The 144179-nt window shown below is 43.5% G+C and overlaps 1 long non-coding RNA gene and 2 pseudogenes across 3 annotated transcripts in view; all 3 read left to right on the forward strand.

The window, feature by feature from the left end:
• Positions 1–287: 287 nt before the first annotated feature.
• Positions 288–74374, forward strand: LOC144364822 (E3 ubiquitin-protein ligase RNF213-like; annotated as a pseudogene). The gene is made up of 38 exons (XR_013429440.1): positions 288–418; positions 3016–3299; positions 3856–4152; positions 10163–10218; positions 11546–11699; positions 13766–13927; positions 17613–17720; positions 22754–22889; positions 24428–24574; positions 24780–24929; positions 27449–28029; positions 28826–28991; positions 29871–30088; positions 31067–31207; positions 31317–31481; positions 32511–33659; positions 34559–34752; positions 34961–35116; positions 35743–39398; positions 39884–39938; positions 41271–41402; positions 51483–51735; positions 52178–52305; positions 52725–52869; positions 53155–53374; positions 56825–56970; positions 58067–58221; positions 63662–63851; positions 65988–66019; positions 67852–67984; positions 68323–68406; positions 68674–68854; positions 69076–69277; positions 70459–70536; positions 71064–71258; positions 71731–71820; positions 71905–72112; positions 73502–74374. The product of XR_013429440.1 is annotated as an E3 ubiquitin-protein ligase RNF213-like (transcript).
• A 12420-nt stretch (positions 74375–86794) lies between these two features.
• Positions 86795–87503, forward strand: LOC144369718 (gamma-glutamylcyclotransferase pseudogene; annotated as a pseudogene).
• A 4482-nt stretch (positions 87504–91985) lies between these two features.
• LOC144369940 (uncharacterized) overlaps positions 91986–144179 on the forward strand; it is a 53501-nt gene continuing 1307 nt past the window's right edge. For both annotated transcript variants that reach the window (XR_013429788.1, XR_013429789.1), the window contains exons 1-3: positions 91986–92556; positions 97546–97880; positions 143597–143718. This is a non-coding gene — a long non-coding RNA (uncharacterized LOC144369940). The remainder of the gene's footprint in view (positions 92557–97545; positions 97881–143596; positions 143719–144179) is intronic.

Raw genomic sequence — 144179 nt, forward strand, 5'->3', positions numbered from 1 at the left:
TGGGCTGTCCCCACAAGGTACCAAGTCGCCAGCCCAGGCCCAAGGCACAGGGAGGCCATCTGTGCCTGTTGAGGGCCGCTGGGATGAGTTCAGTCCAGGGGTGTCAGGGGAGGCGGGCTGGCTAGGCCAGGGACTCACACCCTACTCTCCACTTCTTGGCCACTTGTGATGGGCAGCATCCAGGGGTGATACCAGTAGAGAAAGAGGAGGTGGGCTGGGCCAGGAGCAGTTGGTGACCACAGTGCTTCCTTCTCTCTTCCAGCTGGCTGAAGCTCAAGGAGGGGATCACTGTGCACTTCCATGCCATCATCCCCCAGCATGTCACCTTCGACCCCGAGCTCTACACGGTGTTCATCAGGGGAGGAGAAGAGCTCAGACAGCCCGAGTGGAGAGACGCTTGCAAGATGTACTATGTTGAGTGAGTCCCACGGCCCCCAACCCTCTGAGTGTGTGTTAGAGTTGATCAGTGAGTTCCCAGGGTGACCCTGCTCCCTGGATGAGCGTGTGTTTGATATTCCCAGCATGCAAGTCTTCGTTTCGCTTCACTATGGCTCTTTTTTCTGTTCTAACTGGAAACAAAGCCCTGCCCTGTTCTAGACATGCTGTCTTGGTCAGTGTCTGTTATAATTTTGGGTCTATGTTCCCAGTGTTTGAGACCTAAATCTTCTGATGTAAGACTTCCAGATAACTGGCCAGTGTCTGTTGATTTGCAGGGACTTACATGAGCACGGGTCCCTCATCAAAGGCAGCATTGTCATTCCCAGGCAGAGCCTGGATAGAGCCATCCCTTACAAGTACGTCCTTCACTGTGGCCAAGGTTCCAACTGCACCGTGGAGTATGAGTACATCTACGAGCAGCCACAGAAGGCAGGCGAGCACGTGAACCGCTGCCTGTATGTCAAGTCCTCCCTCCTGTGCTCCAGAGGTAAAGGGCCTTTCCTGTGACACCTGTGTCCTGGCTTGTATGCTGCTGTGTGGAGTAGACTGCCTGGTCTGCATGGGTCCTCTGCTGTGCGCTGCCCCTGCTGTGGTTTAAATTATGCGAGAGAGGAAATAGGAAGGAGAGAGGACAAGCCAGAGGAAGGACTTGGGCAGTAGGAAGAGTGGGCCCCAGGTCCCAGGCAGACTCTGGGACAAAGCAGGGAACAGGGAGCTGCTGGTTGGCCCTTTCTGGCGGCAGCTAGGTGGTGACTGGAAGCAGGACAGGGTGTCGAGAGCTTCCTTGTGGTTCTCTGCTATTTGTCACATTTTGTTGGTGGCATTTGGTTGGCTTCCACATTTGACTTGCTGAATCCTTTGAAAGAACCTTCTGCACCACTTCAGGCCCTCTGGCAGCTCTTTGTATGTGACCTTTTCTATAGCTACTGGCTGTCCTGGCCTGCCTGGGCACCAACCCCTGTCCTCAGCTCCCCCCAGGGCCTAGGAGTTAAAAAAAATATATGTTTTTTGGGCTGACCTCAAGCACCTGGGCTCCAGAGGTCCTCCTGCCTCATCCTCTTGAGAGGCTATATGTGCACCATGCCTCCTGGCTATGTACTTAATATTTAATAACAATAGTGTATTCCGAGGACTTCAGCTTTTAGGGGAGACTGGACTTCATCAGATAATTCCACAAGCAAAGATGGAATTTCTGCTCTGACAAGTCCCACAAAGTGAGGGGCTGGAGTAGGGTCAGGAGAAGCTCCAGAGGAGGCCATGCCTGAATCAGCATATGAACCCTGGCCAACTGTCACCTGGCAGGGACAGGGTAGAGCTGGGGTGGCCGGACCAACCAATGGGACAGTAGTGTGCACAGTGCCTGCTTTGGGCCTCAGGAGTCCTGCTCAGCACCTGTCTTAATATTTCACTGCTATTTGTGTGTGTCTTTCTACACATAGGACTTTTTTTTTTTTTGGTAGTAGGGATTAAACCCAGGGGCACTTTACCACTGAGCCATGTCCCCAGCTCTTTTTATTTTTTAATTAGCTTAGGGCCTCTGAAGTTGCTAAGGTTGGCCTTGACCTTGCAATCCTTTGCCTTAGCCTCTAGAGTCACCGGGATTACAGGAATGTACCATGGTGCTCAGCTACCTCTGACCACTTTATAAGTTTTCTGTCTTTTTTCTTCTCTTTCTTTTCTTTTTATTTCTTACTTTTTTTTTGACAATGCTGGGGCCTCATGCATGCTGGATAAATCCTCTACCCCTGAGCTGGATCCCTAGCTCTTTTAAATTTTGAGTCAGGTTTTGCTAAATTACCCAGCTGCCCTCAAAATTTTGATCCTCCCACTTCAGCCTCCTAAATTTCCTGGAGTACAGCCAGGCATCATGGTGCTTGGCTAACCACTTTTGTCTTCTAATATTTTACAGTTGACGTCACTGGATTTTCTAGGTCTATAATTGTGTCTCTTGCAAGCTGGATTTTAGAGCAGACTTGAATTCAGTGCTTGCCTTGTAGTGGGCACCTGCTAGTATCTCTGTGTCTGCTGGGTAATCTGCACTGTCCTCTTTGGAGTGAGTGTTTCTGTTCCCAGTAGGTACTCTGAAGTCATTTACCAGAACAGGACTCACTTGCTAATGAGAGATGCAGTTTTGGAATAAATGTTTAACCTGCGTGTGGTCATGTTTAAAGCTTTTACCAGGCTTTCTGAACTGCATGACTAAGCAGAGACTTGGTTTTAAGCTCATCACTGTGGGTTGTCTGGGATTTCTGTCTCTACGGGCATGGCCATGGTAGCTGATGGAGTGAGTTCTGATTGCCTCAATTTACCAGAATCCTCTTGTTTTCCTTCCATTCTTTCATCCTCTGACTGTGCTCCCCAGTTTCCTGTCTGTTTATTTTTTAGTCAGGGCCTCCCTAAGTGGCTGAGGTTGACCTCTAACCTGTGATCCTCCTGCCTTAGCCTCCTTAGATACTAGCATTACAGACATGTACCACTGTGCCCAGCTACACCCCTGTGTTTGTCTTCTGGGATGGTGCCTTGGGCTGGTGGGTTTTGAGATCTTAAGTGTGACATTTTTCTTGCTATCACCCATAGACTGGCATCAATATGATGATATAATTTGCACAAAGCCTCCTGGGACATTCCAGAAATTTCAGAACTTCTTCACTAATAATATGAAGAAGGAGGTGGTGAAGGGGAAGAAGATAGCAGCGAAGATCATGCTGGGCCGCGTCTTCAGCCACCTTCAGACCTGGAACCTCGTCAACCTGCAGAAATTCTTCACCCAGTTCCGGCAGTTTTATCATGTTGTCCAAGTGCCTATGATTTACGAAGGGAAAGCACAGCCCTGGCACAGCCTGGGCCTCGAAGAGGAAGAGGTATCAGGCTTCCCCTGGTTACCAGCAGCTCTGGTGTGGGTGGGCAGGGTCCCCTGACTACTACCGGTAATGAGACCCCGTGACTGACTGGGGCAGGTGCCGAGGGGGCAGGAGGACCTTTCCTTTCCTTCTTTTCCTGCTCCACCTCTTGGGAATCCCCTGCCCCCATGTCCCTCCTTCTGATTGCACTTCTGAGCCTCACTCCCAGCACTGATCTTGAGTTCTTTCAAGGCCTAGGCAGAGTTGAAAGAAAGGGTGGAGCCCATCATTGCCCCTTCAGCCACACTGTGGCTTGGAGACAGAGATGGCGCTCTCTCTGAGTTGAGCTCTCAGGAGCATCCAGGGGTCTCCCAGACCCACCTCACTGCAGGGTTTGGGACTGAGCATCCCTGTGCTTCTGCTGTTCCAGAACCTCAGCGTGCCTGGGAGTTGGGGAGAAGAGGGAGGTGGGACCCTCCCCAGAGCTCCCCTTCCTCAGGGCCTTGATCCCCTGCCCAAGAATCCTTCAGCCTCCAGGGCATGCACTCCATGGTGCATCTTTTTTCCCCTGCATCAGGTGAGAAAACACCTATGGGAGTGTTTGAAAAAGCAGATTAAACCGGTTCTGGAAGGAAGAAGTGGGGATGCCCTGCCTGAAGGCTGGCCTGTAAGGAGCAGAATAAGGATAGGCTTTGTCTTCCTTTTCCTGGTGGAAGATACCAAACTTTGCTTATCAGAGGGTGACCTGACCTCACTGTGCTCCATCCTCTGCCCCAGCACCTGCTCTTCAGATGTCCTACACAGTGAACTCCACCACATCCTGGGCACATCTGAGAGGTATCCCATGTTTTTGTTTTTGTTTTTTTGGTCAGAGGTTTCATAGGCATTTATCATGATTTTTATCTGATTACAGAGCTAAGTGCTTGTTAGAGAAAGGCTGTGCACACACTGGGAAAAATAAAACCACAGTCATGTCACCATTTGCTCCTGTCATTTTCCTGGCATTGTTTCATTGCTAGTGTTGTTAAATTCTGTGTTCTCCCAAATACCCTGACTTCAAAAAACTTCACAGAGCCAGGCACCATGGCAACACTGTCATCCCAGATACTTGGGAGCTTGAGGCAGGAGGGTTGCTTGAACCCAAGAGCTTACAGCCAGCCCGGGCAACTGGAAAAAATAAATGAATATAAAATACATGACAGAAGTGATCCTGGGAGGACCTTCCTCTTCATGCTCAGCATGCCTTAGCACTGGGGCCCAGGCCTGCCTGCAGGTGTCACCTAGGAATGCTGCAGAAACCACAGGGTTGCTGTTCCTGCTGTCCCACCTGTGTTGGTAGCTCTGGAAGCATACTGCCCCTGCTGGGTCAACCACAGCCTTTTATGTGGTTGAAGAGACCTCTTCTGAGCTGCTATGCTCAGACAATCAGGGTCTCCTCTGCTTCTGTTTGGTTTGAGCTTGGGTAAAATCAGGCAGCCTTTCCTGAGCTCTTAGTACCTGTTGATTTCCTAAGTTTTAAAGACCCAGGCAGTTGCTGTGGCCTCTATGAAAGAGAGACATTGGTTAGGAAATCTACAAACAGCTGTGTGAGGGTGTGAGAGAAGGAAGAAGCATCTATTTCTGTGCCTGTGAGACACACACCATGAGTTGTTCCTTTTAAAAAGTGGCTTTGTAGCTGGGCACAGTGGCACATGCCTGTAATCCCAGTTACTCAGGAGGCTGAGTCAGGAGGATTGCAAGTTTGGGACCAGTCTCAGAAACTAAAGAAGACCATGTCTCAAAATAAAAAAGGCTGGAAATATAGCTTAGTAGTAGTGTGTCCCTGGGTTCAATTCCCAGTTCAAAACAAAGAAAAAAGTTTGCTTTGTGTTTAGGTTCACCTTTGCCAGACTGCCTGGTTTAAACCCTAGGCCCTGTGTGAATTCTTGGCTGGAAACCAAGGACCTCAATACCTCAGCTCTTGTGTAGGTGGAAACGACACCCATGGGAGTTTGTTGGGATTCATGACATTCTGGTGCACTGGGATGGGGTCTAGGGAATTTGTCCCCCTTGCCACCCTATGTCTCCTGATCTGGAACTCGGTTCAGGTGCGCCACTTGCTACTTCTGCTGGTTGCCCTCCTGAGACATTGGACCACAGGGCAGGTCGGACACAGCCAACCACAGGTCACATTAGGTCTTGGTTCCCTTCCAGATGGCAAGAGTACTTGGTCAACCTGTGCCAAAGGTGCATAGACGCAAGAGTCGTCGACTGGCTGGGCATCCTCCCTGTCCTGCACTACTGTATGCAACTGGTTCCTCCAAGAAAGGACTTTGTGAGCCAGCCTGAGGACATCTGGGCTGCCCTTAAGGGAATCTCCTTCTCTCAGTTTCAGGAAAAATGGCTAAATGAGTAAGTTGTAAAGCTGCATTTATATAAGCGCCTCTTGGAATAATGATTCTTTAGCACTTTGCCACTGAGCTACATCCCCAGTCCTTTCTTAAATTTTCAACTTTTGAGACCAGTCTTGCTAAGTTGCCTGGCCTGGCCTGAACTCATGATCTTCCTGTCTCTGGAGCTCTGGGATCACCGGTGTGGCTACTGTGCTGGGCAGTCTTTCTCTTATGACTGTATTAATGTGTGTTTACTCATTTGTGTGACAGACACTTAGCACCTCTGTGTATCCCAGGACACAGCCCCCAGTACTGCAAACCTTAGTTCATGATCTTGCCTCTGACCTTGCCTTTTACCTGAGGTGAGGGGTGGTGATTGCATTTTTGCAGGGCTGGAGCAAGATCCTCTTTTTGCTGGCCATAATTCTTAGGCCAGAGAACTGGCTAGGAGAAGCAGAGGACTTCCACACTCTCTGCTCTCTAATTGTGAGAATGGTGTGCTATCCTGTAGGTGGGAGGCTCAGGCCTCCTGGAGTGTGGAAGTCTTGGTGGGCAAGAGTACAGAGACAATGACCATGGGCTCACTGGGCCCTGCAGTGTGTACAAGACAGTGGCCATCCAGTGGGGAGAGGGACTGAAAATTGGAAAAGTCACTGTTCCTGAGATGTGGATGCACAGAGCTTGCTGAAGGCTGAAGCAGGAGATAGGAGCCAGTTTCTGTGGACCCTCAGATTCTGGCTTCTGCCAGGGGTACTGTGGCCCTTCTGTCAAAGGATTGAAAATTTTCATGATCTGAGTCTCACTAAGCTACAGCAAAGCCCTGGCTCCTCTCCCTAATGCTGCATGGCCAGGGAGGAAATAGGGGGATGAAACCCACAGATAGCCCCAAACATGAGGAATTTAGTAAAGTACCTTCAGAAAAATTGGAACATGTTCTGAACAGTTGGGAAATTTCAGAAGAGCATTGGAAACCATGGGTATTAAGAAAATTGCCAAGTCGGAAGGCCACAGATGACACCTGGAGGGCAGAAGGAGACTCTTCTTGATGGCTCAGCAGCCACCTGGAGACAGCAGCGGGGAAGGGGCCAAGAACCAGAGGACTGGGGACTGGGCAGTAGAAATATCATGCTCACACAGAGAAGGAGCAGAGGGGAGAAAAGTAGAACAGAACTTCTGAGGTCTGTGGGTGAAAACCAGGTGAGAAAAGAGGAGAAAGAGGAGAAAGAGGCCAGAGGAAAGATGGAAAGATTGTGCTGGGTTTCCCAGAACAGAGAGTGCTGCCTAAGACTCCCCATTACCTAAAGACTCCAGGGAGGACAGGGGTAGGCCATTCACATCCGGCACAGTCATGGCTGCTGGGCACAAAAGAAAGACTTTCTCCAAGGCAGCTGGAGAAAAGACTCAGTGAATCCAAGGGACTGTGGAAGGGTGAATGGAGAAGGGAGAGGTGGCACTCATACAGAGTGCTTAGCCTTCACATGGAGACAGGTTCAGTCACATGCTGCAGTGCAGACCTGTGCTGAGGACATTGAGCTAATGAACAAAAGCAGACCACAAAAGGACAATTACCATGTGATTCCACCCATGAAGTCCCTAGCATCCTCACACTCAGAGTAGTGTGGCTTGCCAGGGGCCAGGGATGGGGAGTTAGTCTTTAATGAGGATAGAGTTTCAGTTTTGCAAGATGAAAAAAGTTCTAGAGTTTGGTTGTGTGAAAATGTGATGTCATTGACACATTGCAAATACTGGAAAATGGTTGAAATGCTAAAATTTAGATTATGTTTACTACAATTAAAAAAAACCTAACTTTTAAGCCAGGTGTGGTGGTACATGCCTGAAATCCCAGAGACTTGGGAGGCCAAGTCAGGAGTATCATAAGTTCAAGGCCAGCCTGAGCAACTTTAAAATCTCAAAATAAGATTTAAAAAAGGGCCATGGATGAGGCTCAGTGGTTGAGTTCACGTGGGTTCACTCCCCATTACTAAAATAAATAAATAAATAAATAAATAAATAAATAAAATCATGATAACAATTAATTTTAAAAATCCACTGTCTAACGTAATTCTAGGCATGATTTCTTGACTTTTAGCACTGTTGTATTTTTGGGACGAGGCCATTCTGTGTGGTGGAGGCCATCCTGTGCACTGTAGGGTGTCAAGCAGTGTGCCTGGCTCCCACCTGGAAGGTGCTGCTGGTCTTGCCCCCTCCCCAGTTCTTAAAGGCACATGTGTCTCCAGGTATTGCCAGGGCCCCAGGGTGGGCAAGGGAAGGGCTTGAACACCACTTTCCCCACTTAGAACTGCACTTCAAGAGGCTAAAGGGGACTCAGAGATGCAAAACTCCAAGCTAAATAAATGATAAACTGAAATACTAAACAATATGCATTCCACCAATTTAAAAAGCTGGCTGAGGCCCTGGGTTCCAACCCCAGCACCACAAAAACTAAAAAAGTCAGAGCGGGAGTTACAGAAGAATAGGTGGAGAATAAAATCCAGTCCCCAATCAAGAGTCTGAGAGGAGGAACAGGCAGATCTGTACCTCTGTGGAGTTCTGTGCCTCCTTTTCAGGGACTGGTGGAGCAAATGGCTAGAGAATGAATATGGTACAGACACTGAGGAGAAAGCTGCAGAGAAACCAGACCCAGGTGTCACCCAGGGGCTTTAGTGCCCTGCATGACAGGACACATGGCCTTCTCAGGTGTGCCTGTGGAACATGGAGCAAGACAGGCTGCATTCTGAGCTGGACCACTCTCAGTACCCTAAGATGGTAACCACTCAGTACTCAGCTGTGGTTAGGGTGCAGGTTCCTAACCACAGCTGAGCAGATGGCTCTCTGGAAGATCCTTACATGCCTATGTGTTAATGGCATGCTGCTTCTAAATAACCTCATCTTGAAGTGAGGAAAGGTTTTTCAGAGAAAATATGGAAAGCACAACCTACATAAGAAAAATTGTAGGGGGCTGGGCTGTACTCAGTGGCAGAGGCCTACTAGCAAGGGCGAGGCCCTAGGTTGCCACCTCAACACCACAAAAAAATAATTTAAATCCAATTTAAGAGAGAAGTATAAAACTTAAAACTAAAAATAAATCTGAATTAAACATGAAAGCAGCCTTTGCACTCATTTCCACACACTGATAACTGCCATGTGTGGAGTGTCCTGTCCCCTTGCCCTCTCCGTCCACTGGGAGCCTGGTGCCATCTTTAGGGTTGAAGGCGATAAGCTCAATTGTTCTCATCTCTTCTCTATTTTAGGAACCTTTTGAAATGAAAGCTAAATAGAAATGATTTTTAAAATTTATTTGTTTTTTAAATTTTATTTATTTTTGTTATTTTTAAATTTATTTATTTATTTGTGCCAGGGATTGAAACCAGGGGTGCTTAACTACTGAGCCACATCCATAGCCCTTTTTTATTTTTTATTCTGAGACAGGGCCTCACTGATTTGCTCAGGCTGGCCTTGAACTTTCAATCCCCCTGTCTCAGCCTCCTGAGTTGCTGGGATCACAGATGTGCCATACACTTGGCTATTCTGTTCAGTTTTCATCTGATTCACTCTGTATGTCTGTTTCCACATGATGATGCATTGATATCATCATTAAAATCTGAGCTTTCTGGACCTTCCCAGCTTTGCTTTTCCTTGTCTTTAGTCTGTTCAGTGCTCTCACTGCTGCCCTGGTCTCTGTCCAGGTTTCTTCATTCAGGAACCAGTTTGTTAACTTCATGGAGAGGAAGAAGCAGTTGCTGAGTATGGATGAGTATCTCTTTCAATCCTGGTTCAGTTTGCTGCCTCTGGAAAGCCTGGCTCCCTATATGGAAAACTCCAATGAATACTTGAGTCTCATGCCTGCTAGGGTCCTGGACTCTTTCCTAGGGACTCACTACAGGCTACAACAGCTTCAGAAGATCTCTAAGATCTCAGAAGATCTCTTGGAGGTTTGTTTTTGGGGGTAGGGTGTCAGGTCCTTTCTTAGCAAAAGCAGGTTACAACTGAACATTGAGTGCATGTGGGTCTTCTGTCCTGAAGGGCAGATTGGTGGAAGTGCCGAGAAATAATAAGAAAATTATTGAAATAAGAAATCCCTATTTCTTAGGGTGAAAGTTTGACTTTCCAAAGTTGATTCTTGTTTAGTAAATAGAGCACAATAGAACAGTAGCCATTTGTTAGATATGAGTATTAGAAGGCACTCTGGATGTCACACATTTTATGCTTACTGTCTTTCTTTTTGGGGTAAAGAAAATGAGATAAGCACTGAGATGTAGCTCATGGCAAAGCACTTGCCTTGCAGATGCAAAGCCCTGGGTTTGATACCTGCTTCCAAAAAAAAAAAAAAGAAAAATGGCATAAATTTACAGTGTGCATTTCACTGGTTGAAAATGAAGTTTGGTCCTTGAGCCCTTCAAGGCTTGTATACAGGAAGAACAGGATGAGTCCCTGTGCCTTTTTCCCTTCTTGGCACAGACAGCTGTTTCCTAGTTGGACCTTTCATATTTCTCTTTCTCTTTCCTGCCCTAGCATGTTGAGAATGTTTTCAAAATGCTGATGCACCTCATGGACATCTATCAGGATGTGTAAGTAGAGCAGCTGGTACAGCCCCTTCGCGTGGGCTCCTATATGGTGTGGGCCACCTGCTGTCAAATTGGGAGGGTGGTACATGAGCAAGTGCCACAGTGTCTTCTGAAGTTGCCAATCCAGCCATCCATGTTTTCTCCTCCTCCTTCTCTTCCTCCTCCTCGTTTTCTTTTTCTTAAAGGAAATCAACAGGGTTGTGGATGTAGTTCAGGGGATGAGCACTTGCCTAGCATGTGCAAGGCCTGGGTTCAGTCCCCAGTACCAAACAAACAAACAAACAAAAAAGCAAATAACAGCTCTTGGGTGCTGAGATTTTGCTTCATTCCCATCCGACCTTTTGACCTTTGTGTAGTCACTTATTTTTAAATGATCATTGTCACAGTACAAATGTATGTGTCCTGCATTTTTTAAACATTTAGTTCTATGTTTTTTGTAAGTTGGGCCAATATAAAACAAAAATCAAAGGTAGCCTTGCAGAATCATTTACTCCCACACCTGGAGTGACCTTTGACACCTGGAGGAACAGCATGGGAAACAGAACATGAATGTGCACCAGGGACCTGTGTGTTCCTGGAGCCTTTCAACACTGCTGGTGCTCCCCACTCCAAGCCCCTGGTGTGTCTGGACATGGGGCATAGCACAGGGTCCCCCTGTGTGGCAAGCCCCTGTGACTTTGCAGGGTCCTTTCTCATATCACCAGGCTGTCAGTCAGTAAATGTGAAACCTGGTCATGCCAGGTGGAAGAAATTCTGTGCTCAGTGCACATTGTTCTTCTAGCACCCTCCCTCCCTCCCTCTCATGTCCCTCTGAATTTTTCTCCAAGTATATATCATATTTTAATGATTATAAATATACATCCCTTGAGGTTTTTTGAATAAGGGAATGTATTTGCAAATATTTTATCTTGCTTTTGATAGAGTTCCAACTGCTGAGCTAAGACAAAGGAACTGTGTGTTCCATTTTTATCTTAGTCACAGCTTTAAGACCTATTGTAATGATAGTCTGGGGGAGAACAAGTAAATGCCTTCTTGTAGGTCATTTATTTTAAGTAAATAATTTATTTGCAGTACTGGGGATTGAACCCAGAGGCTCTCTACCACTGAGCCATACCCCCAGCCCTTTTTATTTCTTATTTTGAGATAAGGTCTTGTAATTTGCTGAGGCTGACCTTGAACTTGGCCATCCTCCTGCCTCAGGCTCCTGAGAAGCTGTGAGTACAGGCATACTTGTAGGTCTTTTAAAGGGAAGGGACTGGTAATTGATAATTGGTATTGTTTTCTCATTTCCCAATGACTTAAATGATCTCTCTGAACTCCTGGTGGGTAGGATTGTTGAGAAAACCTCGTTTGAGTCCTACTTGACTGTGTGCCTGAAGCTCCATGAAGCTGTCAGCAGGATCACCAAAAGCCTGAGGTTTTACGAGATCCCCGCCTTGTCTGCTGAGATCATTTGCAGAGTCATTGGACTTAGATCTCTGGAGGTGAGTGGGATTTATGGACCAAATGTCATGCCCAGGAGAGATCTGGGATTCCACGCAGCCCGATTTGGAAGGGAACTAAGGGAGTTCTGGGATGGCTTGATTAGACAGAGTGGTCTAGTCAACTGTCAGGTATTCATTTGGCATTTCCTACCTGCTGGGTTCCACTGTATGCAGACTACACACTTCGCCCCTGGCCTCGCCAAGAAGATGACCCCTCCTTTTTCCTTGATTCGATTATTCACAGAAAACTAGAGCCTCTTTACCCCCCAAAAAACACATGTCTGTGCCTTGTCTTCCCCACCAGACTCTTCACTTCATGTAGCGACACACCATGGCAGCAGAGTCCATGTCCTGCTGCCCTGCTCAGGCCCCTGTGCCCCTCAGCGTGCAGTCACCCTCGCCTTCATACCCAGAGGGAACCTCACTCTGATTCCTGCCACTGGAGCTCGGCTGCCCCTGGCCTTCACACTCTGTTCTCTCACCCGTGTCTCAGGGCAGCATCCCTCCCTGCTGCTGCATCAGGAGCTTTGAGTTGCTGTGCAGCTTCTCTACTGTGGGTCCTGAGCTTCCACTGTGGGTGATGGAGAATGGCATCTGTGGGTGACTCATTTTTTCAAAACCTTTTTGCACATCACCTCAGACCTGTGACGTCAGGGATGGAGATGGTCAAGTCTACATTTTCACCTGATTCCTTTCAGCCTTTCTGCCTTAATATACCACAGACACACTTTAAGAATTTCTTTTTTCAGTACTGGGGTTGAACCCAGCAGTGCTTAACCACTGAGCCACATCCCCAGCCTTCTTTGGTATTTTATTTAGAATCAGGGTCTTGCTGAGTTGCTTAGGGCCTTGCAAAGTTTCTGAGGTTGGGTTTGAGGTTTTGATCCTCTTGCCTTGGCCTTCTGAGCTGCTAGTATTACAGGTACTAAGAATGTATTTTATTGATAAGATGTCTGCTTTCTCCTGAGTGGTACTATTTCTTCCATCACAGGTTGGTGCCAGATCCCAATAAATGGTGCTTCAAAAGTTTGTCAATTATTTAGGGTTCACTTTTCTGCAGAAGGAAGTGTCCTCATTGTTGGTGGGGTCCCAGATCTGTGGTTACAAATATTCTACCTGTGCTGCAAAAACAAAATTTTTGCTGTGCTAAAACTGACCAAAGCAAAATCATGCCTGGGCATGTGGGAGCCTCCTGTCAGGTAGTCATCTGGGTGGCTGCTGTGAGGGTCAGAGCACAGTTCAGGGCCCTGCTGCTTGTTCAGCCTCAGGGTTGTCGGTGCAATTCATTTATTGACCACCTCTGCCCAGCCTGGATGACACCTGGATGGGTCAGTGTGTGGCCAGAGCCATTCTTGGAGTTGGTGGAATGCCTGAGGCCCAATACAAGGGACATACGTGTCCTGATGAGGCATTCAGATTGTCCTGGAAGGTAGGAGGTGGCAGATCCAGGTTTTGTGCAGCCCTCAGGGGCTTAGGAGAGGCCTCTCTAAAGTGGGGCCTGATCTGTAGCTGTGTGTGCTCCCTGGCACCTCTGGAGTGCAAAGAGAGAGGGGCTGAGGAAGGCTTGGGTCACCAGAGGCCTTGAGCCCCTGAAAGGGAGTGGTTCTGTGGGTATGGTGATAGAGGTGGGGAAGAGAGAGACAGTGGCTGTCCCCACAGAGTACTTATGGGGAGAGAACTGGTCTGGCCTCCTGGCCAGGAGAGTGGCTGCTTCATATTCCCAAGGATTAAGGGCTGGGAGTTTGCATGACCTACTGGTTCAGGGTTCTCTGGAAGCTCTCTGCTCATGGGTGCATTCTTCTCACCCAATCTGGAGAAAGCACAGGGCTATTGTGTGTGCCTCCGCTGGTGGAGGCTCTTGGTGAGGCAGAGTCTACTCAGGGACCTGTAACACCCGTACCTTCTCCCCTCCTCTCCCATGTTGCCCCTTTCATGGGAGCCCAGGGTACTGGGGAAACGACAGTGCTTGTGTCAGGTGGGCTTCCAACAAGCATGGAGCTAGGAGGTGGCTCAGGTGTGGGGGGCAGCAGAGTAGTGCTGGTAAACCTTCTCTCATGTGCCCACAGGATGTGGCAGAGGACTCGGGAGCCGCAGCCAGGAAGGGCTCACTGGAAGACGTCTTCCAGAGTGTCCTGGCCACCACGACATCCTGGCTGCGCACAGTGTTAGCAAAGAGCATGCTCCGGAAGGGTTCAACTGTCCTGTTCACATACCCCGAGGAGATCCAGGTGAGCTTTGCCTGAGGCTGCAGAGCCTCCAAGGGCAGCAGAGTGGGGAGTCACACAGTTGTGTCCTGTCACCAAGCACCGGACCAACAATGCCTTGGTCTGGAGGCCTGGGCTCATCCTGAACCTTACCTTGGGCCCTGGTCTCTTCTCTGAGGAAGGAACATTGCCCTTTGCCCAGAAGGGAGTCATTGACTCTGGTAGTTTGTGATGGGGTGCAGTCACACTGAGGCAGGGGTTGCCAGGAGGACCATCAGGCTCTGCTTCAGGTCTGAGGCTGCAAGCCAGCTGTGTGGAACTGGAAACAGAAGACCAAAATGACAGGAAGCACCTTTAGCTGGCAGCTGAGTGAAGTCATTTGACAAGACGGACTCCTCCTCCAAAACCTGGGACATGAGGAGGATTCCATAATAGTCACCCCAGTGCTGGAGAAGACAGCTGAGAGCCGGTGGGATCCAGGAGCCTGAGTCCCTAGAAGGCTACAGGGGGAGGAGGTAAAGTGGGAGGTCCTGCCCACCCCAGGCTTGCTGTCCAGCCTGGCTGCCTTTTCCCTGTCCTGGAAGTGGAAGACTGTCCCCCTTGAGCCACAGTCTTCCAGGGAGACTCTGGAACCTGCTTGTGGTCTTCACACAGAGTTGGTGGCAAGATTTATTGTGATATGAGGCAGGGGTACCCCAACTGTATGGACTAGGGTAGCCAAAGGGCCAGAGGGTTTTTTATTTCAATCAAGGACAAAAAAAATCCTCTCCCAACTGCTTTGTGAAGTTTGATACCAACAGACTGAAATCCCAGGAAAACTCAATTGGATTATTAAATATTATTCCAGGATTCTAAGTAGTATAATCCCCAGGTATTAAGCATGAGTGATGAGTAGCTGAGCAGCCACTGACAAGAAAGAATGATTCTAAGTGCAGTAGTAATGATAAAAACATGAAATTTATTAAACATCTACTCTGAGGTGGTTGCTGTGGTTATTCCTGTTTTTCAAATAAATTTACCAAGGTCTGAGGAGATGAATATGCTGTTGGTATTGTTGGAAGTCAGGATAAGGGAGTTAGGGAGTAAGAGGGAGAAGAGCTCTGTGGTATAGAAGGAGCTAGAAATAGCAGTAGGAACTCATGATTTAGATAGTTGCCCGCTCAGTCCATCAAGAGTCCTGTGGCAAAGGCACCCTGGGACCATGAGCACTTACGGAAATAATGACGCCCTGGGACCTGAGCACACCCACATCCCATTATGCCTTTTTTTTTTTTTTTTTTGTACTGGGGGCTGACCGAGGAGCACTTTACCACTGAGCTACATCCCCAGCCCTTTTTATTTTTTATTTTGAGGCAGGGTCTTGCTAAGTTTCCCAGGATGGTCTGGAACTTGCGACCCTTCTACCTCAGCTTCGTGAGTAGCAGGGAATACAGGTGTGCACAACCCCACATGGCCCAATCATGCCTTCTAACTCCCATTCCCACCACACAATTCTGTTCCTGGAAGAACAGCCTCCTCCATGGGTCAGTGGGGGATGCACAGGTGGGCCAAGAACTTCTTGTGCTGGAATTTCAGGAAGTGCTGAGGCTGCAGGCCCATCACAGGGATAGAGTTAAACTCATGCGGTGATCCAGACTCCTCCTGGGATGGCAAGAGGACTCCGTGTGAAGTCTGGGGTTGCCATGGTGATCTGCTGTTGCTAACTTTTAACTTTTGACAACTGAGTGGTAGTCACGTTTATGATGGCAGAAACAGGGTCAAGAGAACATAGAAATTATCTGGGCTACCTCTGAAGAATTTTTGTAAGTCTAAAGTTATTCTTTATTTTTTAAAGAAAACTGTTGAAGATGCTCATGTTAGCCAAATCTGGTACGATTTGATTATTAAAAGGCAAAATGATAGGAATGGATTAAAATTCATTGATAAACAAAGAAGAAAAAGAGAAATAATGCACTTTTTATTTTTCTTTTGAAGAATGGAGCTAAGAAATATAGAAGAAATAATTGCAATAGAAAACTGTCACTCTGTAATCAAGGTATAGTAGCTGATGCAGGCAGGTATCACCCAGGAATCCTGAGATTGGTGGGGGTGCCAGGAGGGCACAGGATTTCCAGTGTCCCACTGCAGAAGCCTTTATAGAGGAGGAAAGATGACTTTCACAGTGAAGAAATCTGGCAGATAAGCCTTAACCAAGGGCCAACCTCTCTGTCATCCCTGGTGGAACCAACAGGTTTCATGGGCCACTTGGTCAGGCTCAAGGTGTTTGGCTGGGCAGCTGTGGCAAGTGCAGATGTTTGGCCACACCTGACCTAAACTGAGTACATTTTTACATGGCTTGGCTTAGTAGTGTCCCAACCAAACCATTGCAATCATGGCAAAACTGTGAGCCAACTGGATCAAGAGACAGTCTACAGAATGACCTGAACTTTTCAAAATTGTCAGCATCAGAAAAGATAAGGCCAGGGAACTTTTCTAGGAAAGAGACATGACCAGTAAATGCATTGTGTGTCATAAGGTGGACCCTGGATCCAGATGTCAGGTGGACATATGGAGGCATGTGGGCAGGAGCAGATGATCCAGGCTCCTGACCTCCTAATATTGCCTGTCCTGAGAAGACATGGTAGTGGACAGATGTCTACCTGGGCTTGGAGACTTGTTAGAATGCTGCTTTCAAATGCTTTAACAAAATCCTCCTTCTTTTTTTTTTTTTTTTTTTTGTACTAGGGATTAACCCAGGATCATTCAACCCCTGAGCCACATCCTCAGCCCTTTTCTTCTTTGTTTTTTATTTAAAGACAGGGTCTTGCTGAATTGCTTAGGGCCTCACTAAGTTGCTGAGGCTGGCTTTGAACTCGTGATCCTCCTGCCTTGGCCTCCTGAGTAGTTGGGACCACAGGTGCCCCCATGCCTGACTGTTGCTCTCTTATCTGCAGGATATCCCTGTGGTGTTTACTTGTCCCTGTGGCTGTCACTTAACATGTGGATTTTGCAGGTCTGGAGGCAGCTGGTGGGAATAAACTTTTCTGCGGAACATGGCTGGAAGGAGTCACTGCTGGGAGACATGGAAGGGAGGCTCAAGCAGGTACCAGACATCAGGACACATTAGCATGGTGATGCATAAGCCCAGATCACTGGCAGCACCCAGGGCTTTGAGCAGTGCACAGCGTGCGCAGGCCCTGGAATCTACGCCAGCTTTGTATTTCTGTTTCTGATCAGAACTTTGCAATTTGACTACAGAATGTGACATTCTTGAGAAGAGCTAGGGAATGGGATTGTTCAGTCACTGGGGCCCTAGACATATGTGTCCTCAAGCCCTCCATATACAGGTGCTCCAAGGGACCTGCTGGTGGCAGGGGCCTTATTAAACACAATGACATGGAGAAAACACACACAAAAAAAATGCCCTTCATTTTGAATGAAGCCCTGTAACCGAGGAAAACTGATTTCTCTCTGAGTGTTTTATATGGACCTGGTCAAATGGACATTTTAGCAAATGGAAGCAAAGAAAAATGGCTCATTTTTCAAAATTTGCATGTTTTTGCAAGCTGCTTTTCTGGCTGCTTTTTTTTTTGCAGAATGGGAAGAGTCTAACTTGGTTTCATCTATGCTCCTCTGTGAAGGGCAGGGAGGACACGCTTAGTGTAAGGCAGGGAGGAGGGGAATCAGAACAACCAGGTGTTCATACCCCCACCTGCCTTTGTGTTTGCAGGAGAGGCCCCTTTCCCAGATCTCTGCCTTCTGCAGCCCTCAGTGGGATGCCGCTGGCTTCAAAGACAGTGTGGCCAGGAGCTTTGAGAAGTGTGTCATCGAAGAAGCTGTGAGCTCTGCCTGCCAGGTGACCAATCTCTTCTTGAGAAACATTCTTGGGTTCATAGCTGCTTGCTGACATGGCTAGCTCCAGGTCCTAAGTGCCTGCCAGTTCCAAGGCCTGTGCTGACCAGGATTGGGTCCTTGGTGCCCCCTCCCTGGCTTGGGCCTCATGCTGTGATCCAGTGTTCTCTACCCACTCCTTGACATGCAATTTGGCTTCCTTCTATAGAGGCAGCCACACACCCTGTGTAACCACAGAAGTGTTACAAGCCTTGGTGCAGATGATCTGGTGGGCTGGTCCTCCATCTGCCCATTGTGATCCTTGCTGCTGGTTTGTTTATGACCTGTTCATTATTGCCCAGTAGATATGTAGGAAAATACTCCAAAGATTGACAAGGAAAAGACTCCAAAGGTTGACAAGACATCTAGGGAGGCTTATGAAATTCAATAGACTCCATCCTTGTTGGGGTAGAGCACTTGCCTGGCATGTGCAGAGCCCTGGGTTCTATTCCCAACAAAAGGGGGAAATGTTTCTATTGGTTCACTAAGCTTTTTTTCTGCAAAGTGGGAAGATGTTTTGCCCCAGTGCATGTCAAGGGTAGTCCCCATACAGTACCCATGAGGCTCCCAGGGTCCTGCTCTATTTCCTAGTGGACAGTTCACACTCTGTACAGACCTCAGCTTCATTACTGGCCAGTAGATGCCTGAGAATTAGAGGTCCCTTCTTCCAGGGAAACAGGCTCTCATCTTTTTACATAATTAATATTTTCTAAGGCTTTCATTCATTTTTTGCTCAGTTCTTTAGTAACATGGTAGCCACATGTCCTGTCACTCATCCCTGTAAGCCACGCTTGGGGGAATGGTGTGTTTCAGGTGTGGGTGCTATCACCACACCTGAAACATTCTCATCGGCTCAGAAAGAAAACACAGCCCTTTATCTGCTGTGTCTGCCCTCCACCATGCTGGCCCCAGGCCCCTCCCTAGCAGCGCCTAATCTCCCTCCTCCACAGACTACTCAGGCATCTCAGGAATGAAATCACACAGGCTGTGGCCTTGGGTGCCTGGCTTCTTTTGAATGTGTGTTCAAGGCCATCCATTCTGGAGCATCTGTCAGTACTTTGTCCCTTTTCATGGCTACTTGTTGCTCATCATATGGATGCAGTGTGCTTTTATGTTCCACTTGTCCTCTTGTAAACATCCGGGCTCTCCCTGACTGATGGCTGTTACCAGTCTGCTGCTGTGATCCTCCACACATGGGTTTGTGTGGATGTGCTGTTCAAACTCTCTACGCCTATGGTGGAGTGGCTAGATCACTTGGTACCTGTGAGATTTGAAGGACTGTCTGGCCCATTCCCACAAGGGCTGGACCATTTCCAACGTTGCTGCCAGCTTAGGAGGGTCCTGACTTCTCCACACCCCCACAGACTGTTCTCAGACCTGTGACTGAACAGTCTTAGCTATGGGATAGTTTCTCAGGTGACTCTGGTGGCTATGACCTTGGGCACCTTTTCCTATGTTTATTGGTTATTTCTGCTTTCTATGTCTTTGGAGAAATGTCTGTTTAGATCTTTGGCCCATTTTGTTCATTTGGGCTCTATGTCCTTCCTTGATTGTGGCTTATGAGAGTTCTTTGGATAATCAGATGCAAATCTCTGGTCAGATATGTGATCTACCAGTATTTTCTCCTGTTATCTGGATTTTTTTCACTCTTGGTGATTTCTTTAGAAGCACAGAGGTTTTTAACTTCTTTTTTTTCTCTCTCTCCTTTTGTGGTAGTAGGGATTGAAACCAAGGATGCTCTACCACTGAACTATATCCCTAATCCTTTTTGGTTTTTTTTATTTTGAGACACAGTCTCATAAAGTTGTCCAGGTTGACCTCAAACTTGCAATCTCCCTGCCTCAGCTTCCTGAGTAGCTGGGATTACAGGTGTGCCCCACCACTTCTGGGAAGGTTTTTACTTTTAGTGAAATTCAATGTTTCTATTTTTTTTGTTGTTGTTGCTAATACTTTTGACATCAAAGAATCTTGTACTACATCCTGGGTCGTGAAGTTTTACCTGTGTCTTCCTGTAAAAGGTTTTTGTTTTGTATTGTTTTGGGCACTGGGTGTTAAACCTAGGACCATATGCTAAACAAGTGCTCTATCAGAGAGAGACCCCTTCTGAAAGCTCTAGAGAGACCCCTTCTGAAAGCTCTAGAGAGACCCCTTCTGAAAGCTCTTCTCCATGGTAGGAGGTAGGAGTCCAGGTACATTCTCTTGCATATGGAGATACAGCTGTCCCAGACCATTTGAGGAAGGCACTATACTTCACCCCTAGAGGGATCTTGGCACTCTTGTCAAAAGTCAGTTGACACAGTCCTGAGGGTTCACCTCACATCTATCCGTATCTCCACTGCCATTTCTTTCCAGTAGGTCATAAAATCAAGAAGCATGAGTTCTCCTGATTTTTTCTCCTCTTTTGGCATTGTTTGCTCTTCTGGATATCTTGGGATTCCAGATGTATTTTAGAATCAGTTTGTCAATTTCTACAAGAAAAACATCTGGGATTCTGATACGGATGGCTTTGAATCTATAGGTTAGTTTGGGGAGTGTTGACCTCTTAACAATGTCACATCTCATGGTCTCTGAACTTGAAATGTCTTCCCATTTATTTTGGTTTTTAATTCTTTTCAACAATGGTTTGCAGTTTTTATTTATTTTTTTCTTTTTTATTGATTTACTTTTATTTGGTACATTATAGTTGTACGTAAAAGTGGAATTCATTGTGATATATTCAGATATGCACAGGACAGAGTTTGGTTAATTTCATGTTGTTGTTCTTCCCCTTTCCCATTCTTCCTACTCTCCCCTCTCATTCCTTTTCTCCTAATATTCTCCTATTTTTCAAAAGATCCACCCTTTTAATTTCTTATTTCTCTCTTATTTCATTTTATAATTAGGTTAAAATTACAAAACTAAATCACTATAACAGCTTTAGAATGGCCACAAATTCTTTGCAACTCTTTTCACTAAGAGGAGGAATTGCTTTCTCCAACCCTTGAATCTGGATTGACATTAACACTTTGGTTTGACTGAATGAGGAACAAATGTCTGTGAATTCCAAATCTAGGCCTCCAGAGACCTTATGAACAGGCCAAAAAAGAAGATAAGAAACCATGTGGAGATCCCTAAATTGGGAGATGTTGCATAGAAGGAGATAAACTATACATCACTCAAATTGCCTTTTATTTAGTTTGGCAAAAGACTGTGATCTTCCAACAGAAAAATATTTAGCATACTTATATATGTAGCCATATATACATATATGGTCTATACAGATCTATGACATAAATATGCAGATATATGTCACTGAATTTATAGTCAAAGTAAGTTTCCAAACACTTTGTAGTAATTCTAATAGCAAGAATTTGGCTAATCCAAGATTATTCTTCTCCAGGTTAAAAAATTCAAGTAGTCTATAAAATATTCCTCCAAATGTAAGGCCATTTTCAAAATTCTTGCTACTCTTTTTTGCATCATGTACTCAGAGAATTTCACTTATGTTTTATGTTTCCAGTTTTGTTCTCTTGAGTAAGTTAACTGAAAGGTTTGCAGTTTTTAAATGTAAGGTTTGCATTTCTTTTGTGAAGTTTACTCCTAAGTGCTTTATTCCTTTGCTATTGTAACAAATTATTTTCTCAATTCTGTTGTTGGATTGTTCATCACTAGCATATGGAAGTAGGGCTCTACCTCGTCTCTGTGTCCTGCAACTTTGCAGGCTTGTTTGATGACTCTAGTGGGAAATACATGGGAGAGTGCATCTTCTTTGAGTTTTCTATATAGATAATTGTGTTATCTGCCTACGAGGATAGTACTCCTTTTCAAACCCAACACCTTTTTTTTTTTTCATTTTCCCACCTAATTACCCTAGGTAGCAACTCTGGGACTGTGAAAGTGGCGAAATTGGCCATCCTGTGTTGTTCTTGGAGTTTTGTCTGATACTTATTCTGTGTGTATTAAAATGGCTATTATTTTGTTCTACTGGTAGGATGTGTTAATATTTTTTGTATGTATGTGGTACTGGGGATTAAACCCATGTGTGCTTTATCTCTTTATCCCAGCCCTTTTTATTTTTCATTTTGAGACAGAGCTCACTAAGTTGTTGAATCAGGTCTCCAACCTGTGATCCTCCTGCCTCAGCCTCACAAGTTGCTGGGATTATAGGCATGTGCCACCACACCCAGCTTATTAACTGATTTTTTATTTTAAAACATCCTTTTATACCTGGGATAAATCTGCTTCATAACTTTTTATGTGTGGCTAGTTAATGATTTTTCTGTTCTTTCATGTCAAAAAACTATCTGTTGTTAGTTTACCATGTGTTTTTTTCTGACTACTGAACATTTTTTTTTGCAAAATTATGAACCCAAAGAAGAAATGCATTTTGTTTTTTGGTGAAGCATCAGAAGGAGAATTGGATTGTCTATGGTGCTTGAGGGTAATCTTTATGAGAATCACAGCTCAGGGCATAAAATACATGATATAGTAAAGTTTTTCTCATCTTGTTTTTGGTATTTTTAATGACATGCAAGTCTAAGAGAAATGCAGATGTTGGCAGTGAGCTGAGATGGTGTATGACTTGGGGTTGTGGGGGTGTGTTCATGCGTGTGCAAGCATCTTCAAATCTCTGGCACCTCACATAAGAAGCCAGACCATAAGGAAATGGAATCACTCTAGAAAATTTTGAGCATTTTATGTTTTTTCTTTATTTTCTTTTTGCAGTACTGGGGATGAAATCCAGAGAATCCAATAGGCTAAGCTCCCCCTTTACCAGGATATATCCCAAGCCTTTTTTCTGTTTTTTGTTTTGTTGTTGTTGTTGTTATTTTTTGAGTCACTATACAACTAGATTCAGTAGATTTCTGAAATGCTATTGGGTGCTAACTTGTGTCATTAAAAAACAAATCAGTAAAATCTTCTAAAGTCCTCTCCTTTCAATTCATTTTCTTTTAGTCTCAGACCAGTGTCCTAGAGGGAGTCTCTTGTCATGATTTTCAGAAATTTGGCAGCCTCATGTCTGCTGTGATCACCAAGTCCTGGCCCAGGAACAACAGAGAGGCTGTGGAAGGCCTGGATGAGATTCTTGAACACCTGCTCACGGGGCCAGATGTGAAGCAGCTCTTCAAGTTGTACAGTGCGTATACGGCTGGTTGGGGTTGCTGTCCTTCCTCAGGCAGCAGAACAGGGCAAGGTACTTGACCTGATCCTCAGCCTGCATGTGCTGAGATTTGGTAAAGGCATGACGGACCGAGGTGCCCAGGCAGGTACTAAGCATCTCGTGTAATTAAGAACATCTAACAGCAGAGCCAGAGTCTGCTGAATGCCTGCTGGACATGTGCTTCTGGGGAGATACACTTGAAGCAGTCCCTTTGAAAGTCCCCAAGCCCCTTGATTTCCAGATGAGAGAATATAAGTGCCCAGTACAGGTTGCTTAAGACTTACTGTCTCCAAGATAACAAATGATTAGAAATGAAGACCAAGCCCAGCTTGCCTCCCTGTGAAGCTCACATTTTGAGACCAATATTGATAACTAACAAAACATGAAGTGACTCTTCAGCCATCATCTTCCCAAGTGTCATGCATTACCCTGAAAATGATGGTGCAGATTTATGTGTAAATTGCTAGATTCAGATCCTGTACTGGGAAAGCACTGGGTGTGGCAATAAAAACCCAGGGCCTATGATTGTCTCAGCCAAACCAGCTGCTCTGTTCTACACCAGAACATAGGCAGGAGTAGTGTGTGGTCCTGAAGGTGGCTGCTGTGTGCACGGGCCATAGCAGCCTGCTGGGGAAGAGTACACTGTATTACACTCTGCATACTTGGCAGCACGCAGTTAAGGCTCCTCCTTGTCTTTTCCTGGTTCATGGCTCTGTTCCTTTTATCACTGAGCAAAGCCCCCTTGTCTGGATGTTCTTGGGTTGGTCAATTCTCCCACTGAAGGTCATCTCAGCTGCACTGTGTGTGTGTGTGTGTGTGATGCTGGGGATGAACCAGGGTCTCGTGCTTGCTAGCCTAGCACACTACCACCAAGATGCACCCCAGCCCCCTGCTATCTTTGTTTTTAATGGTAAAGATAAACTTGGTCTTCTTATAATACTATATGAGCCTCATATTATTGTGAGATAAATAATCTGGCAGTTAAAATACTCATTTTTAAAATGTTGCCCTCTAGTTGCTCCAAAGCTCATGTTCCAGGTTTTGATTCCGGAGACAGGATAGGCAGAGCATGAAGCTGCAACATGGATCTGCCTTTTTCCTGGGTGCTGTGCAGATGCTTCCCTGCACCCATGGAGTTGCCTCTGATGTGAGCTTGTCCTGTTGCAGTTTATTTTTGTACTACTGCAGGGTTTCTCAGGACAGGTGAATTTCAAAAGATATCATGTGTAGTCCAAGAACTATGTTCACTGTAATGTGGACTCAGGCCTTCAACCCTGAGCACTGTGGTTCTCCGGGCTGATTCTGTCCATTGGAAGGGTCTCTTCCTTCCAGTCAGGAGATGCACTAGGGTAAAACTTTAACCTCACAGGTACAGGCATAGCTGAGTGGGGCATCAGCACATCTGGAAACACCACTGACTACTGCAGGCACCCTGTGGTCATGGGGCTGGTGAGAGGTTCTAGCTGCAAAGAGGTGAGAGGGGCAGGGACTCACCGCTCTCCTTACCTGATTAGGAATGGAGGAGAAGCTCTTAGCCAACATCACAGAGGATGCCAAGAGGTTGATGGCTGCCACCAGCTCTATCTTCATGAAGGTTGCTGGTGACATCCTGGATGAGTCCATATTGGTCAGACAGTTGGAGCTGATCCTGAAGCACAAACGTCAGTTTCTGGACCTGTGGTAGTTAGGTGAGCTGAGGCCAGGCTGGTAAGAAGCCCGTGTTCACATGTGTGCTGGCTGTCCTCCTCTATGCCACCAAGTGGAGGCCTTCTTGTCCTTCTGGTGGTGACTGTGGGTCACTCCTAGGGAGAGAAAGGGATATCATTAAGTTTGTTTCCTTTGGCTGACTTTGTCATTGTTTTCCAGAGACAGAAAGTTCTTCATTCCAAGAGAAAAATTGTGACATGGAAGAGACACTGAACTGGAGGATGGATGAAGTCGTTTTTCTGAAGAGAGAGAAGAGACAGGTGGACAGCCTCCTGAGGCTGTGTGAAAAGGTGAAGCATCTCATCCAAGGTACTGCTCCCGCAGTTGCGCTGGGAACCCTTGAGAGCTGTCATGGGGATGAAGCAGGCCACAAATAGTGGGGCCTTATTTTTCAGGGAGAAGCTTTCAAAAAACATTCTTGACCCAGTTTTCAATGCATTTGCCCAAGGAAGCAGCTTCCCCTTGTACATTCTTGTTTGTGTGCCTCCACACCCATCAATGTCCCTGATTTCCCAGTGTCAGTGTCCTATGCTGGCTTCCCAAGGAGGGGAGGTATCGATCTTTCTCCAGTCTGTGCCCTGCACATGAGGCTGCTTGCTGCTCTGTCACTTCCAGTGGTGTCCTGAGTTACTGTACCTTCTTCAGGGTAGGGCCTTTGCCATGGTGTGAACACAGGATTCACAGGCGAGCCGTGCGGTGGACCACGGCCACTCCATGGTTCTGGCACAAACTTTCTGTAGCTGGTGGAATTGCATTTCTTGCCTTGGTACTTCCTTTTCCCCTTTTTCATTGTGTTTATTTCAAATTCAGTCCCAAACTGAACCAGCTATCTGAGTGGATGTCTCTGAAGCATCTCCCAGGACAGAGGGCTTATTTTCCCTAGCCGGGAGGTAGCCCTCAATCTCCCCTCGTCTCCCGGGTTTCCTTGGCTCTGGCCTGTGACTTCTGTTTGACAGAGATTGGCATCTACTGCTTGCTGGCACGGGGACATAGGAGGCCAGATACAGAACTGTGCCCCTGCTGTAGGTTGATCATTGGGCCAGGGGCAGAGTTTCCTTCAGAGTGCTGCCTGAGTGCTGCATTGGGACATCAGATGCAGCCTCACTACTGATTCTCTGTATGGAGCTTGTTGTCCTTCTCTGGATGCTCTTGAGAGCTGTGTGGCCCTGGTGTTCTGAGGTTAACATTAATCTGTGCCTGGCCTTGGGTCTCTTTTCCATCTCTAGGATGGGGCACTGACAGGTCTCAGCCAGAGATCTAGTCTTAGAGCTCTAGGGCGTTCTCCTGAATTGGTTCACTGTGCTTCCCTCTTGCAGGGTGCACATCAACAGCTGCTGGGCCTCCTGGCATGGTTGCCTGACTCCCATGACATCTCTCCTGCTTGGGCTTCGCTTCCTGAGCCTCCTAACCTCCTCCTGCAGCCTGGACATTAACTTTTCACATCAGCTCCCGCATACACTGAATTTAAAGGCACTTCCTTTTTCCTTGAAAGATCTGTCCATTTATGTACTATGCTGTTCTCATGGTTCATGATTACAGTATGTTTTATTTCAGAGGTTATTGATATTTTTAAAGGTTTTCTTTTTCTTGCATATTTTCCAGTTTCATCCAAGTTGCTTTTTTCTGTTAGTTTGTTTTTCTTTCTTTCTTTCTTTTATTTTCTTTTTTGTATGCTTGGGATGGAACGAAGGCTTTCCTTTTCTTTTTTTTTATGTGGTGCTGAGGATCAAACCCAGTGCCTCACATGTGCTAAGCAAGCAGTCACCAGTGAGCTACAATCCTAGCCCAAACCTAGGCTCTGTGCTTGCCAGGTAACCACTCTGCCACTGAGCTACACCAGCTCTGTTGAGGTTTTTGGTATCTATTTCCCGCTTTAAAGCTTTTCCTATTCTAGTTGGAGATTTTTGTTTGTCTGTGTCTATGAAGGCAGTCCCCACAAATGCATTGATAGGTTGAGTGCTTCTGGGCCAAGGCCCTTGGGGTTCTGTGGCTACCCCTAAATTGACCTGGTCCTTGAGGGCTTCTCTTGAGGGCTGATCATATTTGCAGCCCCTGCCTGCCACCAGGTTTCTGGAGCCAAGAGGGAGAGGAGGAGAAGGAGTCTCTGCTTTACTGCTGCTTTCCTGCCTTGGTGGCTATGTTGTCCTCTTGGTCCTTAGATTGAATAATCCCTGTCCTCTGGAGCTGCCCAAGACAGGTGTGTGTTTAGAAGTAGCCTCCAGGCCAGAGAGCCCTGCAGGTGGTCCTTCCTGCCCCTTGCCAGGTAAAGAGCAGCCCCCATCTGCCTCCATGGTGGAGGCGGACTCTCACCAACTGCTTCTTAAACAGACTTGGAACCCAATTCCAGTTCCCTCTCTGCCTCTCCCAGTCTAGGGTGCTAAGCCTGGCTGAGCTTATGTCTGCTGTGGCCTCAGGTTCTGTATTCTCAGGCCCAAAGTGTCTTTTGCCACTGGTGTGGCTGTCTTTCCACTTCCCAGCTTGTGTTGCTATCAGTCTCCTTTTCTACTCTCCTTGTTCCTGCTGATTCTGATCTTTCAAAAGTAATTTCTAATCTGCCACAGGAGTGGGATTTGGGGGTGGGGGATAAATGTGTGTTTCCAACTATCCCCTCCATACAAGAGCTTACAGTCTATTTTTAATTATTAAAACTGATGAGCAAGCTCAAGGCAAGATGGAGGGGAGGAGGGATGAATTCTTACTGAAACAAAAATACCAGCAATGGTATTCACTTAAAGAAATGGTTTTCTTAAAGAAATTATTAAAAATTCTAGGAAAGTAAAATAAGATGACTAGCAGTTTAACTTCCATGTTTCCTATGGTTTCCCAAGTGGACTTTGGAGAGATTGAAGCAAGACACTAAGAAGATCTGAACCACAAAAGACTGAATGAAGCCATGAGGGTGAGCCAGCCAGCATCCTCAGCCTGCAAGCAGATGACGCACTACAACCTGGACTGTGAGGTCCAGGAAATGGCTGCAAGGATAGACTCACTGATGAACAGCCACATCTTCCAGATCTTCTGGGAAGAAGCTATAGAGTCATTAAGCCATCCCCAGGGAGAATCTGAAAGGCGAACCCTTGTGCTTATAGAGGCCTATGAGTACTTGTACTCACCTTGTTAAGTTCATGAAATTGTATCAGGATCTGAAGTCAGGAGAGGTCACCATTGGAGAAATCAATGTCATCTTCAAGGACTTTGTAGATAAATACAATGACCTGACGTTAGACCTCCAGATCATGTGTGAAGTAGACCCCCAGGCCCAGAGGGGCTGGATCTCAGACCATGTTGAACAGATCAAGGAGTACCTTAGCCTGCACCAGCAATTAGCTTGGCCAAGGTCATCTTGCAAGTCAAAAACAATTTTGGACTGACCGGTGACTTCAGTGTTATTTACACTTTAATAAACTTTGTAAGTTATTTGCTGGGGACTCCTGGGAGGTAGGGGCCTACCTCAGACTCCTTGGAAGCCCCAGGGCTTCTGGGAAGGTCAGTATGGCAGTACCCTTCAAGGGCTCTCATCTGGGCTGCACTAAGCCTGGAATATTCCAAGCCCTGGGTTTTTACCTTTGCTTGAGACAGTGTGACTGTTCCTTAGCTAGTAAATTTTCTTGAGTTGATATGAAAACCCAAAATTCGGGATAGAGAAACCATCCCTTTTCTAAAGGAATCTCATCTCTTTAGGTTGTAAAAGCACAAAAGAAAATATTTTGTCAGCTGTCCAGGTACCTCTCCCTAGTTCTGGTGGAAATGCCAAATAGTACCTTGTTCCTGTTATAACTCAGGCCTGAGTCTCTTCTTCCTATTTCTTAGCCTCAGGTTTCTAAGACATGTGTAGCCCATTTTTCAGTAGAGACAGGTGTGATAATGCTTAGAATTTAGCACAGAGTATGGAAGTGTCCATACCTAAACTTGAAGCCTTTGGTACATCTGTGAGTAACTCTGGAAAACAGAGAAGCCAACGGCATGGACCTGGCAGGGCTATTCTGAGGAGCAGGTTTCAAAGTCCAAGTAAGCTTTCCCATAGGACCTTGGGTACCGGTGACAGTAGCTACTGCTGCCCAGCAAGGAGGGCTGTGGAGGTCATGCTATTCTTGGTGCAAGAGTGTGTCATGCTGTTGCTGTAGCAGCTGCTAATCCAGGCATGTGGAGGAGGGGCAGGCATGGGTAGTCTCTGGTGCAGCCCACAGCAGAGCTTCATCTTGCAGACTGAAGACTTCGAGGCCACCCTCCTTGAGACACTGGACCAGATCAGCCCGCAGCATATCTGGGCTAAGGAGCTGCTGCAGGACATCAGCGAGCCCTGCTGCCAGTGTCTGGAGGAGCTGGCCCTGCAGAAGGAGCTGGTCAGCTGGCTGCAGAAGGCCCTGGGAGGTATGGGGGGGACTTGACTTCAGTTGTTTGCCAAGTGGGGTTCCTGAGCTTGAGGGCATTCTGACTCATTCCTGTGTGTGCTTTAAGTGGGGGACAGTGTCTGCTTCCAGGCCCACAGTGGAGTCTGCCTCAGGACAGCTTTTCAGGGTTGTGGTTAAAACTGTTTGCTTTGCTGCTCTCTCCATCTGTGTTCGTAAGCATCTGGATTTCCTTTGCTCCTTCTAACTCATTCTGCCAGAGGCCTAGGTAAGCTCTTGCAGGCAGGGAGGCATTGCTGCTCTAAGCTAGAAGAAAATGAGCATTTCTCTTCCAGCCTGGCGCTAGGCAGCCTGCATGGTTGTGTGGACTAGATTGAGGCAGTGGAGGAGAGGTAAGAAAGAAAGTTCAAGGAGGTGGAGCAGGGGCAGAGGCCTAGAAGACCACCTCCTGCTGCCACTAAGGCTGTGCTGGCTCCAGCTCTCATCCAGAGCTGTGCTGTTCCACCTTGTACTCCTGAGTCTGCTTTGATGTACATTCTTTGATTAGTAATTAACCCTGGGGGAATTATCTCAGTTTTTTAAATAAGTAATTGCCCACATATTATTAACCAACTTAATCTAAATTGTTTAAGTGATGATGTTTGTGGATTAAAGGAAATAAGTTACACACATGCCTAGAACAGTGCCTGAGACATTGTTTGGTAAAGGTTAGATGTTGGTCAGTGGTGTCATCATATGCTGCAAAAGAAAAGGTGCCCTGGTGTCCTAACTGAAAGCAGGAAGTATCACACATCCTAGGTGTTTACTTAGTGTCTATTGATGGCATCACGAAGGATCGTGCCCAGGTAAGAGTTGTGCAGCATCTTGGAGTGGTCCTGTGCTGACTCCCTCTCTGCCCCAGGCATCACCGAGCTCCAGGTGTTTGTGGACCTGGCCTCCATCTCAGCTGGAGAGAGCGACATTGATGTGGACCGGGTGGCCTGCTTCCACGATGCTGTGCAGGGCTATGCGTCCCTGCTGTATAAGCTGGACAAGAAGGCAGGCTTCAGCGAGTTCATGGAACAGTTGATAGAACTCAGGAAGGCTCTGCAAAATGACCCCTATCTGCACCGTAAATTGGTGAGTCTTGTGCCTGGTTCCAAGGCATGGAGGTCTTGCAGCCCTGGGGAGTGGCTGTGCTTTGAGGGCACGTGGGCATGGAGGCATGTAGGCAGCCATTTAAACTGATGTTTAAAACCAGCTTTTCTTCACATATGGAAATGCTTTCTTTGTCTTGGGTTGGAATGGAGCTACAGAACTGCATGTCCAGAGCAGTCTCCACCCTACAGAACAAGTGTGGAAAGAGCAGGTAGGAAGGGTGCAAAAGGGTGTGCAGCAGTTTTCTCAGAATGGTAGTTATTGTCCTTTTGTTTGGTAACTTTTGAGTATTTTTCACAATTAATATTGATTTTTTTATCAGAAAAAAAAAACACTTAAGTAAACTGCCTGTACCAGCTTCTGAGTAAACATACACTCATAACTTGCCCAACGAGAAGAGATTTCCAGAAGCCTGCATCAGCCTTCGGACAGTCCTGTGTGTGGTTGGAAAGTGGGGAGATGGACAGAGAGAGCAGTTTGCAGTTCAGTCTTTCTGCTAGAAACTGACGTTCCATTGCAATTTTTCAAGTTCTTCGCATCATGCTCAGGGACCATGGAAGGACATTAAGATTTTAGGGCTCCTGTTCAGTCAAGCATCTCTCTTCAGAGGGCCTTTGTTCTGGAAACCTAACAGGATGGTGGCATTCCACTTGGGAGTGTGGCCTGTGGCCATCCACCCAATCATCCATAAGTGCAGGCCACATGCACTCCAAGTGTCAGCTAGGAACCAGGCACCAGCACAGCCACACTGAGTGGCCAGGGTCCTTGGGGACCAGGCAGGGTCCTGAGGGACCAGCCAGAGGCACCTGAGACAGCCTCAGGCACTGGATGAGCAGCTACACCCAGAGCCCTGGAGGAGGGTGGCTGGAGTTTGCCCAGCAAGGGCAGAGGCAGGAGGAGGACAGGGAGGAAGACAGTCATTCGAACCCTGGCCCATGTTCTCTGCTTTTGTCCCAATAGCGAGATTCTGCCAGGAACTTGGAGTGGCTGAAGAAAGTGAAAGAAAGCCATGGATCCATTGAGCTCTCGTCCCTGTCCCTGGCCACAGCAATCAACAGCAGAGGCATCTATGAGATCAGGGCACCCACAGGTGACCAGAAGGTGAGCCCTCCCAGATTCCAGGTGCACTGTTGGTGGCATGCACTGGCCTGCTGCAGAGTCAGGGTTTCAGCCACCAGAAAATGGCCTCTAAACATGTTGTGCCTCCCAGATCTCCCCAGATGCCATCCTGAGCCTGATCCTCCCTGGGGGTCACAGTGGCCTGAAGCCAGAGCACTCTTACACTTTGGAAGAGCTGAGGGATCTTTTAAACAAGCTGATGCTGATGTCTGGCAAGAAAGACCACAAGAATATGGAAGTGGAGAGGTTTTCTGAGGTGAGCAGGTGCCCTGTTGCCTCAGGCTGGGCATGCTCACTGCCCTGCTTCCTGCAAAGGGGAAGGGGCAGGAGTTGGCCTCCGGTGGACAGAGTGGCTCCAGAGAGTGAAGCTTGTGGGTCTGCAGGGTGCACCTTGCCTGGAGCCACATCTGAGGTGGTACAGGCCCTGGAGGCATCAGCTCCTCCTTAAGAACATCAGAAGTTTCTGTCACCATTGGTGGTTAATCAGCTGCATTTAGCAGAAGGTGACCAAGTAGATAGATCTTAAGAAGAAGCACAAATGTCTTTGTTTACTCTGTAAATTGGTAAAGTCAAACACCTCAAGATTCTAATGGGTACTCTTCTTCAAAACTAAAGTAATCAAGCCAGGTGTGGCAGCACATGCCTGTAACATCAGTGACTCAGGAGGAAGTCAGGAAGATTGCAAGTTAGAGGCCAGCCTCAGCAACCTAGTGAGATTCTGTCTTAAAATAAAAAGGATTGGGGACATAGCTCAATGATCAAACATCCTGAGTACAATCCCTAGTACCAAAAAAAAAAAAAAAAAAACAAAAACAACCCCAAAACCCTGAAATAATTGTTGACACAGGTTGTTGGTTTTTGTAAAAATCTCTCTCTCTCTCTCTCTCTCTCTCTCTCTCTCTATATATATATATATATATATATATATATATATATATATATATATATATATATATATCCTGTTACAGGTTCTTTCCTTACAGTTTATTTGTACTTCACAATTGACATTTTTTCCTCCAGTGCAGCCATAGAGCCAGGTCCTGGCACATACTAGGCAAGTGCTCTACCACAGATCACAGTCCAGCCCACAGTCAAAAATTCTTATCTGCCACCTGATCTCTTCCTGAAGGTGGCTTCCCTCTCCCTAGGCTTTTCGTGTTTCCCAGTGACCCTGTGGGAGGAGTGAACCCAAGCCCCTTGACTTGGAACCCGTGTGTGTCTAGATTGGCACGTCCTTCTTCACTAGCTCACTGTGACGTCTGCCTCATGCCCCTGTTTCCCCCAGTTATTCTGCCATGTGCAGCGGCTCATGCAAGCCTTCCTGAACAAGTACTCTGCGGGAAACATGCTGTTCCGGACCTGGACTGCCAAGGTCTACTGCTGCCCCAGGAATGGCGTCTCCATCTGCATGGACTTCCACTTGGAGTTGGTAAGCCAGTTGACAGAGAGTGGGGACATCACCCAACTCCTGGAAGCCCTCTGCAGGCAGATGGAGCACTTCCTGAATGACTGGAAGGAGCTGGTGAGCAGAAAGCGCAGGGAGCATTTCTACCTCAACTTCTACATGGTCAGCAGCTGGTCCTCCTGAGCACCGAGCTCAGGAAGCAAAGTCCCAGCGAAGCTGCCCTCATGATGCTGTCCTTCATCAAAGTCAACTGCACCCCAGCTGACGTCTTAAGGGCCACCGAGGGGTTCAATGAGGCCCCCAGACACCACGTGAGGTGTGATGGAAAAATTACCTCCATTGCAATCCTCTAAGATCAGCCTGGTGACCAAGCTGAGGGTCATCATGGAACAGTCCCTGGAGTGCATGAGTGTCTTTTTGCCTGGCTGCCTGGACCTGGAGGCCCTGGGCCATTGTCTGGCTCCCTGGCCAGGATGGGCAGGCCTCCTGTGGAACGGTCACTCCCCTTGGGCCTGCAGGCTGGCCAGCCCAACCTGGTCTTATGAGGCCACTCTGACATGTTGTTGGCTACCTTGGCCATCTACATGCAGGCCCCTGGCCAGCCCCTGCCCACCTTCGATGAGGTGCTACTCTGTACCCCGGGGACCACATTTGAGGAGGTGGCCCTGTTCCTGCACTGCTGCCTGGCCTGGGTTTCCCAGGGGCACAAGGTCTACAGCCTGCTGTTTGCGGATCAGCTGAGCTACGAGGTGGCCTGCCAGGCAGAGGCCCTCTTCTGCAGCCTGTGCACACAGTGTCCCCGGGAGGACTACCAGCTGGTGCTGGTCTGTGATGTGGCACAGGAATGCTGCTACCTGCCCTCAGCCTTCAGCCAGCACAAAGTCCACCTCATCCCCCAGGAGCCCCCCCATGCCATCCGGGATTATTTGGCATGTCACTACCCAATCCCAGCACAGACCCTGTCTGCAGCAGCTGTGTTCAGAGACCAGATGTGTGTGGGGATCGTGGCCTTGGAGACAGCGGGAGTTGGTAATGAGAGCGCTGGGGTGGGCAGGCAGTCTCTCAGGGCTTCTCAATGACCCCTGTCTCTGCAGCAGTGGGCACCTCAGATGACATCCCTCTGCAGGTGGGAAAGTGAGTCTCAGGAGGGTCTGACTCCCAGCAGTCAGTACTTCCTCTAGAAGGGGCCTCCTTTCCACCCAGGTTGCAGTTCTTGGGAGCTCAGCTCCTCCTTGCATGGACTTCTATGCAGGTCACTTTTTTCTTGTGTAAACCCTTGACCTTTTCTGGGTCCCATTAGTGTGAGCAAAGGAGGCACAGCTGCTCTGGCTTCAGGAGAAGAGTGCTTCCCACCCTCCCTTCAGTCACTGACATGTGTCCTTGGAAAGAAGTGGTGACTTCCATTCTGTTGATTTCATCCCATGAGCATCACTGTGCCCTGTCAGGACAAAACCTGCCCTCCCCTACCCACCCACGACATGCCTCTGCTTTTACATTATTTCACTTCCACTGCTGTCATCATGGAGAATGCCAGGATGCTGAGCGGGTGACAGCTGGGGACTCTGGCTTCATGGTGGAGTTGTGCTCTATTCTGATATTCCCTTGCATCACTTTGAAATTTTACACAGAGAAGTAACTGTTTTTATTATTTTTAAGCTGGATTTGCCCCAAGGGTGCCCTACCACTGATCCACATTCCCAACCTTTTTTATTTTTTATTGAGACATGGTCTCACTAAGTTGTTTAGGGCCTCACTAAATTGCTGACGCTGGTCTTGAACTTGCAATCCTCTTGCCACAGCCTCCCAAGTAGGTGGGATTACACGCATGTGCCACTGCGCTTGCCTGAGACGTGATTTCTATTCTCTCTGGATTCTCTTCCTCTTGATCCATAGGCTTGGGATCTCATTTCCTTATTTTAACATTACAGGGAAATCTCTCTATGTGAAGAGACTGCATGAAAAACTGAAAAAGAAGTTAAACAGTGAAAAGGTCCCTTTAAAGATTGTTCAGTTGACTGACACTCAGGTGGATGAGGGCCACGTCCTGGGCTCCCTCCTGTCTTTCTGGGATTCTCAGTATGGGAAAAAGCCCATGATATTCCACTTTGATGTGACTGCTTCGGTAAGTTCCCATATGGCATCCAAATGGGCACATCAGAAGGTGTAATTCCAAGGGCCCCACCTGCTTCTCCCTGTATGAAGAGTCTCTTCTTTCTACACCTACCTGTGATTGATACCCTTCTCTCAAGGAACAAAACAGGAGGGTCTTGGGGTTTGGGAGAGATAGTTGGCCATTGTATATTTTTAATCCCATGCTTCTCTGTCTTTAGGTACAGACTGGAACTTGGGTCTTTCTTTTCAAACTCCTCATTTTACAATACCTAATGGATACAAGTGGGAAAATGTGGCATCGGAACCCGTGCCATTTATATATCATTGAAATTACAGAAAGAAATTTAGTGCAGTCAAGGAGGTCTTCAAAGCAGGTATGTACAAGGGCATTTGCAGGTGGTCATGGTACACTTTTGATTCTGTGGCCTGTGGCTTGGGGTGACACATCTTAGTTGTTTCCCACTTTTGCCTTAGAGGAGCAGCATGTACAGTGTCAGGGGAAATGCATGCTTGGACTTAGAATTCAATGATGTCTGGAATGAGAATGCTCTCGTGTTGATTGGCAGCATCTTGGATTTGTCTGGATCTGTCAGATTGGTGCTGTGTGTCTGGGTTGAGTACCAGCCATGCTGAGTGATGGGAGATTCCTCTGCTGACAGACACTGTCTCTTATGTTCACTGCCAGTGAACTTGGCAGGGACACTTCGCACATAGAAACCCATTAGCTGGTGGGAGTTCTATTGTCACACACCATTTGTGCTTAGTGGAGAGATGGAGCCGCAGGATTGGAAATAGCTTCCTAGTTCCTAATACAGCTGCCATAGTTGAGCTTTTGTAGTACCCTAATGTGCAGATGCCAGCCTCTGTGAACAATAGACTGCAGAAAGCCACATGCATTCAAGTGATTTTTTTTTCATAAAGGCCCATCCAGGGTAGAGTGCATGGAAGATGTCTGCCAGGAAATCAAGATCTAACTTCTACTTATGTCTCTCCTTTGCAGAATCCACATGTCCCCCAGTTCAGTTTTCTTGATATCTTCCCCAAAGTCACTTGCAGACCTCCCAGTGAAGTGATAGCCATGGAGCTGAGCCCTGAGAGGAGTGTCATAGAGCCTGGAATGGATGAGAGAGAGTTCCAAAGTACAACTTTCCAAAGACCTTTCCAATATTTAAAACGATTCCATCAAAAAGAAAACCTAGACACATTTCACTATCAAGAAGGCTCTGTTGAAGGTACTCCAGGGGAATGCATCCAGCACCTACTCATATACTGTGGGGTCATCAACCCCTCCTGGTCAGAACTCTGGAATTTTGCTCGGTTCCTCAACTGTCAGCTCAAGGACTGTGAGTCCTCTCCATTCTGCAATCCAGGATGTACTGAAGATGCACTACAAGGCTTCAAGAACTTTGTGGTCACATTCATGATCTTCATGGCAAGAGACTTTGCCACATCAACACTTCATACCCCTGACCAGAGCCCTGGGAAGCACACGGTCACCACGGATGGTGAAGATGAAGAAGAGCTCACCCCCTTCACTCTCTGGAGGAGGTGGGAGTCAGAGCCTCACCCATATGTGTTCTTCAATGGTGACCACGAGACCATGACATTCATAGGCTTCCATCTTTGGCCCAATGAAAATGGCAGCGTTGACACCATCAACCATCTCAATGGGAAGATAATCAAGAAAGATTTCATGACAGAAGAACTGTACAGGGGGCTGTTGCTTCAAGACGTGCCCTTCAATGTTGACTTTGATAACCTGCCCAGACACGAGAAAATCTTGAGACTCTGCCAGCCACTAGGAATTTCTTGGGCCCTGGACTTTGATGAAACATATGAGCTTACAACAGACAACATGCTCAAGATTCTAGCCATTGAGATGTGGTTCCGCTGTGGGATCCCAGTTATCATCATGGGAGAAACAGGCTGTGGGAAAACCAGGCTCATTAAATTCCTTAGTGATCTGAGGCATTGTGGTGCCTAGGCTGAGACCATGAAGTTGGTCAAGGTTCATGGAGGAACAACTGCAGTAATGATCCACTCCAAAGTCTTGGAGGCTGAGAAAACTGTGTTATCCAATAAGGACCAACACCAGTTGGATACCATCTTGTTCTTTGAAGAAGCCAACAAAACAGAAGCCATAAGCTGTATCAAGGAAGTCTTGTGTGACCAGACCGTGGATGGCCAGCCCCTGGAGGAGGACTCAGGCTTGCACATCATAGCTGCCTGTAACCCTTACAGGAAACACTCCCAGGAGACCATCTGCTGTTTGGAGTCAGCTGGTTTGGGGTACAGGGTCAGTGCCAAGGAGACAGCAGACAGGCTGGGCTCCATTCCCCTCAGGCAGCTGGTGTACCAGGTCCACGCCCTGCCCCCGAGCCTGATTCCTCTGGTGTGGGACTTTGGGCAACTGAATGACACTGCTGAAAAGCTCTACATCCAGCAGATTGTGCAGAGACTGGTGGACCATGTCAGGATCAGCGAGAACGAGACTCATGTGATCACAGAAGTGCTCTCTGCCTCTCAGAGGTTCATGAGGAACACTGAAAGTGAGTGCAGTTTCGTCAGCCTCTGAGATGTGGAGCGCTGTGTGAAGGTGTTCACATGGTTTCATGGCCGCAGCGAGATGCTCTTGGTGAAGCTGAACACCTTTCTCTGCGAGACCAGTGTCAACAAAAATAACTTCAGGAGAGACCCCGTCCTCTGGTCCTTGGTGATGGCTGTGGGGGTCTGTTACCATGCCTCCCTAAAGGAGAAGGAGTCCTACCGCAGAGCCATTTGCAGGTATTTTCCAGAACCATATGAAAACAGCGGGGTCATCCTGGATGAGATCACACACGCACAGGATCTTTTCCTGAGTGGGGTGCCTCTGAGGAAAACCATAGCCAGGAACTTGGCTCTGAAGGAGAATGTCTTCATGATGATCATCTGCATTGAGATGAAGATACCCCTATTCCTTGTGGGAAAGCCTGGCACCTCCAAATCTCTCGCCAAGACCATTGTGGCAGATGCCATGCAGGGCCAGGCCGCACACTCCGCTCTCTTCCGCAGCCTAAAGCAGGTCCATCTGGTGTCGTTCCAGTGTAGCCCCCACTGCACCCCACAGGGCATCAACAACACCTTCAAGCAGTGTGCTCGCTTCCAGCAGGGGAAAGACCTGCAGCAGTACGTGCCTGTGGTGGTGTTGAATGAGTTCGGCTTGGCAGAAGATTCCCCCCAAATGCCCCTGAAGGCTCTGCACCCACTGCTGGAATATGGGTGCATTGAAGATGATCCTGCCCCCCATCAAAAAGTCGGCTTCATAGGTATTTCCAACTGGGCCCTCGACCCTGCCAAGATGAACCGGGGCATCTTTGTGTCCCGCGGCAGCCCCAGTGAGAAGGAGCTCAGAGAGAGTGCCAGAGGGATCTGCTCTTCAGACAGCCTGGTGCAGGACAGGGTCCGAGGGTACTTCGCTCCTTTTACCAAGGCCTATGAAACAGTGTGCAGCAGGTGGAACAAGGAATTCTTTGTGCTTCATGACTACTATAGCCTCATCAAGATAGTCTTTGCCACCGCCAGAGCATCTAACAAGAAGCCTTCTCCACAGGATATTGCACAGGGAGTCCTTCGGAACTTCAGTGGCAAAGATGACATCCCTGCTTTGGACATCTTCATGGCAAGTTTACCTGAGGCCGAGTGTGTGGAAGAGGTCAGCACTCTGGAGCTCATCAAGCAGAACATTTTCAGGGATATGAAGACGGCAGCAGTGGGGGAGCTAGAAGGAGCTGAATCCCGCTACTTGCTTGTGCTGACGAAAAACTACAGGGCCCTGCAGATCCTGCAGCAGTTATTCTTCGGTGAGGACCAGCAGCCCGAGATCATCTTTGGTTCCAGTTTTCCCCGGGACCAGGAGTACACCAAGATCTGCAAAATCATCAACCGGGTGAAGATCTGCATGGAGACTGGCAAGATGGTGGTGCTGCTGAACCTGCAGCACCTCTCTGAGAGCCTGTATGATGCACTCAACCAGTACTACGTCTACCTCGGGGGCCAGAAGTATGTGGACCTCGGGCTCAGCACCCATCGCGTCAAGTGTCGGGTCCACCCTGCTGACGTCTTCATCGGCTACCACTCTGATGCCTATGCCTCTGTGGTGCTGCAGGCTATGGACAGGCAGGGCCCCGGGGACCTGACACAGGAGCTATATCACAGAGTATCTGAGGAGGCCAAGCTGATCCTGCTGGACTGTGCCACAACAGATGCTGTGGTGTGGCTGAGCACCTCCACGCTGGGCTCATTTGCTGCACAGACACTGTCTCAGGAATACTGGAACAAGCAGCAGCATCACTCCTTTGCAGATTTCCTCCAGGCCCAACTTCGCAATGCAGACTCAGAGCGCCATGCCACCTTTATAGAGGTGACTGGCCCCACAGTCTTTCCCTCTCCTCTTTTACCCAGGAGCCAGGAGGTCTCCACTTCGTTTAAGGCACCATTCAGTCTGGGAAATGGATGTGTCCCCTTCATGTTAAGATCAAGGAGGATAAGTTCAGTTAGGCTTCTCTTGCCTGTTTGTGAGCAGAGCTCTGTTCTGAGAGTAGCACCGGGCACAACGTTCACTTCCCCAGAGTGCCAGCAGACCCCAGGTGTGATTGGCCTACTTGTCATCCTTGGAGTGTAAGAGTAATGGACTCTGATGCCTCCCAAACTGGTGCCCTTAGTGTTATAATTGAAAGCTGTGCAGCCAGGCGGGGGCATGGATCATAGGTGGTGTTAGTAGAAAAGAAACTGGCTGGTTGCAAACTTCACACATCAGCTGAGCTCTTTATTCAGGAATGAAGTTTCATGTAGGAATGGGGTGATGCCTCTGATGGATCCACTCTGTTGGAGGAAAATAAGCCATCAGCCAAAGGGGAAGTTTGCACTTATATAGGTTATACTGAGAGGTAACCTAATTATTGTAGAGTGTGTCTAATGGAGGGTCTGGGGTCAGCGGTCTGAGGACCAGATGGAGGGTCTAGTGTCATGGTCAGTATTCATCTCTTTCCCTCCACGGTCTCATTGTACTATCACTGAGAAAGGACTTATTTGGGGAAGGGTCAATACTTTGGCTTCTTCCCAGAGACTGCCAGTCTAGGCTTGGATGGGTATTTCCTCCCCAGGGCTGTTCTTGTCACCAGCAAAGATACTTCCAGGGGAAGGATCAATGCTATCAATGTATGGCTTTCTTTTTTATTCCCTTCTCCCAGGCTGCACTATTTTGGTGTTTTTAATTTTCCATATCCAACAGCCAGTTCTCCTTAAGAGAGGCAACTTGGGTTGGTCATGAGGGCTGCCTGGGCAAGCATCAAAGGCAAAGGGCTCCTTGGGGCACAGATATTGAGTCTGAATCTGCATTTGTGCAGGAGCCCAGGAAGGGACTGCTGACAGTGCATGAAGTTCAGGCTTCATGAGTGCTGGGTCATGGGGATAGGATAGGTGGAGAGACATGGGGAGGGCCTTGCAGCCTTAAGCTTGGTCTTGATTGTGCAGAGAGGAGCTATGTAGGAAAGTGTACATGGTGGACACACCCCACTGCACAGGTGATAGGAAAACAGAGGCACAAGAGACTGACATTGAGAGGATACACCAGTCAGGAAGCTGCTGTCATGGTGCAAACTAAAAATGGTTAGCAGATAGCATGGCTGGGCTAATCACCCACTCCATGGAAGGGAGGCAGAAGAAGAGGACAGCCTTCCTGAACTCATTGCAGCTTTGTGCAGTCACCATGAGAATCCAGGGAGGAGCAATGGGTTTGGGAGCCAGTGGTGACATCTGTTTGGGATAGATTTCGATGTCTTCTGTGTAAGTTGGATGTAGGAATTGGAAGCTTGTCAGTAATGACAGGGTCAGAGAAAGGGTCTGGAGTCAGGTGCAATAATACATCCCCATGATCCCAGTGGTTTGGGAGACTGAGGCAGGAGGATTTCAAGTTCAAAGCCAGCCTCAGCAACTTGTAGAGGCCCTTAGCAAGACCCTGTCTCAAAATAAAAAAAGGACTAACGATGTCACTCAGTGATTAAACACCCTTGCATTTAATCCCTGGGTCAAAAAAAAAAAAAAAGAAGTTTTCTGAAGAGCTGAGGTACTATGTGCCTAAAACGACTGGGTTTGCACTGTGGAGTATGGTCCATAGCAGAAAATTGAGAACTACTGAGGGGAGGGAGAGTTGCCAGTGGCTAACTTCATCTGATAGCGGGAAGCCAGATTATAAGAAGAAATAGCATTGTGCTGAGTCCTAAAGGATCAGAAGTCTCTCGGGTAGGGAAAAAAAGCAGAAAGAGAGATATTGGCGTCTCAGAAGGAGACCAAGGCAGCCTTGGGTCAGGGCAAGTCTTCTCTCTGACATCTGTTGACCCTGAGGTTCTGCTTGACTCAGCCACTCTTTGTATGTAAAAGCTGCTCTGGGTTGGGCTTCTTTAAGTCTGAGTGCCCACTGGCCCCGAGTTCTGACCAGTTCTCTGCGCCCTTGCTTGAATCTGGTTGATGACTTGTGTGCCCATGTTGCAGGTCACCACCTTCTCCAGACTGCAGACCAACTGTGACTGCGAAGCTCTAGGGGCAGAGGTGAAGGGCTTGGCCCCTAAGCCTGTGATCCTGTCACTGCAGCAGTTTGACACTGAGTACTCATTCCTCAAGGAAGTCCAGTGAGGTGCCCTGCCTGCCCATCACCCTTGGCCCCTGCCCTGGGAATGTGGTATCGCATGCCAGGGTGTGGTAACCACTTGTAAGGAACTCTGAGTACTATGGAGGCTCATTGTTCAGCCTTCTCGAATGCCCCTCTGGCCCCAGTTGTCAGACAGCTGTGTCCGTCTGTCTCCTGAGCACTGTGTGGCCCTTTTCTTCTCCAGTGGATTGCATCCTCACCTTGTGGAGGGAGACCCCACCTGGATGCTGGGTTCTGCATGGCCTGTTTCCCTTCACTTTGTGGAGTGTTATGATCCATACTTTTTTTTTTTTTTGCTTGTGCTGGGGATTGAACCCAGGGCTGCTCTACCACTGAGCCACATCCCCAGCCCTAATTTTTATTATTATTAATTCTGGGATAGGGTCTGGCTGTGTTGCTGAGGCTAGCCTGGAACTGGTGACCCTCCTACCTTAGCCTCCTGAGCTCTGGCTGCCCATGTTTTAGGACAGAGGACTCACTTGGGTGTTTCTCTTTTTCTTTCAGAAGCAGCTTAATGAAGACAGACAGACGTAAAATCCTCATTGTCCAGATAGATTTTGATCATGGCGCTCACAGTGCTCAGCTCATTGCATCAGCTAAGTATGTTCTCAGCAGTTTTCTAGGAAAACATAGGAAGCCAAAATCTCCCCGGACATCCTGAAGAATTTTTTCCAAGAAAACAGTGTGGAAATAAGAATGACTCTCCCTCCCAGCTCCTGACATGGGCTAGAGAAGCTAGAGATTAAAGGATGAAGGAAAAGGCCAGTAATGGCAGAGAAATGGAACGAAAGATGTGTCAATAATGCAATTTTTGTAGTGTTTAGGAGGATGTGTTAAAGCTGCATTTGCAGTCATTTGCAGTCCTTTTTTGATCATTTTGATTTTGAATCACATAATTAAAATTAAAGTTCAGTCTGGGATGTAGCTTGGTGGTACAGCACTTGCCTAGCATGTCTGAGGCCCAGCACTGCCTAAAAAGAAAGAAAAGAACTTATCACAAGTTTAAGGGCAGTAAGACTATATAAATAAATCAATATTTATTGAACATTTTTGTGGTGTCTATAAATCTGAAAATTTTAGAATTAGCTATGTTCTGTTAACTCATGTAATTAAGAGTGACATCTGCTCCTTTAAAGCACTGAGAGCCTAGGATAACTTAAGACCCAGCCAGATGCTATGGGGAGGTGGTCTGCAGCCACTGGGTGTGCAAGGCACACTTTACCACATAACATTGACTTGAAATTGGAAGGCCAGCAAGCCCCACCCTCCGAACACGGGACTGCTGAGAAGAACAGAGTAGTGTCCTAGGGACAGAAAAGTGAAATCACAGAAAAGGAAAACAGGAAGCAACCAGCTTCACAGGGAAAAACTTTTGCTGTAATCAATCAATCCCCCTGAACCCCTAGTGCAGGAAGTTTTAGAACTTTATATCTAGTGTATAGGGGGAGGGACTCAGAGGTTCACATTCTACAGAAGTTCCCATGACAAAAAGTTTTTCTTTCACTGTTCTGGGCCAATTAATCCCTCAAAGATATTTTTTGCAAGAATTAGCACTGGAGAAAGTGAGAGCCCTCATCCCCACCCCCAGCTGTTTCCATGGAACCCAATTAGTAACACTTTCCCTTTTTTAATTTATATTTTATTTTTTATTGATTTTTAAATGACAGTGGAATGCTTTACAATACTTGTTACACATATAGAGCACAATTTTTCATATCTCTGGTTGTATATAAAGTATGTTGACACCAATTTGTGTCTTCATACATGTACTTTGGATAATGATGTCCATCACATTCCACCATCCTTATTAAGCCCCTGCCCCCTCCCTTTCCTTCCCAGCCCTCTGCCCTATTTAGAGTTCCTCTATTCCTCCCACATTCCCCCTCCTGACCCCACTATGAGTCAGTCACCTTATATCAGAGAAAACATTCATCCTTTGTTTAATTGAAATTGGCTAACTTCGCTTAGCATTATCTTTTCCAACTGCATCCATTAACCTGTGAATACCATGATTTTATTCTCTTTTGTTACTGAGTAATATTTTCTTGTGCATATATAACACATTTTTTTTTATCCATTCACCTACTAAAGAGTATCAAGGTTGGCTCCACAGTTTAGCTACTGTGAATTGTATTGCTATAAACATTGATGTGGCTGTGTTCTTATAGTATACTGTTTTTAAGTCCTTTGGGTATAGATCGAGGAGACCTGGGTAACATGGTGGTTCCATTCACATATTTCCAAGGAATCTCTATACTGCTTTCCATATTGGCTACACCAATTTGCAGTCCCACCAGCAATGTATGAGAGTACTTTTTTTCCCAAATCCTCGCCAACACTTGCTGTTGTTTATCTTCATAATAGCTGCCATTCTGACTGGAGTGAGATGATATCTTAGAGTAGTTTTGATTTGCATTTCTCTGATTGCTAGAGACGATGAGCATTTTTTCATATATTTGTTGATGAATGTATATCCTCTTCTGAGAATTGTCTGTTCAGGTCCTTGGCCCACTTGTTGATTGAATTATTTGTTATTTTGGTATTTAGCTTTTTTTTTTTTTTAGATCTTTATATACCCTAGAGATTAGTGCTCTATCTGATGTGTGAAGGGTAAAAGTTTGCTCCCAAGATGTAAGCTCTTTATTCATCTCACTGATTGTTTCTTTTGCTGAGAAGAAACTTTTTAGTTTGATTCCATCCCATTTATTGATTCTTGGTTTTAATTCTTGCACTATAGGAGTCTTAATAAGGAAGTTAGGGCCTAATCCTACATGATGAAGATTAGGGCCTACTTTTTTTTCTATTAGAGGCAGAATCTCTGATTTAATGCCAGGTCCTTGATCCACTTTGAGTTGAGTTTTGTGCATGGTGAAAGATGGGGGTTTAATTTTATTTTGTCACATATGGATTTCCAGTTTTCCGAGCACCATTTTTTGAAGAGGCTGTCTTTTCTCCAATGCATGTTTTGACACCTTTGTCTAATATAAGATAATTGTAATTTTGTGGGTTAGTCTCTGTGTTCTCTATTTGTACCATTAGTCTACCAGTCTGTTTTGGTGCCAATACTGTGCTGCTTTTGTTACTACTACTCTGTGCTATAGTGATAACACCTGCTTCAATTTTCCTGATAAAGATTGCTTTAGCTATTCTGGGTCTCTTATTTTTCCAGACGAATTTCATGATTGCTTTTTCTATTTCTATGAGGAATGCCATTGGGATTTTGATTGGAATTGCATTAAATCTGTATAGTACTTTTGGTAGTATCGTCTTTTTGATAATATTATTTCTGCCTATCCAAGAGCAAAGTAGATCTTTCCATCTTCAAAGGTCTTTGTTGATTACTTTCTTTAGGATTCTTAGTTTTCATTGTACAGATCTTTCACCTGTTTCATTAAGATGATTCCCAATTATTTTTTTTTCTTTTGAGGTTATTGTAAAGGGGTAGTTTTCCTCATTTCCATCTCAGAGGGTTTGTCACTGATATACAGAAATGCCTTTGATTTATGGGTGTTGATTTTATATCCTGTTATTTTGCTGAATTACTAGTTCTAGAAGTTTTCTGGTGGAGTTTTTTTTTTTTTTTGGTCTTCTAGGTATAGAATCATATCGACAGCAAATAGTGCTAATTTAAATTCTTCTTTTCCTATACATATCCCTCTGATTTCTTTCACCTGTATACTGCTCTGGCCAGTGTTTCAATAACTATGTTAAATAAAAGTGGTGAAAGAAGGCATCCATGTCTTGTTCCAGTTTTTAGAGGGTATGTCTTCAATTTTTCTTGGTTTAGAATGATTTTGACCTGGGCATAGAGAATATAGCCTTTACAATGTTGAGATATGTACCTGTTATTCCTAGTTTTTCTAGTGTTTTGAACATAAAAGGGTGTTGTATTTTGTCAAATGCTTCTTCTGCATCTATTGAGATGATCATATGATTCTTATCTTTGAGTCTATTGATGTGATAATTACATTTATTGATTTCCATATGTTAAACCTACCTTGCATCCTTGTGATGAATACCACTTGATCGTGGTGCACTATCTTTTTGATATGTTTTTGTATTCGATTTGTCAGAATTTTATTGAAGATTTTTGCATCTATGTTTATTAGAGATTTTGGTCTGAAGTTTTCTTTCTTTGATGTGTCTTTGCCTGGTTTTGGGATCAGGGTGATATTGGCCTCATAGAATGAGTTTGGAAGTGCTGTGTCTTTTTCTATTTCCTGAAATAAATTATAGAATATTGACATTAGTTCTTCTTTAAAGGTCTTGTAGAATTTGGCTGTGTATCTACCTGGTTCTGGGATTTTCTTGATTGGTAAGCTTCTGAAGGCATCTTCTATTTCTTCGGTTGACATTGGTCTATTTAAATTGTGTATATCATCCTGAGTCAATCTGGGAAAATCGTATGACTTAAAAAATTTGTCGATGCCTTCAATATCTTCTATTTTATGGGAGTATAAGTTTTTAAAATAATTTCTAATTATCCTCTGTATTCCTGTAATGTCTGTTGTGGAATTACCTTTTTCATCATGTATGCTGGTAATTTGAGTTTTCTCTCCTTCTCTTTGCATAGTTATGGGTCTGTCAATTTTATTTATTTTTTCAAAGACCAATTTTTTGTTTTGTCAATTTTTTCAATTGTTTCTTTTGTTTCAATTTCATTAATTTCAGCTCTAATGTTAATTATTTCTTGCCTTCTACAGCTTTTCCTTTTGTTCTGATTTTTCTAGGGCTTCGAAATGTAGTGTGAGGTCATTTATTTGTTGACTTTTTCTTCTTTTAAGGAGTGAACTCCATGCAATAAATTTTCTTCTTAGAACTGCTTTCATAGTGTCCCGAGATTTCGGTATGTTGTGTCTATGTTCTCATTTACCTCTTAGAATTTATTAATACCCTCCTTGATGTCTTCTGTAACCCATTGTTCATTGAGTAGCATATTGTTTAGTCTCCAGGTGTTGGATTAATTTTTATTTTTTATTTTGTCATTGATTTCCAAATTCATTCCATTATGATCTAATAAACTGCATGGTAGTATCTCTACATTTTTGTATTTTCTAAGAGTTGATTTGTGGCATAGGATGTGGTCCATTTTAGAGAAGAATCCATGTGCTGCTGAGAAGAAAGTGTATCCACTTGATAACAGATTGAAATATTTTATATATGTCAAAGTTATTAATTGTATTATTGAGATCTATAGTTTCTTTATTCAACTATTGTTTGGAAGATCTATCCAGTGGTGAGAGATGTGTGTTAAAGTCATCCAAGATTATTATGTTATGGTCAATTTGACTCTTGAAATTGAGAAGGGTTTGTTTGACGAACATAGCTGCTCCATTGTTTGGGGCATATATATTTATGATTGTTATTTTAAAATTTTTAATTTGTTTTAATTAGTTATACATGACTGTATAATGCACTTATATACTTTGATACATCATACATAGATGGGATATAATTTCTCATTTTTCTGAGTATACATATTGTAGAATCATATTGGCCATACATTCACATATATACCTAAAGTAATAATGTCTATTTCATTCTATTATCTTTCTTATCCCCACATCCCCTCCTTTCACTTCCCTCTATCTAATCTAAGGTAATGCTATACTTTTTGCCTTTATGCATATACTTTATTGGGTTTTTTTGCATTACAATTCTTAATACACATATATACCACAATTTTTGAATCTCTGTTTATAGATAAAGTATGTTGAAACCCAATTCAAGTCTTCATACATGTGTTTTGTATAGTAATGTCCATCACATTCCACCATTGTTGCTAATCTCCTGTCCCCTCCCTTTCCCTCCCACCCCTCTTCCCTATCTAGAATTCATCTATTCCTCCCATGCTCTCCCTCCCTACCCCACTATGAGTCAGCCTCCTTATATCAGAGAAAACATTTGCCATTTGTTTTTTTGGGATTGGCTGACTTCACTTAGCATTATCTTCTCTAGGACCATCCATTTACCTACAAATGCTGTGATTTTATTCTCTTTTATTGCTGAGTAAAATTTTCATTGTGTATATATGCCATATTTTTTATCCATTCATCCACTGAAGGGCATCAAGTTTGGCTCCACAGTTTAGCTATTGTGAATTGTGCTGCTATAAACATTGATGTGACTGTGTCCCTGTAGTATGCTGTTTTTAAGTTCTTTGGGTATAGTTTGAAGAGATCTGTGTCAAATGGAGGTTCCATTTCCATATTTCCAAGGAATCTCCATACTGCTTTCCAAATTGGCTGCACCAATTTGCAGTTTCACCAGAAATATATGAGTGTACCTTTTTCCTATATCCTCACCAACACCTATTGTTGTTTGTCTTCATCATAGCTGTCATTCTGATTGGAGTGAGATGATATCTTAGAGTGGTTTTTATTTGCATTTCTCTGATTGCTAGAGATGATGAGAATTTTTTCATATATTGTTGATTGAATGTATATCCTCTTCTGAGAAGTGTCAGGTCATTGGCGCATTTGTTGATTGGGTTATTTGTTTTTTTCAGTGTTTAGCTTTTTGAGTTCTTTATATATCCTAGAGATTAGTGCTCTATCTGATGTGTGAAGGGTAAAAGTTTGCTCCCAAGATGTAGGCTCTTTATTCATCTCACTAATTGTTTCTTTTGCTGAGAAGAAACTTTTTAGTTTGATTCCATCCCATTTACTGATTCTTGGCTTTAATTCTTCACTATAGGAGTCTTAATAAGGAATTTGGGGCCTAATCCCACATGATAAAGATTTGGGCCCACTTTTTCTTCTATTAGACACAGAGTCTTTGGTTTAATTTCTAGGTTCTTGATCCATTTTGAGTTAATTTTTATGCGTGGAAGAGATGAAGTTTAATTTTATTTTGTTGTATATGGATTTCCAGTTTTCCCATCACCATTTGTTGAAAATGCTCTCTTTTCTCTAGTGCATGGGTTTGGCACCTTTGTCTAATATAAGATAATTGTAATTTTGTGGGTGAGTTGCTGTGTCTTCTATTCTGTACCATTGGTATACCAGTCTGTTTTGGTGCCAGTACCATGCTGTTTTGGTTACTATTACTCTGTAGTATAGTTTAAGGTCTGGTATAGCGATACCACCTGTTTTACTTTTCCTGCTTAGGATTGCTTTAGCTATTCTGGGTCTCTTACTTTTCCAGATGAATTTCATGATTACTTTTTCTATTTCTGTGAGAAATGCCATTGGGATTTTAATTAGAATTGCATTAAATCTGTATTATGCTTTTGGTAGTATGGTCTTTTGATAATATTAATTCTGCCTATCCAAGAGCAAGGAAGATCCTTCCATCTTCTAAGGTCTTCTTTGATTTCTTTCTTTAGGGTTCTGTAGTTTTCATTGTATAGATCTTTCACCTCTTTTGTTAAGTTAATTCCCAAGTTTTTATTGAGACATGGTTTATATCTACAGCAATATTTGTTTATTTTTTGTAATTTAAGTTGACTTGATTTTCTTCTTTGATTAGTTTTGCTTTCGGGTACTACCTCCCTCTGTTGATTTTCAGTGTTGTTTTCCATTTCCTCTTCATAAAATATTTTTCTAAGGATGTTTTGTAGTGCCAGTTCTCTAGCTAAAAATTTTTAACTTTTATTTATTGTAGAAGATTTTTATTTCATCATCAAATCTAAAGCTTAATTTTGCTGGATACAAGGTTCTTGGTTGGCATCCACTTTCTTTCAAAGCTTGATATATGTTGTTCCAGGATCTTCTAGCTTTCAGTGTCTGTGTTGAAAAGTCTACTGTAATCCTAATTGTTTTCCCCCTATATATAATCTGATTCTTTTCTCTTGTGACTTTTAAAATTCTCTCCTTATTCTGTATATTCAGCATTTTTATTATAATGTGCCTTGGTGTGGATCTGTGATTTTGTACATTCGGCATCCTATAGCTTCTTGAATTTGGATTTCCAATTCATTCTTCATGTTTAGAAAGTTTTCTGATATTATTTCATTGAATAGATTGTTCATTTCTTAGGTTTAGACCTCTATGCCTTCCTCTATCCCAATAACTCTTAAATTTGGTCTTTTTATGCTATCTCATATTTCTTGAATGTTCTGCTTGTGGTTTCTTACCATTATCACTTTGTGATATATGTTCTTTTCAAGACCTTTTTATTTTATCTTCATTGTCTGATTCCATTCTTCCTAGTGGTCTACTCTGTTGGCGATGCTTTAATTTGAGCTTTTAATTTGGTTTATTGTTGTTGTTTTTTTCATTTCAAGGATTTCTGTTTTTGTTTTTTTTAATAGTCTCAATTTCCCTGTTGAGGTGATCTTTTGCTTTCTGGATTTATTTATGTATCTCCTTGTCAAAGTGATCTTTCAATGACTGTATTTGCTCTCTTATATCTTCCTTGGGTTCACAGAACATTTTAACCATGTGCAGCCTGAACTCTTTCTATATAATTTCTTCTGCAGTTGGAGTTCTGCAGAGGTGCTGATAGATGATTCTGCTAATGCACTTGCAAGCCCCAGTTGGCTAGAACTTTGGGCTTTAGGTGTCTGGAGCCAGGACTCTGGAGTCCTGTTGGAATGCTGAGGCTCAGAGCTCTGTGAGGGGTCACAGCACTGGTGATTTCTGTGGGAAGCAGCTGTGTAGGGGTCCTCTAACACTCTCCGAGATGCAGTATTCTGACTAGGTGAGATCTGGATCATGGAGCGACACAGAATGCTGCCTCCCTCTGACCTGCCATCTTTGTTCCAGTAACAACTTCTCTTATCTTTGAAATGTAAATATCCCTGTGAAGCTTTGGCCTGAAGCCAGAGACTTTGTTAAAAGAATCTGTCTTGGGGATGCAGCTCTGTAGTAAAACACCCTGGCACTAAAAAAAGAAAGAAAGAAAGAAAGAAAGAAAGAAAGAAAGAAAGAAAGAAAGAAAGAAAGAAAGAAAGAAAGAAAGAATCTGTCTTCCTTATTACACTCTGCATTTGTAAACACACTTCCTGCTTGAAAACCTTTACAAACTATTACATATCGTTTTAGTCTGGAGAATCTACACCACTAGATAGCCCATAAGTGAAAAACTAGTAAACGGGGCTTTGTTCCTGGAGTGTTGATCTCCTTCAGGCCAATTTTAGTTATTGTAAGATAAAGCAACAGGAAATAGGAAGCTTAACTATATTGAGCTCTTTTGCAGAGATTCTTTTGCTGATAGCCTAGGATCAATCATGGTGAGGATTTCTGGAGAAGCTTAATGAAGATTTTCTGTGGAGGAGGAGGTGCCTCTACAGTAGGGATACTGGTCAGCAGTGAGAGGTAGAAAATGAGTCCACCAACAGGAAGCCACCCTCCTCCTCTCAGGAGAATTGTGATCCCTGGGAATTGTATGGAATGTGGTAAAGCCCCTGACAGTTCCTGGGACACCCATGTCTTGACTTTTGCTCCATTGCTTGCTTTGTTTTGATTTTTGTTTTTCAATAGGTATTCTGCTATCAATGAAATCAACAAAATACAACGAGCTGAGGGCTGTGTCTTTGTCTATTTCATCGTAAAACTGTCCCGGATGGGGAGTAGATCATCCTATGTGGGATTCCACAGAGGTAGGGCCAAAAGATGAGTGACCACTTTAGGTATGTCTAGGCTGCTTCTTGGGGTCCCCTGCTGCCCATGTCTAGGTCAGATGCCAACCCCATCTGTCTCTGGGCTTTTCACCTGGGCTCACTATTCACAACCATCACCCTGGGACTTGCTGCTGCTGTGTCAGCATGGTCTGACCTACCTCAGGAGTACACAGGATGCACTCCACATCCCACTCTTTATTGTTAAAATGACTCAGAGTTCTTCCCCTTGCACACCAGCTCTAGTGTTAACTCTTTGTGCCTACTCCTTGGGGAAGTACTGTGTTCAAATCAGTCCATCCCTCTTTCTGTGGAGTGGTCACCAGCTAGGTTATGTAAGACAATTGGTATTCTAAAAAGAAGGAAATAAGTTTAATAATTTCACAGATGGAAAGCCAACCTTTCAACATCTCTTTCTAATTATGGGACAGTAAGTACAGTTAGACACATGTAAAGAACAGTAGACAGGATCCATGTGGCCTTTGCATACCAGTTAATCAGCCTCAACACCCATCATCACTCTGATAGTAGTGTGATTGAGCATCTGGACAGAGGTGTGCCCCTGCTCATGACAGACAAGAAGAAAGTGGAAAGATGTGAGAACACTAGGTGGCTTTGTTCTTTACAGGGATGTGGCGGTCTGTGCACATTGATGACCTCCGGAGGTTCAGTCATGGCCTCTCACATGACTAAGCTGCAGAGTGTCACCATCAGCCAGCTGTTTATGCCAGGAGGAAGCCTGAAGTGTGAGTTGCAAGGTGGCGGTCTTCAGAGGTGGGGGCGGAAAGGCAGATGCCAAATTAGGCAGCCTCCTGTGAAGCTGGAGTCAGGGCTGCCACATTTGAGTCACCTTTGAGTCTCAGCACCTGCCCTCAGCAGAAGCTCAGGATGTGGCACTGAACTGCCTGGCTCATGGTCAACATAACCAGGGCCTTGGGAAGGCCAACAGCAGCACCCAGTGTATCAGCTGGTGTGCTGTGGGTCATGTGTCAGCCCTCAGCCCAGGCTGTGGGGCACTTGAAGAGTGGGTTTCATGCTGATCTATATGACAATCCTCCTTTTGACTGGGACTGCCATTGAAGCTTGGGACAGGAAACCCTGGAGAGGCTCAGCCTAGGCACAGAGTTGGTACCACCCACCTACTTCCTTATCCAAGTGCTGACTTGATTGTGTTCCCTTCATTTGCAGCGAAAGGCAACCAGGAGGAGGTGATGGAGGCAGAGACCAGCAAGTCAGGGGAGGTAGCAGAAATGGAAATGGAAGAGGAAGGTCTCAAGGAGATGGAGCGGGAGGCCATGGACCTGAAGGGCGGTGATGTGAGTTCTCCTCTGTTCCCTTGTTGGCTGCAGGTGGCTGAGCTGGAGGAGCACAGGCATCTGTGCCAGGGACAAGCTGAGCCCTGCCTTCTCTTTATGCTGGAAGGGTAGGGGACTTACCAGGACAAGATCTGCCTTTCCCTTCTTTGTGAAGTCTCCTAGTTAGCTCTAGGAGCTGTCCCTCAACCACTGGCCAAATCCGTGACATCAGCCACCACCTTGCCAGTGGTCCTCTGGGGGCTGGGTAGTACAAGTACACAGGGATTAGCCGGGGGAGGTCAGTAGGTCAGCTTAACCATGGAGACCAGCCACGGATGCTTTGGATGTGTGAATACCAGGCCACCTTCTTGTGTGGGTAGCGTAGCTTTCACCCACCCTGGACATGGCAGCAGCAGACGATGTGCTGTCTCCCTTGGCAGGCACAGGTCCTGGACACCACCAGACTGCTGAGGAGCTGTGTGCAAAGTGCTGTGGGGATGCTCCAGGACACGGAGAGCTGCCTGCGCAACATGAGGAGAGTCATCATCCTCCTCAGCCTCTTGAATGGGGACAGTGTTTGCAGTGGTACGAGTCATGTCACTGCTTCTCATCCTACCCCAGCAGGCCCTTCCTGAAGAGTGGGGATTAGGTGACTGAGTGTGGTGAGCTGCCTTTCTAGGTTCCTGTGTCTTGGCACATGCAGCCAGCATAGTGGGAATCTCAGGACATCTCGTGAATTCTGCTCTAGAGTTGGCCTGGCCAGAGGACCTGTAGCTTCCCTCTGCAGGGGAACTGGTCAAGCAGCACAGTAGAGCTTCCAACTTGGTGCCCACAGGTGGGCCAAATTATGTCCCTTCTGCCTTTTCACAGCCACGTTCTTGCGGATATCTAAGATGCGCCTCTCCGTCCTTCTAAAGAAGCAAGAAGAGAACCAACTCTGCAGTCTGAAGAAGTGGGTGGGGCGAGAGGCTGCAAACCAGGATGCGTTGCATGAGGCTGGCACCTTTAGCAACTGCAAGCAGCAGGCAGTGCACGGACCTGCCATGCCATCCCAGGGGAAGGAGCACACCAGGTGTTTCTTTCTCCACCTCTGAGGAGGGCAGAGCTATGTTTTTGCTCCAAGAGCCCAAAACAGACCTGGATGGTGGGCATGTGTGGGTTGTTGCCCATGCTGGTGGTGGTCCTGGGGTGTTTATTGGCCACCTGGATGTTGGTCATGGCAGATTTTTGGCCACCTGAATGGTGGTCATGGGGATGGTTGGCTTCCTTTCTCTGCTTTTGTGTGCTTAACTTTTTTCATAATATAAATTTTTTTTAAAATTGTTCTCATAGGATGTTTGCCAACATGTCATAAACCATAGCCAGGTTTGCCATTCAAGGTTATTAAAATTGAGATGGTGATGTGCAGGGAAGTAACAAATTATCTTCCCAGGCCTAGAGCTTGAAGTAACAGCAAGTACAAAAATAGGACCCAGGAGTGTCATTTATTGCCCTTGGTCTTTTTTTCTATAAAATCATGACACTTCAGACCCTTGGAGGAGCCTGTGCTATGCTCAGGGTCTCAGATGGAGGGTCTGAGGGTCTGAAACCACCTGTTGGCAGGATGATCTTAGGATACTGAGGTCCTTCACAGTCCCTCCAGGTCTTCTTTCTGATTCCCTGGCTCCAGGCCTGATGCCACATGTGGCCCACAGGGGGAATGTGGGTGATGGCAGAGTCCTGGGAGGCCAAGGCCCATGGGTGCTGGCTTCCTCACCACAGGAAGTTTTTCTGTTTCAAGTTCTCTGTGCAGTGCTCCTTGACTTCTTTCCTAGTTACATCTTCTGAAGGAAGTTTGTGAGGCCAGAAACTGAATATGCTCACATCTCCCTGGATGGTCTCCCTTTCCTAGCACATGTCCAAGCCATGTTCCCATTGCCCCTTTGCCACTGTTGCTCTGGCCTTGCTGGGTTTTCCAGCCTCCCTTTTTACTGCCTCATGGTCTCTGCTGCACCTGGGACCAGTTTCTTCCCCGTGGTCACCAGCAACATCCAGGAACAACTGGACTTGCTTGCACTGTACCCTCAATGCCCATTTCTGGGGCTAGAAGGCCTTTGGGAAACTGCTGGTCTGTCACAGGATGTCATGACTCTTCACCTGCTCTGTGTGTCTGGGACTCAATGTCATGTACCCTTGTAGCTAGATAGCCTCCTTGGAGTCCTTTACACCAGGAGTCCTCTGGTTTTTAGTTCACCATGTTAAGTAGCCTGTTGACTTTGATATTCTTTTTGATTCTCAACTTGTTTCAAATTTGGTCTCTTGGAGGCCCTCTGAGGTGACTGTTACTCTCAAACACTTCCCAGGGCACTCAACTGCTCTGCCCAGGGCCTCTTTCACCACACACCCTTATCCTCTGTGCATATTCTAGTTTAGGGTCGTAAGTTAAGTGATGTCCTTGACTAATTAATCCTGTATACTCAGAAAAAAATTATACACCCACTTTTCTTTCCAACACAATTACTTAGTAATTCTTGCCCTTTACCACAAGAAATTGTAGAATTTTTGTTATTATAAAAAAAAATATGTCATTTTAATATGAAAGTGTGATGTACTTAATTCAACCAATTAACAATTGTCAGTCTAAAGTGCTCAGGGTTATTTACAGAAACGCCAACAACGAAAGCTGAATTCTAGATAAACATGTTTTCCTATTTAACTTCATCTAGATTAAATTTACTTTGGTCTCTTCATCTTTATTATATTGTATATACAGCCAATTTTTTCTTGAAATATTGATTGATTGATTTTAAGGAAGTTGGTCATTATTTAATTTATTTATAGAACTTAGATGGCTTGTTCTGAAAAAAACATTATATTCAAATCAGCATATATTTCATTACCTTTTCAAGGCACTAGTTACTGTTACTAGATGTAGAATTAAGTTCCATTCAGTCCTGTTAACTAATATTAAGACAATTGCATTTGTGAGTCTCTTGTACTTAAACGTGATGAAAACTTCAATTTATGGCCCTGGCTTGTAGGCTAGAAGGCTTGTTGACATAGAGTAAGGAGGCATTGAGATCTTGGCACTGGTTGTGGTGCTGAGCCACAGTCCCATGTCCCCTGCCCCCTGTCTGTTGTCCTGTCCCTGCTGCAGGCAAGCCCTTTGGAAGCGGATCCAAAGCATAGTCACTCCTCTGCTGGCCAGCATGATCTCTCTCACGGACAGAGATGGCAACCTTGAGCTTCTGATCAGACCAGACTCACCAGCCTGGGCCCAGGACCTGTGGATATTTATTTTCAGTGACACTAACTTACTGAACATTCCACTTGTGATGAGACACATGAGGTGAATGAAAATCCACACACCACTCTGAGTAGCTCTCCTTTGCTTGAGAATGTAGGCACTGCTTTCTGAGAAATATTTGTGCTACCTCCTTCTACAACCTAGAGGTTGTGGCAACCTGGCAGGTCTTTGTCCCATCTCTTCTCTCCTCATTTCCTTCTCTCAGAGCACCTGTTATAGTTCAGAAAGCCAGGATGGACTCTGTGTGCAGTAAGGACACTGCCCTTTGGAGAGAATGTGTCCTTAATCATGTTCTTGTTCCCTTAAGCTATTCCGAGTTCTGTGGAAGGCTCCCCAAGCTGTTAAGATTGTAGGGACTTCAATTCTAGAATGTAGGCCAATAAGGGACAAGAGATAGGCAGGCACAGGCACTGGAGACCTGGTTCTGCCTAAGGCTTTGGGCCCTTCCTGGGCCATGCTCATGTGGTCTGCTTCCATTCTGTCTATAAACAAGGGTCAAGGGTTTTGAGGTGGCCCTCCAGTTCTGTACACAGGAGTCCTGGCCAGGAAGGCAGATAGCAGCTGACTGGGCAGGCTTAGCACCTTGTCTTCTCTCTCTCTCTCTCTGTTTTAATCAGTTATACATGACAGCAGAATGCTCTTAAATTCATTATACACAAATGGAGCACAATTTTTCACTTCTCTGGTTGTACACAAAGTAGGGTTACATCATTCATGCAATCATACATATAGCTAGGGGGATGATGTTCATCTTTCCTACCCCAAATCCAACTCCCCTCCCCTCTTTCCCCTTTGCCCAATACAAAGTTCCTCCACTCATCTTATACCCACCAACCCATTATGGATTAGCATCCACTTATCAGAGAAAATGTTCAGTCTTTGGATTTTTGAATTGGCTTACTTCACTTAGCATGGTATTCTCCAACTCCACCCATTTACCTGCAAATGCCATTATTTTATTCTTTTTTAATGCTGAGTAATATTTCATTGTGTTTATACACCACAGTTTCTTTATCCATTCACCTATTGAAGGGCATCTAGGTTGGTTCCACAGTTTGGCTATTGTGAGTTGTGCTGCTATAAACACTGATGTGGTGTGGGGGATGGAACCCAGGGCCTCACACATGCCAGGCAAGCACCCTACTGCAGAGCCACTCCAGTCCCACAACACCTTCTGAGGACTGTGTCCCATGTCCTCTGGTGATCAGAGTGCCATCTCAGGAACTGATTCTCATTCACCTCACCTCACTGCAGATCCAAGAGTGAGATGTCCTCCATCGTGGTGCAGAACCATATGAGCCTTCCCGAGGGTGCTGGCAACAGTGTCCCCTTCAGCTGGAGAATCAGGGACTATGTGGAAGAGCTCTGGGTCCATGCCCAGTACATTATGGGTGCAAAAGGTGAGCCCTGCTCAAGATGGGCACGATGCAGCCCTAATGAAGCATCCTTTACCACCAAAGATTCTGCCTGACCATCAGCAGACAGAGAGAAGCAAGCACCTGGTAAATTCTGGGACTTGTAGTTTTCACACTTTGCATGTGGAATAGGCTCAAGTTCATGTCCTGCCTTCATTCTGAAATTTCTGCTAAAGGAGTGAGTCTCCAGGAGGTCACTCCATGAAGGGAGCCTGTGAGGTTATTTAGTGGTGCACTGACCAGCAGGCTGGTGAACTGGAGCATGTTCCAGCAGGGACAGGGCTTGCTTCCTGCTGCAAGTTGACCATTCCCATCCTAAGGCTTAGACCCAGGAAGGGTCCCCTTTAAGCTTTCTCAGCAAATGCTAGCAATGAAAGGAACATGTCCTCTTTCTCCATGCTAAGCCGTTGGTCCCTCCTGAGTCACACAAGCTAAACAGTTTGTGCTCTGCTATCACATGCTGGGGGCAGGGTTTGGCCATAGTCATTCCAGAAAAGCCAGTGGCAGTGCTGTTTTGGAAAAGTGATCTTTTATGTACGTGTGAAATATGTTTTCAACATTTACTTAGAGAACCAATATGCTCAAAGAGAACTTCCTTTCCTGGGTCTGCATTCTGTTGCTTGTCTTAAACCAACATATAACAGTCTGTCTTTAGCTGAGAGGGTGTTTCTTCACCTGGGGCAATGCTCTGGCTAACCCTGCTTTTCCAGGAGAGTGTACAGCTAGGAGCTAACTCCCCATCTGCTGAAAGGCAAATCTCTCCGGTTGGTGTAGTCTCTGACCCCAGCCCTGATGAGCAGCCCACTCAGTACTGATTTCCTGGAAACCAAAAGCCATGCTAGCCCCAACAGGAAAAAACATATGAGGTAGCCTTAGTTTTGTGCTACATGTCCGATCGGTATAACAGGCCCCCTTCTTTTCTGTGTGTCCGAGTCTATATATCCACCATTCTCTATTCCCATAAGGCAGCTAATGACACTTTGTCTCTAAGTCACCCTGGCATGCTGAACTAGCCTGTGGCTCCTTCCTTGGGAGTGAGCTTCTCAGGTTGTCTCAAGCCACTCTGGCTTCCTCCCTGCAGGATGGTCAGAGAAGTTAGTGGAAGTCTTCCAGCAGACTCCCCTGGGCATGTTTCTTGTCCAGTTCCCCAGAGATCAGCAGCAGGAGCTGGTTCAATGCTACTTGAGGGACTTCTTGCTCTTGACCATGAGAGAGTCCACCTGGGAGAAGCTGAAGGTAGGTATCCACTCAAGGTCATTGTGTGGTAATCGCCCAGTACACACTGGAAACAAACATGGGAAATCAGCTTCTGAGATCTGGTACTGCTGTGTGGGGGAACAGAATGAGGCCATGCAGGATAGTAGGCTGAGAATGTCCTTTGAGCTATGCAGAACACAGGGCTAGTCCTCGTCATCCCCAAGGCCTCCTGGAATGGGACATTCTAGTAGGCAATATTAAGATAAATACATAACTGACCTCTTAAGGTAAAAATAATAAGTGAAATTCGTGGAAAGGTTGATACTTTTTGATTCTGGAGCTGAGGAGAATACCAAGAGCTTCAGGCACACTAGGCAAGAATCTGTTTACAGATCTACAGCCCAGCCTAGATGGAAACTGGTAGTCAAATGCAGCACAGAAGGTGATAAATGTGGGAGAACATACCATAGCCAGCGTGAAAGAAGATCAATGAGGCATTTTGGGAATCAGCAGACTATACCCTGATTTTTTAAAAAGGGGTAGAAGTTACAAGGCAGCTACACAGAGTGTAATCATGAGGCTATCTAGAAAGCTTTGCTCACATCTCAACCCCACCTGTAAGTCAAGAGAACATAAACAGTCTTCAGATGTCGCTTTTACCTGCTCATCTGGCAAAACCCAGTTTTCAAAAAGAAGGGCAGGCTCACAGGCCTCCTGGGCAGGTATTGAGCAGCAGTCACATGGCAGGGTGGTTGGAGAGCCTGCCCCCCACCAGCCAGCTGCTAAACATCTGTGAGTGCCAACAGAGTTCAGGCAGGTGCTCACATCCAGGCTTTCCAGCTTTGTTTCTGATCACAAAGAATTAGAAACAATTTAAGTACCAGAATAAGGGAAGGAGGAACAAATTAAAAGTATGGCCATTTTAAAAATGGTTGTTTGCCACCATTGAAAACAATGTTTGCACAGGTAAACACTGAGTGGCAGAGGAATTCTCATAATCTAACCTTGAATGGAAAAAAATAGAAACACAGTGTTCCTGATTTAAGGATGATTCTGAGGAAAAGCACAGCTAGTAAAATGGCTAGAGGCTCTACTGAAAAGCAGTCAGGAGATAGGAAGTCTGGTTTGTTATTTTCTTTTTTGTGATTTTGAGTAGTTTCGATTTCCCACAGGACAAAAAATCTCATAATAATTTAAAAATTCGTACTGAAAACCTTTCGAAACCCCAGTTTCTGCAGATGGCCCTGTGGTTCTGTGTCTGTGAGCTGCGAGCAGCCTTAGGGAGGCCCCAGGAAGGGCTCTCCCTGCCGTGGGTGCACCTGGCCTATCAGCATTTCAGGACCCGGCTGCACAACTTCTCCAGAATCTTGACCATCCACCCGCAGGTTCTGCAGAGCCTCACTGAAACTGTACAGAAGCATGACATGGCTGGCAGTGAGATGGTACAGCCCCTCTGGAGGCGCCTGTCCCCAGGAGCACAAGGAGAGATCCTTTAGGGGCCTGGGAGTCAGCATAGCTCAGAGGTGTTGGGAACAGTTGGATAGTGCTTCCTCTATCCCAAGACCCAAAGAAGCAGGTTATGAGCCTGGAATGCAAGGACACACTCTGCTAGGACCTCTGGCCTAAGAAAACCACAGCCAAAGAAGAGGGAGGGTGGAGGGGCAGGGGCCCTGTGGGATCACGTGACCACTCTCCTCTTCCCAGACACTAGATGTGTTGGCTGCAATGGCCTGTGCTGAAATGCTGACAAGAGACACCCTGAAGCTGAATCCCCGGGCTTGGCTGCAGCTGGTGAAGAAGCTGTCCATACCACTGGAGGTTGTCTGTTCAGACGGGTACATGCAAGACAGCGGGAGCACAGCCAGAGCTGTCACTGAGGAGGTCAGGTGAGACCCAGAGTCCAGCTGTCCCTGGCATGCTCAACCTGTGCTCATCAGTGGATTTGAGGTCCTGGCACACCTAGCAGCAGGTTGAGCAGGTGCTCCTGCCAAGGGAAGGGCTCTTTGTGCACTCACTCTGCCCTTGATGAACCCTGTCAAGTGCCAGGAATCTCGTTAGATGCTTGAGAAAGAGGAGAACCACATGCAGGGAGGCCATGGTGCCCCAGAGCCACAGAAAGGCAGGTTATTCAGCTGGAGAACCACTGTGGTGGCAGGGAGCCATTATAACGGACAGGGGCAGGCAGGGCAAGCAGAGGGCAGGCCTTCAGGGGTGGGGAGGGTCCCAACCTGTGCTGGGCTGTGAGGGTCAAGAGGGACTCACTGTGTGCAGCATTATGAGCGAGTGGGCACAGTGGCAGTGAGGTGATAAAGTGAGACCCCAATTCCTGTCCACATGGAGAGCTGGGAGTGCTGAGGGCAGGGCTGGTGGATAACCCCTCTGTCAGCTCCTCTTCCAGTGCTGCCTTACACCTGCCCTCTTGTCCCCTTCTCCTGTCTCAGAGTCCTCTTTTGGAGCTGAGTGCATAATACCCTCTTTTTTAATTTTATCGATTTTATTTTTTTTAAATGCACAACAGTGGGATGTATTACAATTCTTATTACACATATAAAGCACAATTTTTCATATCTTTGTATAAAATATGTTCATGCCAATTCATGTCTTTATACATATACTTGTTTTTTTGCATTACAATTCTTATTATACTTTTATACCACAATTTTTTTGTATCTCTGTTTGTATATAAAGTAGGTTGGCACCCAATTCAAGTCTTCATACATGTACTTTGGATAATGATGTCCATCCCATTCCACCATTTTTTTTTTTTTTTTGCTAATCACCTGCCTCTTCCCTTTCCCTCCCATACTTCTTCCCTATCTAGAATTTATCTATTCCTCCCATGCTTCCCATCCCTACCCTACTATGAGTTAGCCTCCTTATATCAGAGAAAACATTTGCCATTTGTTTTTTTGGGATTGGCTGACTTCACTTAGCATTATCTTCTCCAGCACCATCCATTTACTTGAAAATGCCATGATTTTATTCTCTTTTATTGATGAGTAAAATTCCATTGTGCATATATGCCACATTTTTTTATCCATTTATCTACTGAAGGCTTCAAGTTTGGCTCCACAGTTTAGCTATTGTGAATTATGCTAAGTTAAGATACTCAGATTCAGATGTTCTGTTCTTTTATATGTCATGAAACAATCATGTTTGTGACCTACAAATAGGTAGGTCACAAAATTTTAATATTATTATTAAAAAATAATAAAAATTATTTTTAAAAATATTTTTTCCTTTTGGTGAGGATTGAGCATAGGGGTCACATCCCCATCACCAGCCCATTTTTATCTATTTTCTTTTTTTTTTTTTTGAGACAAGGTCTGGATAAGTTGCTTAGGGTCTTGCTAAGTTGCTGAGGCTGAATTTGAAACTGCTGCAATTTTCCTGCCTTAGCCTACCAAGGCACTGGAATTACAGGTGTGCACTACTGTACCCAGCCTTCCAAGGACTTTTAAAAAATTATCTCTAGGTTTCTCATGCAATGTAAATGCTACAAAAATATTTGTAGCTGCTATTCAATATAGAAAAAAGCTGCTATTCAATATAGATGTAGTTATTTCTGAATATTTTTATTCCACAGTTGCTTGAATCCACAGGTGCAGAACTGCAGATACAGAAGGCCCAATGTATCAGATTCAGAAACCAGATAAAAATTTGGCCTCCAGCTAGACACAGTACATTCCTATAATCCCAGCTACTTGGGAGGCAGGAGGATGGAAAGTTTGAAGCCAGCCTGGGAAACTTTGTGAGACCATCTCAAAATAAAAATAGAAAGGATAGGGGGCATAGTTCAGAGGTAGGGTGCTTTCTTAGCATATGTGAGGCCCTAGCTCAATTCCCAAAACTGAAAATATAAATAAAAATAAAAATTTGATCTCACAGTCCCATGCTTGATTCTAAGATAAGTGTGGCTGTCAGTGTTCCCTTAAGATGAAAGGCAGGACTTTCTACCATCATCATACATCTGGTTATTCTGTTATAAAATTTAAAATCGTCTAGCCTGTTATCTCCATAAACTATCAATGTCATTAAATCTCAAAAAATTTTTGCCAGACTGTGTATCTCAGTTTTTGATTTGGGAATATTGAGAAAAACGTGGACAAACCCTATGAGGATGCAAAAATGCTCCAAACTTGCTGCCCTGATGCAGGTGTTGGCCTCCATCCCAACACCCTGCACTAATGGCCACATTAATGATCTGTAATGATCAGATCATAAAGTCTACTTGGCCCACTGCAGCCACTTAACACTGGGAATGTTGCAGGGTTTGGCCAGTCAGCAGGGTGGGTCTAAAGAGAAGGACTCGGAGGCAGGTGGTCTAGGCTGGGAATAACCAGTACTTTTAGAGTTTTCCTCAAAACTGGGTGTGGTGGTGCACACCTATAATCCCAGTGACTCAGTAGGCTGAGGCAGGATAATCAAAGCCAGCTTCAGCAACTTAGCAAGACTGTCTCAAAATAAAAACTAAAAAAGTGGGGGTTGAGAATGTAGCTCAGTGGTTGAGCCCCTGGGTTCAATCCCCAATACCAAAAAAAAAAACAAAACAAAACAAATAATAATTAAAAAAAAAACCTGGGAACATAGTCATTAAGGTGTGAGACCCTGGCTGAGGAGAAACAGACATCTCCAATCTTCACCCTGTTTCCTCTCATCCTTTCCAGAGCCAGCACAGATAGAACCAAGATTGGCCATGTGCTGGGCCACCTGCAACCCAGAGATGTCATAGTGGTGTTCGACCGAGACCTGTCCGCAGTAGTCTTCATTCTCATCCGGCTACTCATTCATTTGGCTATGCTTTTGGGAGCCACTCAAAATCTTCAGGTATAAGATGCTACCGCTAGACTCTCTTATGTTGCCATAGGAAGAACCTGCTGTGTTTACAGTCAGTCCTTTTGTCTACAAAGTCCTAGCCACCTAGGGATTTTACCTAGTCACAGGGTAATACAAAAGTTATAGATCCTGCTTTTTCCACTGTGACATATGATGCTATGGGGTAACTATTCATCAGATTATGGAAAATCCTCTTCATTTTTTTTATTTTAAAATCTGTTTTAACTGACACAAAGCAATTACACATACAGTGTGACATCTTAGCATGTGTATACAAGGTGTAATAATCAGCTCATAAAGTCTACTTGGCATATATAACTCTTGTCCTCAGCCAAAACCTGGGCATGGGGAGGTGGTAGGACCCTGTCACCCCCTCATGGTGGTGGCTATTTGAGGTATAGGGAAGCATTCCCTGCTGCACCAGGATGACATGAGAGCCAGCAGTCTCTGGCTCCAACCACCTGCCTCCCTTCCTCTGCTGCCTGCATCATGAGATGCATGTGATTCCATCTGCTGCCTGAGAGCACCCTGACCTCACCTAGAAACCACCTTCTCCCCAGCACAGGTGCTTTGCTCCCTTGGCCTCTCACTGTGTCCTCTACACACAGATCCCACTGCACATCTTATTTTCTTGCTCTCTCAGGCTTTGATAAACATCATCAAGCCTCCAGTGAGTGACCCAAAAAGATTCCTGCAGCAGCACATCCAGAGAGACTTGGAGCAGTTAACAAAGATGCTGGGGAAGAGTGCTGACGAGACCACCCATGTGGTCCACCTCATGCTGCGCTGCCTTCTCAAAGAGCAGCACCTACTCCCTAACCAGAGTAAGCGGGGTGAGGGCTGCACATGACTGCCAAGAGGTCAGGCTCCCTCAGCTCCTGGTGAATGGCATGACAAGAGTGGGAGCAAGCACTCTGCTCTCCTTGCTGGGGCTGCTGCACTCCTCCACATATCACCTGCCTGGCGGGGGCCTGCAGCACCGATACCTGTTGCTTGTTCATGCAGCATTAACCTGTACCCTAAGACCACATGGCACCCCACCAGGTGATATGTGCATATCCACATTACCCGAACAAAGGAGGCTGCAGAACACTGTCTGCCAAGCTAACTCTTCTACTCTTAAACATTTAAACCATGCCAAAAGCAAAGGTCTGTGAGGGGACTCTGTAAGTAGTTACCTGAGTGGCATTAGGAGGGATTTCAGTTTCTTTTTGCTTACCTGCAAAAATCTTTTAAAATGACCATTGCAGAACAATGTTATTTAAAAGCATATAGATAATACAATAGCAATTAAAAGTCTGTTCCCACAACCAAAGAATCCCTTTCCCTTCGGGGATATCTTTGCCAGAAACCAACATTAACATGTGCTTCCCATTTTATCAAGACTGATTTTGCCAAATGCCTCTAGTTCTGGTGTGGTTTCCACAGCACACGGACTTGGGAGCCTAACAGGCAGCAGTGAGGTGGCTCTGGGTAGCTGTCAGCGTCTCTGTGTCCCTAGGCTTTTGAGTTCATGTCCTGTCCTTAACCATTTTTTTAGAATGCCTTTAAGACCACAGCTTTGGGTTGGAAGGTTGTCAGAGACTCAAGTGGTCTGGAGGTGGTGTTGGCAGTACCTGGCTAACTTAGGAAGTTATCACCTCAAAAGGAGGACTATCTTTATTAACATTCTTCAGTGTTTTCTGTATGGAGATTGCTGTTTTTTGTTTGTTGGATAACACACAAACGTTTTGGTTTTCTCTGTAGGACATTTAAATTTTGATGCAAAATTGTCAACCAAAGCACAGAGAAACAATTGGAAAAACATGTTGAAGCTCTTCTTCTACCTGAACTGGAGGTAAGTGGTGAGTGGTGACTACTCCTTAGCCCTGTGTCCAGGAGGGGGTCCCATTCATCTGTAGAGCACTGTTGGACCACTGTCCTCAGTAAGGTCATTAGAGGCCTCACCTGGAGAAACCGCTCTTTCTGCTATCCCCAGGTGTCCCTCCTATACTGCTCATAAGTTAGGCCAACGATTATCAGGAGTTCTCACAGGGCAGGTGGCCGCTTGTTCTCTATTGCTTTTTACAGCAGGATGTGGAAGTAAGAGGCAGAGACCCTCCAGAAATAAATCGATATCTGGATTCATGACTGCTCTGGTGAGAACATCACAGAGCTGACTATCCACAGCAGGACAGGAAAGTCAGGAAGCAAAAGGGAGGTGAAATAAAGGCCCCTAAAATAGTTTGCTCTGTTTGGGAAGGCAAAAACCCTATAAACAAAGAACCCCCCAATCACCGTGAAAGACAGCAAAATCATGCATCCAGTGTGTGCAGGCAGATTCCTAAAGAGCCACTGTGGGGCCATGAGCTTCCCGATTGCCTGTGACAATGTCTCACTTGCAGAATGCTGTGTCATTTCTTTATCCAGCATCTAGATAAGACCCTGCTGACTGTGAGCACACTCATCAGCCAGGATGAGCGCATCAGCTCTAGCCCTGTGGCCAAAATCATATATGGTGACCCTGCAAGCTTCTTGCCCCAGCTGCCCCAGAAAAGTGTGGTTCATTGCTCAAAGATTTGGAGCTGCAGGAAGAAGATCACAGTTGAGTACCTCCAGCATGTCGTGGAGCAGAAGAACGGCAAGGAGGTGGTGCCCGTGCTCTGGCTGTTTCTACAGAAGGTGTGTCTGCTTCATGGGCTGCCCCCTTTTCCTGGAATACTTCTGCTGAGGACTGGGAGGCTCTGTGCCTGGGTTCAAAGTCATCATTCCTAGAGGCAGAACCCTAACCAACCCCATCAGCACTGTGATTCTGAATGCAAGACCTGTAGCACCAGTCTCAGGGAGAGCACAAAGGTCTTAAGACACATCTGCTGAAGTCACAGGTGAAATATGCACATGAATGGGGTTAGCAGTGATCTGTAAGGTACTTGAAGGCCAGGAGGGACCACCCTGGTCACTCAACTGTGACACCTTGTCTTCATCCCCAGAAGTTGAGCAGGTGGTTACCAGCAAGTACCTGGTGAACAGTCAAGAATGCACACTAAAACCAAACTAGAGCCCTCCCTGTGCCCTTCAGGCAGGAGGCAGCGTGCTGAATGATGGGGCTGTGGGATCTGCCAGGCCCAGAAACCATCCCCAGCTTTTACCCACTTGAGCTCTCCTGGGCCACAGTAGAAGTTCTCACCACCTCCCTCATGGACCAGTACCATGGCAGGGAGCAGAATGATTTGGAAATATCTGGTGCTCACACTAGAAAGAATTTTATGGTAGTGTTGTGATCTCTTCTTAAGACACAGTTTTATTTGACTGAGGATGCTGGATTCTGGATCTTCAGAACAAAATCCAGGAATCACACCAGCTACCATTGCCCCAGGCCTTGGTCTTTCCTTCCAGCAGCATCACACCCAACAGTGAGCCCAAGAGTCAGGTTTTAAAATTTTTTTCCGAATTATTTACTTTTATAAATTCATTAGTTATACACATTAATGGGAATTGGTGCGATATTTCCGTGTATGCCTATAGCATGCACTGATCTTGTCTCTGTGTCTGGCTTCACTTAAAATAACATCCTCCAGTTCTATCCATTTTTCTGAAAATGATAGGAGTTCATTCTTCCTACAGCTAAAATAATATTCTATTATGTATATAAACCACATCTTTATCCATTCATCTGCTGATGGGCTTCTAGGCTGATTCCATGTCTTAGCTATTGTAAATGGTGCCACATAAACATGGGTGTGCAGTACCTCTTTGATACGCTAATTTTCTTTCAAGTGGGATAGTTGAGTCACATGGTAGGTTTTTTTTAGTTTGAGGAACCTCCATACTATTCTCCATTATTAGGTACTAATTACATTTCCACTAGCAGTATTAGATTTCGTTTTTCTCTTCATCTTTGTGAGCATTTGTTATTTTATGTTTGGGTTCATTTATTTTATAGGGTGGGATACTAGTGGCAATTGAACCCAGGGCCTTCTTGGGCTTGCTAGGCAAGAAATGCTCTACTACTGAGCTAAAGTCCCCATCCCCAGCTCCCCCAAATATGACAAGGTCTCACTAAGTTGCCCAGACTGGCCTAGAACTTGCTGAGGCTGGCCTTGAACTTTTGATCTTCCTGCCTCAGGCTCCTGAGTAGTTGGTATTACAGATGCCACCATGACTATCTTATTTTTTATAACAGCCATTCTAACTGTGGTGGTATAGCGTCTCATTGTAGTTTTGATTTGTATTTCCTTGATGGCTACTGATATTGAGCATTTTTTCATATATTTGTTAACCACTTGTATTTCTTCTTTTAAGAAGTGTCTATTCAGATCATTTGCTTATTTTTAAATTGGATTGCTTTGATATTTTTGTTGTTAAATTTTTTGAGTTATATAGTCTGGGTATTTACCAGCTGTCAGGTAAAGGTGGTTTTGGGGTCCTATCCAGAAAAACATTGCCTGTGCCAATGTCTTGGAGTGTTTCCTCTATTTTTCTGCTGACAGCTTCAGATGTCAAGTCTTACATCTGGGTCTTTGGTCATCTAGAGTTGATTCTTGTCAAACTGAGAGATGGTGGCCCAGCTTAGCCCTTGAGGAAGCTTTTCACTGGAGGAAGGAGGGGACTTGGTCTTGTTCATCCTACATCTGTCGTGTGCAGGGCATGTCTAACATATTGAAGGCCCTCCACTTGGTGAGAGGATGGGCTTGCCCCTTTCCGATTTGCAAGTTTCAGGGTATAATCTGTAAAACAACCCACTGACCACACAAACCACACAGAAAGTCCCCGCCTGCCCCCAAACCTATACACCTCATGTTGTTTCTCAGTTAAACAGAGAAAGTGTTACTGAGCTCGTTTTCCCTTTTCCAGGAGGCAGAACTAAGACTGGTGAAATTCTTACCTGAGATTTTGGCCCTGCAAAGGGATCTAGTGAAACGATTCCAGAATGTTCCAGAAGATGAATACTGTTCCATCAGGAGTTTTATTAGCAGTCACAGTTCAGGTACGACTGCTGCCTGCTCCAAAAAAAGATCAGGACCATCCATGTGTCATGGTTCAAAAGGATCATTCAGGTTGGGGCATGAGGGTGGGGCTCAGATTCTAAGCTAGAACATGAGGCAAATGATGCCAAATCCCAGAGACATGCCTTGAGCCACTGCTGTGGCTAGAAAGCCCTCACCTTCTCCAGCTCTCACACAACCTCAAACTTGAAATGTGGCATGCTACTGAATGGGAAGAAGGTGCAGGGTCAGGTTCTTGGGAGCACACCTTGTGGTTTCTTGTCAGGGTAGTGCTAGGGGTTGTTTCCATGGGGATCTTACCAGGTGTTTTGTTCAACAGAGGGGCTGAGGCAGCTATTCCACAACAGGATCACCATCTTCCTGTCCACGTGGAATGCACTGAGGCGGTCACTGAAGACCAATGGTAAGTGTCCTCCTCCATGTGTCTCTGCCAGCACCCTGCTGTGTGTGTGGCAATTGCAACCTATTGATGGAGGTGCTGGGATACATGAATCAATCTCCAAAGTAATCCTCAGTCCTCTTGAATCTATAAATATGGAATAAGAATAGAGTTGAGAGCACTTGAAACTTAACAGCCAGGGACCAGCTCTATGGAAATGGCTTCCCCAGGCTGTGATCCAAATGCCTGGAGCAGAATCCCTCTGCTTAGGAATGATCCTGTCTTTTAAAGGTGAAATCAAGTTACCTAAAGACTACTGCAGCTCTGACCTGGATCTGGACACAGATTTTGAGGTCATCCTACCCCGGCGTCGGGGCCTAGGTCTCTGCTCAACTGCGTTAGTCAGCTACTTGATTAACCTTCACAATGAAATCATCCAGATGGTGGAGAAGTTCTCCAAGGAAAACAACAGGTACTACAGAAGCCAACCATCCCTGCCACCAGGCTTGGCTGCAGACTCTGCCAGCAACAGCTCTTGTCTCCACTCTCTCAGCCTTCCTCAACAAAGCCCCGTGTTTACACATGGTTTTCACTTGCTCACACTATGAAGGCAGAAGCAGGAGCATATGTACCAAAGCCTTAGGCCCCATACAGCTGCCTTGGACCCCAAGAATTGTATCTTCTGTCCCTCAGCTATTCCGTGGATGCCTCAGAAGTCACTGACCTGCATGTTATCAGTTACGAAGTGGAACGAGACCTGATTCCACTGATTATCTCCAACTGCCAGTATCAAGTGGAGCAAGGTGGGGAGACATTGCAGGAGTTTGACCTGGAGAAGATCCAGCGGCAGATTAGCAGCCGCTTCCTCCAGGGAAAGCCCCGGCTCACCCTCAAGGTAGGCTGGGCCCTCTGCCAATGATTTGCTTGTGTCAGTCAGCCCTGTGGGTTTCAGGGTAAACAGACTTAAGTGACACCCAGGCTCTCGTCTACGTTATCTCCTCCCTACTGGTGGTCTGTGGTCCCTATGCCTTCTTTGGGCTGGGAAGTGTCCCCAGCTCTCTTCCATATCACCATCACCATCTGCACCTGTCCAGCAGGGCAGCCTCAAGTCTCAGTGGACTGGGTTTCCTCTACAGTTAATGGTACCACCAAGAAAACCCATCACTGCTGCCACCCCTTCAGTTGCATATGTAGTTGGTGCCCAGAAACCACTGCGCAGACCTCCCCATTCCATCATCCTCGAACTGCCATGGCCAAGGCTTCACGTCAGAGTATTTAGCCTTTGGTTCAGCTGCCCAGTGCCAGCAGCACCACTTCATCTTACTTTCCTACCAGAATGCCACTATGTAGGAAGTATCAGTGCAGGCACCCCTGGAAAGGGGCAGTCAGGAACCCCCATCCCCAGCCAGTCCACAGCGTGTAGACAGCATTACATGGCCTCCATCACACTCCCCCATCTGTCACAGAGGCCCTGTCACCTGATCCCAGCCCGACCTTCCAGCTGTCTCCAGGCCCTTCCTTTCTTACTGCATCAAACCCTGTGACCTGCCTTCTGACTCCCTGAGCACAATGGCACTTCCACACTGTCCCTTCCAGCGGTTGCCCTCATCTTTCCAGGTCCAGTTAGGTGTAATACTAGGATGTATTTATTCTCTCATTGCCTGCAATTAGGCTGTCAGTTGCTTAAGCCCAAAGCCATTTTTAATTCATCCTGAGAGTGGCTGCCTTGTGCACAGTCTCTGCTCAGTGTCACAAGATAGATCACAAATGTGCACATTCCCATTCCTGTTCCTCTAGGGCTCTTCCTCTCTTGTGGTCCTCAGACACACTATTCTGCAGGGCAATATCTGCAAGGCTACTGTAGCCAGGCTGGATTTCTTGTGTTACTGTGTCCAAAGAGTGGGGGTGGAACAGAGTCATCAGGAGACAACAAAGCTACATTCCTTGCCCAGAAATATACTGTCCAGTTTGGTACTTAGTCACTGAGTCACTGCAGAAGAATATATCTGTCATCAGATGGGAACCTCCACTATAGATTTAATTTCCAGAAACTTTTTTTTTCCTTTCTCACCTTAGGGAATACCCATGCTGGTATACAGACATGATTGGAACTTTGAACATCTCTTTATGGACATCAAGAACAAAATGGCACAGGTGGTCATAATAAACCCTCACTTGCAAGGTGCTTTCATTCACATATACAAGGACAGTCCAGTCCCATCTGGTGTGTGCTGTGAGCTCCAGGCTCTCTGGCTCTCTAAGAACCCCAGGAGCTCCTTAAGAGCCCAGTGCTTTCTGGAGAAGCAAGCGGGATGGCCGATCACCAAACTTTCTTTTGAGTACAGACCAACCACTTGGGGGTTATTTTCTTAATGATGATATCATGACCATGGTGCTACAAGTTGAGAACTCAATTCTTCCTGCTCCTTAGGTTCTGCTACTGACAGATGGAGAAGCTGTTGTGCCTTTCCATGTACTCATGGGTCATGTGGAGGATTCAGTTAGCTTGGGCCCATTTCTGTGCAAAGTCTGAAACGCTGCTACACTCAGCATCAGCTCAAGCACAAGCATCAGTTCTTACCACAAGTGTTGGATAGCTGGTCCTGCTGGCAGCTCACAGTTAGGCTCTTAATAAGTAGGAGAAGTAATAGCCTGACCCAAGCCTCTGCTTTTGGTTTCAGTGCCTTCTCCCCAATTCGGCCATGGGTGCCATCAGTGGAGAGCTTCAGTCCTACAGCGATGTCTGTGAAGTCCTGTCTGTTATAGAGGTTACTCTGGGCTTTCTAGGCACAGCTGGTGGGGATCCAAATATGCATCTGAATGTGTATGTCCAAGACATCCTGCGAATGGGTGACCAAATGACTCCAATTTTAAAGGTGGGTCCCATATGCCTTTCAAGGAGAATCAGTATCACGTCATCTTAATTTCCTGACAGAATGCCACCAAACAGGGAGCATCAATGCAGGCACCCCTTGAAAGGGGCAGTCATGAACCCCACCCCTAGCCAGTCCACAGAATAGCAGCACACACTGGGGACAGGAGAGGAAGGGACACTCAGTGCTGACCACCTAGTAGAGTGGGATGCACAAGTGACTGAGGACATTGGCTACCTGTACGTTGCATGATGCTCACAGACACTGAGCTGCTGCAGGAGAAGTAATAGAAGTAATAGACTCATGTGTTTGCAAGATGAGTCAGGTAGACTCTTGGATGGAACAGAGGTGGCCTCAAGACAGGAAATGGAGAAAACAAGGAGGATTGCCCTGAGGTAGCACCCAGAGTCCTTGGTGTGCACCAAGGGAGGGTGTGAGCCTTTGCATTCTATTTGGGACTCTCTTCCTCTTCCAGGCCTTATGCAGATGTCAGTTAAAACACGCCATTGCTCTCTGGCAATTCCTCTCTGCTCATACGTCGGAACAGCTACTGGGACTGAAGAAAGTGAGTCTGCCCTGCCTCTGCCCAGACTTAGGGAGATGCACCCTCTTCCCAGGCTTTGATGTTGCACTTGTTTATCTTTTTTAGAATCCCTTTAGGGAAATCAGTTCTAAGTACAAAGCAGACCTCAGCCCAGAAAGTGCTAAGCTCCTCAGCGCCTTCCTGAATTACACAGACCTGGATGCTTTCCTCCTAGAGCTTCATGAAATGATGGTGTTGAAACTAAGAAACACTCAGACCCAGGACAGCTTCAACCCTGAATGGAAGTATGGTGTGCATACCTGCTGGTAGGCAGGTGTGCAGAATATTTGCTTTTTCCCCTTGACGTGAAGGTAGTTCCACTTGTTAGACTGAACCTCTGTCTAACAAGTAGACATAATTATGTCAAAGAGATAAACATTTTAGATTAGGTACAAAAAGCCACACTAATGTGTGAAATCTAAGATATTCAAAACTATCTTAATTTTACATTTGTGTCAATCTAATGGCCAAAAAATGGTATCTTATTTTCACTTGTTTCCCCACCTACTTTTGTGGTTGGGCACATTTTTAAATTTATCACCACTTTTATCATCCTCTGAATTATCTCTTGGTAGCTTTTGGTTATTGGACAGGGCAGTTGATCTCTTTTTTCCTTTTGGTACCAGGAACTGAACCCATAGGTGCTTAACTACTGAGCTGTATCCTCAGCTCTTTATTTTTTGAGATAAGACCTCATTATTGTTGAGGCTAGCCTCAACTCTGCAATCCTCCTGCTTCAGCTTCCTTAGATGCTGGGATTATAGGCATATGCTACCACACCCAACCAGTTTCTCTTTCTTAATGATTTTTAAAAGATCTTTATATAGAACAGATTAATCTGATGTACACATTACAAATGCACTAGAAGTCAATTGATGGGATTTTTTCATAAAGTCGTTGTGGGGCCAGATGCAGTGGTACATGCCTACAATCCCAGGAGCTCCAGAGGCTGAATCAGGAGGATCGTGAGTTCAAAGCCACCCTCAGCAACATAGTGAGGTTCTAAGCAACTCAGCAAGGTCTTATCTCTAAATAGAACATTTAAAAGGACTAAGGATGTGGCTCAATGGCTAAGCACCCCTGGGTTCAATCCTCAGTACCACCCACCCAAAAAAGCCACCATGGGGACATACACTAAAGGCCTTCCTTATCTCCTGCTGCTTTTATAGTTCTATGTTGCACATTTCTTTCATTAGTTCACTTTTATATGTGGTAAGAGGGAGGCATTTCACTTGACTAGGTTTTCTGGATGGACAGTCAGACTACACTTGCTATTTCTGATCTCAGGCCATATGGCACATGCCTGTGAGCAATTAAATTCCCCTTCCTAGAGAATTTACAACCTTCGGTAAGATAAACCATGAAAGGGAATACCTGCCTGTTCTGAATGACAAAGCTTTGCTTCTGATGCAGCCAGGCAGGCCTGTCAGTGGAGTGCCTGAAGTGGCCTAGCTGAGCATCATCGAGGAAGCTCCATCCTCTAGATGCTTTGAGCCTGGGACTCCAGTTCTAGCTCAGGAACTGGGCAGCTGGGTGACCTTTTAAGCTGACACTCAGTGTTTCCCATCTTATTTAGCACCTCAGTCCTGTCAATGCCTGGAAAGAGTGAGAGCTGATAGGCTCCTGATGCTCTAAACACTACCTCTTGTGCTTGATTTTACAGCCTGAGGGACACTCTAATGAGTTACATGGAAACCAAAGAGAATGAAGTTCTTCTGGAAGTGGAATCCCAGTTCCCAGAAGAGATACTGCTGTCCAACTGTGTCTCTGTGTGGAAAGTGGCAGCTACACGGAAACAGGACAGGCAAGCAAAATAGGATTCTCCACTCCATCTTTTGATGTGCTGCAGACACAGCTCCCCTCCCCTCCACTGTGCCTCTGGGAGCACCTGAAAGGAAAGTGTTGGCACAGCACTGAATTCAAGGCCAGCATGTATTGTGCCAGCTGACAGCTTTTTTGAGAGTTAAGCTATTTCTGGAATACATGCAGATGCCAGAACTTCCATGTTACATTATGAATATCAAGTGGTGAGAATGGCAGTTACTTGAAACTGGAAATCAGCCACCATCCTGTGCATTCAAGGAGCAACAGGAAGAGTCATAATTGGGGTCACACCCAGCCATGACCTGTGTTGGGCCTGCAACCTGTTCCTCATGCTTCCTAATGTTGCCACACAGAGGCAGAATGTAGGGCTACTGGTCTTTTTTTTTTTTTTTTTCCCTATGCTATTCTGCATACGCAGAAGATAATCTGGTTTTCTTCTCTTTCCCAGTCCCTTAAATTCTGAGTATTATACTCATATTTCTTGGGTTCCAAGATGTGAAAAAAGTACCACCCTCTTTTTGTCTTCTCACTAATGGAAAGCCAGGGTGTCTGCACATGCCTTAATGCCATGAGAACAAAGCCAACCCAGACCCCACTCTAAGTCACTGCCAGATGCCAAAGAGAGCCAGCAACTCTGTGAAGAGCATGGGACTTGGGACACTGCTAGGGTTTTGGTTTCCTGTGAATAAAATGGAGTGGATTGACAGCCAAAGTACCTTCCAGTTCTCATATCTTGAGATTCTAAAAAAAATTCTACAGCATCAGCATGGATCAGAGCAGGCTCTTGGCAATGCCATGGGGAGTTTTTGGTTGCCAGGTATTATTATACTACATAAGCATGCAATCTTGGTGTGACCTCAGCTTCCCTGAGTATGTGCATTCCTTTCTTTCAGTCTCAACCATACCAATAAAAACTGAGTCTCAGAGAGAGTACAAAACCAGTTCCATTTCTGAAAGAGGGAAATTAACTTGCCTCGATCTTGTGCTGCGTTTGTCATTGTAAGTTTTGTTTCTTTTTGAAACCTACTTTGATGTCCTGGACCTCCGGATAAATTCCTTTTCTTCACAGCTCAGAACCTGTTTGCCATAAGAGCCATCCACACATTGGAGACCTATTTTTCATGTACATTAAAGATCAACTTGAAATCAGGCCTGTGAACTTTTCAGCTACATAAATGCAAAATGGGGGCAAAGGGCACAGCTCAGTAGTAAAGTGCTTGCCTCATATTCACAAGGCCATAGGTTCAACCCACAGCACTGCAAAAACAAACAAACAAAAAAAGGTAACCTGGCACAGGCCCTGTGCACACCTGCAAAGGTAGGTACAGAAGAAACACTGCACTCCATTTCCATGTATCATTCTCACAGCGTCTGATGAAGGAAGTGCAGTGACAGACCTCAGGTAGTAGCTCCTTTCACAATATGCACTTGCATTTAGTGAGCTGTGATGAACCTTCCAGACTATGTAGAGCCACCTCCTCCTCCCACCAGATGCCTGCCACCTGAGAGCAGAAGCACCTTAGCCTTAGATGCCTGGGAGTCAGGGTGCAGCTTGCCAGGGCCAGCAGGTGGCACTCAGACTCAACCTGTTCCTCACTGCCACACCTTTACAGGTAGAATCAGGTGTCAAGTCCTTGATATGAAGACCCTTATTTTCCCTTTGGCCTGGGTATTTTTTTCACTATTATGAATTGTTTCTAATTAAGATATTTTATTTTGTATGCTATGCTTTCAAAGCCTTAACTGCCTTATCTAGCACAATTTACACAAAAATACACCAGGCTACTACAAGTAAATGTCATTATACTTGTAATGCTGTTTTGATAAATGTGAGTTCTGCTGCTAAAGGATCCCTCTCTTTGGGAGCATGCTACTGTATATGCCATGTAGACCTCAGCTAGACTGTGGGAATGGTTATGGGGTTTTGTGGAAATGTCCTTGAAAGTATTCATGAAGTAGATGGTTCAGAAGTGAAGAGCACACTCTAGAATGTGAGATGGTAAACTTCCACTGGACAGAACAACAACAGAACAGCTTGTCCACAGTAGATAAAGCTTAAGTCTCAGTGGGGAAAGGGGGTGTCTTCTTCTTAAAGGAACATCACTGAAACAGCAAAGCCCCAGCTACTAAGGAGTAAGAATGAAAACTACCTAACTCAGTGAGGCAGGCTATGCATGGAGAAGACATTCTGGTAACAGAAAATAAAGGCAGTGAAAGAAATAGAACTTTAAGTCTTTGCCCTCAAACCCTTTCTATACCATCCCTAATGCTTATGAAATTTTGCCACTTGTTAAGGGAGACACATAGGGATTATTTCAGCTTTCCTAGATGTTAAGCTAATTTCAACTCAAAAACAACCTTCCACTGATAATCACTGTGAGCAAAACATCAGTTCAAAGGGCCCAGCCAAACTTACCCATGTTCTGGCATGCCCACGAGCACCAGTGTGCCAATGGAAAGCATCTCTGATGTGATGCCAGAAGCACCAAGTGAGGCTGCATGTCACAGTGCCAGCAGAGTGCTCCATGGGACAGCAACCCTGAGGCCTGGAGCTGGGTACCAGCAATTGGCAGCAATTGGCACTCACATCGTGTTCTGCAATGTTCTGACCCCTTCAAGTTCACTAAGCCTATGCTTAGAATCCCAGGTCCAGTTGGAAAAACAAGCACAAGTGCTTTCTCCAGAGAGAAAATGCTAGCAAAACTCATACCTTCCCTATAGGGACATTGAGCCTGCTTCCTTCTCAGCTGGTGGAGTGCTTCAGAGAACCAACTGGGGAGGGCCCTGCACATGCAGCAGCCCCCTCTGTTGTGGAGGCTGCTTCTGCTTGGGGGCTCCACAGTCTGCAATGTGTTGCCTTTCCCTTCCCATGGCCCCACCAAGGTCAGTATTCCTTCCTCTTTAAGTCAGTAGCTGCAGAAACATTTTCTAACTTCATTTTGAAGCTCATATTTCTTTCATTTAAAAAAACTACTCCTGAAGACTTAAAGTCTTTTAAGAAAGACTTAAATCATTTACTCAAAGAAGGGGCAAAAAGTCAGGAGATGAAACCTGAGATATTCCTATTAGTTCTACATAACTTACTTTAAGTTGGAATTGATTCAGTAGTTCAAATAAAATCTTAGGTTTAGGCCCAAAGATGAACTCTTTGGTATACACCCTCCCCATACAAGATAAAAGAGTCTTTAAAAAGTGAAAGAATCTTACTCTTCTGATTTCTCAAATTAAAAGCACACACATACATCAATTAAGTGCCAACATAAAAATGCCATAATTGTTACACTTAAAATGAAAAACCCTGAACTCATCCTATGATATTTAAGTAAAGCTATAATTGATAGCATTGGATATAATTTCAGAAAATAAATTAATTTCCTAACACTAATGTTTTAATATCACCCTGTAAGTAAGCATTATGTATTTAACAAGAGCTGCAAGGAATATCAAAAAGTGATTTTCAAAAGTAATAAGTATATGTTTTTACCCAATTTGTAAACATAAGTCTGAAAACAAAAAGTTATGATTGTCCACACTAATTAGGTTGCTTTGATTATTGGAAATTATTCCTTCAAAAGTAAATATGTATCAGACTTTCGAAAAACATAAAGTTTACACAAGTGATTATCCTTACTATAAATAAGGCCCTTATTAAACTCAACTAAAAAGCTGTGTTAACTACATTTTACCATAGGGACACTTGAGCCCAGGTATAGTGTGGGCCAAATTTCTCAAATTGCCTTCGGAACTGCTGCTTGCTTAATCAAACACTGAAGTGCAGATTCACCTTTCTAAAAAGACTGAAAGCAAAACGCTAAATTTCACTATCCTGTTTTCCAAAACGAATTGTAGTTTGGGATTTCATGTTATCAAGATGCCATCGCCCTCCTGGGGTATTTAATTACAATACCTTCTCTGTTTTCATTCAGCCACCTCAATTAGATTTCGATTAGAATCGGGCATATAAAAAGTTGGTTCCATGGCCTTGCTGACAACGTCCTCTGGATGTAAACCTTAGGATCCTGCATACATTATGGCTCCCAGAGCAAAGGGAAACAGAAAAAAAAGTTAGACAATGTGGTGAAATTACCTTGCCTGTCTTGTGATCCAACCAGAGGAAAGCATGGTTCCTTGTCAGTACTTTGCAATCAAAGACAGCATTATTCTGTGCTGGTTGACAACATGCCATTGAGTGGTGAATTCTGATGGGCTCATCCAGGTAGACGTGATGCTCCTGAAACAGGTGCAAATTCACAAAGCAAGTGAAGATGACCAAGGTAGATGGCATGGAGGACAGACTAGGGGTGTCTCTCCTACCAGGGACAACAAAGAGTTCCTCCAGATTCAGAATGCTCTTCATAAGCCTATACCCCTATCCCCTACAACAAAAAATAAATTTAAATTAAAACAAATTGCATACTGTCTAAGCATAAGCAGTGAACATCAAGAACTCTTCACTTGGGTTGGAAGACAAACAAGCGTGACTCCCTTCACCTCCTTCAAAACACAGCAGTGCCCAGATCACAAACAGTCAACAACTGGCATCTTTCAATCCATCTACCCTGGAAAGAAAAGGCTCAAACATCCAGCAGCTTTGGCCAAGAAAATCCCTGGAAGGCAGTTTGGGGACTGAAGGTACCCAAGCAGATGAGTCACACACCAATTCCTGGGTTTTGTTTGAGATATTGTCGCTTCTCCCCTTGGTGGAGGAAATGTTGCAGCACTGCAGTAAAGGAAGGGGTGGTTTGGTGTGGCCAGAAAGATCCTTCAAGAAAGGTAGCCAAACATCTCTGGGTGGCCACCACTGGTGCTCAAGGGCCTCTGTGGAGGAGAGGTAAAGACAACAGGGAGGGGATCTAGAGGGCCAGCGGGACAGTCTGCATTGCTACTGTTGTGTGGAGGCCAGTAGTGGGCAGGGGTCCCCAGCCAGGCACTAGCCAAAGTAGCGGTAGTCAGTATGAAGAAGGGGCTTGGGCAGCAGCCAAGTCAGGACTCTTGAGCATCTGGAAGATGTCTCCACAGCCAGTGTGACCAATGCAGGGATTCAGCTCCACAGGTAGGTGCAAACCCAGCAATGCCCTACCCCAGGGAGGCTTGGGCGACCTGGAGGGTGTGAAGTTATTTCTTGGACACCTGGGATCCAAGCACTAATCTCTAGGGTATATAAAGAACTCAAAAAGCTAAACACCAAAAAATAAATAAATAAATAAATAAATAAATAACCCTATCAATTTATGAACAGACACTTCTCAGAAGGGGATATTCAATCAATCAACAAATACATGAAAAAATGTCCATCATCTCTAGCAATTAGAGAAATGCAAATCAAAACTACTTAAGATATCATCTCACTCCAGTCAGAATGGCAGCTATTATGAAGACAAACAATAATAAGTGTTGGCTAGGATGTGGGAAAAAAGGCACACTCATACATTGCTGGTGGGACTGCAAATTGGTGCAGCCAATATGGAAAGCAGTGTGGAGATTCCTTGGAAAACTTGGAATGGAACCCCCATTTGACCTAGCTATCCTTCTCCTCAGTCTATACCCAAAGGACTTAAAAATAGCATACTACAGGGACACAGCCATATCAATGTTTATAGCAGCACAATTCACAATACCTAAACTGTGGAACCAACCTAGATGCCCTTCAGTAGACAAATGCATTTAAAAAAAAAATGTGGCATATATACACAATGGGATATTACTCAGCAATAAAAGACAATAAAATCATGGCATTTGCAGGTAAGTGGATGGCTTTGGAGAAGATAATGGTAAATGAAGTTAGCCAATCCCCCAAAAAACAAATGGTGAATGTTTTCTCTGATATAAGGTGACTGACTCATAGTAGGGTAGGGAGAGGGGAGCATTGGAGGAATAGATGAACTCTAGATAGGGCAAAGGAGTGAGAGGGGAAGGGAATGGTCGGGGATTAGCAATGATGGTGGAATGTGATGGACATCATTATCCAAAGTACATGTATCAAAACATGAATTGGTGTGAACATACTTTACATAAAAACAGATATATGAAACATTGTGTTCTATATGTGTAATAAGAATCGTGATGCATTCTGTGTCATGTGTTTAAAAAATAAAAGCAATTAAAAAAATATATCTTAGTAATCAAAGACTTTAAATAAAGAAAACTAATTTAAACTTTTGGCAATAAAACCCATGAGACTATGTAGATTCTGTGGTTTTGGAGGCATTCAAAAGTAGGACTAAACACTTCAAAGTTATGAAGAAATATATAGGTATATGTCTATATATTCATAAATAAATAAATAATCCTAAATAAATAAATAAATAAATACTAAATCCTAAAATATTAAATGTAAAATTGATAAATCTGAAAAAGTAAGGTTATCAATGAAATATAATGCTCTATTACAAATTGAGAAGAAAATACAAAAACAAATGTAAAAATAAGAATGAACAATGATCAAAAGTGCTAATCCAAATTGACAATTAACATACAGGAAGATTAATTTGCCAATAGTTAAATAACCGTGAACAAGAAAGAGACAATCCTTCAGTCCATTAAGCTGGAAAAGTCTACATGGTGCTTAACACATGTGCCTGGCTGGGACATGATAGACAGGCATTGCCACACTCTGCAGGTAAATTATATTCTTCCTGGGAAAAGCAATGGGACATTTATTCAAATGTAAACTATAAAAAACCTATTGGCTAAGAAATTCTACTCTGGAAACTTTATCTCATCAAAATAAAAGCCTCAATATCAGGAAACACATGTAAAAATGTTTGCAGTGGAAAAAAGTAGAGATAAGGTAAATACCCTCTGTAAGAAAAAGAAGAAAACAATGGTGTGCTACCATAATAGAATGTTACATAGCCATTATAAAATAAAACTATATCAGGAAACTCAAAACAATTCCCACAAGGTGTTACTGAGTCCGAAGATATAGAAAAACATATTTGTAAATACTGCCAAATTCAGACAGGTGTGTGTGAATGTGAGCCTGTGACAGATCTACATGGGATCTGATTATGCTGAATGCAACAAGGTAGACAAATTAGCCCAGTAACATGACAGTGTTGGGAGGAAATGCAGCTCCACAGGGAGAAAGCAGAAGGAAAGCAAAAGAAGCCAAGAAGAAAGTAAAACTAGGAGGTGAACTCAGAGAAATTTTATGGGAAGATCTGGCCTTTCCCTCCTAAAAGGACACACAGATTCAAAGACACAAATCCCTTGTGAACAATGAAGAACTAGATTTTGTGAGAAGCACAAAACTTCACATTGAAGCTGGTAGCAAAATCTATAAAACCCTCACAACATAAGCCTTTTCCCAGCATAGCACCAGAGGAGCACTAAGAAAGTGCAGCACCAGCTTCTTCCTGGGGAGAAAAGGAAAGGTCTGAACTATATATCCAATGTCCTGACTTTCCTTAGGGCTACCCAAGGGACTGGTTTAATTCTTGCTTTAATCTGAGCCATGACAGGAGGGGTCCCTGGGTGGGAGTCCCTGTCAACAAAAAGAGCAATATGAAGGATATCAAGGAATATTCCTGATAGCCCTTCTCCATGGCTCAGCAAAGAGTGCCTTGCTGAAACCCCCAAATCCCAGGTTCTTCATGGGGAGGGAATGAGATGGACTGTGTGTCCAACATTCCAAATGCTCTAGGTACTGGCTTCTTCTTAAGGGATTGGTTCCTTCTCACCAATTTTGAAGCAAGTTAGAATCTGGCATGTTATAGGCATCTGGGAGAAACCGAGAACAAAGATGGCTGCTTGGACTAGCAAGTAAGCACCTGCCACAGCCCCTCAACTTCAGTAGAGAAGAAAAGCAAAAACTTCCCAACTTCCAATTTCTGGGAAGGAAAATGACTGAAGTATATGTACAAGTTTCCGACTTTTTCTGGGGTTGCCAGAGAGACTGGCTTCTGTCTTTTTTGTCTTTGAGCAAGGATGGGATCTGGCACATTTTAGATGTGAGCCACTGGAGGAAAGAGTGGCATTTTGGACTATGATGTAAGAACTTATTATAGCCTGTCTTTATTGTTCTAAAGTGGGTAAAGGAATCACGAAATCTCAGCTTTTCTCTGGAAGGAGAGAGCTGAGTCAAGTGTGCAATGCTCCAACATTTTCAGAGGCTCATCTGACTTAGAACACTGATGGGACCCAGCATATTCTAAATGCAGGAAGGGCCACTGAGAATAAAGGCAAAGGTTGGACTACCACACAGTCACCTGCCAGAGCCCCTCTTCTGGCATAGCAAATCAATGAGAATCCCAGAGCCTGGCTCATCTCTGGGAAGAAGAAAGAAGACAGAAATATATGCCAAACATTCAGAACTGGCTTTGGTCTCAACATTTTCAGAGCATGGATGAGACCTGGTATAATCTAGAGGTCTCTGTGCCTCTGAGAACTCATGGTGTGCTGCCACCTCAGAAAATCATTGGTACTGACACAGATACCAGAAGCTACAGGAGAGAGAGAGAGAGAGAGAGAGAGAGAGAGAGAGAGAGAGAGAGAGAGAGAGAGAGAGAGAGAGAGGAAAGAAAGAATGAAAGAATTAAAAAAGAAAAAAAGAAAGAGAAAGAAAAGAAAGAAAGAAAGCCAAGCAACAATAAAATAAAACAGGCAAATCCTCTAACTGGGAATTTACACAAGTAAATCCAGCAAAAACACACAAACAGAATTTGAAAGCTCCCGGACAATGCTTCCTATTGAGGATCTTGTTCTATACAAATTTTGCTCACAAAGAGTGGAAAAGGTAGTCATTTTTTTCTAATGTGCAGATACTAACACTAAGAGACAAGGAAAAGGAACAAATAGGAAAATATGCCTCTCCGAAAGGAACAAGATGAAACTTCAAGACCCCAATTTTACTGACATGTAATATATGAATTAGCTGGCAAAGTACTCAAAATGAACTTGGGAGAAAAATGCATGAACAAAATTAAAATTTTAGCAAAGATACATATGAGCTAAGAGAAGTCTTCTCTCTAAAGAAAAAAATAACTAAAATGAAAAATTCAACGGAGAAATCAGTCTACATCAAAACATCATACTAGATCAAGCAGAAGAATCACTGAACTTGAAGACAGGTCATTTGATTTATCTTAACCAGTCAATGGCATAAAAAGAAAACAAAAAGTGAAAAAAAAAATGAAGAAAGCTTGGTGACTTATAGGACACTATTGAGAAGACCAATGTATGCAATTATGAATGTCCAAGAAAAGACAGAGCCAAAATACTTACTCAAAGAAATAATGGGGAAAAACTTCTGAAATCTGAGGGAAAAAAAAGGAAGATCTAGGAAAATTAGGAAATCCAAAAAATTCCAAATAAGATGAACCCAAAGAATTCCACAGTGAGAGACATTATAATTAAATTGTAAAATATCAGACACAAAGAGAACTGTGAGAGCAGCCAGGAAAAAGTGACAACTCACATTTAAGGGAACTTGTCCAAGATAGTCAATGGATTTTTTCAGAGAAATGTTGCAAGCAAAAAGGCAATGGAATATTTTCAAAATGCAGAAAGGTAAAACTGCCAATCAAGAATATAATACCTGGCCAGAGAAGTCTTGTCCTTTAAATTGAAGAAGACATAAAGATATTCCCAGACAAAGCTGAAATGGTCTATCATTACAAGACTAGTCTTACAAGAAATGTTAAAGAGAATTCTTCAATTGAAACAAACCAAAGCTAAATAACACTATCAATGCACATATAAGTATAAAACTTGCTGTTAAATGTAAATGCATAGAAAAGTACAGAATAATATAACACCGCAACAGAACTGTGGAAATTGGTTTTCAATTCTAGTACAAAAGACAAAATTTTTAAAACAATTATATAAAATATGTGCATTTTTATATAATGTAAAATGATGTAAATTGTGACGTTAATAATATAAAGTCCATGGAGAGGATTAATAACATAGTTTTTATATGCAATTGAGATTGTTGATGTAAACTGTAATAACTATACAATATCTTATGTAAGTCTGATTGTAATCACAATGAAGATATATAAAATAAAGAAATAAAGCATATTACTATAAACATCAATAAAATATAAAGAAAGAAAGTATAAAAGGAAAACAGGAACAAAAGATGTATAAGATAGGCAGCAAACCTTTTAACAAAATGCTAGTAATATATTTCTGTCATACAATTAACAATAAACATTTGGTATTTCTACTGAATTTCTGACACATAGCTCCCATAACTCTTAAAATCTCCAGAGGTCTAAGTGCCTTCTGTATGCTCAAGAGAAGACTGGAGACTGAGTGCCACCTCTATGTACTTATTAAATGGGAGCTGTTGCCAGAAAAAACAAAGAATCATTAGAGGCATGGGAATTTCCACTGCATTCTTAAAATCCAGGAAGGCAAGAAAGGATGAAGGTTGAACTTAATCCAAGGGCTAATGGCTTACTCTATTTACCTATATCCAAAACATTCATAAAAATCACTAAACAAAAAGAGCATGCAAGCATCCATGTATTAGGAGTGTGGTATGTTCCAAACCATGATGTCAAAGGCTTTTGTGTTTAGGACTCTTATCCTATATACCTCATGTGGTTGCTTATTAGTAGTTTTTAAAATAAATTGGTGATATCAAGTAAAGTGTCTTCCAGAGTTTGTGAGCTTTTGTAGGAAATTAGTGAACCCAACCTGGGGGTGCTGTGATGACTCTGTAGGCAACTCTGACAAAAGTATGCGTAACACAGAGACCTGATGCTTGCAAATGCCATCTTAAGAAAGGACAATCCTATAAGACTATTCCTTACGAGTGTGGAATATGGCATTAATTCAGGGTACTGAGTACCAGAATTGCTCTGAATTGTAGGACATACAACTGGTGTTCAAGAGTTTGAGAAATGGTGTTAGAAAAGGCAACATAAATTTGGCATCAGAAGAAAAAATACCACACAAGTTTGGTGGTATAAATGGTGTAAGCATAAATATTCACCTTCCTCATTAATTATTACTTTACCATGAATAAACTAAATTCCTCAACCAAAAGATACAGAGTGATTGAACAGATTAAAAATCAAGACCCACCTATGTGTTGTCTACAGGAGATTCAGGTTTACATATAAGGACAGATATGGACTGAGTTAAGTAATGCAACAAAATAGCCCATGCAAATTATAACCAAAATACAGCAGGGGTGGCTAAACATGTCAGACAAAATGAATTTTGAGTCAAAAACTGTCACAATACACAAAATTTGAACAATGTCAAAGGATAATAAAAGGATTAATTCACCAGGAAAATATAATTATAAAAATAAATGTACTAATATCAGAGACCTTAAATATACAAAACAAACACTGACAGAACTGAAGCAATTCAACAATAGTAGGATACTTCAATACCCAACTTCCAATAAAGGATAGAACATCTGCACAAAAAATCAATAAACAAACAGCATATTTGAACAACAATGTAGACCAAATAGATAAATTCAAATGATTCTACTCAACATCAGAAGAATACATTCTTCTCAAGCACACATGAAATGCTCTCCAGGGTAGATCACATGCTAGATCACAAAACAAGTCATACAATTTAAGAAGATTGACCTCTTATAAAAGTTCTTTTCTGATCACCATGGAACAAAACTGGAATCAATAGGTGAAGGAAGACTGGAAAATTCACAAATATGTAAAAATTAAACAGTATGTATTTTTCTATTTGTTTGTTTTTTTGGTTTTTAAAATCCAGGGTACCATCTATGTAAGGCAAGCATTTTACCACTAAGCTACTTTTTTTTTTTTTTTTTTTTGAGACAGGGTCTTGCTAACTTTCCCAGGCTGGCCTTGATTTTCTGATCTTCCTGACCCAGCCTTCTGAGGATCTAGACTTAAAGCTTATACTGCCCTACTCCTGGCTGTAAACAACAATCTCTGGAACAATCTGGTACATCAAAGAAGACATTTAGGGGAATTAGAAAACATCATGGGACAAATGAAAATGAGAACACTCTGTGCCAAAACTTATAGAATACAGCATAACAATATGTGCCTACTCTGAAATGAAGGAAGATCTGAAACAAACACCTAACTTTATACCTCAAAGATCTAGACAAACAAACAAAGCTCACCCACCATCATCAAAAAAAAAAAAAAAGGAAATCATAAAGATGAGAAGAGAAATAAATGAAGTCGGGAAGAGAAAAATCAATGAAATTGAGCTAGATTTTTGAAAAAAAACTGAGAAAATTCATAAAATTTTAGCTACCCAAGAAAAAGAAAGACTGAAATAAATAAAATCAGATATGAAAGGAAAAACATTACAACTGATGACATGCAAATAAAAAGAATCCTAGGAGACTGATAAAGCCAAATAAATGCCAACAAATTGGAGAGCATAGAAGAAATGCATAAATTCCCACAAAAATATAACCTATAAATATCAAGTAATGAAGAAAGAGACAATCTTAGTAGACCTGTAACTAGAATAGTAAAAATATTGAATTAGTATTTTAAATCTCCTACTAAAGAATATTTAAAGAATTTAAAAATGATATTTTAAAAATATTTAACGAATTGAAGCCAATTATTCTCAAATTCTTCTAAAAACATACAAGAGAACATTTCTAAACTCATGCTGAGAGCAGCAAAATTAAAGATGACTGAAAAAGCAAAACAACAAAACAATACTTTTGATGAACACTGAAGCAAAAATCTATAACAAAATACCAGAGAACTGAAATCAACAACACAATTTAAGGGATAACACATCATAACTAAGTGAGATTTATTCTTGGGAAACAAGGATATATCAATATATGAAAACCAATTAATATGATAAATAAACAAAACAAGGACTAAAAATCACTTAATTATCTTAATAGACGCAGAGAAGGCATTTGAGAAAATTCAACACCATTTCATGATAAAAACTCCAACAACTAAAAATAGAAGGATATTACCTCCACATAATAAAAATCATCTATGGAAAGCTAATATGTTCAATGGTAAAAAAATAAAAGTTTTTCCTTGAAGATCAAGAACAAATCAAGGGAGTCTTCCCCAGCCCCTGGGGGCAGTGCTGCAGATACCAGTCCTGGTCTGTTGGCAGCAGCACCAGGTTATGGTGTGTTTCTTTCACTTCTGCTTCCCAACCCCCTGGATGGTGCATCTAATTAGATATGGCTAGCTCCTGTTGAGAGGAAGGCACAGGCCAGGAGAAGGAGAGTTTTCTGTACTTCACCTTGGCAGCAACTTAATGAAGGAGATGAGCCACCTCAAAACCCCTCACCCACCTTTCTGCTTCATGGACCACCTGCAGAATTTTAAGCTTGACTTTGGTAATTTCCAAGGCAAAAGAAGTCAGAGGTGGCATGGAGGCAAGATGGGATTAAAAGTGGAATGTATGTTGTAATAGAAATGAAAGTTTCAACTCAAGAAAGGAAAGAACCTGTTGAAGCTATCTGATGATAAATTAGGAACACACTTACCCATCCCCACTATATAAAAAGTTTATTTGCATAAGTGCAAAAGAAAATGGTTTGCCACTGGAACATCAAGAGAGACTAAAAGCAAAAGAACCAGTGGGGCACAGTGGCACATGCCTGTAATTCCCTTGGCTCCAGAGACTGAGAAAGGAGGATCATGAGTTCAAAGTCTGCCTCAGCAAAATCGAGGCACTAAGCAACTCAGTAAGACCCTGTCTCTGAATTAAAAAAATACAAAACAGGTCTGGGGATGTGACTCGGTTATTGAGTACTCCTGAGTTTAATCCCTGGTACCCCTTCCAAAAAAAAAAAAAAAAGGCAATAAAATGACTACAAAGGAAAGGTCTCAGGAGAAATGAAAGACATTATCAAAAAGGGGGAACAAAAGCTCTTTAGAAGATAACAGAATATATTGAAGAATAAAGAATATTCTATGTACTAAATATAAAATATTTTTAACATTTAATAACAGGGATCTGTGATATCTCCATGTTTGATCTGTTTACAACCATGTTCTGAAGGGGAACCTCACTTGAGTAATTCCATAATTTCAAACTATAAAAAGCAGCTGGGTGAAGAGTTAGACATTTAAAAGGGACTGTGCAGTCCTGGAGTGACAAGTGGATGTGGGTACTCCTGTGGACACTTAAAGCTGTTTTCTTGGGCTGATCTTAAATGACCTCTTGCTCTATGATAAGGATAAATTCGCAGTTTACTTGATGATGGTGCTGGTAAATTGCTTGGCTCTGTCTGGACTTCTTAAAAAATTAGTTTAATAAGAGAAAGGGAACTACTGACACAATTGATAATAAAATTTTAAAAACTGGAAAAAAAAAAAAAGAACAAAGATAGCATGCCAACTCTTACCATTTGTAGCCAACATGGTAATAAAAACTGTAGTCGGCAATTAGGCAAGATACAGAAATAAAAGCATCCAAATTTAAAGGAAGAAGTAAAATTATCTCTTCTTCCAGATGACATCTTAGATATAAAAAAATACTAAATATTTTAAAAAATTGGAATTAATGAAAAAAAATAATGTGAAGTCGCAAAATAAAAAAAAAATCAACACAAAAAAATCTGTTGTGTTTCTAAGGAAACTGTGACAAAATACCAGAGATAATCAATTCATAAGAAGGAATGATTTATTTTGGCTCACAGTTTCAAGGTTTCAGTCTGTGGTTGCTTGGCTCTGTTGCTTTGGGCCTGTAGTGAGAAACTACATCATGATAGAAGCTCATGACCAAGGAAGCCTGTTTACCTGAGGGCAGCTGGAAGCAAAGACAGAGACAGAGGATGCTGGAGTCTCAATGCCCCCTTAATGTGCCCCCAATGACCTAGCTTAGTTTCAATAAGCCATACCTTCTAAAGTATGGCTTAACTACTGCCTCCCATTACCACCACTGGCTGGGGATCAAGCCTTCAACATATTGGCCCTTGAGGGATGTTCAAGATCCAACCAATAGCAAGCTATACCTCCTGAAGTATGGCTTAACCACTGCCTCCCATTAGTGCCACAGGCTGGGGATTAAGCCTTCAACACATTGGCCCTTGGGGGACATTCAAGATCCAACCAATAGCATTCAAAAAAATTGAAGCCTTTTACCCTCATGTGTTAGAAGCCTGGTTCTCAGCCTGTGGTACTACTGACTCGGGGTGCAACTTTTGGAAGGTGGGGCCTAGTAGAGGAAAGTTGAGCCACTGGGTATGTATCTTAGGTATATTGGGACCCTGGCCCCCTCTTTTCTAACTAGCTACAATGAGGCAAAGAGGCTTCCTCTGCCATACCATCCTGCAGGATATACTTTGCTTCCGCAGACCAAAGCAACAGGGTCCAGTGACCAGAGACTGAAACTTGTGAAACTATGAGCCAAAATAAACCTTTCCTCCTTATAAATTGACTATCACAGGTGTATTGTCACAGTAACAGAAAGCAGACAGAGAAATTAATAAAGTACTTTCATTTGCAGTAGCATGAAAAGGAATAAAATACTGAGCATGAATTTAACTAAAGAGGTTAAAAAAACTTGGATTATATAGAAAACATCAAAACACAGATAAAAGAAATAAGACACAAATACATGTCATGTTCATGGATGATATAACAATACTATTAAAATGGCAATATAATCCAAAGTAACATACAGAATTAATCCACTCTTTACAAAAATACCCATGGCATTTTTATTGAAATAAAAAATAACCTTAAATTTCATATAGAATGACATAAAATCCTATATAGCCAAAGCAATCTTGAGAAGGAAGAAGAGAGCAGGAAGAATCATGTCTTTTTTTTCCAAAATATATTATAAAGTTACAGAAATTGAAAAAGAATGGTATTGGATAAAGATAGAAACAGAATAAAGACCAGAAATAAATCCACAAATATGCAGGCAACAGATGTTTCAGAGGAGTGCCCAGAATATATAAAAGGAAAAGGATAGTCCCTTCAACAAATGGTATGGGGAAAACTGTATATTCATAGGTAAAAGAACACAATTGTACTCTTTTGGAAAATAAGGATCTTAAAAGACTTCACTCCCATGTTTACTGTATCATTATTCACAAGAGCCAAAATGCATTAACAATTTAACATCCATTGATAGGTGAGTGGTTATAAAACAGACACACACACACATAAACCTTTAAAAAGGAAATCCTGTCATATGCAGAAACATAGACGAACCAGGGGAACCATATGCTAACTGAAGTAAGACATTTGCAGAAGGACAAACATTGCATGATTCCACTTAGATCAGGTATCTAAAACAGTCAAACTCATAGAAGCATAGAATAAGATGGTAGTTACTAGGGCTTGAGAGAAAAGAAAATGGAGAGTTGCCATGTAACTCATGTAAAATTTCAGTTACTAGAGATAAATAAGTTCTAGAGATCTGCTTTACAACACTGACCTAGTTAATTTGTTATTGCAAACTTACAATTTGTTAAGAAGGTGTACTCATGTTCAGTGTTCTTATCACCACAAAAAGTGTATTAAAAGCTATTATATGATCATACTTCATGATTTTGTAACATGCATTCATTTCAAACATGTATAAAAAATATAACAAACATAAACAAAATTATGAATGATTTGTACTTTAGAAGAACTATATTTTAAAACTAAATCAATGAAACAAATTACACCTCTTGTCTCTATTAAGTACACATTAGGAATTTCTTACCATGATAAGTATCTCTTGATTTGTGTTTCTTGGACAAATCAATGATATCCACTCGATTATAATAGAGATTTTTCAAAACACTTGTGGAAGCTTTTATGTGGCAACACCATTGATTTTCCATATCCAGGAATCCCTCCAAAGCTGTTGTTCAAAAGGGAAAAATAATATAAATAATATTAATTATTTTCTGATTATCTGCCCCAAATATTAATGATTTACAGTTACAATGATAATTATCTTCAAATTTGATTTGCATATTATATTGCCATCTTAATTCCAAATGAAGTTTTAAGATGCAGATTGATCATTGTCTTCATTATAGAGAGACACAAACCCCTTATTACAAGTTCTAGTGATATGAAGCCTTCTCATTATTTTAGATGAGAATATTGTATCATTATTTCCATGGTGATCTGTATAATAGCTTATCAAAGTGTATCAACCCTAAAGAAAAGGGGAACAGTAAAACTCCATGTCCCTGAATGCCCTCTTTCTGTTCCCAAAAACCTTGCCAAGTTAAGGGAACACTGAGAACAAGCCTGGGCTGGAAAGTCCACAAATGTATTATCTTAAAGAACTTTGGCTTTCTCTTGTGCACAATGGAAACCAGAGCTAGTTGGTGCTATCTGTAGAAAGCTACTTTCTTACATGTACACCAGGACAGTTGCTCCTTAGGATGCTGGTCAGAGAAGCTGACTAATCAGTTAATGCTGATGATGTCACTACTTCTGCAGTCTAAGATATAAAACCCCTCTGAGTAGGGACCTGCACAGGCTGAGGGCACCATGGAAAAAACATGTGTCAACAATCCAGCTGGCCACTACTGGACAAAGTGGTGAATGTAACAAAGTGGTGAACAAAGTAAGAATATAATTAGTCAAGTTCAAATGAAGTTCTTTAGTTTATTAGATAGCAATATAATAATGAAACCCTGATAATGAAGAATTTAAATGATTTCCCATTTTAGCAGTACATATTCCTATGTATGTCACTGGCGGCATTAAAAATAACTAAGGCTTGCTTTGCAATTAGCCAACAAGGACATGTTTGTTCTGTACATAATTTTGCCAAGATTATTTTGGTCAAAAGGATTTTACCCTCATCCTCCCTGTTGCCACTATGGTTCTGCAAAGTTAAATGATTAAAGCATCAGAATCTACTGGAGCATTTGCTGCACAAAGATTGCTGAACTGGGCCCGGAGTTTCTGACTGAACAGATCTAAGGTAGAAGCTGAGAATTTTCATTTCAAACAAATTCCCTCCTGGTGTCCCTGTGCTAGCTGGTGATCATACTTTGAGATCCACAGCTTTAAACCGCCAAAATTATATTTCTTGGAAGATTCTCCTCAGGCAAAATGGAGAAGAGAAAATTTTATTGAGTAACTGAGACACAAAATAATTGATTTTAAAACTCTTTTGTCCTAATGCTTTGAGTTATTTCCTAATGTGATGTCTAACACTATCCAGAACAATTACCATATGTTAATCACCAAACTATCTAATAAGGTAAATCTAAAATGTATGTTGATAAATATTTTTAAGCTTACTGACTGATCAAGTTAGCAGACAGACACGTGGCAAAGTGGGTGTAACAAAAGGACTTATCACACAGATCCCTGCAGCAGCCCTAGTAATTTAAAATCTTAAAGGATAATAAACTTAACCTCAATTTCAGGGGTTTAAAAATGACAGACAATGTACAACCGCTTGCAGCTCCTCCGGCGCCCCACCCCCACCGTGCGCCCACGACTCACCCGGCTGGGATTTTTCGCCACTATTTCCAGTGTTGAGCGCGCCTTTGGATTCCATGCCCCAGATCCCCCAGCCCAGAAGGCAGGCTCACCTCTGCAGCAACAGCGATCCGCGGAGGCGCCCTAGGTTCCCAAGAGACAATGCTGTGCAGAAGCAAGAAGCGGAGAGAAGGCAGAGGATGCCCCGGTCTTGGGGCCACTGGCACCGCTGGCCTCCTCTGGGCACTACTCCGGTGGCTCTAGGCTCTGCAGGCCACAGCGTACCTCCTGCCTTCAGGAACGAGCGGCGGCACTCTGCCAATACCCCAGCCCCGCTGAGAGATTAAACTCTGAGCGGGATTCCCCCACTCAGGCCGCCCCGCCTCCTCGGCGCCGCGCAGGCGCCCATTGGCCAGCGCCGGATCTGGCTCTTGCAGAGCTGAGGAGCGAAGGGGAAGGACTGGGCTGCTGCTCTTCCCCACTTGCTGCGGCCCAGCAGCGGTCCTCAATGTTCCACACTTGGCAGCCCCCTCAGATTCAGGTAAATGAAAGGAATTCTAGACTTTCATCTTTGTGCCTTCTAGCCAAACCTGACCCCTGGGGCCTGAGAGGCACCAGGTGCCTCTGTGACCAATGGCCTTTGTTCCTCACACTTTCTCTAGCAAAGCCTCTCAGGTGGGATGGCCTTCAGAGGCCAGGAGCCCTGTAAAAATTAGGGTCCCAGAGCTGAGGAGGGGGCTAGTGCAATTTTGACCCAGTTAAGTGACTGGGGGGCGGGGGAGCAGATGCAAAGGCCTTAAGGCAGAATCAACTTGGGGTATTCAAGGAACCACCAGAAGAGCTCTAAGCTGGGGATAAGGTTAGTAGTTGTTACAGTTTGAATATGAGGTGTCCTCCAAAAGGTCAGATGCTGACACAGGAGGTGTGTGATTAAACTTTGAGAGCTGTAGCCTAATCAGGGGATTATTGGGTGGCAGCTGCAGGCACATCCTGTATGGTTGGAGGAAGTGGGTGACCAGGGGTGTGCTTGGGAGCTGTATGTTATGTCCCTGACTCCTTGTGCTGTCTGTTTCTGCATCACTATGAGATGAGTGGCTTTTCTCTGCCACATTCTTCTCCTATCATATTCTGCCTCATCTCAGGCCCAGAGCAATATTCAGCCACCACAGACAGAACCTCTAAAACTAGGAACTAAAGTAAACTTTTCTTCCTCTACATTGTTCTCATCAGGTGTTTGGGTCACAGTGACAAAAAAGCCAACTAACACATTATTCAAGTGTAGAGAGGTCCTTGGCCTTGGAGGCCAGTGCAAGGAATTTGGATTTGTTCTGCTGAGATAAGTAGTAGCTCCTAGAAAAGGGTAACACTGAGAAGAGACATGGGGCTAGTCTGAGTTTGCAAGAAGCAGGCACCAAGAGGGAATTAAATATGTAAGGGTTTATTAGGGGAAGTGCTTTATTGAAATAAAATGGAGCTGGGCAAGATAAGATCTGATTCCTAGTAGTCACTCAGTAAGCTTAAAAAATATCTGTCAAATACATTTTAGATGGGTGGTCCCTGGTGGCCATGAAGTCTGAAGAAGATTCTACAAAGCCCTGGGGCATCTTTGAGCTGTCCAGGTGATTCTGTATCCTTCAGAAATGGGCCTGTCTTAGTATTCTGCCTTTTTCAGACTCTGGCTAGGGCTGGCCCCTGGGACACATGGCCTCTTATAAATGCAGGTGGCTTTCAGATCCAGACAGCCACAGCCCTCAGTGCACTGGGCACCCAGGTTGTTGGTCCTCATGTTGCCCACCTGGCTGGCATGGTAGATATGCCCTTGGGCTGTTTTAAGATTAGCTGAGAAGGTGAGCAAGAGGCATGATGATGACCACAGAAGGTTCCAGCTCCAGAACCCCACCCAGGGTTCCCAGATGGAACTCAGTGGGGGCCAGACAGAAGTATGTGCCTGCCAGGGAGTCAGGCACTTTCTGGCTCCATCCCTGCCACCCAGGGTCCTGACACCCAGCAAATCCCCTGTCTCCCTAAAGGAAGTCAGGACTGTATCCTGGCTTCTGGCTTTTGTGCCATTTTTATAGCATGGACTTGATTTAGGTGTTAGGGTCTTGCTAAGAATATGCCCCGACACTTGAAAGAACCTTTATTATTATTCTATTTTGTGAAGAACTGGTTGTTGGTTTTTTCTTTATTTCTTTCCCTTCTCCCCTTTCTTCTCTTCAGAGTCAGGCTGGAGCTAGGTCATTGTTGTTAATTTTAGATCTGAAACTATATCTGGCATGGACTGGTGTCCCCACACTTTCACTTCTTAAAACAGGAACAAAGGCCCCAGCTGGAGAACTTGGGAGACACGAGAAACTGCTCAGGGTAGTGTTGCAGTGGAAATCATTAAATATACCTAGGAAGCACCAGATTCAGAGAGAGTTTTTGTGTGGTTAAATTAAAAAATCCCCCTGTCCCTCACCATCTGAGGGCCAGGTCTACACCTACCATGGGTTAGAGAGTAGGAGGTAAGACCTGAATGTGTGAGTTCAAATCCCAGCTCTGCCACTTTCTAGCCTACATGGTTCTTCTCTGCCTCAGTTTCCTCATCTGTTAAATGGGTGATATGATCTATTTTGGCTAGTAGGGGATTAATGAAGGTAGCCTATGTAGTTTTCACTGGAGCATCTGAGGCAGGCATTGCCTTCATATGTGTTAGCTGTTAGGACAGGTTGAGCTTTCCCATTCTGAAAATCTAAAATTAGAAAAAATCCAACATGTTTTGGGTAACAACACAAGGCCCCAAATGGAAAATTTTATACCATAAAATTCTGTTTCATGCACAAAATTATTAAATATATGATATAAAATTGCCTTCAGTCTCTATGTTTAAGGCACATATAAAAATGAAGAAATTTTATGATTAGACTTGAGTCTCATTCCTAGGATTTCTTATTATGTCTATGCAGATATTACAAAATCTGGAAAAAAAATCCAAAATTTAAAGTGCTGCTAGTCCCAGGCATTTTAAATACAAGTAATTTATTTTTTCTTTTTCTCAAATTCAAGACCATAAATCCTGTGGGGTAGAATAAAGGGTTTGGGGCCAGACCTTGCTGGATTCTCCCCAGCCTTGTTTTCTGATCTCTGACTCACCTATTTTTTTTCCTTATGTAAAATGGGATCATAACTGCACTTACTCCAGGGATTTTTACAACACATAATTAGTGGTGTATTCAGGTCAAAGCACATTAGATAGGAGCTGATCTTGCACATCAGTATTGTTTGCTGGGGCAACACTTTCCTGGAGATTACTCCACAGTTCCTGTGAGGACTGGCTGGTGCTGGCTTCAGTGGAGCACTTAGTAAATGCTAACAGGTAGCACTTCCTCAAATCCAGGTATACTGGTGATGGCCCTGCCCAGTGCTGCCCCTTCTTCCCTTCTTGCTCACAGTGTGAGCATTCCCCGCAGAACCCCTTGCTTGCTGGGTCAGTATCTTCTTTTCCCTTCAGTCGGTCTAGAGCATACAGTCCTGGGCTGTTGGGAAATTTCCTTTGGATTCCAGCTTCAGGGAGCCAGCCCAATGCCCAGCAATGTCTGGCCCCAAACCCTTTATTCTACCCCACAGGATTTATGATCTGAATTTGAGATAAAGAAAAAAGAAATTAATTGAGGTGGGAGTGGGGACATGCCTGGAGTTACATGAGACATTTAAAAACCAATTTATAAAATGACTCAGTTAAAAATTGCTGCAGGCCAAGTGGGTACTTGCTGCTGCTCAGATCATGTATGTTTTGAGCAAGAAGCAGGGAGACCATCAATTTCATTTTGACTGTCACGGTGTGTCAGTTTTGAAGGATCACTCGTGTTACCGTGACCCCCTTGTTTGCAGTGAAGGGGATTCTTTGCTTCTCAGTCCTCAACGTGATGAGAAAATGGTGCTATTTGCTGGCATGCAAGAAGCCAGGGCAAGCACCGGAAGCCTCACCACAATGCAGGAGTCAGAGGCTTTGCTGGTTTGAAAAGCTAGAGTTGCTGAAATTTAAGTTTTGATTTATTTTGTTCACCCATCACGTTTGGCCTTTGTATTTAATTTGAAGAAAATTTGAAATTGCTTTATCTTGCACTTTTAACATCTCCACCAAATTGGCAAAAGAAGGAGAAATGCTCCGTTTGCTTTTTAAATGTTAATGATGATGTTAATAAAGCCTTTCCTGACACATTTGAGGAGCTCCTCTATCTCCAGGGGCTTCTTAGGAGTTGTGCAGTGATGGGTTTAGTTCTGAATGGATGAAGAATTCCTGAGAGATAGCGTTTGTAATTAGAACCATTACTTGGTATCTGTACCTTATTTGACCTGTGGTTCCACATGCCTTGGATGTGCATGCACCATGACGGTTTCATAGGTACGAATGCACACTCAGGCCCAGTTGCTTTGGTTGGTAGTACAGATTGTGAGAAAAAAAAAAAATGGAGGCATCATTAAGGAGGAGAAAGTGTTTGCCTTTAGTTCCTGCATTACCCTGTACAGGGGCTCTTGAGCTTTGGAAGCCTGTTCCCAGTACAGGAGAACAAGTCTCCTGTTTGCAGGAGACTTCGGTGCACAATGACAACACTGGAGTTCAAGAGGAAACCAGCAATGCTGCACCATAGGCTTCATACACCATTGTTGCTTTGCCAATTTTAAACATAACTAGTTGCAGATGAAGACCTCCTTGAAATGCAGGCTTGTTGGGCTTGTTAAGAATTTTAAGCTTGAATGGAAGAGCCCTAGTGCTTGTCTGTTTCCATGCAGGATGATGATTACTAGGCAACAGGTGATTATCAACCAAGGATGCCATGGTTATACTCTGCAAGGTTGTGTTCCAGTGGTAAACAGCTGTATCTCTTGTAAACAAGATCTACTGACAAAACTCTCTAGCCAACTTTGGAATCTGGCTTTATTATCCAACAAGTAAAAGCTGAGTTATAATTGGCAGACTTCTGGTACTGGCACTTGTTTACTTGTTTCTATAGAAGCTGATTTGGAAGTCAGAGCTGCACAAAGGGAAAGGGTAAGTTTCTTTTAATTCCATATTTATAAACCCATATATTATTAACTGAGGCATGGTGTCATTTTCCACATAAAGATATACATAAGTGAAATAGATCTCAAATATGAAGTACATATTTCACTTGTGTGGAAACTGATATCAAGTCATTAAATATTAAGAAGGGTTTAAATATGGATTTTTTTTCTTGTGACTCTGACTTCACATTTCTTCAAAGAATGAACAATTTAATTCTCATTTTCAGTTATTTTTAATTTGGGAGGTCATAAAACTGATTTTTATCCTTTTAGATCTGATTTTATTCTACTTTTCTGATAAGTGAAAGTTGATATAAAATATGTACAGAAGACATTTTAAAAGTCTGCAAGAATTATTAAAAAAAAAAAAACCTGCTGCACAAGAGAAGGAAATGAGGATTTCAGGGCCTGAGTGAGGGGGGCCAGGCTCTTGAGATTGCAGGGAAGGGAGTCTAACGGTGACTATTCTGCTTTTTCTTAGGCAACCTCTATCTTGGTGGACCTGCAAGCAGCCTACCCAGTAGATTGGCCCATGCTTTCTTGTTCTCAGCTCTTCAGGTGTCCATGCTTTTAAACACCTAAGCAGGTCTCAGTAGTGGTGCTCTGTTTCATCACCTATAGTCTTTCTCAGCCCCCATGGTGGAAAGTCCTTGCGATACTTGCTACACTGACTTGAAGCTGGCATGTTTCCCTGTGGCTTCCAATGTGGGTGCCTGTCTTTCTGATTCCCTCTTTTTACCCGAGATGTGCACTTCAGGCCTTGAGGACTATGTGAGGAGGACTTTCAGTTCTGATGTTGACATCATTAATTCCCAGGTAGGCCCCTGTGTGGATGATTCTAGATTCTTAGGCTACACTTGAATTAACATGACCCTGGACTTATGCAAACTTTTCTAAAAGTTCCCAGGTAGATTTTTAAAAAGATGACAGTAATTTTGCACCAGAGAAAGACAAAATGCACCCAGGCCCTCTGAATGTATTAGTATCTTAAGGATACTGTAACAAAACACCACAAACTGGATGGCATAAAACAACAGAAACACATTTGCTAAGGCTGTCTTTGAACTTGGAATTCTCCTGTCTCAGCCTCCCCAACTGCTGAGTATACAAGTGTGCACCACTGCACCCAGCCAGGAATGCAGATCTTTCAGTTGTAAATGCAACACTCAGTCTGAACGATGGCACAAGTGCCACCCTGAGCTGCTGTAAGAACATCCAAGGTAAGAACACCAAGGCCAAGGCCATTTGGTGTTGTAAAACAGCTTTTTTTCATGAGTACCATGTCTGCATTAAGGAAAAAGAAATGCCTTTCTCAGTGTCATTGAAAGCTTTTTCAATATATTTGGCTAAACCTTCCATGTACCACATTTATATCCTCTAGACCAATTTTTGGGGTAAACTGTGAAGCTAAATGATTATACCAGTGAAAAACAGTCCCCTTCTATGTTTGAGACTGGAGATGTTTGCAGATTGACTTATTTTTTGTGTCCACCTCCTTGCATTCTTAGGTACCCAACAGTACATTTTTCCATCCAGCCTGGAGGAACCCAGAGCCATAAGTTAGTTCCACATATCCACTGATTCCCTTTGGGGGCTGGCCATCTAATTTCAGGTCTCAAGAACCAACTAGTCCCAAACCAGTCATAAGGCTATAAAATCACAACATGTTGACATCAGGATTTTGAGGTCTATCCTGACTTCTAAATCAAACTAGGCCATGTATCCTAAGTGTGGTTATGTTTTTTGCAACAAATTGAGGTCAAACTTTCTCATAAGTAAAAAATAAAGTAAGACTCAAACAAAGAGCCTTCTCATGAGAGTGAGTCATCTCCTAGCAGAGAATAACAAATGAAATAGTGCTGTTTGTAAATGTACTGCTGTTTTATGGTTGCCTTGAGAACTGGGGTCCACCTTCAGCACTCTTTACCAATCGGGGTGTTCAGCTCCTTCATGTCAAGTGGTAGAGTTTTTCATCCTCATTGGTCCTCCCCAGAACTGTCATAGTGGCCATCATATTAAAGTCAGTCCTATGTTAATGTGATTTTTGGGGTCAGTGACTAATCAGAATTTACTTTTGTTCTCCTGAATTACTAAGAAAATTTCTCTTCAGGAATATTTTTAGGCACCTTTGGTCATAAGAATGTATATGTGAATATAAAATTCTATTTTCAGAAGATCCCATTGTCTAACTTTACAGTGACACCAGCTGACCCTGTCAAGAGTTAGTAATTACCCCACTAATCTTACTTGATATATTTCTTAATTGCCTCCTTTTTTGTGTGTTTATTTATATACCTGTTTTTTTTTCCTGCATTTTCTGATTACCCACTAGCCTTAAAAATAATTTAAAGAACACCTTAAAGTAACTTAAAGAAAACCCATGATATTGCCCTGTTATTGCTTTGCATTTCACTGTTTATTACTCACTACTACTTGATGTCTCCCACCCACTGAGAGAACTAACAATGACTACCTTTGGTTTGGGCAGGTACAGGTCAGAGGAGGGTCCCTTTGCCTTGGAGCCGGCAAGCTGCATGGCAGATGAACAACATTCCCCCTGCCACCCTCAGGGACCATACAGGAAAGCAAGTAGAGTGTGGGAGTTAGTCACAGAGCCAGATTTGGCATGATGCCCCTCCTCATACTGAACCAGCCAGACTTTGTTAAATGATGAATTTTCTCACTGATCTCCAACAGTTCCATGGGAAAATTGGACAAAAATCCTCCCAGATGAGAAATTAAAGCAGAGCACAACAGTCAAGTTTGCCCCAAGATAGACAAGTAAGGGGACTGTGCCATAGTCCGGCTGCAGCAAAATAACCAGGGGGGGGGAAGGGGGGTGGTGATGAACAACTTGTGTACATTGATACAGCAGGAGTGGGAGCCGTTTATTGTAGGACAGAAAGGGTATATATACATTATACACAGCTTATATTAATTAACATAAACTAGATACAGCAATCAACCAATAAGGAATCTCCACACTCAATGGCTCGCTGGCGTTACTTCACAAACCATTCCCTCTCGCAAAATGCCAGGTGCCATCTTGACTTGTTTAGACTCTAACAGGACTAGAATGCAGGCTCCACCACCCTGGGTCAGAGCACTATCTACTGGGTGGCAAAGAACTAGGCACAATTGGGCACTTGCCTGGGCAGGCACAAAATTGTGGCTTCACCAGACTGAGGTTCTGATGGAGTTGGTATCTGCTGCAAACCTCCAATTAAACATATTAGCTTTAAAAACAGGAAACCATAAATTCTAATCATTGAAATATTCCCTTTGCTAATAATATTACGGTATAAAATTTGGATGTCTTTTTCAGGTTTAAAAATGTAATGACATCATTAAATATAGTTACAGCATAATATTAGAAACAACAAAAATGCAAACATGGCATTCAGATTTCTCACAAAACACATTTTTCCTCCATATTAAATTTTTCTTATTCAGATATATCATTTTATATCTTTATGGGGTGAATCACAGCAATTCAATACATGTATACAAGTTTTATCATGCAATACTAACTTTACTTCCAGAGGTCACTAGAATGTAATCTCCCTTTAGTCTTTTGTGATTAATGACTTTGAGTAGAATTCATACTGTGGCAGAGTTGAGAGAGACTGTCTCTGTGTACCCTTCAAGAATGGGGACATTCTAGCATTTCAAACAGGCTTTGATGCAGGACAGATGAGGATTATCAACTGTGGAATTTTGGGGAAGCAGTCTTATTTAAGGTGCAGCAATCCAGAGGGACTAATGCCAAAAAATCTCTGGACCCCGGGTATAAAAATTCTCTGAGATTTATACACAATTGGTGGATACACAATAACAGGGTGGTTAACATAACAGTTACTTTTTCTTCAATGTTCTTAGGTTAAACAGAGATTTCACAAGTTTTTACTAAGAAAACAGAAACAGTAACTTTTGTACATCAAAAAGCTTGATTGCAACCTTTTTTTTTCAGGTGTAGATGGGCAAAATACCTTTATTTTTTATTTATTTTTATATGGTACTGAGAATCAAAAGCAGTGACCCACACATGCTAGGCAAGTGCTTTACTACTGAGACACAACCCCAGCCCTACCGACCTAACATTTACAAGAAAGAGAAACCTGACCTTTACCACAAAGAGGAGCTCAAACCACAATGAGCTCTCTGGAAATCCTGTTAACTTTTTAAAAAATATCTTCTTCACTAGGAGAGAAGCTTATATGTTACAATTGGTGTGGGTCTTTTGGGGACTTCATCATTTGGAGTCTTTTGGGGACTATACCATTACTCCTTTTGATGCTCATTATTTAATCTTTTAAATCAAAGGCCATCATTATCTTCTTGGTTTAAAGCTTTATGTGATATCATATCTTAGTTTCTCTCTCTCTCTCTCTCTCTCTCTCTCTCTCTCTCTCTCTCTCTTTCTCACACATACACACACACACACACACACACATATCTTCTTATAGAGTAGACCTAATAGTTTTTTTAAAAAAATATTTCATTTTTTTAATTTTAGGTGGACACAATATCTTTATTTTCTTTTATGTGGTGCTGAGGATCGAACCCAGTGCCTCACGCATGTCAGGCAAGTGCACTACCACCTGAGCCACATCCCGAGCCCAGATATAATAGTTTTAATGTAAAGGGAAGACAAACATGGAAGAAATAAACAAGTTAATAGCATGAACTCTACTATGTCAATTATGATTTTGAATCCACCAAGTAGTGAGCTTGGATCCTAATCCTTAATGCCCTTTGAGATTTAAACTGGTACATGTACTAGTTTTCTGATATTGTCAGCTATGTGTTTTATTGTTATCAATCTTGAAGTAAGCACCAAGGAAATGACTATGTTCATGACAGAAGTAATGAATCATAGTAGAAGAGCCATCTCAGCAGATGAAACAGTTCATTTGTCCTACTAGTTAGTTTTATTTCCCACCCTCCATTGATCAGCCAGCCCCCAAGTGGCTGAAGCAGGGCTGATGTTTCCTCAAGCAGGTGTGCACAGGCTAGTCAGGTTCCAGAGAGACTAGAGCAGGGATGGTGTTCTTCTGATCCTCAAGCTTGTCTGCTGTTTCCTTCTTCCTGATGGTCAGGGGAAGGGATGCAATTAAGGTAGGAAAGCTGCTAAAGAATGTGTATGACCATATAAGATTATATTTCAAAAAGTCCCCAAACAGGTCAAAAGGAACAAAATATTACAAAATGTGTATCTGTGTATATGTATATACATATGTTGATATATTTGTTGACACTGTAAAGAAAAATATGGAATTGTGGACAGTGCTCCATGTATGTGTGGTAGAGCTGGGGGATATCCCAGGAGGCTTAAACTACATAGATTTATCTGAATGTAACTTTAAACAAATTTGAAAACAGCCTATAATTTTATGAGCCTGACCCAACATTTCATGCTTTAGCTTATGATCTCCCATAGATTATTATTTCATCTAAAAACATGAAGTAAATTTAAATTTCCTACCTCAGAGGTCAGTTTTCTTCCAAAGGTGCATTTCTAAGTGTGTCGCATTTAATCTCAGCATATATTTCTTCAGGGAAATAATGCCGAATGCCTTCCTGGCTCCCAAATTGAGGTAGTGCTCAACAGCTTAATTTACCCCTGGCTTATCATTCTCACCATCTTTATTCTACAAGATGTAAAACCAAGGTTGTACTTATTTCTGTACTCTGGTCAAAATCACCCAGTTAAGAGGGATTTGGGTCCAGCTGTACCAACTCTGAAAACTTTGCCTTTCCTCACACTACCCTTTAGCAAGACAAAACTTATTAACTTATATTTTTCCTTTCTTGATAAATCTTTTGGAAGTAGCTCATGTTAGGCTAAATTTGATAGATCTAGAGATCTAGGGGAGTATTTTCCCAAGAGACTGCTTTTCCCCAATCCAGGTTTATGGAGTCTGGTCAGTCAGGCTGTCCCCCAACTGCTGCAATGTACCTAGGCTTCTCACTACTGCCCATAGGCCCATTGCCCATCAGCCCTGTCTCCAGTACCCAGAGTTCTGTTCAGGAAGGAGTGGGGGGTGTGTGGGAGAAGGGACAAGGGTGGAAAATTCAGAAGAAAGGACAAGAGGGTTCTCCCAGAGCAGCCAGAGATCCCTTCCCAGCTTGTCCCACAGGGTCAAGGTCCAGACCTGGCCCCTCACCAGCTGGCTGAACCCACCTAGCCCAGCATACTGCCTGCTTCAAGGACTGCAACCTTTATTTAAAATACTTACTTGTTTTCCTTGGATGAATTCTCTGAGTTAGCACCACAATTCCTCAAGGGTCCAGAAGGACTGGTGGCTAGTTCTAGGGGAGGAAAGGCAGGTGGCATGCAGTAGATGCTAGTGAGGCCACTGTCATGTAGAATGCCCAGCTTCCCCAGCTTCTGCTATCTTGGGCACACAGCAGCAGACTTGGGGCTGAGTTGCTGTAGCAGCAGCAGCAGCATCACCAAATGGTAGCCTCTGGTGACAGCAATAAGCAGCTGCTTCCTGCATAGGGGGTTGAGCATTGGCATTGGGGCATCTGTGGAGGCATCAGCTGGATGGTTTGGGAGTGTGTTTGCAAGGTGGTCCGGTGGTGGTATCAGTGAAAGAGTCCAGAAGTGTGGTGGGGGCAACAGAGGCTTCCAGCCATAAGTGGTTTTGTCCTGCATTACTGACAGGAGTCCCGCTGCAGTTGCAATAAAGTTCAGCATCCAGTACTGAGTATCAATGTCTGGCATCCATGTTGGAGTCTGGTGGCAGAAGCGTGGAGCTCCAGAGTCTGGTGTGGCAGTAGCAACATGCAGCTGCATCAGGGTCTGGTGTCAAGTATAGGACCTCGGGGGTGTCAGCATGGAGTGAAGTGCATTGACATTGGGGCATAGGTGGGCAGCAAAGGTGTCCAGCTGGGGTTTGGGAGTTCAGTTTATGTGTCATGGTGGTGGCACCAGAGAGTCCGGAAGCTGGTGCAGTGGCAACAGAGGCATCCAGCCCTGAGTGTCTTCATCCTGCAGTAGTGACAGGAGTCTGGCTGTAGTGGCAGTGAAGGCAGCATTTAGCAGTCATGTGGGGAGTCCAGTGGCTATGGTGAGGAGCTCCAGGCTGGCAGCAGCAGTGAGGGCTTGGGACAGTGAGTGTCAGAGTCAGATGGCAACTAGTAGTTGGGATGGCTTCCATGGTGACTGCTCCAGGACCTTGGTGTTGCTTCTGTCAGAGCCGGCCTACTCAGGAAGCAGGACATAGGAGGTGGTGGTACCCAGACAGTCTCTGAGGACTTTATGCTGCCCACACCTGCCCTGCCTGGCACTGGCTATATCCTACTGGGCCGCTGCTGCTCGCCCCATCCCCCATTATGGCCTCTGCAGAGAATCTAGGTCATCTGCCAAGTGGGGCAGCCTTGGGAGACGACACCTGTTGACATAACTACAGCCATCTTCCTTACCCCTTGCCCACTTTATGAATACTATTCTTATTCTCAAAAGATAAAAACCTGAGTGTCTCTGTTCTCTCCTGGAGAGATAAAAAGTTGCTCTCTCTGTTCTTAAGAAACAGTAACTTAGGGGCTGGGATTGTGGCTCAGCGGTAGAGTGCTCGCCTAGCATGAGCGGGACCCAGGTTCGATCCACAGCACCACATAAAAATAAAGGCATTGTGTTGTGTCCATCTACAAAAAAAAAAAAAGAAGAAAAAGAAAAAAATATTCTCTCTCTCTCTCTCTCTCTCTCTCTCTCTCGAAAAAAAAAGAAATAAATAAAAGAAAAAGAAACAGTAACTTAGTCAGGGGTGGTGGCACATGCCTGTAATCCCAGCAGCTTAGGAAGTTAAGGAAAGAGGATTGGGAGTTCAAAGCCAGCCTCAGCAAAAGTAAAGCAATAAGCAATTCAGTCATACCCTGTCTCTAAAATAAAGTACAAAAAAGGCTGAGGATGTGACTCAGTGGTTGAGTTCCCCTGTGTTCATCTCTGGTACCAAAAAGAAAAAGAAAAAAGAAAGAAAGAAATTGCTATTAAGAGAAAAGAAAAGAAACAGTTACTTACCTTCTCCAAAAATCAGGTGATACCAGTCACAAAGGCTAAACCTGCCCCTAAAAGGTGTAATACCAGATACGTGGGACCCCAGTAGACCTCTAGGAACTGGATCTGATGCAATCACACAAGAATCTTTATTGCAAGCTAGAGCCTGGACTCACAACTGTTTCAGTCCCGAGGAATGAGCCCCTGTCCTTTGTTCAGTGAGGCTTTGGAGATACTCTATGTGTCACAAGATCACACAGTGAATCATTTCATACCACAGGAAAATCAAACAACAACTCTGAAAATTGATTAGCACATTTATTGACAGGAACAAGTTGGGTAGGGGTGATTGGTTGGTACAAGAGGGGGATTCATTTGAACTGATTGGTTTAAGCCATGAGGGGTGTACGTGCTAAACTACATGGTCTCCCAACATGTTATCAATCACCAAGACTACTGGGGGAGTCATCTGGAATCCCAGGTTTTTTCCCTGGCTCATGCTGATTAGGTGGTTGATAGGGGTTGCTATGAGTCCTCACCTAGGTAACTGAGTCAGGGACACCTGGCACTGCAGATTTCTCCTGTTATTTACAGACAAAGAACTCAGCAAGGTGGCTATGTGCCTAGGAATGCTCTATGGATTTTCCCAAGGACAAAGGTCATGCCCCCTACCTCTGGACAGGCCTTGAGGTAGAAGCTGGTTTCTCAAAAAATAGAGTCACATCAGTTTCTCACAGGCAGCCATGATTCTGGCTTGTAAAAGATAATGCTCAAGGGGGAGTTGCTGCTGCTCTCACTTTCCTTTGCTTTCTCCCACTTGTTGCTGCTCTCCCTCTCTTGTTGTTCTCTCTGTGCAAGACAGCCATTGTCAGGTTCCTGACTATAAGTCTTCTTATGCCTCTGTAGTTGGTGTTCCTGTGTGGTCAGTCCTGCACCACTTTTCTTTCATTGATGCCAGTGACTTGGATATAGGCTCTGAGACCAACTCTCCTCTTGACCTTGCTCTCCCCTTTGGGGATTTGAGCTGCTTCAGGATTCTGGGATGAAGGTGTAGGACACTTCCTTCCATTCACCGAGGGCTCTTTCTGTCTCCCCACACCAGCCTTATTTGGATAAGTGACCTTGCCCTTTACCTCCCATCCTTCTCACAAGTCTCCACTCTGGAGACTCACTAAACTTAAGTCTTGGCTCAGCACCAAGACTCACTACAAGTGACCTACTTTCCCATTTCCTCCCCCTTGGTGAGTTTCTACTCCAGTCTTGGCTCTATTCTATTTGGGCCTACATGGCTATCTGGGAGAGCTACAAAAACCATGGTACCAGGCACCAAGACTTTTGACAGGCTTCACAAGCCTGGGACTAGTGAAGTACTGGGTGATGACCCCCTTCTCTAAGTCCCAGAAAGGGTTTTGCCCTGGGTCAGTGAATCATGTGTTGACAACCCCTCTTCACTCTTGTCCCTTCTTATTCTTCTGTGGTTTGTCCTAGACCCGGGGACGCCTGCTTCTAGCCACTCCAACACTCCAACTTACCATGGGTAACTCTCAATCCAAAACCCCATCTGACTCACCTATCAGCTGCCTCCTCACCCCGTCCTTTTGGCTCCAGATCTAAAGGCCCATCAACTGATTCAATTTTCCACAAAGTCATGGCCTTTCTATGACTTGGACAATGGATACAAATGGCCACCTAATCGCACCTTCATTCTTAACATTTTTTGGTATCTTTACAACTTTTGTGAGTCTTTGTATAAATGGAAGGAAAACCCTTGCATACAAGCATTCTCTTTTCCATTCTAAACATCCCCTCTATTCTTCTTACTCTCTCTGTCAATCCTGCTGCCCTACATAGGTTCTCCTTGCTCACTCTCCCTTAACCCTTTTCCCCTCCCAATCCTACCAGGTTTTCCCCTTTTTAACCCACAAGATAACTTTTCACTTTCTCAACTTCCACTCCATATTTCTGTGCTGCCCCACCCAGCCACACTTCATCACCTTACTCAGATGCACCTTCACCACATAGGGAGTCTACCTTTCTCCTGACCTCAACACCACATCTCCTACTCCCACGTCTTCTTCTCCCTCTTTCTTCCCTCCTCATACTCCCCACCTGAAAACTTCAACAGCTCCCCTCACTCTCTTAATGGTACCACTCACTCTTCCTCATCTCCACTAATAAAGTTTCATAATTTTTTACATCCAAATATGCCCTAATTACTGACTGGGAAATAGAGTAAGGTTAAAAAGCCATAGGTAGCAATCTCCCTGGCAAGGATACACTGAAGCTAATATTGAAATACAAAGTCAGACGTAGCAGGCTTGATAAGAGGCCTAAGACTAAAGAAAAAAAAAGTCAATTTAATTTTTTCCTTAGCTGCAACACAGAAAAATGACTTCAAAGTCACTCTTTCTCTCTCTCACTCTCTATCTCATTCTCTCATATTGCTTTAATAAAATAATTAATGACCATAACATTTTTTCTAGGACTCTTATTTTTTAAAAAAATCTATATTATTGAACTCATAATTTTGATCCTGCATGCCTAAATTATAATTTATGTTCAGACCTATTTTATGCAACTATAAAATTTTTTTTTCTACTTTGCTTTGCTCAGAGGCCAATTTACAAAGGTTGATTCTTAATCTAATAAATTTTAAAAGTTATAAGGCCTTTACTTGTTTGTTCTGTGTACTGTCTTGTCTATATGTGTGTCCATCAGAACCAATATACAGACCACTCATAAACTAAAATTCAAAAAATGTATCTAAATACCTTTGATTCATGATTTAAAGTTCAACTTAAATTGGATAAACAAAAAAGGTAATGATGTCTTCAATATCACTTATGCAGATGATCAGACAATGGAAAATCTCTTTTTCTATTTAATGTTTTAAATATAATGCTCATTGCTTCTGATGTCCATTGCTTCTTATAGGATTTTTCCTTAGTAAAAACAACAACAAAAAATATGCCTTAGAAAGTTACCTAAACTTGGTTTTCATGGGTAACCTAATTTAAAATGAATGAACCAGATTTAACATAAATAAGATAAACATTATAAATGTGATTTTTATAAATTGTTGTTCAATAAAAAGTTTAAGATCTCTTTATTTCTGGTCTTACTAAAACCAAGATGATTAAAGGTTAAAATTCTACATTCATACATGTTCTAAAAACTCACAAGATGATAAAATACTGTGTTATTTTAACCAAGTGACACCAGACTTTAGACCCTTCAAGGTCAACACTCGTGGACTCTGGACTCTGAGAATCATGCCAGCAATGAGGGAGAAGAAGCCTCTGAGCCAGCTGTAGTGGGTTTCACTCTTCCACCTTCCTGGCATCCTTCACCATTCTCTGCTTTAAGCTTTTCCTTTTCCCTTCTTGCTCTCCTGCCCAGCTGTTACTTGCCACAAAGGTCTTCCAGAGACCCTATTCCTATACAAACAAGGGACCTAAACCCTCCTTTCAACCCCTCTGATGAGCCTCCCCCTTACTGAGTTCCATTAAGCCCACCTGCTCCCTCCACACCACCATTCCAAACACCCTTCAGCCCTCCCATCACCCAATCTCACACAGCCATTTGAAAGCCTGCCCTTTTACTCTCTCTTCAGGAAGTGCTGGGTCTGAAGAGGTAGGCAGAGTTCATGTGCCCTTCTCTAGGTGATCTCTTCCAAATCAAGAGATACCTAGGATCATTTGCCTCCAATCCTAACATATCTACCAAGGAGTTACAGTACATAACATAGGCCAAAATCTCAGCTTTCTTAATATGCACATGATCCTATCCAACACCCTCCTCTCGGAGGAGTATAGATAAGTCTGGAAACAAGTCTGAAACTATGAAGTCCACCAATTGAAACTAAAAAGTTTTCTTGGGGGCCAAACAAGAAGGGACCAATTTATTACCTGCTTACTGACAGGTTTAAAAGGGCAGCTCATAAAGCCATCAATTATGATAGACTTCAAGAGGTCATCCAAGATAAAAATGAAAACCCCTCTTCCTTTTAAAACCACCTGAATCAGGCCCTACTCCAATACACCAATTTGATCCCAAGTCACTTGATGGTCAGAACTTACTCATGACCTAACTTCCCAACATTAAAGCTAAACTTAAAAAGTTAGAGCAAGGTCCCCTTACCCCATAGGCTCAAGTGCGTGAGGTGGCCTTCAAGGTGTACAATGGCAGAAAAGAAAAGATGCAGGAGGCTAAATATCAAATGCTAAATAAAACATTTCAACAATCTTCCACTACAATCACTACCCCTATAACCCACAGAAGACCCCCTGGATCATGCTATAGCTGTGGTCAGTTGGGCCATTGAGCCAAATCTTATTCCAGTCCTTGCCAACCTCCTAGTCACTGTACTAAATACCACCAGGTGGGCCATTGAGCTGTTGATTGCCCTTTTGCCCAGTGAGGTAGGAGGTCACACAGCCCCACCACAACACAAGCAGAACCTCTGAGACTAGCTATGGATGATTGATGAGGACTGGGATACCAACATTGAACTAATGCCAGAACCCAGGTAATCATTGTAGTAGCAGGTAGGCTCATCGCTTTCCTTTTGGACGGCAGGCTACATTCTCAGTACTTGTCCACCTCTACTTCTATGACCTCCATTGTCGTGGTGGGAGGCAAATCATATCAACCACTAAGAATGCCACCTCTTACATGCTCATTCACGAGATCCCTTTCTCCCACTCATTCCTCATTATTCCCCAATGCCCCACTAACTTCCTTACTAGGTCTAGATAGATCTCTTAAGTAACTATAGCTCATCCATTTCGTTTAATCTTCCATGCTTTACTCTCTCCAAGACATCCCCATTCCAACTCCTACTCCTCCTATCACTTACAATAACTCCCTCATCAATACTCTTGCCCCCATCCTTGGTCAATCCCCAGATACGGGACATACACAACCCCTGTGTAGCCACACACCAAGAGACCATCCACATCACACTCAAAAACCCATCTCTTTCCATTCCAATCCCAATAACCACTAAAATAGCCTTAGGGGACCCATCAATTCTCACCTCCTAGTCAAAGGCCTATATCCTGCAGACTCCCCTCATAACACACCCATTCTCGCCATCAAGAAAACCCTCAGGTGCCTTCCATTTGGTCCAAGACTTTGCATCCATCAACATAGCAGTAGTCCCTTTACACCCCATTGTTACAAATCCAAACACTGTCTTGTCCTCCACTCCTGCCTCCACAACACACTTTTCTGTTCTAGACTTTAAGGATGCCTCTTTACCCATTCCCTTACAAAAAGATTCTAAAGCCCTCTTTGCTTTTACCAAACTGACCTAGACACCCAGGTATCCATTCAATTTACATGGACAGTTCTTCCTCTGGGTTTTAGAGATAGCCTCCACCTTTTTGGACAAGCCTCGGCCTGAGACCTCACTTACCTATATTTGTCACCATCATTCCTCCTCTAATACATGGATGACCTTCTTGTAGATGACCTTCTTTTCTGCAGCCCTTCTGTATACCATAGTAAAACCTACACAGCCAAATTATTAAAATTCTTGGCCTAGCAAGAATATCTCATCTCCCCCTCTAAGGTTCACCTTTCTCTCCCCACAGTCACTTACTTGGGCTTGCAAATAACCCTGCCCACAAGGCCATCACAGTGGATCCCAAAATCTTATTTCTCACCTTCCTGTTTCTACCACCATAGCTGAAGTACTCTCATCATTCTTGGGACTAACAGGATACTTTAAGACATGGATACCCAGTTACTCTTTGCTGGCCCGACCCCTTCTCAATGCCACAAAGTCTCCCTTGAAGAGCTCCTCATCATACCCATCAACACTTCCTTTTGGGCCCTCCACCAATCCCTCCTACAGGCCTCAGCCCTTCACTTACCCAACATTGGGTAAGCAGTGGCATTTCTCTCAAAGGCCTTTGAATAGCAATGGCATTTCTCTTAAAGCACCTTGACCCAACAATACAACAATACACCTTGCTTTGGGGTAATAGCCTCCTCAGTCATTTTAATCCAGGAGTCAAAACAAAAAACCTAGCATTGGGTCACCTCTAATAGTCCTCTCCCCTCAACACTTAGCTGAATTACTCTCCTATAAGGGTTCTCAGATTCTGCCCCTTTCCCATATTTTTTCCCCTTCAGATCTCACTGATTGAGGACCTCACTCTAACCTTCAAAACATGCCCACCACTCAGTCTCTTTACTCTACTTTCTCCTCCTAATGACTTTAATCTTCATTAACCTCTCCATTCCAGTTACTCCCCTATCCCTCCCATATTCAGGAAGAACCCTTGCCAACTCCCTCGTACACTTGGTTCATGGATGGGTGTTCCTTTTCTCATGATCATCACAGCTTTAGAAGTGATAGAGTGTAACTCCCTATCCCCCAGCACCACCAATCAACAAGCAAACTTAATAGCTCCAACCCAAGCATTCACCCAAGCTAAGAGTTAATCTTTGATCATTTATACAGATTCTAAATATTGCTTTCATATATTATTAGCTCATGTAGCAATATGGAAAGAGTAAGTACTCATGACTACCAAAGGCTCCTCCATTATCAACACTTCATACATCAATGCCCTCCTAGAAGTCTCCCTTCTCCCTTCTATAGGCATAGTACTTTGCAAAACCATCAGTGAGATAATTCCATTATTACAGCAGGTAGCAACCTGGCAAATCAAATGGCCCACAGGCAGCTCTATACCCACTCCCCAACAATGAATCCAACACCATTCTCCTTTCTACACCCCAGACACCTCCCAAAACACATCTACACCCCCAATACCACCCAAGATACCTATCACATCCTCACCTATCTACACCACTTACTTCACCCTAAATTCTCTTCTTTAAGAGACTTTATCAAACAATTTCTAATTGTCACCACAGACCATATCAAATTCTGCCAGGACCTCTCTTCATTCTGAGAGATATGTAAAAACAAAACAAACAAACAAAAAACTAATCCTTCCTCTAACATTTCATCCTCCCAGCCCAATGCAGTTACTCCACCTAATGGCTTGTCCCCTAAATGGATGGGACCATATGAAGTTACTCTTACCACCTCAACTGCCACCAATCTTAAGGGGTCCCCCAACTGGATACACATTTCAGCTCTCAACACCTGCCCTCACCTTCACTTCACTGTAATGCCCACAGGGCCACTCACCTTGTGGCTCAAACAGACAAAAGCCTCCAAAGTTCACCTGGTATCAGAACAACTCAAAGACCATACAACCCTAGATAAGTGACTCCCTCTTCCCTTCTCATTACTATCAATTTCTTCTCATCCTATGGACAGAGCTGGCCTCTGACCCAGGACTTCCAAGGCCTATGACTCCCACTTTCCTCTTCCAGCTCCTTCAGGACTTACATTTTTAGGGATCCTTTTCCAACTTCACCCCAACTAAAATTTACCTCTTTTCTAAATGCCATTTTCTGCCTAGCCTTTTGTTGCCATGTGTTTTCAAGTTTTTACAGATAACCATCATGGAAAGGTCTAAGACCTACACCAATGAAGTGATCAATAAGATGCTTCTGGGATAATATACTCACTTGAAAGAAGAAACCTCCCTCTAGGACCTGTCTCTGCCCCATCATCACCCCCATGCCAGTAGGAATTAGCCATAAGAAGAAGAGACCTCCATCCATAAGCCACCCTAAAAAAGGGAGGAATATTGACATAACTACAGCCATTTTCCTTTTCCCACTCCCACTCTATGAACACTGTTCTTTTTCTCAAGAGATAAAGACCAGCAGGTCTCTGTTCTCTCCTTGAGAGATAAAATATTTCTCTTCTCTGTTCTAAAGAAACAGTAACTTGTCTTCTGAAAACTCAGGTGATGCTTGCTATGCCAGTTACAAAGGCTAAACCCGCCCTTAACAGGTGGCCATGATTCTGGCCTATAAAAGGTAATGCTCAAGGGGGAGTTGCTGCTGCTCTCCCTCTCCTGCTGCTTTCTCTCACTCATGTCACTCCCCTCTCTGCATGAGACAGACTTGTCAGGTGCCTGACAATAATTCTTCTTATGCCTCTATAATTGGTATTCCTATGGTCAGTCCTGCGCAACTTTTCTTTCACTCCCACCATCCCCAGCCACATCCCACATGGGCTGTGGGGCAGAGAGCAGATAACCTAGGACATCTTCATTCTCAAAGCACATTTCTGTGGGTGAAGGCAACAGAAGACCAAGACTGAGGGCTCTGCACCTTCAGGCTCCCTCTGCTGCCTATGCCCTCCACACTCCTCCCACCACAGGGATGTGCTTTCTGGGGGAGGATGTGCTAGCCCTCACCCTTCCAAAGCTCTCTCCCCCCACAATCCATGGAAAATGTGTCTGGGGAAGGGGGTTCATCTCCAAATCCTGTCTCAGTGGACAGCTGGCCTTCTCCCCTTGCAGAGGCCAAAACCCAGGGAGGAATGGGGCAAACTGGGGGTGGGGGCAATCAGACACCCAGTGGGCTCAAGGACAGTAGCAGACAGGGAAGGCGTGGGCAGAATGTGGTTCTCAGAGGATATCTGGGTATCACCACCTCCCATGTTCTACTTCCTGAGCAGGCAGGCCCTGCCAGGAGCAAGACCAGTTGCCTGGAGCAGCCACTGCAGCCTACCGGCCTCCAGTTGCCCTCTGGCTCTGAGGCCCGCTTCCCCCAAGCTGTTGCTGTTGCTGCAGCCAGAGCTCCATGCTGCAGCAAATGGAGTTTCAACATGGCCACCAGCAATGCCATCCTTACTGCCATTGCACAGTAATCAGACTCCCACCACCACCAAAGGATGAGGAAGCTCCTACCTGAATGCCTTGCTTGCTGCTACCACTTCCAGACCCCTCAGTTGCCTTTGCCACCACTGCCATAACCAAATTTCAGACACTGAAGCCTCCACAAATGCCCAATGCCAAGGCTGGACTTTCCATTGCTGCTGCCACCCATACAACTGGACTCCCCAAACCACCTTTGGACACCTAGCCTTGCTGATGCCTTCCTTGCATATAGATGCCCCTGGTGCCAGATCCTGGCACTGCCCCTTGTTGTTGGGCACCTCAAATGTGGAACACTGTTGTGCAACACTGAGGAAGGTGCTATACACTTTTGAGTCTCTGCAACTAGACTTCTTTCACAGCCACCAGATGCCTCCATAGGTGCTGTCTACACCTCCAGGCTTAGAGAGAGTGGAAGGAATCCCCTTCCATGCCTCTGGCCTTTTCATCCCTGCCAGAGGATTAATTCACTGACCAGTTAAGGCTCTCATAACTGAATAATTTCAACTCTAAACTTTCTTGCATTATGAGTTTTTTGGGGAAACCTAGTAACTAATCCATAATACATCTTCATCAAATAGCATAGCAAGATCTTGATAACTTGCTATAGCTTCTACATCAGCACTTGCTGCTTCACCTTGAACTTTTATTTTATGGAGATGGGCTTCTTACACCTTCAAACTTCTTCTGGAGCTTTCTCATTTCCCTTGGCATTAGAACAATCTAGATATGGATTTGACTTAAGAGAATGTTGCTTGTTTCATCTGTTCTCCAGAAGATGAAAACTTTTTCTATATCAGAAATAAGGCTGTTTTGCTTTCTTATGATTCACATATGCCCTGCAGCAGCACCTTAATTTCCTTCAAGAACATTTCCTTTGTATCCTTCGTGTGATTAACCAGTGCAAGAGTTACAGATTTTTATTTAGAGTGCAAAACATGAGACTCTTCCTTTTATTTAAACAGTATAGGCCATTACTGAGTTATTAACTGGTCTAGCTTCAATATTGTGTCTTAGGGAATAAGAGGATGGTGAGATATAATCCATAGAGCAATAATAACACACATATTAATTTTGCTATCTTATATGAACAGGATTTATAGTACCACATGACAATTAAAATAGTGAATATCACAGATCACATAAGACATATAATGGCCTGAAATTCTCACCACATTTTAGGCAGTTACCTCTTCCCCATACACAGGGGCCTCTATTTTACCTCCTCCAGGATGGCCTGTGGGTGACCACCCCCAAAGGACTCATGTTCTCTATGGGGGCTCCATCTTTACCTACATGTTGTTGGTGGTACACAGGGGCCTCTATTTCACCTCCTCCAGGATGGCCTGTGGGTGACTGCCCCCAAAGAAGTCATGTTCTCTATGGGGGCTCCATCTTTACCTACATGTTGTTGGTGGTAGCACAGCCTGGTGAATGGATTGAGCAGTGTTATGTCAACATAAAATTTTGTGGCTATAATTACTGACAGTGTCATCATAAACAATAAAAAATTACCATCACAAAAAATAAAACAGGCAATTTCATGGAAGAGTGGGCCTTCTCCATGATTAGCTTTCAATACACCAATGTCACTGTCATGGTTGCACACACCTGTGATCGTAGAGGCTCAGGAGGCTGAAGAAAAGGATTGTAAGTTCAAAGCAAGCCTCAGCAACTTAGCAAGGTCCTATCTCTAAATAAAATATATAAAAAAAGATCTGGGTATGTGATTCAGTGATTAAACATCCCTGTGTCCAATTCCTGGTACCAAAATAAAAAGTACACCAATATCTTGCATGCCATCTGTGCATATTTCCCTGGGTCTCTCAGAAACATGTCACATTACCCTAATGCAGCTGGGCTATAGACCAAACAGAAAGGCAGCAGGGAAAGAGACTCGGCCACATGCTTGGGATGATGGGTTCCTGCTGACCTGAGAGACAGCCCAACATATCCTGACTAGAAACAGCCCAGGTTCCAGGCCCCTCAATCAAGCCAGTGTGTACTGAGTGTTGAGGACCCCCTTGGGGTGAGTCTACAGAAGCCCCTGAGAAAGCTGACCACCAGCTCTCACTTAGAACCTGTTTTCCTCAGCAGGTTTGGTGGGCATTATATGTGCAAATACATATGAAGTCTCTTAGACATGCAGGAAATTCACAGTAAGTGAAGTGTGGATGAGCAGGAGTCTAGTCCCAGACTGGGCCAGGAACAAGATGGTGGGCAGAGGGTTGCACCTGCCCACTGAGCACCTGTGCATGGGTCAGCTTCCTAGGCAGGCCCCCTAGTGGAATTCTTTCAAGGGTGTGAAGAGAACAGGGCTATAGTGGAAGCACCCCCAGCTGTTCCCCTAAAATTTTATGTCACTTCCCCAGGCAGACCTGAGCAAAGTTCTCCAGGGGACACATGACTACCACAGGCTTGGGCAGGCACTGCACACATGGATAGCTAGGGAAAGGGTGGCATGCTCACCCAAGCTCAGGAGTAGACACACCTTTGAGCACCCCTTTCCACTAGGGATGGGAGACATTTGCCTGTCCCTTAAGGAGAGAGGGCACCTAAGTTGGCAGCAGAGGGAGCAGAGCCAGATGGGGAGGTATAGGGGCTCCTGAGCAGGGAGCAACTAGTTGCAAAAAACAACAGCAGTGTCCAGATTCCTGTCTGTCTCCCCTCCGGGTTCTCATGAGAAAGCTGCCACCTAATTCCACACACCTGCTGGGGTGGGCTGGAGCTGGTGTGCAAGACCCCTGCCAGAGTGCCCCGGCTATCAGGATCCCCAGGAGGCACAGCCCTGGCCAGCTGCCCACCACACCCCACACAAACTTCACACACACACACACACACACACACACACACACACACACACACTGGTACTCCCATAGAAGCCCAGACTGGAAAGCTTGCAGGTGGCCCCAGAAGCTGCCCTCCTAACTTCTTACAGATTTGGACAGACCTCCATCAGGACCATGGGTCAGGGAAATTGGAAGCACAGGGTTGAAGCTGAGAATAGCTGGCTGGGATCTGATGGCTTCTCTCTAATAAAATGGGTACAACTCAGACATCAGGTGGGAACAATTCCTGTCCCACCTTCCCTGGGACTGAAAAGACTCCAGGAGGGGAGGAATCTAAGGACTGGCTCAGGCCTGAAACATGGTGACCAACTTTGAGGAAGGCTGTTTGGAGAAGCAGGGCTCACAGAGGCCAAAGGTGTTGACTGTCTAGCCACCAGGCCACAGATGGGGACTGTAGGGCAGACACTTCTCCTGGGGCTGTGGGAGCAGTGCTCAAGAGTCTCAGTTTTTTTCTGCACAGACTTATAGGCCACCATGAGCTAAGTGTACCACAGGTTGTAGGGGCTAGGAATATTATTGAACCTCTTAATAAATCAAGTCGAACTAAATAGACTTTCCAGTTCACCTGCTGGCCTCTGTGCTTCTTCCCAGCCCCTCACCCCAACCAGCCTAGAAACCTGGAGGGAGTGGCTTCCAGCAGTGGATTAGCTGGCTCCAGGGTTTCACCTAAAACCCCTCAGGGCTCTCCTATGACCTCAGGAACTCCAGCCAGGGCTGGAGTGGCCTGTATGATCTGTCCAAGGCCAGCTTCAGTCTACCCCACCCCCAGACACTGGGCTGCTTGAGAGGGTCAAGCTGAGCCCCTTGGCCTCTTCCTCAACATCTCACTAGAGCCATGGGCCTCCTGGAGCCAACCCTGCAGGGCCACAAGGCCAGCTCAGGCTGCAGGGGAGCCAATCTTCCCCTTATATCTCTAGCACACTCCCCCAGAATAGTGCCTGAAGGGCTTTGCTTGGAGCTCTGTGTCCTGGTGGGGACAGCTGTGTGCAGGTTCTAATTCAGGCTTCTGCTCTGTGTGCTGGGAAAAGTTACTTCACCTCTCTGTGCCTCTTTCCCCATCAGTGGGATGGTAGGATCAGTATGTCCAGAATAAGCTGTGTATTTGGGGGGCAAGAGGGGGTGTCTCCACTTTCCCCTCCAGGCACAGTGCCCCCACTGCAGACACCTCTCTCTTGCCCAAGGAAGCCCAGTCTCTAGTCCCTCAGAAAGGTGAGGAACTTGGGGCACCACCAGGGGCCTGTGTGGGATGGGGGCTCATGGACCTGGCCCACCTGCCCCAGCAGCAACCCAAGCAGCCCAGTGGTTCCCACTGCACTCCCCTGGCCAGGCACCTGGTGGAGTTTGTCAATTACTAATGACAGCAGAGGTGGCTGCACTGGCATGTGGGTGAGTGGCAGGTGTGTGGTGGGTGAGGAGTGTGGAAGGATGACACAGCCTGCTCCCTGCCTCCCAGCCAGGGTACCAAGCCCCTCAGCTTCTGACACCAGAGGCCAGTGTGGGCTGGTGGTGAGGGAGCTGCTTGCCTTACTTAGGCTCCTCCCCACCTTGCAGAGGGCAGCCCAGATAGTGACAGGCCTGGGGAGCAAGCTGAGGGCCATGGCAGAGCAGAGAGACCAAGGGCACCTGCAGGAGGGGAAGGAGGATATTGGGAAGCCCAGACTCAGGAAAAGGCCTGGCTGTCTGCGCTCCTGCCCAGGCTGCAGGGAGCTGGGCATGGAAGGCAGCTTGGGTGCTTTAGGTTTTGTTTTTGGTGATTTAAATTTCCTTTGTGTTTTGTTCTAAACAAAGTGATAAATGTGCACAGTTTGGATGATCAGATAGTTCTGTAGGGCTTGGGATGGAATCCATCTCCTCTTCTGTAGCTCCCTACTTTCTCCATCCTCCTCCTGGTATTTAGACTGGTTCTTTAAATATTTACTTCTCAATAGCAATGTTGCTTCTGCTTTTTCCTTTTCTTTTTAGATTTAGAAATTACCCATCAATATCCTGCTATGGAGGGTCAAAGTTTGTTCTCTCATGGAGGCCAGATGCACACACATGTGTGCACATACACAGTACAGTCTTCCTGATTCCTCCCATCCTCATGAATCAGGATTCAGTGTATAGGAGATGGTTTTTTGCATACATTGGTCACTGCTGAGTAATATGTTGTAATTAATCTCTGTACAACTTTTTTTTCTTTCCTTAATAATTGGGGGGGTGTTATTCTCTATGTGTCCATTACTTATTTATCCCCAAACCCTGCCATGGAATATGAATCTTTTTTTGTACTGAAAATATCAGGCCATCTATGCACTTATATTTTTCCTGGAGCCTGTGATAGCCAGCCTCCAAGATGGCCCAGTGATCTGCCCTTCAGGAACTTGTGTCCCTGTCCTTCTGCATGGCACAGGGTGCATCTATATGACCAACAGAGGATGGCAGAAGCCATGGATCTCTCCCTGGCTCCAGGTTTAGGTTACACAGCATACTGTATCTCTTGTCTTTGTGGTGGTCATATTCTCTCTCTCTCTCTCTCTCTCTCTCTCTCTCTCTCTCTCTCTCTCTCTCTCTCTCTCTCCCTATCTCTCTCTCTCCCTGTCTGTCTCTCTCCTCTTTATTTCCCTCTCCCATTCTCTCCCTGTCTCCATTTCTCCCTCTCTTTTTCTCCCCAACTTTCCTCTTCCTCTCTGCTTTTCTCTCTCTCTCCTCTTTTACTTTCTTTCTTTCTTTCTCTCCCTCTTTCTCTCTCCTTCTCCCTGTCTTTAGCTACCTCTCCCTTTTTCTGTCTCTCCCCTCTTCCTCTCTGACTTCTTCTCTCACTCTTGTCATTTGCTTTGAGGGAGGTCCCCTGCCCCATCATGAGCCACTCTGTGAATGGGTCCACTTGGCTAGGATTGTAAGCATCCTGCCATTAGCCATGCTAGAATACTGTTTTGGAAGTGGTTTTTCAGCCCCCATCAAGACTTGAGAGGACTGTGCCCTGGCCATCCTCTTGACTGCAAGCAACCCCATGACACCCAGAGCCAGAATCCTCCACCATTCTGCTTCTGTCCCCCCAAAACTGTGCAATAGTAAACCTTTGTTCTGGGATAACTTATTACACAGCAAAATATAAGCAACACAGAGCCATTTGTCCTCAGGCACCCATATGTCTTGGTCATCTTCACACCTGCTGCACCAGCAGGGACTTCTCTCCACTCCAGCCTGGTAAGTTCTTCCATCAGCTTCTGGGTGGCATCCCCTCCTTCCCACATCTCACACAGCCCTATATTTTGAACAGCTCTCTGGTTTAATCCTGAGGGGCAAGAGTGCCAGCCCACCATGATCTGCCTCAGAGCCAGCACCCCAGGCCTGATCTTCCAGTAGGAAGGCCTGGAAGTGGAGCTATTTTGTTAACTTCCATGAGTTTCTAAAGCACATGGACACATGACTTCAGGTGTCTGTCAACAGCCTTGATATGAACTACACAGTTGCATGTTGAAAACCCAGCTGCCTGGAGGGCCTGCTGGTTCATACTCTGGGCATACAGTTCTATGTGGGTTGAGGCCACCTGTGTTAGGCAGATTTCTGTTATTGTGATAAAATAACTGAGAAAATCACCTTAAAAAGAGGGAAGGTTCATGTTTCCAGAGGTTTCAGTTCATGATCATCTGTTCCCATTACTTTTGGGCCTATGGCAGGTCAGCACATCATGGCAAGAATGGCACTGCTCACCTCATGGTAGACAGAAAGAAAAAACAGGAAGAGACCAGGGGCCCACTCTCTCCTGGAGAGCACACCCCTAGCAACCTAGGACTGCCCACTAGGCCCACCTTCTACAGGTTCTACCACCTCTGGATAGGGCCATGGGCTGGGGACCAAGCCTAACACATGGGCCTCTCAGGGACACTCAAGGTCCAAACAATGGCACCACTGGGCTGGGATGTCTGCCTTGGCTGCCTACCTGGGCTGTGAGGTGCTGGGGAACCTCCTGCAGCTTCGCTAATTATCAGTTTCTGTTAGTTTCCCCTGTCCATGGCCTCTAGCATGGGCAGTGGACCCCTGAACACAGAATGGAGCCATCCTCAAGCATACTCTGCTCCAGGCCTAGCCTTTGACTAGGTTGTCATCCTCCCTGGGGATCCCTCACAGGATCTCATGTGGGAGAATCCTTGAGCAAGAGTGTGCAGGTGTACAGGCCAAGTCATCCTGTGTGTGATCAGAACTCCAGGTCACGTGTGAAAGAAACTACCTAAAGCAAAAGTGACTCCTGTGCATTGACTCCAGGGTGAGCCAGACCCTGCAAGGCCTGGCTGCCTCTTGGCTCTGCACCAGCCCTGCCCCATGGGGGCTCAGCAGCAACTCCAGATTTCCTTTTTCCTGCATCTAGGGACCCCACACATGGGGATGTTCTAGCTGAGTGGCTCCAGCTAAAGCCACAGATAGTGCACATGTCACTGTGGCTTGGGGCCAGAGTCAGGGGCAGAGCCAGCCTCTACCCACCCATGGAGATGCGGTTTCTCAGTGTAAAATCAAGGCTCTGTTGCCAGAGGAAAAACACCAGGTGGGGAAACTGAGGCTGGGGCCTTCTGCAGAAGTGTAGAAGCTCAGGGGACTCATGAAGCTTTATTCCAAAGCCCTAGTAAGGCACCGTCTCCTCCCACCAGAACCGTGTTCCATCTCCTAGTAATTCTCTTCCAATGCCAGCAGGGAACAGTGTGATTAGGGCCACATTATTAACTTGCCAATCTCATTTCTGGGGCACAAATGCTAAAGGCTTAGGCAACCCACTGGTAATTTGTCTCCAGACAAATTACTTGGGTATCTATTAAATATCTGGGGAAATGTCAGGCAGGACCTGTCATGCTCCTAGAAAGAGAAAGCCAATCAACTGGATCATCAATTGGATCTGGAATCAGCCTCCAGCAGGGCCAAGAAGGAGGCCTCACTGCTCCCTCTACTGGAACCAGGAGCACTTGGCATGCGCTCCCGTCTCTGCTACCTCATTAATTCCTTAGTCACCTGCCCAAATGAGTCCTGGCTGAAAGAGGGGAACAGAGCAGTGCTGAGGAGGGACAGATGCTCAGGCAGATGGGGAGAGACCAACTGCCAGGCTAGTTCTTGTATCTTTGGCAAGCAACACTCATGTGCTCTGAGTGCCTGATAGGTGTCCCCCAGATGAGTACCAATGACCACACCCTCACAAGCCCTACCCATGGCTTTGCCCTTGGTGTAGCCCCAGCACCCCCTCTGGTGCAGTAGATTACCCCACCCTGGTCTACTCAGCAAGTGATTGAGAGCTGCCAATTCCCAGCCCCAAGCCTTATGTCTATTCATGACACTGACATATGGTACCTCCACAGGGGTGGAGTGGTCCAAGGAAGCTGCTAATTGAGACAGTGAAGCATGTACTCATTTGAGCCCTGCTGAAGTAGAACAAATGTAAGATGCTAGGGCGCAGAGGGCAGCCTGGGGGTACTGTGTGTCTGCATGCAGCACTGCAGAGGTGTGCGAGGAGGGAAGGGGGAGCATGGGCAGGCTGAGGGGCTTGGCAGTGGGTTCTGGGCCTCAGAAGATTCCTGGGGCTCAGTTGGTGGGGTCCTAAGGAACTAGGCTGGCCATCCTGGCCCTAGAAGGCTGGCTTGTAGCAAGAGCTCAGCTGGCAGCAGGTTCCATCTTCTCCCCTCCTCTCACACCAAGGGAATGCTAAGCCAGTGACCATAGATGCACCAGAGGCTCATCAGCTCAGCAAATAGGCCCTAAAATGTTCTAGTTCTTTCTGCAACAATGATGTTCTATCTCACACTGAAGCAAAGTTTTGAGAGTTCTGAGCCAGTGTCTTCTGTTTTTATTGGCCCATGTCAGTGATTAGGGTAATGCTGCCCACCAGTGCTTTCCCCACCAGGCCCTTGCTACATGCTTGGCTCCCTCTCCAGTGCCCAGCTGAGGATCAACCACCAAAAAGCCCTACTCCTGGGACTGGAGAGGGCAGAGCTGAGCCAAAGGCCAGGATCCCAGGGTCCTCAGCAGCCTTTCCTCCCCACCTAGGTCTGGAGCTTGCTGCCTGGAAAGAGGCTTCTTTACCAACTGGCCACGTGCATCCTAGATGACCAGTGGGTTTGAGATCTATGGCCACCATCTCCCAGGAGGTGTAGGTTCATGGTCCCCTGACCCAGTATGACCACCTGCCCCTGCAGTGATAGAAGTCAGAGGAGATGGAGATGGGATCCAGGACAGGAAAGGCTAGGATACTCAGGCTGTCTAGGGGGAGAGATGGGGGTGGGGCTTGCCCTTGGCTCCAGCTGAGCTTCTGAGCCTCTGGGACACTAGAAAGTTCTGGATGCCCTTCCATTGGCCTGAGCTTGCTCTCTGTGCAGTGGCAGCCTCATGGGGAATGACTGAGGGGTCTACCTGTTCTTTCTTGGCAGGGGTAGGTCTGGGACCTGGAACTAGTACCCCAACACTGTGGGATTTTCCAGGGAGTGAAGCAGTGGCAGTCTTATCCATTAAGGGCACAGCCTGCTAGAGAGGGGCCCCATCAAATCCCTCAGGCAGCTGGACTGAGGGGCTACTGCCAGGACAGCTCTGACTCCAGGTCCACCAACACCCTTATTCCAGCCCTGTTGGGCCATTTGGGTATTCTGACCTGCCCAGCCTCACCATGGACAAGGAGCTTCTGTCTCAATGGAATGTTTGGGGGGGGGGGTCCTCTGCCCCTGGCCCTGACCTTGGCTGGCAGTGTTCACATCTGCTGCAGGTACGGGGCCGACTGCATGTCAGACACTGATGTGCAATAAGGCATCTGCTGCCACCATCTTGGGGCAGATGACTGACAGTGAGCTAAGTGTGTATGAGGGAAGGAATGCCCTAGAAACCCCTTCCTGGAGGGAGTATAGGGTGAGAGAGGAAGGCACCTGCTGGTGGAGGGAGCAGGGACCACATCTGAGGGAGAGTGCTGGGATCACATGGGCTCTAAGGTTGGGGTGGGGCCCAGGAGCCAGATCCTGGACACAGGTAGCTTGGACCCAGCCTTAGAGAGGGTGCAGGACCTTGCAGGACAGGATTGGCATGCCCCTGTCATGCCTGGCCAGGTGGTCTTAGGCAAACCCCTTCCTTCTCAGTTCTTCAGGGCCTGAAGGAGAGTGTTTGGTGTCTTTTCATGCTTTCATTTCCTGATCCCTGAGCTCAGCAGGATAGGGGCTTCCTCAGCACACAGATGCCTGCCATCAGCAGGGTCATCCGGCCAGGAGGTAACAGGGCCCTAGCACACCCTATCAGACTCCCCTCAGGGTGTAAAGGAAGGGCCTCTACCCTGAACTCAGAGACTGAGGCTCTCACAGAGCTTGGAGTGGCTGTCATTGAGGTCCCCATTCTGAGCAAGATCCTTTGTCAGGGTGGGTCAGGACAACAAAGGGACACTCTCCATGTTACACCTCCAACAACCTTGCACAGAGCCAATACTTGGCTCTGGTGCCCTGAAGTTTTCAGAGATTCTTTTTCTTGTTATCTATAACCATTAATGATCATTTTGATGCTCCCTATGAGAACTCACTTCCCCAAAGGATCTGGGTCTACAGCTGCACAAAGCCATAGCAGACACCAGCTCATCCTTGAGGTCCCATCTACACTATAGATTTTAGCAGACTTAAAGTATGAAAAAAAAAAAACCATGCAAACATGAGAGATTTATTTCTCTGTCTTATTTAATGCATAGGAAAAAATGCCCAGTGTAGCTGGGTATTAGTTTGCTATAAAAAAATAACACAATCTAGATGGCTTAAACTACAGATCAAGGTGTGGGCAATGTTGATATCCTCTGAGGCTGGAAGGGAGAATCTGCCCCAGGCCTCTCTCCAGCTTCTGGAGGTTTCCATCAATCTTGTATTCTTTGGCTTGTAGAAGTATTACTGCACCTCTGCCTACATCTCACATGGTGCTCTCCCTGTGTACCTGTGTCCCAGTGTCCCCTTTTCATAAGGACACAGTCATATTGGATCAGGGTCTGTGATAATGGTCCAGTTGAGGCCATTTTTATAAAGGACATAATTCAACTTCTAATGAGCTGTCTTAGTTTCTTTTCAGGGCCAAGATAATTTTGAGGGTTTCTATCTCACAACTTTATTTACCATGAGCATGGAATGATTGATATTTCATACGTAAGCCTCTGCACAAGGCCACTGCAGAGTGTGTGTGCACCCTGTGACATATCCCTTGAGCAATAAATAGGACATGTGTGCAGATAGAGAGACTCCTTTTTGACTCAATCTGCTTTCCTCAAAGTAAACTCTCCTTAATGAATCATTAGTTGGCTGCGATTTCTGTAACCAGAGAGGCAGAAAAAAAGGCCAATATTTATTTGACACATAAATAAGAACACTTGTAAACATGAAAAACACATTACAGGGCTGAATTTAATTGATGTCTTTCAAACATGTGACTGTTGAAGACCATGTGATTTCTACCAAAAAGCTTTCAAAACAATGTGCAGGAGACAGAGTATTTCTCTCTACACAATGATTGTGTTAACTGGATGTGTTCTATAAGCTGCCCTTAAAAAGTGACCAAAACAATTCTGTATTTGCTTGACAAAGTTGATTACAGTAGCATTTGGTTTGCTTATTAATATCTCAAGTAATAATTTCAGTAAAGCAATGATCTCCAAAGTGCAACCGTCTAGTTTCAAATATAAAATTTATGAACTATTCATCTGAACTGACTTGTCTTACACTCTCTGCCTTTGATATCCTTAAAGAGTCAAAGCCAGAGCCAGCAGCACTTCACAAGGCCTGCCCTTCCTCAGGCCCAAGGTCTAAAAAGCCACCCCACCACTCATATCCTTATGTTAAGATATTTCTATGCACTTAAAAATTATTTTGTTGATTTTAAAGATTTTCTCTGAAAAATTCCTGGTTTAAGAAATAAGCTAGTATCAGAAAGTCAAGGATCCACTGTTTTCTTTCTTATGTTGACACTAGAACAAAAAAAGAAAAGAAAAGAAAAGAAAAAGGAGAGGTAAATTCTATGGAAATAGGAGGGAGATCAGTGGAGTCCAGAAAGGAGCTGGGGGCTAGGGATAGGGAAAGGGAGAAACTGCAGAATGAAATTGATCAAGTTATGCTGTGGACATGTATGAATACACCACAGTGAATTTCATTTTTGTGTTTATCTATACAGCACAAATAAGAAGACCAATATAGAGGAAGGGGAACTGGGGAGGGAGGAGGAGAGGGGAAAGAGGAAGTACTTATTCCTGTATGGAGCAAATTATAGTTCATCCATACATGACTGTGTCAAAAAGAACCCCATTATTATGTAAACTATAATGAACTAATAAAAACCCTTAAAATATGAACATTAGTAACTCAAGTCTGTTAAGCATCTTATCATCAGGAATTATTTTATTTGCAGATATTTCTAGGAAAGGACAGTAATTAAAGTGGCTGTGATCTTTCTTAAAAAAAAGCAAACTCATGAGTTTGTCTTAAATGAATTATAACTTCAAAAATGAATTAATAATAATGTCCCTTTCTTTTCATTCTTATTTCTGTGGAGTGGAGATATGAAATTAAGATGGATTCCTATAAAATCCTCAAAAAGTTAAGTGATTTTTCTCTTTACTATTAACTATTTCTTGGTCATAATCTGAGCTTCTCATAATGCTTGTTAGTTAGGGTTTTATCATTGTGACCAAAATACTTGACAAAAGCAACTTTGAGGAGGAAAAGTTACCTTGGGCTCATGGTTTTAGATGTTCAAATTTATGGCCAGTTTGATAGCTCTGAGCCCAAGATGAAGCAGAGCATCAGGGCAGAAGGACATGGCAGAGAAAAGCTGCTCAACCCATAGCAGCCAGGGAGCAGAGAGAGAACAAAGCAACAGGGACAAAATACAAATATCCAGAGACACACCTCCAGTGACCTACTTCCTCTAGATCCTCCCCACCTGCCTACAATTATGTCCCAGTTGATCCATCCAAATTGTTAATTCAGAGAATGGATGAATTTACTGGTTAGGACATGGCTCATAATCTAGTTCTTTAACCCCTAAGAATTCCTGCATTAACATAGGAGCTTTAGGGGGACACCTCACATACAAACCATAACAATGCTAATAGTAGTGCTTTCTGACCATAAGAAATCCTCATAGTTCTGGGTTGTAGGTTGTTATGGTTTGGATGTGGTTTGTTCCTTAAAGGTTCATATGTTGAAATTTGGTACTCAGTGGGAGGTAGTGGGACTTTAAGAGGTGGGGCCTAGTGATAGTGATAGATAATCAGGACATGGGAGTTCACCCTTGGAAGAGATTTATGCTATCTCTCAGGAATGGGTCAGGTCTGATAAAAGTGGATTTGTTCATAGGACAGCAGGTTATTCTACAAGAGAGAGCCGTATCCTGTCCAATCTCTTGATTCTTGGTCTTGTTATGCCACCTCTTCTGTCAGTGCTCCCACCTTTATGAATCCATCTGCCATGAGCACCTCACTAAAGCAAGTAGAAGCCAGCACCATGCCCTTGGCCTATGAGCTAAATAAGCCTCTCTTCTTTTAAAAAAGTACATAGTCTCAGGTATTTTATTACAGCAACACAGATTCAAGCAGAGTTTTATAGACAGATTTCTGTGGATATGTACTTCTTCTCTTGACATAGGGAAGGTGGGAGGGTTCTTTGACTGTCTCACCAAAGAAGGCACCAAGGAGGGTGTTGGGGGCCAAGGAATGGAGGGAAGGGCACTCCCCTTATCCCCTTCTTCTCAGGATGGCTCCACTACTCTTTCCTTATCCCCTTCTTCCCTGGATGGTTCTACTACTTTTTCCTTGCCATGATAGGGTAGCAGCATATGGTATTGGTGCCGCCCAAGTGGACACAGCATAATAGAAGAGGAATTTGGATAAAGTGGTCCTAGAGAAATCGAGGCTTTATCTGAGGTGATTCAGTGATTCTGTAGGGTATTTGGAGCCAGAAGCATCATTATCTCCTGGCAAGGTATTAATAATCACACCAGAAATTCAGAGAAGGAGCTCCTGATCTGTTTCCACCAGACTCTAGAGAATGTGTATGCAGGTTGCAGTATGTAAGCCATTATCCATCTGGGATAATAGAGATGTCTTTAGTGCAATATGGGCCTTTCTAATCATTTAAATCTTGTTTGGGGCAGTGGTTCTCAACTGTTTTTTTCCAGTTAGGGTCATTTGCAGGGTCTGGTGACCTGTTTTGGTCGCCATGATTTCTAAGGGTGGGCAGAGGTCAGAGATCTCCAGCCACAAAGATGTGAAGGATCCACAGCACTAAATGTCAATAACAACAAGATCTAGAATTATATGGGTATCGGGTCCTATATAGAGCAAATTAGTTCTTATTTACAGCAATTTAGGACCAGATTAGACCTTTACATTGTTTTTGTTCACAGCAGTTGATGCCTTATTCTGTGGATTAGAGCAGTAGTGCAATTCAGTGTTTATTTAAGAACATTTATTCTTAAGGGAACTTCACAAGGATGAAATCCATGTCTGGTCCTAGGCCCTCTGAGAGGACTGCACAGTTTTCTTTTGCTACAGGCCCTTTCTGTAGGATGAGGCTTCAACAGAGGATATTACCACCACCTTGCGGCCATCTTGTGCAATTGCGATGCATAGGCTGGGTTTCCTATTAATTATTAATGATTTATTATGATTGATAAGACATAACTCAACCTGTATAGAATCCATTTACTTCCTGGCATAAATTTTATACAGAGTTGTTTTTCTTATTAAGTAAAATCTCAAGGTGATTTAGAGATTTTCTTTAAATGAATAAGTTCCTCACTCTCTTTTAAATTTGAAATATTAATTATGATGATAAAACATTAAAGTGTTTTGTTAAGGAAAGTATTCATTGTTAAAGATTTCGTAAAAGGCTCAAAATGATAACAAAGATCTGAACATTGTTTTTATAAATTCCTAGTGATTGCAAGAACCATTTAATAATGAAAACAATAACATCAAATAATTTAAAAATACCCTTTGTCTTGGAAATATTTACTGAAAAGAATTCATATAAAACAGATATCATTTTAGCTGTTATTTTATTTACTGTGACAAAACTGTGACACAATTTTCATAAACTGTTGAAGTTTTTTCTGAACAACTTCAATACACCTGTTCAAAATGTTCCCTTAGTTTTGACCAATAAAACCATATAGCTATGAAACCACTGAACATTTTCACTGCCCCAAAGTTCCTTCCTACCTTTAAGAAGCCATTCTCCCCATCCTGGCACCAGAAGACCACAGATCTTATTTCTATCTCTAGATGGCTTTTGTCTCTTTAGAATTTAACACGAATGGGGTCATTAGTATGCATTCTGTTGTATCTGACTTATTTTGTTTGGAGTAATGGTTTTGAATTTCCTACCTTTTGCTTCTTTTTACTGTTGAGTAGGATTTTGTTGTATGGAAACACTAAAATTTGCTTTGCTTTTTACTTATTTTTTAAAATATATTTTTGTTTTAGTTGCAGATGGACACAATGCCTTTATTTTTTATTTATTTATTTATTTATTTTTATGAGGTGCCGGGGATCAAACCCAGTGCCTCACGCATGCTAGGCAAGCGCTCTACCACAACCTCAGCTCATGCTTTTTACTTATTAATGGACACTTGAGATGTTTTCAGTTTGGGGCTGTTATGAATAAATATGATATGAACATTTTTGTTATAAGTATTTATGTAGATATATATTTTCATTTCTCTTGAGTAATTACTTATGAATACACTTTCAGGTCATGTGTTAAGTACATGTTTATTTAATTACATGGGAAACTTCCAAATAACTACTAATTTACACCAGAAATGTGTGATAGTTCCAATTAAATACACATGCTTGCCAATATTTATCATTTCCTGAGAATTTTCTCATGTGTAAATAAATACAGGTATTTTAATAAGTATGTAGTGATATATTAGCAAGGCTTTAATTCACATTTCCAGGGAACTGTGTGATGATGTGAAATCTTTTCATATGCTCTTTGGCCTTCTTTATTTTTTCTTGTGAAACATTTCTTCCAATCTTCTGCCTAGTTTGCTAAAATTAAAATTGTATTGATAACTATAGATTGTCATTATATTTGGCATAGAGAAAAGTGATTGTAACTGTTGTTTGACTGATTTATATTTTCATTTATCTTCAAGGAAAAAATATAACTTCATATCTAATCAGATACCAGTTGCTAGACCTTGTCTCTTTTATATATATATATATATATATATATATATATATATATGTATATATATATATTTGTACTAGAGACTGAAACTGGGGCCTTTTATATGCTATACAATTGCTCTAATTATGCTTTAGTTATATTCTCAGACATTCTGAAATTTATTTTGAGACATGGTCTCACCAAGTTGCCCATTCTGGCTTTGAACTTGTGATCCTCCTGCCAAATGCTTTCTGAAAAAGAAAAAAAAATCTTTGGTAAAAGAGACAACATAAAACTTATGCTATCAGTTGTTTTTAAGTATACATTTCAGTTGTGTTAAATAGTTAAATATATTAATGTTGCTATGCAATGATTGATATTTGTTTGTTGGCCTTGTGTTCTTCAACCATGTTAGAGGTTATTTCTGCAACATTGGCATTTTTACATGATTCACTACTTGGTTATGGCCCCATGTATAATAGATGTCCACTAGATCATCCCAGTTCTAAATTATTCAATGGAGGAGTGATATAAATAAAAACTTTTAAACAGATTCAGAAATGGTACATTTCACAACACTACTGATCTCATCCTTCAAAAATCAATGTAAATTCTGCAACATAGAAATAAAAACACATTACCAAATACAAAAAAGCCACAAACAGAAAAGAGCACCAAAAATGGTAAAATGTACATAAATATAAAATACTCTTGTCTTTTGTTTTACAAATTCTTGACAAAATAATTTACTATTTAATTAAAAGCAATAACAAGAGTGCCATGGGGTTTCTAACATATACAGGAATAATATTTGTGAATACATGAACATACACAAACAATGGGAGGAGGAAATGAATATATTGATATGTAATTTAAAAAAAAATGTAATTGCTGAGGGACCTTTATTTAATTTATTTATATGTGGTGCTGAGAATCGAACTCAGTGCCTCACACATTCTTGGCAAGTGCTCTATTACTGAGCTATAACCTCAGCCCCTATTATGTGATCTTTACAATATACATTAATTGATATCACATTTGAAGATAAACGGTGATAAGTTGAAGGTGAATAATATAAACTGGTAAGTAAACACACAAAAAAAATCTTGAAAAGAGATACTGAGTAAAATCTAATAGTGGGAAAAATGCAAGTGATTTACACAAATAATTTTTAAATGGAGTAATAAAAAGAAAAAACAAAATGACAAACAAAAATGAATGGTGCCTTTGAACCTAGGCATGTCAATATTTACATCAAATGTAAATGCTCAAAAATAATTTAATGAGAAGGCAGATATTTTAAGACCTAATGAACAGCAAGACCCAACTCTATAACATATCTGTAAAAAGTGCACTTAAAATCTAAATAAACGTATAGATTAAAAGGATGAAAATGGTATGTGATGCAAAAGTTAAGGAAGGAAAGCAATAAGGAAGGAAAAAAAACTATAGCAATAGCAGATCAAAGAGATTCCTACACCCAAGTATTCCTGTGGAGAAAGAGGAAATTTCCATAATGACAGCAATATCAATTAAACAAACAAACAAAAAAGCTATACTAAGTCTCTGTGAATACAATAAGAAAGCTTCCAAAAACATGAATCCAAGATTGCTTGTTATAAAAAAGAAAAATAGGAGAATCTTCAATCATACTGAAAGATTTTACCGTTTATTTCTCAAGAGGATTTGAAAATCATGACAACCAACTTGTCTTAGTTGAATTATCTGACAAAAAATACTCCAACAATGACATCAAAATACACATTCTTTTCAAAAGCCAACACAAATGATGTTCTGGGTCATAAATTTAGTCTCAACAAAATTTAAAGGACTCAAATTATGCAGAATATGTTCTCTGAACATAGTGCAATTATACAGAGGAAAATGTTTATAACAGAAAAGTATTATGGAAATCCTAGAATATTGGGAAGTTAAATAATGCTCCTCTAAAATGGTCATTGACCAAAGAAAGATAAAAAGGTAAATCTTAAGCTTTTTTGAAGTTGAATTATTAGGAAAACATAGCATACCAAATTTGTGAGGTTCAGCTGAAGCAAGCCAAAAAAGTTATTTACAGTTTTAAATGTATTAAAAAAGAAAAATAATTACAAAACAAAAGCAAATAGATTCAAAGTAAATAGAAGATTCTTATAAGGGCTAAACCAGCATGATAGATAAAAAGGAGAACTATGGAAGATCAATGAAATAAAAATTTAAATCTTCAAAAATATCAATGAAACTTACAAATCTTTATCTATGCGCATTAAGGGAAAAAAGAGAATATCAAAAATAAAATAAAAGACATCACTATATATCCTAAAAATACTGAATGTAATTGAATATATAGTGAAAGGGTAATAATTAAATATTATAAAACACTTTGCAAAAAAATTAAATAACATAGATCAAATAAAAAATTCTTTGAAGACATAATACATAAATAACACAAGAAGAAAAAAATTACATGGCCATCCCATATGATTTTTAAAAGTTGACTTTGTAATAAGAAATTTCCCATGAACAAGACTCCAGACCCAGAAGACTTCACTGGTTAATACTGTCTAACATTTATATATATATATATATATATATATATATATATATATATATATATATATATATATATATTTCATAAATGCTTTCAGAAAATTAAGGAGGAGGGAACATTTTGCAAATTATTTTATGAGACCAGAAGTGTCATGAGTCCACAAAGATTATAAAACAAGAAAAAGTATGACTAAAATGTCATGAAAATCGAAACAAGATCTATGAACAATAGTAGCAATTCAAAACAAGCAATATAGAAAATTGATAATGCATCAGGATACAGAACACTTGCCCCAGAAATACTAAATTAAAAAACTAATTATTGTAATATACCATTTTAGAATAAAGGGCAAAAAAATATGATCACCTCAAAAGATGCTATGGTAACTTTTCATCACTATAAATTCATACATTAAAAAAAGTCTGTTTCTGGATTACAATCTTTGAAATTCCAGTCCATGTTCTGTTGGCATCATTGATTTGGGCCTGCCTGATGTGAGGTAGCACATCATGATGGAGGTGCCTGGTGAAGTAAAACCACTCCCCTCAAGGCCAGGGAGCAAAAGAGAGAAAGAGGAGGGTCTAGTCCCACTATCATCTTTGAAGGCACATCTTCACTGACCTGAAGACATCCTACTAGTCCCCGGCTCTTGAGGGTTTCACTATCTCTGAATAGTGTCACCCTGGGGACCAAACCTTTAACAATCCATGAACCTTTAAGGGGACACTTATTCCAACCGCAGCAGATGTAGACTAAATATTTTAAAACTCCAATAACCATATGTAATACAACCTCATAGTAAATTTAAGTGGGAAGAAATTTCCCCAATTTGACAATGGGTGGCAAGGAAAATCCATTGGAAATATAATACTAAATCTTGTGCCTTAATTTCTTCTTCTATAATCTAGGACAAGGTTCTCACTTCTCCCATTCAAGATTTCATTGGATATTCAAGCCAGTCCAGTAAATTAAGACCAAAAAAAAAAAAAAGAGAATGATCTACAGATTTTAAAGGAAGAAGTAAATATGTGTTTATTTGAAACAATGTTCTTATGGAAATAGAAAAGTCTACAGAATCTAGAAAAAAGTACTAGACCAAGTAAGTTGAAGTTAACAAAGACAAGATAAAAGGTCATTTATACAAAAATAAATTTTTATTTCTAATAATTGGCAACCTACAATATAAGAATAAAAATGTAAAAGCCACAATACCACTGACAATACCACGTTAGAGGTATTTCTAACTATAAAGAGAAAGATCATGAGTTTGAAAGTGAAAAGACTAACCAGAGAGGGGGCAAATACGTTTTCAGATGAGAAAGAATTGAAATGTGGAATGCAATATTTTCAATGTGTGCAATCCACAAATGACTGTCATTGATAACAGAAAGAATCATTTTTAGGTGTCACTTTAGTGTGGCCATCCATGATCACTAGCCTTAAAATTCAAGTGTATGAAAATATACTATGAGGGGCCACTTGTGAAAGACTGGAAGCAGAGTTAGCTGGCACTGTGACTTGGGAAGCAGTTTGGCATTATTCTTACTGTCAGATGTGCATGCTCCCAGTGACCCAGAAACTCCACTCCCAAGCTGATAAACTCTAGAAACACTTTTGCCTACTTTCATAATGAAGATTATATACAATGGTATCATGTATAAGAACAAAATAATTAAATAAAAACTAAATTGCAGTAGAGTCATGCAGTGGTGTATATGATGAAGTGCTTGTAATAACAAGGATTAATGCAAGTTTCTCAACTTTTACATTGGCATTTTGGGCTGGCTAACACTTTGTTGTAGAGGGCTGTCCTGTGTATTGGGGGGTTAATCAGCATCTCCAACTTCTCAGGGAAAGGCCAACAGCATCCTCACATAGAGACAGTTGAAAACATATAGATGTTGCCAAATGTCTCTGGGGAGGCAAAGACAACTCTGCTTGAGAACCTCTGATGCAAAGTGAAAAATCATCCATAGAAATCTATAAAGTAGAATAATACTGTACTAATAATGCATAGAAAAAATAAAAAGTAAAATTGTCCTGTTGTCTCAACATGTCACAATTGTGTAAATTGTACATGCATACGTGTTTGTGTATGTTTGATATGTATATACATATCAAATACATACCTTCTCAGGACAGGCCTATTAAAAATCAAGAGAATTATGAGCTCCACATCTGGATGGGTGCTCACTTGGGGTTGGGAGAAAATGCAGGAGGATGAACAGGTGGGGTGTACTCAGAGTTAGTGTTCTGGTCATGGTCTTTGGCAAATTATAACTTTGGGGACTTGGCTTTGCTTGGTTGTTCTTCTGGTGGTCCTTCTCAGATAACGTGGTGACTCTGGGAATTGAACTGGAAATACAATCATCTACGCTGGCCTTACACCTGCCCAGGCTGGAATAGAGGGTCTTCCTATTTTAGGCTTTTCATTTCTGACTTCATCAGAGAGTGGTGTTTTCATATTTTCAAAAGGTAAGCACTAATGTGCACATGTTTATGAAGCTTCTGCTTCTGCCATATTTGCCAGTATCACCTTGGACAAAGGGCAATATTTCAGTAAGTATTTTCTTTTTCTTTTTCCACTGCAACCAAAATACCTGAAAAGAACAATTAGAGGAGGAAAAGTTTATTTTGAGATTCATGGTTTTGGAGTTCTCAGTCCATAAATGGCCAACTCTGTGGCAGAACATCATGGCAGAAAGGTGTGGAGGAGGAAAGCAGCTCAGATCATGAAACTCAGAAAGCAGAGGGAGAGAGCCCTGCTCTCCAGGAACAAAATATATACCCCAAAGTCATACCCATTGTGACCTACCTTCTCCAGCCAACACTCCCTGCCTACAGCCATCACCCAGTTAATACTTTCAGGTGGATTAATGCACTGATTAGGGTAAGGCTCCCACAACCCAAATCATTTCACCTCTAAACTTTCTTTCATTGCCTCCCATGTGAACTTTTGTGGGACACATCATAGTAAACCATAACAGAAGCCCCTTTGCTAGGTCAGAATCAGTATATGAGGGGCTCACACAGGGTTGTGTATCTTGGGTGTTATGGATAACTGAGGGCCATTAATGTGGCAGTTTATCAAAATAATCTTGAGGAACTTTGGCTCAGCTGCACTGTAATCATTTATGGTAATAGCTTTTTCATATTTGATATGGCAGAAAAATAGAAGTAAAATTGCATCTCACACATTGTCTTTCTTCATCATTAGTTATAACAAACAAGAGGTAGCATTAGATATTTAAATATTTGTTGCATCCTTTCTTTTTGATCTCTCCATAGTTCATACAGAAGCTTCTAAAGATCAAGTGGAGCCAGAGTGACAATATATCAGAAATCAAGAGGTCTCCATTGTACAGTTTTCTAAAGGGCCTATTTGACCCAAGAGATGTGTGCTAAGTTCAGAGATATGTAGGAGGTTCAGGAGCCTGGCTTTCAATCTTGAAATCTGAGCAAATATTCCTATAATTTTGTACTGCTTTGGCTCCAAGGAACCACTTTGGAGGAGACCCTGGTTCAACCACAATACCAGGCTTCCTCTCTATAATTTTGCCTCACATTGAAACTGTGCAAGTTAGGAGACTGAAGAAACTTGGAGTGGGAATCTTAAATACAGAATTGGTCTTAGGTAGCACGTCAAGGCTGAGGACATGACTGTAATTCAGACAGGGAGCCCATATCTGAGGATGAAGGTGGCAAAGGTACACTGAATCTAACAGCTCAGCCTAATTTTCTTGATTTCTTAATGGGACTAAAATAATAGCCTTATCATTTATTTATTAAAGAGAGGAGTAGAGAAGCCATCTCTTGTGGGTTATCATACTATCTGGAACATTTGAAGGCTTTTAATATACAATATCTAATAATAACCATACATGGAAGAGACAAAAAATGATGATAGATAGCAAGAGGGAAAGAAATACAGGCCGATCTCCAAGGGGCCCTGATATTGATCTTTAACATGACCATGGTTAATGTGTTGAAGATGGTAGATGAAAACATAGTTAGAGGAGGTAGAATGACCTACAATGTCATTAGGAAATTTGAGTCCATGTTAAAACTCAAGAGAATATTATAGAATGGACATATAATATGTAGGAAATCAAGAATTAAGAAAATGAGTTTTAATCGCTGATTTGATATAGCAGAGCTTAGAATTACTGAAGTAGAAGACAAATCAATAGCAAATATCCAAACTGAAATAAAGAGAAAATGCATTTAGCTACATAAAAGAAATCTGTGATACACATTCAAAAGTTAACATGCAAAATTTGAGTCCTAAAAAAGTGAAATAGAAATGGCAAAGATAACATTAAAAGAGAATGATCAAAAATTTCAATAAATTGATGAAAGGCATTAACCCAGAGTTTCAGAAAATTCTGCAAAATCCACACCTAAGCACATACTAGTAAAATTACTTATAACCAAAGCTTCAAGGGAAATATTGAGAGTAGACAGTGAGAAAAGGCACAGTACACTGAAAGAACACAGTGACAACTCACTGCTGACAACTTACAAATCCAGGAGTCAATGGAATAACATTTTTTAAGTGTTAGGGTTTTATAACCACCAAAATTTCTCCCAAAGCAAAGGTGAAATAAATGATTGCTGACAAAAAGAAACTCAAGAAATTGATTGCTATCATTCTTATACTAAAATAAATACTGAAGAGAATTCTTGGGACAGGAATAATGGGTGTCTGAGGTTGGGCCATGCGTACAAGTTCCCTCTGTCAAGTGCAAGGCCTTTGGGTCAAAGACAAAAGCAGCCAGAGGAATATATAGTGCTTCCAAGAGACCCTGTTCCCCCAGGACAATGCAATAAGTACTGAAGACAGTGCAGTGCTGGTAGGATCACTGCTGGTATAGATTGATGGAAAGGGAGAGTCCAGAGGAACCCTTTATATTTATGGTCTGTTGATATTTAACAACATTGCCAAGACAAATCACTAGAGGAAAAAAAGAATCTTTTCCACAGATGGTGCTGTGACAATAGTTATCCATGTTCACAAATACAGAGTTGGACTCCTTCTCACAACAGGTACAAATATTAACTCAAAATGGATCAAATACTTAAATTTAAATATAAATTTTTTTTTACACTGAGTTAGGCAATGCCTTGATGGTGGCACAGCCTTTCCCCCTGCAGCAGGAGTCACCTTCATCCCTCAATTGTGAAAAGCCAAGTACAGCCCCAGGGGAGGGTGCTTCTGGAACCAAGGGTTCAAAGCTTCCAGTTTCTGTTGCCCTGCCAGACCTTGTGATACACAGATGATACACAGTCCAGCAGCCTAATGGTCTGTGGAGCAAAGTGAAGCATTTAAGATTCAGCTTAGCTATTGCTGAGTGATCACCCAAGTGATGTTTGAGACTGACATCCCACAGTAGGAGCACAAAATGTTGGAGAAATGGAAACAGTCTATTTCAGAAAGCCAGGCACATCCTGATCTCAGTATTGTGTGGTCTATCCCTGTATGTCTGTTTGTGATAAAACATTCTTTATCAAAAGCTATTCTTGCAGTGTTTTTTCTGTTAATAAAAATGATACACATTCTAAAAGAAATTTTTAGAAAATATGAATAGAAAAAATACCTCATAATCTTACTGGTCAACAATACAAATTTCTAAGATTTTGGGTGTATTTCTTCATATGTATATGGGGAGATAAATATATGGATTTTACCATTTCATATTTCAAATACACAATTTGTTTAATATTTTTTTTAATAAAGAACACCTTTATTGATTTCCTGATCAGGATACCTTGACTCTCCCTGTCTAATCCATCCTGACATTTTCTCCCAGAATATAACCACTAACCTGAATTTAATCTTCATTATTCCTGTATTTCCCTTTAGACTCTATTGTGTATGTATACATTCCTAAACAGTCCAGAGACTTATTTTGTGTATTTTAAACAATTTATAAATAGGGTTATAATGTCCACAGCCCAGTTGTGCCAGGGCAGTGGAATAGGTTGCTGAACAACCAGGAAGAGACCTACAGATGGTGAGTGAGATGCAGGGAAAATGCTTTGGGGAAAGGTCCAGTGGTGACAGGCTGAATGGGAGGCTTTACTAAAGTCCAGTAGTGAAGGCTGGACCTTCTTCCCTCATAGTGCTTCACCAAGAAGCACCTCCTGTCCCTCACAATGCCAGTCGAGAAAAGAATGTCTCCTATTCCTATGGTGTTTGTCTGGTGGTGGCTAGCTGAATGAAAGACACCTATCCTTTCTGCAGTGCCCTCAGTTCAGCACCAGTCACTGTATGGAGGGAGGTTTTGCAGGTTAGGCTGCAGAAGCAGTGACATCGTTGATACCTGCTTCCCCACATGTAGAAGTTTGAACATTAGAGAGGCATGCTGAGGCAAGAATACAAAGCAGGGTTTATTTTAAAAGGGGTAACATAGACTTCTTTTGGAAAGAAGTAGGAGGCCATAGCTAGTGTCATGGTATCCCAAGGAGTGAGGTGTTCTGCCCTTTTTATGTGTCCTAAGATTCCTTTGTTCTCCTGCCTTTCCCCCCTTGTCCTTCTCCTTTCTGTGTATGTGACTAGGCTCAGGAATGCTGGAGGGATGGCCAAAATGTGGGAAACAGGTGGGCTGAAGGGGGAATGTCAGGGTGGAGTAGCCAAGGACACATTAACAACCTTATAGCTCCCTGTAGGGACAGGTTACCTTGGCAACAGGTTGGAGCAGGGGCAGGTTCTTGATAGGATCCCTCAGGGGACAGTCTCCAACTTCCCAGACTCACTCAAACTTGGCCTCCTAGATCTGACCTGACTCAATTTCCCTATCTACACTGACTGCCTGTCTAATTCTGACTTCATCATCAGTATTAGCTTGCTTTGTTCTTTATATGACCAACATCCCAAGGAGAAGTTGTCCTGTCATGCATGCAAAAAAGTGTCTTTCTACAGATAATACTAACATGTCCCAGTTCCCAGCATACATGAGAGAATGTCAGTGTCCTTCAAAATAGCGCTATCTGGACATTCTGACTCAGGCTTGCTATCCATGTTCCCTTAACTTAGCTTGGTTCCTGGGACCTTAATGGAGCGTTCCAAGGATGTGGTGTTTATCATCCTCTTTTTCTTAAAGGATGTTGCAGGTGCAGTGTGTGTATGCTTCTGCAAGTTGCTCATTCTAGTCAATAAAACTATGGGTTACATTTGCCCTTGTTGAGACAATGTGGCTTATTATTTTTAACTTCCATTGAGCTTTCCACTAAATGGATATACCAACATGTAATTTAGTCAAGTTCAATTTGCATCTGAGTTTTTTTGAAGTTGAAATAGTGCTGCTGCAGATGCAACTTTTATGTCTTTTTGTGTACCTGGGCACCAGAATAGATGTCTTGCTGAGTCACAGTGTAAGTAATCCATTCCAGTCCCTCCTTTAAGTGATGTGAGAAAGAATACAGCCTTCATCCAGCTGGGCCAAACCTATTCACATTACACAAATGAAGTTAGAAAAAGGAAATAGAGAAACCAGAAAAAGATGGGAAACAAATAATAAGTAGCTAAATCCAAATAGATCAATGATTTTATTAAATGCAAATGCCTAAGCACAGTAGTCAAAACATAGATTGGCAGATTGCTTTTAAAGACAATAGAAGGGAGACCAGTACAGTAGAGGAAAGGGAGCAGGAGGAGGGGATGGAAAGAGGAGATGCTGGGAAATAAAATTGATCAAACAGATACATAGCAATGAAAACCACTCTTATGTTTAATTATAACACATCAAAAAAAAAATGAAGTTCCTAGAATTATAATTGTTGGCCAAAGAAAAACACAAAACAATTTAAAAAAAACAACAAAAACTACCTAAGCAAAAATAAAATATACACAATAAAAAATCCACAAAAATGGAACTGGGGCTGTAGCTCAGTGGTAAAGCGCTTGCCTCGCAAGTGTGAGACACTGGGTTCGATCCTCAGCACCACATAAAAAAACAAAGATACTATATGTGCTCATCTACAATTCAATAAATACTTTTTAAAAAACACAAAAACTAGGGGCTGGGGATGTGGCTCAAGCGGTAGCGCGCTCACCTGGCGTGCGTGTGGCCCGGGTTTGATCCTCAGCACCACATACAAACAAAGATGTTGTGTCCGCCGAGAACTAAGAAAAAATAAATAAAAAAACCACAAAAACTATATATTGTTGCTTTACTATAGTAACAGTGAGAACCTAACTCTACATATAGAGAATATCCATGTACAAAGAATGTCAGAATTACTTTTAAGAATAACAATTTTAAATGCTCTAGAAGAAGCTGGAAGAAAACATACCATGCAAACACTAATGAAAAGAAAACTGAACCATCTATATGAATGGTACACACATAGACATCAGAACAAAGAACACTACCAGGGAGAATGGGGGGCATTCCATGATGAGGTAAGAGTCATTTTATGAGAAGACACAATAATCCTAAATGTGCAATGTCAGAGCTTAAAAATCAGGAAGAGAAAATTGAAAGAACTTGAAGAAGAATGTGACAAATTCATAAGAGAAAATGAAGATTTTGATCCTGTTCTCCAAGTCATCAATCAAACTGATAGAAAATCATCAAGGGTAGTGACCGGAACAATACCAGGAGCCAAGTGCACAGAGTGGACTTTCATAGACCCTCCACCCAATGCACAGGGTACATGTCCTTGCCAAGTGAACCAGGACAGATCACATCTTGAATTTCAGATCAAATCTTAGTAGGTTTAAATAAATGAAAGTCACATAAAACACTTTATATGGTTTGATATTAATGTAGAAATCACTAAGAGAAAGATAACAATGAATTCTTTAAACACATATTGACCAGCTCAATTCTAAATGGTCCATGGAATTCTCAGGGAAATTTAGAAAATATTTTCAACTAAACAAAATACCAATCTCTGGGTTACAGATGAAGGCAGTGATTAGAAGGAAATGTATAGTACTGAAATGCCCACATTATGAAAAAGATAACTCAACTAATTAATAAAATCTCAAAAAAGATAACTCAATTAACTCTTTGCTCTGACCAAAAATTAAACCCAAAGACCAAAAATTAAACCCAAAGCAAGTAGGAAGAAAGAAACATTAAAGATAATAACAGCAATAAAATTAAAAACAGCAAAGAAAGATCAATGACACCAAAAGGTAGTTCTTTAAAAATATCAATACACTGATAAATCTCTGGAAGATTTATCAGTGCAAGAAACAAATAACCACATAGCAGTGACCCTCATCAACTGTGGGCACCCACACCTTCTACAGAGCCAAAGAGAACATACAGGGATGGGACTCCACATTTTGGGATATAGCTTCATAGCATGATTGTACTAAAAAAGAAACCCACACATTTAGATGTTTGAAAAACATTCTCTGACAAGATTGGAAAACTCTCTGAACCTTCATGGAGACAAAAGGTGTAAGCTCAAGAAACCACCTGTACTCTGCCACCATGAATTCGCACCCCTGCAAGACACAAGCAGTTACTTCCCAGAGAAGGACAGGGCCACAGACTTTCACAAGTGTCAGGACCCACTAATTTGAAACAGAGTCATGTCTTCACAAGTTCACAAGTCCCTGGCAATCTCTGGTGTCCATGCCTCCTCAGGCACACAGCCTGGCTGAAGCTGCCCCTTGGTGAAGCTCTCAGGGAATCAGTTCCTCAGGGACCCGACATCCCATCTCTTCTTCATTTTAAGACCCTTGTAATGACGTTGGACCCACCAGAATAACTGATAAATTATGAATAACATTTATTTTTGATGAATGGAAAAGAAACATATGATTTGAAATTATGTCCGTTAATATCTCTAAACCATGATTCTGTCCATGGGTGGTTATAACAATAACTAAAGGATTGCGACAGCTGGCCCACCTGATGTGCCTCTCCTCAAATTCATATGTTGAAGTCCTAGCCTCCAGGCCCTCAGAATGCAATGATATATGGAGACAGAACTTTTAAAGAGGAAAGTTGAAGCTCTTTTAGTGGTCCCTAATCCAGTCTGGCTGGTATCACTTTAAGAAGAGATTAGGACACAGACACTCACAGAGAGACCACCATGTGAGCACCTACGAAGAAGACAGCATCTACAAGCCAAGGAGAGTGGCCTCAGGAGAAACCATGCTGCTGACACCTGGATCTCAGATTTGCAACATCTAGAGTTGTGAGGCAATAAACTTCTGCTGTTTGAGTCACTCAATCTCTGGTTCTTTGTTACAGGCAGCCCTAACAAACTACAATAGCACCCATTTCTGGAAACCTGATCCCTGTTCTAAGAGCAGCCTATATACTTTTTTGCCCATCCCCATCAGGGAATGGCAGGGAGTTTCATAAGAAGAAAATCTCCAGTCACCAAGCCCAGCCTCACTTGTTCTTAGAGGTCACCATGCTGTTCCCTCTAGATGTGTAAAGGGGGAAAAAGGGTGGAACTAAGGTGACACGTTCCACGGAGGACAGACTTGGGATGGCCAGTCCTTCCTCTGGAATCTCCTACTCCAGCTAGGGAATGAAGGATTCCATCTCTCTGGGTCTTAGAATGTGGGTATTTGAGGCAAGAGTGTGCATCAGGAGTCCTCTCCTCTTCATCCTGGAGTGGGAAGAGATTACTTCTAAGGTGCTTCCAGTCATCAGAGAAGTGTAGACTGCTGCTCAATTTTTGACAGATTCTCATTCTGCATCATAAGTCATATGTTTCAGTACTCAAATTTCAGGTGGCTGAGATAACAGAGAAGCATCCAGCAGGTGGGATACAGTGGTGCTTTTGGTCAAGGCACCTCCATGACCATGACCTGGCTCCCAGATCTGCAGGCTGGTGCAGTTGTATGCTCTGAGCCTGGAGCCGGTGAGACCATCATTAAGTCAATAGATGCCCCTAGCAGATCCTTGGCCAGAGCAGGAAGGTGGGCTCCCATCAAATGGCTGCCCAGAAATGCAGCAGGGCTTCCTACCCACTGCACTGCCCACAATAATTTCAGGGTTTAAATGTGAGGCTTTGATCCCAGCTCTGTATCTGTCCTTATTCAGCACAATGACCAAGTTGATGACTTTATAGCAGAGTAGCTTGGTTGGCCTAGGTCATCCTGTGAAGCAAGGTTTGTGTTTGTCCCTTCACTGCAGAGAGGAAAAGATCCATGCAAGCCCTGGCTTCACTCCTTTCTCTTCTGCTTCCTGGGGGTCAGTTTCCTGATAAACAAAGGTTTGCTCTTGATTTATTTTCCTTCTTCTCATTATATTTCAGGTTACTTCTCCCATGTGCACTTATATAAAGATGCCAGCTTTGTTTTAGGAGGAATACAGTGGTCCCCCTCCCCATCTGCAAGGATGTACTTCAATACCATTTGTGGATGTCTGAAACTGCAGGTAATACTATCTTCCACATATACTGTGTTTGTTCCTCCACATACACACCTCGGTGTCCAGAGCTAGAAGAAGATATTGCACAAGTAGATGAGCCTCAATTAACCTATTCCTGGTGCTCTACTTTGCCTTTTTTTTATCTTGAAGAAGCTTTTCTCTTACAATAAATCTCTGTGATGTGCTTTCCTATAAATAAAAGGTGTTGGGCTTTTCTTCTTTGTTAAGAGATTAGACTCTTAAGATCTGATCCACCTACCATGCTCCCACTGTTAAACTATTTTCATGTTTTTGTTTTTATTTCTAAGCATTTCTTTAGACCTTTAATTTTCTCAACCAGTTCACACCTCCATTTGGTTTACTGATCCCTTGCTGTGTGGGACACAGCAAACTTTTCCTATGGTAAAGTTTAATTTGTAAATGAGACACAGTCAGAGAGAAACAATGCTAATAAAATAGAACAATTA

This window comes from Ictidomys tridecemlineatus, chromosome 13, assembly GCF_052094955.1.
Source record: "Ictidomys tridecemlineatus isolate mIctTri1 chromosome 13, mIctTri1.hap1, whole genome shotgun sequence".
Lineage (NCBI taxonomy): Eukaryota > Metazoa > Chordata > Mammalia > Rodentia > Sciuridae > Ictidomys > Ictidomys tridecemlineatus.